The 144179-nt window shown below is 43.3% G+C and overlaps 1 long non-coding RNA gene across 2 annotated transcripts; it reads left to right on the top strand.

Moving 5' to 3' along the window:
• The first annotated feature begins 33860 nt into the window (after window positions 1-33860).
• Window positions 33861-131677, top strand: LOC115086243. Of its 2 annotated transcripts, XR_003855180.1 has the most exons (5): window positions 33861-34340; window positions 40871-40914; window positions 118445-118586; window positions 125935-126007; window positions 131053-131677. It is a non-coding gene; the product is annotated as an uncharacterized LOC115086243 (long non-coding RNA). The 2 variants fall into 2 exon arrangements; XR_003855181.1 differs by lacking the exon at window positions 125935-126007.
• Window positions 131678-144179: the final 12502 nt, after the last annotated feature.

The raw sequence follows: 144179 nt of genomic DNA, 5'->3' as shown, positions 1-144179 counted from the left end.
AACAAAGAGCAATTGTATTTTTACCCTGCCATGACAATGCTTTGTTTTTATCTTTTTCACAAGGTTCTTCATGGAAAGTGTCCCATTATATACCACGTAGAGGCAAGTAGCACATCTTTTTATCCTTTTCCTTGCATTTTCAGTGCTCCATTGTTCAGGTTTAAGTTCATCTAAGCTGTCAAACCATACTAGTATTTAAAAAATGGCGTGGTGCTTCCTTGAATTCATGGACAGATGTGTTTAACCATCTGAGAGTAGGATGCTATTCATTTATAACTAGAACAGCTCTTCAACCTAATGGTAGAGATAGAGTTTGCACAATGATTGCTTGCAAAAACTGTAGAACATGATGACTGGTACATTCCAAGCCACTAATGTTAATGTTTGTCTTAACATAAAAGGTTACTTTCCTGTGTCTGTTGTTTCTCCATTCAGTCCTATGAAGTTGGGAGAAAGAACTGTTTCAGAAAGTATGTGAATGAGGCTGTGTGATGATACAAGTGTGGGTAGATATTTTCAGCTTCGTGCACTTTAATTGCACTGACATCACAGCCTGTATGTGCTTTGTGCACTTCCCCACCCAGATGTTGCTGACAAGTGATTTTGCATATCAAAAAAAGTAATAATGAGGTTCATGCATAGAGAAATGAGATAATTAATACATTCCATGGCTTGGAGCAGGACAGGCATGAAAATCTTCATTTCAATCCAATTTGCCTCAAATCGGTCTACGGAACAGCCACTACTTTGAATAGCCAGCTTTGAACAACAATTATTTTTATTCACTGGCTTTCTCAAGTAGCTCTTCTCCTTGGATTCTTTTCTGGACTTGCATTGGTGAATCAACCCTATTATCAACTCACAGAGTCTTTCCCAAGTTCCAAAAACACTACTAGTGTATCTTTTGTTACTTCATTAATGAATGCATTTAGTAGACTTGCATCATTAAAAAAAAAACTCTATTTGCAAATTGGTTTGTCCTCCGCTGGAGGGGATGGAATGCAGATAGCATCCATGAGCTTACATTGTGCATTGCTTTTCACATTTTCTTATGGCCTTAAAGGTGCAGAATACTTTGAAAGATTAAGGAACCTGATATGCTAACTTGAGGCATTCTTTGTGCAAGTGCAGTTTCATGCAGCAAAACACGCAGACACGCTCGAAAATGCAGGAAAACACTGACATTTTGGGGGTTTCGTGCATTTTTCCACATGAAGCTCTGTTTAAGAGAAAATTCACAAGTTGGCCACCTTGCAGATAGTAAACTTTCCCTCATAGCCTGATATACCTAAAAGTTTATTTAAATTCTGTTTTAATGAGTTGCTTTGAGGCAAAATCATACAAAAGCAGCTCGTTAATAATGAATTTTGCAAAACCAGCACACAAAAGCATTTTTACATGCTGGTTTTTACTTAACAGAAAAAGATAACTGCATCCCATTAACGTGCAGTTATCTTTTTCAGCTGTCCCAGGAACTAAATTTCATATGAAAGTTTGCTGTCGAGCTAATTTGCATGAGTAGCACAATTTTGCACAAAAGAGGCTACTAACCTGAGGGAAATCCCGCAGGCTAGTACATCACCCTCTAAATGCGGCAAGGATTTGTGTTCAAGGAAAAATCAAAGCTTGCAGTTTCTCACTGCCAATAATAATAATACCTTTTTTTTTCCAATTTGCTGTATATAATGTTAAGAATGAAAAACAAGGAGTGCTATTCTGCAAGTCCCAGCAATTTCATTATACCAGGAAATTGACAGCCTAGCACTGTTGATGTAGGAACTTTTCAGAATCAACAATCACCCAATAATCAATGGGCGGGCGGGTGGGTGGCATTTCTGCAAGCTGGTTTTGAATTCTGCTTAAGTGCATTAATCAGGTGAATTTACTTTCTTTAAGGGAATCAGACTTGCAAATGTTGCTATCATAAACCCAATTAAGGCCTTCTCCTTCCAAAGTAAATCCAATTAAGTCCTTTTATTCACAGAATTTAGAGCCCTTATTTTTGTTCCTATGTCAGGGGGGAAACTTGTAACAATGACTGCTCCTGGATAAGGTCAGCAAGACACTCATTCAAGTTTCAGTGAAGTGTTTCCCTATTCCCTTTACCAGAATGGTGTGAAACGTAGCAGCTTTGAGCTCCTCCTTTCCATCCCCCCCTTTCTTTACCTGCCACCCCCTCCCGCCATGAGCTCCTGCGCTGTTACAGCAGGTGCCAAAATCCCAAAGAATAGCTGAGAAACAGAATCTCCTGACTGAGATGCACTGTCAGATCAGCCCTAAGATAAGACACTGCAATCTCATGAGCCCTCAATGGGTCTAGCCCAGTGCCACATGCAGAGTTAAGCTGTAAGTTAAGGCTCAGTCTCCCTATGTGGTCCTGTCTGTGGCTGCTGGGAGCTAGACTCTGGAGTAGGATGTATGTTTGCTTGCCAACATGGCTGAAAGAACAATGAAGAATGAAATGCCTTTGTATAACAATGTAGAAGACTGTGCACAAACAAGCAGAGCAAAATTGGTTCATTTTACACTGTGTTCTTTAACCAGGATTTTCTTCTGTGACTTTATTGGAACAAGCTAGTACAGAGAGCTAACGGTCACGTTGGGCCTGGAGAAAATGGGTCTTGGTAGGTTGCGATAACATTTACTGCACCTGCGACATCTTTTTTTTCTTTTTTTTTTTCCTTAGTCCAATCAACTTATAGCGGGGCAACTTTGAAAATGTATGCAATGCTTCAAGCAAATTTTCAACGAGAAATTCCCGCGGCGTTTCCCTTGGGAAAGCCGGGGACTGGCACCGCCATGGGTACTTAAGTGCACGCAGACTGTGCACCTGTTTTACGGCCGGGTGCAAAGCACAGGCTGCAAATCGCATGTGGAGATTTGAAATTGAAATCCCTGTGCGTTCCTTCCTGTCCCCACTCTTCTCCTGCAGCGCAGGTATTCTTACCCATAACCAAGAGGGCAATTTTCAGCCCCTGATTTAATCAAATAACTGCTTAGTTACCTGCTGCTTCTATAGAAGGACTCTACTTTATGCCCTTGACTAGTCTTTTTTGTTCTTTAAATATTTGTTCAGGTTATTTGCACCTGCTAATTTTATAGAGGCTGATATTCCGCAGTTCTTTGCAGGATAATTATGAATTTATCCACCTAAGTGGCAGCGGCTGAATATCCAGTCCCATTCAGTGACCACCACTTAGCTAGATAAGTACTTATGTGACTTACATAGCCAGATAAATAGCAATATTGAAACTTATCCAGCTATCAGGCTGATACAGTAAAAATCGCGGGAGAGCTTTCCAGGCATGCACAGGCCACTCTCCTGTGCACGCGATTCAGTAAATAAAATTATTCAAATTAGGGCCCGCGGTAAAAAGAGGCGTTAGGGACACTAGCGCGTCCCTAGTGCCTCCTTTTTGACAGGAGTGGCGGCTGTCAGTGAGTTTGACAGCCGATGCTCAATTTTGCCGGCATCGGTTCTCAAACCCGCTGACAGCCACGGATTCAGAAACCAGACGCCGGCAAAATTGAGTGTCCGGTTTTCAACCCGCGAGCCGCAGGCCGATTTTACTTTTTTTTTATTATTATTATTTTTTATTATTTTTAACTTTTGGGACCTCCAAATTAATATCGCCATAAAATTAAGTCGGCGGGTGTACAGAAAAGCAATTTTTACTGCTTTTCTGTACACTTTCCTGGTGCCGAGAGAAATTAACGCCTACCTTTGGGTAGGCGCTAATTTCTGAAAGTAAAATGTGCGGCTTGGCTGCACATTTTACTTACTGAATTGTGCGGGAATAACTAATAGGGCCATCAACATGCATTTGCATGTTGCGGGTGCTATTAGTTTCAGGGGGGGTTGGACGCGCGTTTTCGACGCGCTATTATCCTTTACTGAATAAGGGGTAAAGCTAGTGCGTCGAAAACATGCGTCCAAACAAGGGTTAACAGTGAGCTCCGCCAGAGCGCACTGTACTGTATCGGCCTGTATGTTAGCCAGATAGATCAGACTGGCTCAATAGCAGGTCTAAAGTTAGCTGAATAAGATTTATCCAGCTAACTAGCAACTTATTCATGCATATCTAGCTTCATAACTGTGCCGCTGAATATCCCATGTGAGTTAGCTGGATAAGTCTCATACAGCTAACTCACTTAACTAGATTTTTTTTTAATATCTACCCCATATAGTTGTATTGGTTTGTTTTACTTTATCTTTTAAGATGTGTTGTTTTAGCTTCCCAGATATTAAAATTAAGGTTAATATTGATGTAATTTTAGGAGGTGGTAGACGGAGTCATTTCCTGCTAAGAAAATGTAACCTCTGGTAGGAATAACTGTCCTTTAGGGATCCTTCATTGTACTGATTATTGATTTCTGGCCTTTTAGAGTGATGTTCCCTGATGCTAATAAATTTTAGATTAGGTGTTCCCTATTTTGGTTCATGACCCCCAAATGGGGTTGCAAAATCAGTGAATGGAGTCACAAGGAAAAGGGCCACTCCTCCCGCCATCCCAGAATGGACCGCTGATCTTCGTCCCTACAAATTTCTACTCCAACCGGCACAGCAGCACTCAGTGCATGGCTTCTAAACAGGCCCGGATTTAGGCACAGGTGAACATGGGCTGTTGCCTCCAGCACCAGAAGGCTCTCTTGCTGGCACTGCTTTGTTGAACAGACATACAACAAAATGACCCCAGGTTCAAGGCCAGCCAACACCATTTTGAAATACGGACCAGGTGAGGCAGAAGGATTGGGAGTCACTCCTGCCCCATTTGAACTTTAGATAACAACTGAGAGAAAAGAGGCATCCAGTAGGAGGGGAGGGAGGGTATAGGCAGGCCTAGGAGGCCTATAATTTCTTTTATGTTTTAGGGTTTTCTTTGCGGAGGCAGTAGGGTCCCATTTTGCTTCATTTTTTGTTTTGCTTTGTTTTGATTCATACTGTTTAATTCATTTCAACAAAATAAAATAAATCACAAAAACAAACAAAAAAATTTAAAAAATATAAGTGAACATCCCTAATGGTGTACTGTGATTGAAGTTCTAGAAGTGCCTTCATAGTTGAGTAGTTTCCTCATAAAATCCCTTCTGGACCACCAGGGACTTTTGGCAAGTCTTGGGGGACCCTCCTGACCCCCACAAGACTTGCCAAAAGTCCAGCGGGGGTCCGGGAACGACCTCCTGCACTCGGACCGTCGGCTGCCAGTGATCAAAATGGCGCTGATAGCCTTTGCCCTTACTATGTCACAGGGGCTACCTGTGCCATTGGTCATCCCCTGTCACATGGTAGGAGCACAAGATGGTGCCGATGGCCATGTGACAGGGACTGACCAATGGCACCGATAGCCCCTGTGACATAGTATGGGCAAAGGCTATCGGCGCCATTTTGATCGAGGCAGGCCCGAAGGTCAGGCGGCAGGGAGGGAGAAATCCCTCGTAGGACCCTGCTGGATCATCAGGGATGTTAGTAAGTCTTGGGGAGGGATCAGGATGATGGGGGGTGGGGTTGTATTTAATGTATTAAAGTGAATTTTAATGCTTGGGGTGGGTTTCTTTTTAGCTTCGTTTTCCCGCATCGTTTTTTGGGCCAGTTTCGTTTTTCCCAGTTTCGTTTTTGTTCGTTTTTCCAAAAAACTAACTGAGGAAAAACGAACTTTACCCCGAAGCATCCGACTCAAAAAATGACCCAGTAGAAAAAAATGAAGCTCATCTCTACTACACACTACTACATCTCCTGCTGCACCTGACCTCGCCTCCTGACAGTGAGGACCTGTGGAGGTCCTCCCCACAGGTGGTATCAACCCTCACCTTGGGCCAAGGGTCCACGAAACCCAGACTCTCTGTGTGCGCCTTGCATTTGCACATGTAAGCACAGCTAGGCTGTCCTTATTCTTCTTAAATCCAGCTTTACCAACCACCCCTGCACCAGCCAGGGTAGAAGTTGGCAAATAATGCCTAAAAAGGCCAGTTTCATCAGCATTATAGATCTGCTTTGGGATTACGCCATGCTCCTGAACAAACTCTTTGAAAAATGCACAATTTTTTTCAGCAGCTTCATGATCAGCAGATTTCTTTTTTACTCCGGACACATCAAGCCTTCTGATACCAAGGTGAATTTTAAAGCAAGACAACCAGTCACCTGGAAAAATGGGAGGCCTTGATCATTTTCATTTGTTAGAGGAGATCTTTTACCTTTTCAGTCAGCATTGGGCCACAAATTGGAACTCCCTCCAAAGGTTTTAAGGCAAACCATTCATACATTAACTTATCTAACTGTTTCAGTTTTGGTTTGTGCAGTGTACAGGGTTGATCAATTGCTTTTTCTTGTCTCAAAATTTCTCACAAATTGTAGTAACTCTCTTTTCTGTTCCTTGTTGTAGATCATAGATGAGCTGACACTGAACTCCCTCATCAGCTTGCTTCTGTTTTCTCCTTTCTCCAGATGATTATTTCCAATTTCTGCATGATCATCAACACAACAGATGTTTCCTTCTGTTCTCCACTTGCTGATGGAGTAGCCATAGTTACAGAATAGGTGAGATTTCTAGGAAACAAAAAGTGCCAGTACTGAGATGTGATGTGGGAGTCCTCTTCACCAACCCTCTGAACATCAACACTCCTTAGTACTCTCCCTTCCTCCAATGCCTTCCCTTCCCCATTGCTCTTTGGCCATACAACAAAATGGCGCTGGCCTCAGAGCCGACCATAGCCATTGCTAAAGGAATGCCAGTGGAGCAGGGAGTGATTGGGGCTTGCTCTGTCTCTTTCTTTGCTACAGACCAGACCTCCATGGAAGGGGTAAGTGAGGGCCAGGAAATGAGGGGGTTACAGGAGCCCAACTAGGCTGGACTCAGCACAGCTGTGTAGTACCTGGACCCAGCTTATTGGCGTGGAGGGGGTGGAGAGGTGGAACCTGAGAAGGCCCAGACCTATCAGTGTGGGGGTGGGGGAGCCTGAGGCAGAGGTGGGAAGGTCCCTTTTTATTTTTATCTAGTTTTAAAGAGGTAACGACTGAAACATTTTTAAACATTATTGCGTAAATCTTTTTCAGTTCATTTTATTAGGAACAAACCAAAAATAGATTGTTTTTGTTCTGATAAGCTATTTGCTTCTAAACCAATGCTCATCCCTGGCAGTCGAGTTCTTTCAGCATCCTGGAGTGTACCTCATCGGTTCACAAGGCCTTATCCACGCTCACACTCTATCAAGCCAATATACTAAAGTCGCCCACTTTCCTAACACGCGTCCAGCCACCTTTCCTGGGCATGCAATACAATATTTAAATGAGGGGTTGTGCTAAAAGGAGGTGCTAGGGACAATTGCGCACCCCTAGCGCCTCCTTGGCAGTGGGCGCCCAGGAGAGGTCGGCTGTCAGCGGGTTAGGAAAATGGACGCTCAATAATTGAGTATCCCTTTTCCTAACCTGACTGCTGGCACTTTTAAAAAAAAAATTTTAACCTTTTGGATCCTCCGACCTAATATCGCCATGGTATTAAATCAGAGGATATACAGAAAAGCAATATGTTCTGCTTTTCTGTACACTTTTTTGGGCTGCTCAGAAATTAACACCTGCTCTGAGTTGGTGTTAATTTCTGAGCATACAAATGTGCGGATCGGGCACACATTTTTATTTATTTTATTTGTATTTGGGGTGAATAGCTAATAGCCTCATCAACATGCATTTGCATGTGATGAGCGCTGTTAGTTTTGGAGCGGGGGCTTGGACGCGCCAAACCCCTTATGGTATGAAGGGTTGTGAACGTGCATCAAACCGCATGTTAAACAGTGCGTTCAGCTGAGCGCGCTTTACTCTGTCGGCCTGTCTGTGATAACAGATTTTCCAGAATGCTCTGATTGCTGGGATTTGTGGTATAATCTACAGAACATTTAAACCACAATACACTGAGATTGATTTTGCATTCTTTATACTGATAAAGTAGTGTGGTTGCCATGCAAGTCCAGCTGAATTTCCAGAAATAAAGGATAATAAGCAAAAAAAATATAAGGTGATACCTATTTATTGAACTAAGAATACATTTCTTGTCTTACTTTTGGATGCTATATTCTTGTCACCAGGTCAAAACAAAATAAGCATGTTAGAGCAAAAGATGACATTACTAGAAATTACAAGTGAATCACAAAATGTATTCCAGTGATAGGGGGAAAGGGAAAAGGGGAAAGGGAGGGGCGTTGATGTGCTACAATGACCAGAATATGACAAGCTGATAAAGCAGAAGTGCCTTCAACAATATCTCCATATGTAGGGGGCAATAATCAACTATTTTTCTATGGTTAAGTTTCAGTATGGGTAAAAGCACACTCTTCACATTGTTTCCATACTTTGCACCTAAACTGTGTGCAGAAGCGGGAATTTCAGTAGGGAACTCCGGAAGGAGTTTCCCTTTGAAAATGAGCTTGTAGTCCTATGGGTACTGCAAGCTCCATAGTCAGATTCCAAATTGCCTAGAAGCTTGAAGTGTCACTGTGTGTGCCACACTAGAAAAAGCATATTTTGTGCTGCATTTTGAGGGAATTTAATGATTGTTTCTGTTTCTTGTGGGCTTACTCTTGGTAGCCTAAAAAGAATGGTGTGTCAATAATGTTCATTAAAGAGTAAAAAAAAAAAAAAACCCAGCAAAATTAGTTTGGATATGCTACCAAGATTACATTGCACTTAATCAAAATAATGCATGCTAAACAGAAACATACATGCCACAAAATATAATGCACTTTAATCTGAAGCCAAATGTGAACAGTGGAAATGATGCACACTGATTCTAAATAACACGCATTAAAAATAAATAACACATGTTCAGCAGAACTGTGGTGTCTTCCTGTGATTCCATGTGCTTGCAATGGAAACATCAAATGCTAAAAATGAAATCATGTGTACTAAACTAAAACAATGCCACTGCCCCAAGTCTCTTGTCCTGTATGTTTGTCTTAATAGATTGTAAGCTCTATTGAGCAGGGACTGTCTTATTGTATGTTTGTATAGCACTGCATAAGTTGTGTAGCGCTATAGAAATGTTAAGAAGAAGTAGTAATAGTAAAGCAGAATAAAGGCATAATATGTAGAAATAAAGCACACTAATCCAAAACAAGCGTACAGTAAAAATAACATTTTTATTATTTAAAAAGCACATAGTTTTTGATTATATTGGTCCATGCAATTATAATCAACAAGACCCAGGAACAGACAATTGACCGTGTCAGAAGCAGTCCACGCATAAAGTCCATATGCGCTGTGACAGAGAAACAGGGTAAAAGTACTTGCATGATTATCGAAAAACAGCAAAAGTATGAGTACTGTGACAGACATGGGGGCGATAGCTTACATACTGTGATGTGGAAACAGGGCTAAAAGTACATGCACTATGTTCCCAGAAGTTCATGGAAGGAAGTATAAGTATGGACACCATCTGTGTCTGCTATTGGGAGTGAAACTACCCACAAGGAAGCCATTCTCCTGCATCAGTTTTGGCCAATACAGTCACTAGTCTAAAATAAAATTCATAAGGGTTCATTTATTGAGTGAGCAATATTCAAATTGCCCACGTTGATGGAAAGGTCATGCAAACTCTTTCCTGCCAATTTTTACACTACTTTTCAAAGAGGAAGTACTCAAGGACTTTCACTTTCAAACTTGCCTCGGGTACAAAGTACACATAGTTATTTGTCGCCCCTTTCTCTGCGGGTAGAATTCTGCTGGAAAAGAATGTGCATGGATTTTAAAATGCAAGTCACGTGCGGACTAGTCGCCACCCCCACCCCGATCTAAATATGCCCATCAGGAACCCCTGAAAATGTACACGCTGTAAACCAATGTGCTGACTCAGCCACGTCGAGGGAGATCAATCTTCAAATAGACAATTAACACAAGTGAAATGCTTTTAACCCAAGTAAATAGCTTTAAGAATTACCTTCAAATGGTCTATACTAGTTTTGCACCTGCGTTTTCCTTGAGGAAAACGCAGGTGCAATTATTGCACCAGCACATCCCCCTATGGTCCACAGCCCACATTTGGCCCACAAAGGCCATTTTTCTGGCCCACCTACCTTCAACAGCAAAAAAAAATACATCCAGCATCACGACACATAAAATCTTCTATCAGTGAAACCCAGGTGGTAGGTCTTTGCAGTCAATGTCATTGGAGGGAGACTATCAGGACCCACATGTACGTCTTCAGAGAGGGACCACAGTATGCGGAACAAGGCCGGGCTTTACTGCGGTGGCTCATACGGAATGAGGCCTGGGCATTGCTGCAGCGGCACATGAGAGAGAGATCTGAGTGTTACCCACAGTGGCACATGTGGAGAGAGACTGGGGCATTGCCAGCAGCAGGAGGAAAGTGACCTGGGCTGGAGTCATCTCACTCCACAGCAAACGCCAAGAGGGGATCCCCTCCCACAGCCTTCTCCATGCTTTGAAATATTCTATGTGGCCCCTTGCCGTGAAAAGTTTGGGGACCACTGCCTGGGGAAATAAAAAAATGTTGCTATTATTACAGAAAGGGGATAAAGTCCCCTTTATATAGAGTCCATACTTTTATTAATGACAAAGAGCTATGCATTGGGAGGTTGATATTCTGCACTACTTATTGGGATAAGTTAGGACTTAAACAAGCTAAGTAGTAACAACTGAAAACCTGCCACCAAACAGCCACCACGAAGTGATGACATTCCAAGGAGGAGCTGAATTAGGAGGATAAGTTATCCAGCTAACTTGGATATTCAGAATTAATTAGATAACGTGTCCAGCTATGTCTGGTAGGCCCATAGGTCTATTCTAAAAACCAGATAAACTTATCCAGCTAACTTTAAGATGGCTGGATATATTCAGTGGGGAGGCCACACCACAGAATATATGGGATAATTTAGCCAGAGAATTTTATCCAGCTAACCAGCCAAGCCACACAGCGGTTCAATCTCTACCCCTTAGGGAATATCATATTTGATGTTTGTGTTCAATTTCATCTTAATTAAATTTGCGGATAGTGTTTTAAGCACAGGAAGGGTTGAAAATTTAAGAACTGAAAAACCAGAAATAATGTTGTGTGCCTACGTAAACTTATCTAAAATTATTTGTAAGCAGGGAGACATATGTACTAAACTGTGCTGATTTTAATGTGCTCGTTGAATAGACTGTTGTGCACTAAGGGGCCGATTTTAATTCCTATGTGTGCGGGGTTCATTTGTGCGCGCTACCTGGCGCGCACAAATGTTCATCCGATTTTATAACATCCGTGCGCTGCCATGCGCATGTTATAAAATCCAGGGTCGGCGCGTGCAAGGGGTGCACAGTTGTGCACCTTGCGTGTGCTGAGCCCGAGGGGAGCCCCAATGGCTTTCCCCGTTCCCTCCAAAGCCGCTCTGAAATCGGAGCGGCCTTGGAGGAACTTTTTTTTAGCTCCCCCCACCTTTCCCTCCCTTCCCCTATCTAACCCACTCCCAGTCCTACCTAAATCCCCCCCACCTTACTTCTTCGAGTTACGCCTGCCTCTGGCAGGCATAACTTGCACGCGCCGGCCGGCTGCCGGCGCACCAACCCCCGACACAGGCCGCTGTGCCGGAGGACTCGGGACCACCCTCGGACCGCCCCCATACTGCCGCCACGTGCTCCGGCCATGCCCCTGGACCACCCCCAAACCGCCCGCCCCGCCACTGGCCCCGCCCCCGCCCCCCGGACCATCCATTTTTGAAAGCCCTGGGACATACGCGCGTCCCGGGGCTTGCGCGCACCACTGAGCCTATGCAAAATAGGCTCAGTGCATGCAGGAGTAGGTTTTCAGGGGTTATGCACGTATCTTACGTGCATAACCCTTTGAAAATCTACCCCTAATTCTTTAATGCCTATTTGAAAATGTGCTAACATAGCCACACTAAAATGTTTGTAGGTGTGTTCAAATTTTGCATGGCCATGGATTCTAAATATGTAGGTGGGCAGTAATGAACGCCATTATCCTGCACTAAATTTACCATAGCTGTGTTGTCATGGTAAAATTAGTGTGACCCACTTAACTCAGCTTCTGCTAGATGCAGAACACCCCTAAAACTACTGCATCTACCAATGTCCATTAACTAGAAAGATTTGCCAACCATCAGTCCAGATGGCATCTTCTGCTTGCCAAACTACCATCTGGCATTGACGCACAATGTTCTTGTCAGAGCAGACCACTGTTGATCCATAACAGGAAGTGTTGCCAACTTTCCTGATTTTTTTTACAGACTGTTCAGATTTTTGGGGGTACTGTGCATAAAATAGGCAGGGTAAAATGTTTAAAAATGTTCAGATTTTATTTCTCCAGGTACAGCTTAGTATCTGATCCTCCCCTGCAATTTTAATAAGCTGTTATAAACCTGCCGCGGGATTTTGTGCACTTATTTGTGCATGGTTTTCCGTGCTAATCTTAATAACACATTTACAGGTAGATTTTAAAAGCTTTGCTCGCGCAAAAACGGCTAACATATGCGCGTTTGTGGGCTGCACGCGAGCAACATGGATTTTAAGAAGCCACAAAGTAAATGCGTACATACCCGCGTGAGCATCAATAGGAAGGGATGGGGGATGGGTGTTCCAGGATAGGGCCTCGACGTACGCAAATAAGTCCGTATTTTAAAAAAGCTGACCATGGCGCCCATCGGCTGATTATTTGGGTAACTTTACTCATGAGGAGCACGTCTGGAGATCTCGAGTTTTAGGATTTTTGGCACAGCGTAGGTGTTCAGGGTCAAGTGGGGGGACTAACAGGATGAAGAACCAGAGGGGTCTTGAAGACCTCAATATCAATTGGGCAAACTGGTTGACTAATTGGGAAAACTGATTTTTCTCTCACATGACGCATGTTTTAAAATCCGCCTGCGTACGCGCATAAAAGCTGTTGAAGTCCTAGCCCAAATACGTGCGGGACATTTAAGGGTCACCTCTTAAGATTATGCGCACACGTACCCACAGGAGGGGTATTTTAAATGATACTCACAAATGTGCGTGCACGATATAAAATTGCAGTGTTATCTCCATTCGAGCGCCAATATGCTCAGTTATGCGCATGTGTGCATTTCTTTTCAAATTATCCTAGTAGCATGGGAAAAACACACACACAAACCCGCTCAAAAGCCTGTGCCAGGTTTAGCACGAGTACATTGAAATGGGAAGTAAAGGAGGTAATTATCTATTAATGGGCAATGCAGGGAGCCACGCTAGCAGGGAAAATGGTTAGTGTGGGGTTTTTTTAGTGGGTTTTTAGCACCTGAGTCAGGGCAGGAGTTACGTTAGAGCACCTGACTGAAGGCGAAGAATAACAGGCAACGGCAGATGCCTTACAGCGTGGCAGAAGAGAGAGGTCGGAGAGGGAACAGGCTGAGAGAAGCCAGTTTCTTGCTGAGGAAGAGAGGAGGGCCTGAGAGGATCAGGTTGTCCTACCTCAAGCTGCTTGCAGAAGGAACGCAGACAGCAGATATCCAACCTGAGGACAATGCTGCTGGGGATGGTGGAGACTGATGGTGTGTACCTATAGACTGAGCTCCAGGGCTGCATGAAGAAATCCATGGATGTGAACATGCCATTCCAGGCCTGGTCAAGCTTCTTGGTGCCTTAACTCGTCCATTTAGCACAAACAGCCAAGAACTTCTGCTGCATTGTCCACGCAGCCCCCATGAGATCTCTCACACGGTCAAAGTCAGATCATGAAGGAGTTAGACGTCGCTTTACCCACATTCAGTCCCAATAACTTCTTCACTGTCTTATAAAAGGTCTCTCTACACACCGATAATGAATGCAGGTTTGTGTGCAGGACTCTACATCGCGCCTAAAGACGGTAAACAACCGCGCGGGCGCACCTGTATGCACGTATGCCAGCTCGCACCAAAGGATACAGCCATTTATAACATAAGCATGTATATGCGTGCATGGTATAAAATAGGCCGAACGCGCGTACATGTGCATAAAATTTTATTTGGATGCGCACATATGCGCGCAAACGCCACCTCTACCACGTTACTGGGGAGGAATTTTATATAAGACATGCGCCGACACAATTACCAGTTTCCACAGTTCATTCCCAGTTCACACAGGTAATGGGGTAGAACTTCCTAACCCTCCTAGTTAAATAGCCTCCCTTTTACTCTGCTAGCATCAACTCTTAAAACCATGCTGACTACTCTATTTTTTTTTATTACTTACACATCATCCATAGCAGTAAGTAAAGTTACACATCAGGGGACCCCTGCGTGCACTTGTGCGCGTAAAAGCTTACGTGCACATTTCATGTTAAAGTCCCGGAATGCCCATGTTCCACCCATGCCCCGCCCAGACAACTCCCATTCCCCGCCCCTTTTTTCAACTTCTTATTTGTGCATGTACCAGGAGTTTCATGTGTGCATGGGTGCATTTTAAAAACGATGCACCATCCTGACTTCTGCGCAATACTCCTGGCTTTGGTGCATGAGGGGCTTTTAAAATTCACCTCCAAGCACTTGCATTTGCGCATGTATCGGCACATGCATTTGATTTGTGCAGATTTTTCTATGCGCATCTATTTTGCAGGCCATTCCTTTATACATCCATAGGGTCGCTGGCTTTTGCCCCGTGCGCTCAAAAAGATAGGCACAGAAAAATAGAGCCGATTTCAGCGCGGGTCTTATTACATCAGCCCCAGTGTGTGCTTTGATAACTACTCTATATTCAATAATGTCTTTGATACAGAGGCTTACTAAGGGGGGGTGAGGGAGGTGAGGGAGGTGAGGGAGGTGGTCCGCCCCAGGTAGCAACAGGGGGAGGGGTGCCATTGCTGCCGGCAGGAAGGTCCTGCTGCACCACGGAACAGTGACATGGTGGTGAAATCCTCGTCAGAAAAAACAAAGACCTGCAGTGGCAGAGGCCAGTGGCGCTGCCAGCATTTCTTGGAGCTGATGTGGTGGCAAAGAAAAGGCCCAGCATTGCTGCTGGTGCTCCGGGAACCAATGGCAGAAGACTATACCCAGCATTACCACTGGTGCTCCTGGTGCCAGACGCAGAAGAAGAGGCCCTGCGATGCTGCTGGGCAGCCAAAGAAGGGAGAAACTGGCCCTGTGAGAGTAAGTGCCAGTGTATGAGGGGGAGTGTGTGGGTGTGACTATGAGGGTGTGTGTATGAAGGTGGGGGTTTGTGTGTATGAGGGTGTGTGGGTGTGTGTATGACAGTGTGTGTGTGTATGAGAGTGTGGGTGTGTAATTATTGAATATTATTCTATTCATCAGCTGTTTTGAAATGTATATTTGTTAGTATGGTTTTACTACTCTGATTAATTTATATTTCTTGATTGTATTGTTTTGAGGAATAGTGATATTCTGCTTTTCCATTGTTGCACTGCATACAGAATCTGGTGTGTGGTTTCCAGTTCAGTTTTTGTCTGTATGTGTGCATGTGTGAGAGAGACACAGAGGAAGCGTGTGTGTGTGAGAGAAAGATGGAAGAAGCATATCTGTGTGTGAGAAAGACACAGAGGAAGTGTGTGTGTAAGAGAGGTACAGAGAAAGTGTGTATGTGTGTGTGTCTCACACGCTCCCTCTCTCACCAAGCATGTATGTGTATGAATGAGAGAGAAGGAGCATATTGTATGTGTGTGCGTGTGTGTGAGTGCATGCATGCTCCCAGTGTACAACAATCTTAGGATGACAGATATGAAGAGCGGGAGATTTTTAAAATCCTTATTAGTTTTAATAATTGGGTGCTATTTGATGTGTCTGCTGTTTTGAAATATTTTATCGATGTTTAGGAAATTTTAAAATTATATATTGGGAAGGTGCCAAAGAAGTATCCGCCCCAGGTGCCAAATACTCTAGGTATGCCTCTGTTTGGATACGTTTATTTTGTATCATTTGCATAGACTTCAGTCCACAATTTAATCAAAGGCCTGAAAAATCTCACAAAACAGTAGTTTGGCCCCTGGGCTGGTAAAAGCAAACTTTTTTTTTGACATAAAGTTCTAGAATTAGTGGTCATGTTCTAAGGCTCCGATGATATTTCTTCATAGACATAGTGGATACGTGGAATAACTTCCCAGTGGAGGTGATAGAGGCTAAAACAATAACAGTTCAAGAAAGCACCAGAGAAGTACAGAGGATCATTAATTGCAAAGAAGCGAGAGGAAGTCTGAAAAAAAACTGGGGTCCATGGCACTGTAGCAGGAAGTAAACTGGACAGACTAGATGGGTCCTTATCTGTTATTATTATTCTATACTACTGTGTTTTTCTAATAGTGAAAAGCAGCAATAAAAGTTGCATGCACAAAAACCACATCCATGAAAATATTAAACAGCATTTCCAAGTGTTCCGAAATTTGACGGTGGAAAGTTGGCAAGCCTGATACAGGGTTTACTTTTGAGGTTCCTCCTCTAGTGCCATCGTGTTCTGCAGTACCAGATTACAGATTGTTAATGCAACTCCATCAGTGCTTTCTGCTTTAAGGGCAGGGGAAAAGGGGAAGGGGATTCAGATAGCGACCAACAAGGGCCCCGACACTTATGGCCTGGGAAAAGAAATAAACATGGGGGTAACTTGCTGGTGCGGCAATGACTACCCTTAACCAATAAGCCAACATACTGTTAACACAACTCCGTTATCACTCTCTGTTTCAACAACAAGGAGTTACAGGGAATTGGACTCAGACAGTAAGCAACGAGGGCCCTGACTTTTACAGTTTTAGAAACTGATCAGCAATGGAGTGACCTGCCCAGCGTGGTAGATACTGCCATAGGCTTGCTGGGCAGTCTGGATGGACCATTTGGTCCTTTTCTGCCGTCATTTCTATGCTTCTGAGTCTTGAAGGATGGTTACGGAAGCTGTGAAACTTCACAAGCTGCTAGGCATAGGAACACCAGAGCTGAGGAAATACAATATTTTGTGCATCGCCCTTTAGGCCTTCTACTTTCTCAAAGTTTGGAAAATAAGGGTACTTCTTTATGAATGAAGCAAATCAGTAATGTGCAAAAACTTATTTTCACTATGCCTTAGTGAATTCCTTGTTAATTTATCTGAAGCAGTTCTGCAATGCTAGAATTGTAATGTGAAAATGTGGATGTTGCACATTGTTAGGTTTTTTGCTAAGCAATAAACCCTGTGAAATGTTTCCTGTTTTTTCCCTGACAGTACAATAGAACCTAACAGAAAAAAAAAAAAACAATAGTTTTGTGAGATAAAATGCAAGTTTCCTCAGATGGATTTGAGATATGAACTGCTTTAAAAGACAGATATACCATACATTTACTGACATCACAAGGAATATAGCCATCTGAAGACCTGGCACTGTGGAGGAGCAAGGCTGGCTCTATACAAATCAGCTTCCAGTGTAATTTGATTTGCATCCTTGGAGTAACCAGCAAGACTTCGTCAAAGATCTGCATGTCAAAGCAGGGCTGGATTATATGGAAATGAATTGCTAACACTGCTAACCAGCTACCTTGTTTAAATGTATGCCCCCTCAGATTTGAAAAATAATTCAACAATGGAATGAAGGGCCCGGTTCAGATAGCCAGGGGAACGAGAGACACTGCACAATAGGTGTGAAGTCATGAATATCTAATGGCGTACAATAAATTAGAGGGATGGGGGAGGATGGTTCTGAGGCCCTTTCAAGCTTCTCGTGCCCAAAAGTAAATTTAGAGGTGTGTATCTTCAAATGAATTCATTAAACCACAAGCTTCCTTTCTTGACAGGTCTAGACCTCAAAACGACATAGCTCTGAACGTCCATCACTGACTCCACTGGCTCCCCGTAGAATAAATCCCACTCATTCCTGGGTCTGGATGGATCACAAGATGGAGACCTGTTTTGGAACAAGGGAAAGGCGCCAAGAGTGCAAACTGTAAATTCATTTTAGCACGAAGCATGACATTCACAGCATTAAAGCTACAATAAAACACCGCACTCTGGTTTGGATTGTAGTAGCAGTCCTAGTCCTGGAGAGAACTGGAGTCTTTGTGAGTTGTGATAACCTTTTAAAGGACTAATAAAAAATCAGATGTTACAGTACACAAAATTTTGAGACCTCAGTCACAGGACCCCTTTGATATGGATTGTAAAGTTTTTACTCTGTGGAAGGTCTTCTGATTTTGATATAGCTGGGAAAAGAGTCCAGAAGTCTCTGTGAAATTCTGCTCATTTTGCTTTCACCCAATGAAGAAAGAGTAGTACTTGAAAGTTAGTCAAAAAATGCATAAAGTTAGTCCAGTGAAATAATATCAGCAGCTTTTTTGTTATCCTTTATTTTTGTGTAAACAAGTGAACAAACACAACAACCACTCTACTTTGTGTACCTACAATTGTGCTGTCTTTAGCTTACATAGCAAGTGTGCAAAGGTATACAAAGTAGTGCGGTTGTTGTATAAATCAGAGCTCAAGAGTTCAGCCCTTACACAGCTATAGGACCAGACCATCTGCAGGTCCTCTCCCTTTTCATAGATATGAGCAAAATGTAAATCTACCACAGCATGAATTTGCACTGAAATACCTAACTTTAAGTTTTGGGTACATGACAAAGTATATAAAGCCTACAGAGTGATCTGTTGGCACATTTGAATTAGCACAGCTTTTTCCTGTAACTTCTGGAAGGAAAAAAACAAAGCCATTATAAAAAAATCATGCATGTAAAATTTTCTGCATCAGATGTGCTAATTCAGAGTTCTGCCAGCAGAAGCTGACCTGCTGCCTTTGTGCACTTTATTTGCTCTATTTTTGCCTGAAGCTTTCACCTCATTTTGAGAGCTGAAGTTCAGAATTTGTGTTCATTCCGCTCTGAGCCTCTTGCCTTATTCTTTCTATCCAGCTCTCATCAAGGGACCATCCTATCTGGTCTTTCTCCTGTCACTGTTTCTCCTCTGGCTGGCACACACATTCTCCAGGCCCTTCCCGTTTGTCTTCGCACACCTCCTCGCACGCAGTGGCAGCGAGATACAGACTGCAGCTCACCTCACAGCTGTACCCAGCTCACCACCTCAAATGTCACTATATAGCAGGAGGTTTTTCAGCCCTCCCCCTGCGCCCCAGGGTTGGAGAGCAGGATGAATGGAACTGATCACGCTTTGCTGGTATTCTCCTTTAAAAACAGTATTTACAGTCCCAACATCACTTCTGATGATAGTGAAAATCCTCAATTTAGCCTCACCTACTGTATAAAGACTTACTTCAAACCTTCTCAGTCTTGCCCTTGCTGTTGTTAACGCAATGCCTTGTAATTATTGCAGAGTGAGATTGATGTCAGTTCTAGGGAAAATGATACAAGCTATTCCGAAGAACAAAATTACTGGCCATCTGGTTACACCTAGATTAAGAAGGCAGAGCCAACATGGGTTTAGCAAAGGGAATTCTTATCTTTTAAAGCTCTTAGATTTTTTTGAAGGGGTTAATAAGCATTTAGACAAGGGTGAGTCAATTGATATAGTATATCTTGAATTTCAAAAACTGGGGGAGAGGCAAGTAAAAGTGAATTAGTTGAGAACTCAAGACTAAGGCCTGGATTTATCAAAATGCGGTAAGTATCGCATACGATAGCAAAAGGGTGTGTGTTTTATACTAATATACAGTTTATTGCAATTTGTGCTAATTACCTATGTGTAGAGCTAGGTTAGCACAAATTGCAATAGCATTTTCAGACTTTGTGATAAGTGCCAGACCTGTTGTATTTCCTGCATACAACCACTGGGGGGGGGGGGGGGAGAGAGAGAGAGAGAGAGAGAACCACTGGGGGGGGGGGGGAGGGAGAGGGAGAGGGGGAGAGGGAGGGAGGGAGGGGGAGGGGGAGGGAGAGAGAGAGAGAGAGAGAGAGAGAGAGAGAGAGAGAGAGAGAGAGAGAGAGAGACTAGCTGTAGTGTCCTCTCCATAGATAGGTATTTTTATCCCTATGGTAGGCCTACCAAGTAACTCGAGGTGAGGTTTAGGTATTAGTGTAGGGGGTTAGGGGCCACTTCGACATTCAACGTGAGACATACAAACAGAGCAGTGGTCTCTTGTGAAGATTTGATGGCCTTTGGAGTGAGGAAACTCACCCAAAGATGAGATTTGTGCAATGTTCTCTCCACCTAGCTTGATGTTACCCAGGTGGAGAGTCCATCAAGCTAGGTGGAGAGAACATTGCACAAATCTCATCTTTGGGTGAGTTTCCTCACTCCGAAGGCCATCAAATCTTCACAAGAGACCACTGTTCTGTTCATACGTCATCTTTACTTTCACAACTGTTTTTCCAGTATACTGTATGGCTCCATTGTCAAGACAGATCCAGAGTAGGCACACCTGTTTTCTGTTATACAGTGCCCAGACAGAGAAGCAGTGAGAGAATGAAAGATGATAGTGAGGTAAGCAGCAGCCAACAGTTTACCGGTCTCCCTTCCCTGGAATTATAATCTAGGTGAGGTCTATCAGTCAAAGTAGAATTGTATAAGGTTTTGATGAAGCTGGCTTCCACTCACTGTGGTGTCCTCAGCTTGTGCGGGGGGACACATGTGGGATCCGGGAGGAGATCCGGAATTCCATAGTGTAGAGTGAGATTATGGAAGACACAGCAGAGCAGCACTATATCTAGATTTGCATATGTTATTATTATTTTAAGGCTAGATCTCTTTTATTGCTCTATGTTATTTATTATTTTAATGTGGGTCTTTTAATTAATTATGATTGTATTGTTGTAATCCATCCCAAACATTAGAGGGCACGGGTAATAAAACCTTTTAAATAAATAAATCTCCAGCTTTGGGTGGGCATACATTAAAGCTCTACCCGTGTTGTCCAAACAGCGAAATTGACTTTTGAGAAATCTGAAGGTGCATTCGATGACACAGTGGGTAGCACATAAGGCCTCATTGTAACTAGTCTCTGCCAGGGTGTTGGGAATGGCAATGGGGGTGAGAAGTCAGGTCCTGCAACCATACCCAGAATCTCCTGAGGCAAAGACAGATTTAAGTCATCTATCGTAGCATAGTCACTTGCAGATCTAGTTTGCAAACCACAGCATCCTATAAGACTGTATAAGGTAGCCTGTACCTTTCCCTGAGCCTTAAAGGCTGATTTGCCTAGCCTAAGTGCATGTTACATTGCTCTGGGCCAGTATATGTGCAGGATAGCAGTAGCCAAAAGTAGCTCTGCTCTTCCAGACTATTAAATCACATCTGGGTATTTCAACAATTGTGTGCCAGACCCTCACAACTGAGCTAAGGCTACTGGTTGTAGCAGGCTTCCAACCTTGAAGCAATGCATAAGAGCTGCCATACCTGTGTTAGCTGAAAAACAGTACCTCATGATGTGATTGTCCCTGTCAGCTCTGCAGTATGTCCTCCAGATAAACCAATTTGTGATGCCCGATACAGGAAATATGGCAAGCCACCATCATGGACAGGACACTGCTTCTGGTTGAGATGTGTGAAGATCAAGACAAACTGTTATTGATAGTTATCATTTGCTTTCCAGACAAAAAAAAATCACTCAAAATTACAGCATATTACATAAATACAAATAACATAACAAACAATAGTAGCATTTAAAACTCTGCCCTTGACTTTTCCTGGCACAGGTCCAGCAAATCTAATTTATGCAGGCACAACATTAGCCACATTGTTAGACCCTGTCTAAAATGTTACAAATTATTTTCATCTCTAAGCTGAGGTGATAAACTACTCTGCAGTTATCATTTGCAGTAGAAAAGGCTCGGTTCTCTAATCATATATGACAGAAGGCCATTACTGCTGGAGGTTTTAATTGACATTTCTGTGCAACCTGGGAACTCTACCACCACAATTCCTTTACAACTTACCATTTAAGTGAGGAGGATTAAGACCTTTCCTTAATTTAAATGCCAGTACAAGACACTGGTATTGGCACTGTAGTGTGTCATCTACCAAAAAAGTAAACTTTTCCTTTAAGCCCCTCTGCAAATGTCCCTAACAAACAGCCCGATGCTATACCATGTGCTGGCTGCAGTGCATGGCTCAGCCTGTGACTGGGCACGCATCCATAACCCCCCATGCAAAACGGGGGTTAGCGCATCGAAAACGCGCGTTCAATCACACGCGTAGGAAATAGTGCTCATCGGATGCAAATGCATGTTTTTGAGGCTATTATCTATTCTCCCCATGCAAAAAAAAAAAAAATGTGCACCAGAGGCAGGCATTAATTTTGGAAGAGCCCAAAAAGTGTACTTTTTCTGTACTTCCTCTGACTTCATATCATGGCGATATATTATATATGAATGTAAACACAACGTCAACAATCGGTTATTCGAATATTTCAAAATTTTCAATTTTCTAAACAAGAACCCATTATTTGTGCATCGGGTGCAATAGTTTATAGACCTTCATACCATCCCGCGGTCTTTTGAGCATCTCTGCTCTTTGCTTAAGCCGCGTGTAGGATCATCTTTAATCATAGGTCTTTTTCATCCGTAAAAGTTTTCTTTTGTTTTTTCATTTTTTTTCAATTTTTGTTTATATAAAATGTGCTTATATGCTATTTCAAAGCAAGCTATTAAGATCCTCTTATCGTTTCGCTCTTAGAGATGTAAGTTCAAGATACTTTCCTTTAGGTGGTAACAGAGTACAGTTCGATGTGATCACGTTTCACGTCCAAAGCAGCCTCAGGAACTTCTCTGATAGCGGGTTAACTCTCCATTGTTAATGGGATGTTCTTGGTTATGTTTTAAGTCATTAAGCCGCAAACGTATACATTGCGTCATTACAATGTATATGTCGTCCTAGGAGGCATCTCCCGTACTGCGATGACGTAATGTATACGTTTGTGGCTTAATGACTTAAAACATAACCAAGAACATCCCATTAACAATGGAGAGTTAACCCACTATCAGAGAAGTTCCTGAGGCAGCTTTGGACGTGAAACGTGATCACGTCGAACTGTACTCTGTTACCACCTAAAGGAAAGTATCTTGAACTTACCTCTCTAAGAGTGAAACGATAAGAGGATCTCAATAGCTTGCTTTGAAATAGCATATAGCACATTTTATATAAACAAAAATTGAAAAAAAAACTTTGATACGGGTGAAGAAGACCTATGATTAATGATGATCCCACAAGCGGCTTAAGCAAAGAGCAGAGATGCTCAAAAGACCGCAGGATGGTATGAAGGTCTATAAACTATCGCACCCGATGCACAAATAATGGGTTCTTGTTTTGAAAATGAGAATTTTGAAATATTTGAATAACCAATTGTTGACATTGTGTTTATATTCATTTTGAAATAATCATCGACTTGAGAAAAAGGAGTATTCACGATATATTATATATATAATTATGATGTCCCAAAAAATTTTTTGAAAAAAGGGTGCCAGCGGTAAGGTTAGGAACAGGGGCACTCAATTAAGGAAGCTGTGCAAAGGTTAGGGAAAACGACGCTCTAAAATTGAGCATCTGTTTTCCTTAAGTGGCTGACAACCACCTCTCCCAGGCGCCCGCTGCCGAGGAGGCGCTAGGGGCACACAATTTCCCCTAGTGCCTCCGTTTTACCACGGCAGCCCATTTGCATTTTCCATTGGACAGCCTGGAGAGGTGGATTGGCGTGCGTTAAGAGGGCGGGCGCACTCAATCATGAGCACCCCTTTAACGCGCACCAATATTGCATCGGCCTGAAAGACGTTGAACAGAACCAGCCCTGAGAGCGATCCCTGAGGCAACTCCACTAATCACTTTGCTCTACTCCACTAATCACTTTGTCTATCACTCATCCAGTTTCTAATCTAGCCCACCACCTTGGAATCCACCTCCAGGCTGCTCAGTTTATGTATGAGCCTCTTATGGGGGCAGTATCAAAATGGAGCCACACTGTTCTGTGAAGCACATTTTCAAACGGCCCATCCAGGTGCACAGTCTGCAGGTTCTTTGCACCCCCAGACCATGCACGTGGTTCTCAAAGATTGTCCATAGATAGCAAAGAACCCGCAAACTTTGCATCTGCTTTTTCTGCGGGCAGCATGCACAGATTTGATAATCCCATCTGCACATATTGTTTCACAACCCTGCCCTAAACATGGCCCAGGGATGCCGCCCCTCAATTTGATTTAAAGAACTGACATTTTGGAACCCTCATGCATGCTTTTCTCCAGATTGAGTGAGGGCAGTTTTGAGACAGACCAGTTTACCCAAGTAAATGGCTTTGAAGATAGTCATCCCTGTGTTTTGTTTGCAGTTTTTGGCGACGAGTACCCAGAAAGGGCCAGAGTCCAGAGAAGATGGGAACTGAAGGTGCTGTGGGGGGGTCACAGTTGCCTAGGCTGTTACCTGAGTTTATGATTTAGACCCTTTCACACTTTCCTTCTCACCCCTTCCTTCAGGAATATCCTGGTGTATGTGGATACAACTAAAACAGCAGAGAAAGTTGAGTTGTTCCATTAATCCTGCCAAAACAATGCGCTCACAAATTAATATTGTTAATAATTAAGAACATCTTTATTCCAAGTCAGTGTGACAACGACCTACTCCCTTTGAGTGGGGTTTTACATATATATGACTTTACATTTAGTTTTGATTTTCAGTTTTAAATGACACGTTGGACTGAAAGATGTAGAACTGTATCTTTGAAGGAACGTAAAAACCATAAAAAAAAAAACCAAGAAAGAGTGCAACGTCTAAGGCTGTTATTACTAAAGTTCAGCCTCAGGAATCGCTAAAATCCCCTGAGCAACAATTTTTTTTTCATCTGCTTATTTGGGAAATCCTTTAAAGTGACTGTTAAAATCATTAAGCTAGCATCTTCGATTTAATCTTTAAGATTAACCAGCCAACTCTGAGTCACCACAGTCTTCTAGGTCAGGAAGGAAAAGAATTGACGTAGTTGCAAAACAGCCTTGCGTATGTGCCTCTGAAAAAAATGGCAGCCAAGTACACACAGTTGGATAATCAGAAGCTGTGAATAACAACTTGATGAACAGGTGACCTAAGAAATTTGGCTTCAGATTCAGGCTACTATCTCTAATAACATCCTCATGTAATGCATAAAAAAAGATCTATGACATGCGTTCTCTGATATGACATATCTTGCAGCACTATCAAGATGTTTCCTCCTTGTAGAAATCCAGGCGATCTACCAGGCAGGATAACTTGGCATGCAGTATGCTCAGGAGACCAATAATGTAAGGGATGTTTCATACAAAGGGGCTTCCACCACCAGCCAGCAATGTCCATCTGCTGCTAGAAACAGGAGAGGTGTAAAAAGAAAGCTTAACTGTTCACCCTGAGCAGAAAAAAAAACAGTTTTCTTGTAAAGCTTTTCATTAAAATGTAGCACCAAACACTGCATTCCTCACTCCAATTATTTTAACTTATTTTGGACCTTATTTATTTTCACTGTGGGAAGGAAGTTCTTTTTGAATGAGAATGAAAGAGAAAGACTACTCTGTAACTTTGCTATTTCTACCACTGGAAGAGGGGGCACTTTTAACTCGGGGTGGGGTTTTGGGGGGTGAGGTAGGTTTGGGGGTGCAGTTTTACATACACAGTCAGAGGTACGAACAGCAAAGTTGTACATTTGTACAATGTACTCTCTACCTAGCTTGAAGAGTACATTGTACAAATCAACTTCTCTTTTACCTTTCTTCACTCCAAAGAGTGAAGAAAGGTAAAAGACTGTGAATGTGTATGAAAAACTGCCCCTCCAACCCTTCTTCACCCCGTCAAAAGTACCCCCTCTTACAGTGATATAAATAGCAGTTACATTGTGGTTTTTCTCTCCCCCTCCCCCCTGAAATGGGTTACTCTGTTGCATTTGATGTTAGGAGCTGCTCATTTCCATAAACTCCTCCCATTTGCATAATGAGACATTTGCATATTAGCAAGCATTGTGCTATTTAACACTGCATTGTTAAGGTATAACACAAAATGGTAAATGACTCTGATTAATACGAAGGAGAAATCGGATCAACTATGGCTAAGAATAACAGCCAAAATAATGGGTGTAGAAAAAAATATGTTAAAGTTGCATTCTGTGATGTTATCTTGAAGTTAAAAGGTTCAAATCTGACTGACTGAGTTAATTGGCTAATAGATTTTTTTTTTAATTATTTTTATTAATAAGTTTAATAGGTATTCCAGGGCAGCGGTCAGAGATGAACGATAAAATAAAAATATATCTACAGAGGGTCCTTGGAAATGAATTCTGGGACGAGACAAAACGCTCTTCTGAGAAGTCTGCTGTTCTCCAAGGAACGCCCTCCATGGTGGGAAGGCATGCGAGATAGTAACAAGATGCAAGATGTTCATATCGCAGGCATTTACGAAGTGAAGTCCCAGAATTTGGTTAAAACAGAGAAAAAAAGACAATTCTTTGCTCATATTCGATTACTAAAACACCTACATGCATTTTCATTCTTTGTCTATGATGCACATAATTCAAACTTTTTAGTGAAGATGTAGAAGAGAGTTGTGTAGATAAAGAGTAATGTTATATAAATAAATGTGGGAAATAGTGAATTTGCATAAGGGTTTCATGTGAAAAAATAGCATATACACTTGTATATGGTTTTTTTCTAAAGCTCAAGAATACACGTGCACTGGCGTATGGCACCTACATTTTACTAGGGAAAAAGGGGTGGTGATCTAAGGGGTTTCGGGGCAGGGTTCAGAAGTGCACATGCCATCTGCTGTTTTGTAAGGGGTAAGCGCACATACTGTACATTACTGAACGTGTCCAAACATTTTTGCACCTGCTAATGGACTCATGCACGTGAAATCAGACTTGTCTTTTGTCTGCAGTTTTGGGTGGGAGGTCTAAGTGACTGGTGGGATTTCAGGGTGAAGTGCTGGAGGATCAAGGTGAACTGGTGGAGGTTTCTGCCAACTGAGTCCCAGTACGTGCACAGGTATGTATTTTCAGAATGGTACACATACAATATTTAAAATATACCCATCTGTGCATTTAGATCAGGATTAATAGGCAGACGTGATATATTTTTTATATGCCTAAAGTATACATGTACATGTTTGGAAAACAGGTAGAGAAAGTAAGCATTTTCTGGCATTGGTGGCATACGCATTTACTACAACATATGTGTGTACTTTCAGGGCAGAAATACGCAGCATTTTAACTGTGCAGCACCCGCCACGCAGTTAATAAAATACTTGCAGAAATCTCCATGTGTCCACTTAACACCCACAAATTGTGCACCACAGCTGGTTTTGAGGTTGGGCTCAATATTTTTAAGTATTATATCTCATTCTTAAATAGTCTCGGGATGTGCTGTCATTTCAAACAATATGGAAATGCCAATGAAAATTACTTTTTCATTTTGTGCTGTTTCCAATCTAAAACAATACAAAATGAAACAACATTTTGATTCCTTATGTCATTTTAGTGCATGCTGCTCTTTTAAGATAAAGCTTATTTTGCAAATAGCACATACTAAATGATTGTAATGTACAGTACTTGCAAAATAACATGCACTGTAAAATGCAGCATGTGCTAAAAGCAAAACAAACAAAACAAATAAAATAGATTGGAAAATGAAATTAAAAAAAAACCACAAAACAAAAAAGAAAAAAAGTTTTTCAATGCACACCCCTAAAATAATGATACCAAGGTCTAATTATTGTATACAAGTCAGCTATCTTCTCCTATCCAGTAGTTTCTGGGGCCCTAGTGGGTCCTGTGTCTCCTCCCAGCACTGACATCAATCACGCGGCAGCAGCAACAGCTGCCAACACAGTTGCCTTCATTTATAACAAATGCTGATTTATTTATTTTTTTCAAAACTATATTATTTTCTTTTTCAAAAGAAAGCTCATCCACCTCGGCAGAGCAAAGGGAAGTATCTAAAGATCAGGACCCCCACAAAAGAGGAGAATCCCTTATTAGAATATAAATTCACATGCAAAGACGTGCCATCATGTTCTATGTTGAGAAGGAGAAAGAAAAGAAAGTGAAATATATTTAAAAAAAAATAAAAGAAAGAAATGAAAACTCAACAAGGTCTTCTGCATGATCCGTCAACTGATATGTTACCCAGTAATTGTTATGTTCCTGATCCATTAATGACCGTCTGCAGGGGCGGGACTAACTGTAAGAATGCAAGCAGAAAAAGTGAATGTGCAATTGATTTGGATGCACAGTATTATGTGCCAGTATAGGGAGAGCTTTCTATCTACACAGAGGGCCGGACGTGACTGGATGGGGGTGTTCCTTTTTTTGTTTGTTTGGTTTTGGAAGGGGGGGGGTTGTTGTAAGGATTGAATAACATTGTTAGGAGACAAAGAGCGGTGGGGGGAAGGGATCCTGTTTTAAATCTTAAGGAAGTATGAAAACATAATATATCAAAGGAATGTGGGCAAGAAAAGGATTTAGGGACTGCAACACATTTTTTTCGGTGACAAGGCTTGCTATTTAGCATTGATTTTTTGTTTTAATTAAGTGGCAGGAACTCCTTCCCCTAGCTGTTAGCAACATGCACGGATCCAGCTCTAGCCCTTCCAGAAGCATCTCTATAGCAGAAGGGAAAGGGTCTGAATGTGCCTTCTCGCTGTCCAGAATCCAAGATGTACCCCTGCTCTGCGGGACCTCTTAAAATTAATGCAGTGAATTTTTAAAGCGCCAGAACTCAATTTTATAATTTGATTGCTAGATCAGTGGAGACTAGAAGTCCTTCCCTCCCAATGTCCAAAATTCTCACATTGTAACTGGGAACTCTAAAAGATGGAAAACAACAGAGAAGAAGATGTTAGCTTAACAATTCAGCAGGTTGATGATGGCTGTGTATCCTCCAGCAAGGTGATAAGGAGAAAATGAGGGGCAGATAAGGAAGCATGACCTGGGGACTTTGCAGGACATGGGGTAGCCAGGTTGGAACTAGCAGGCTACAAATCCTCAGTAAACATCTGGGTCAGTGCTGGCAGTTTGTTAGTAGCTGGGTACTGTCTAGCAAGGGACTTAGGCATCAAAGAAGCTCGGGCAACTGCCTCACTAGTTTTGGTAACTGTTTGGATTATTTTCAAAGTTTGATGGTGAGATGGGGAGCCAGGGATCTCGCTATTGGATTAACTACTGGAGTTTATATGCTCGTCTACCCAAGATTACAGAGAATCAATGAGGAAAACAACAAAGACTGACTTGGATGAAGAGAGATATCCCACAACTGGTCCCAAACTTCAACAAATGGCAGCCAGGATCTATCCTCGGCAGTGCAGACTTTCATAACTGAACAGAGTGGATGGGCTAGTTGCTATTTATATGCTATCATCTAACACAGGAAAGCCAAGCGTGCACTCCTCTACAGAAAGAATTGAACTTTCAAGTTATAAGTTTTGAAAAGACCACTTTTATAGTTACTAGAGATGGTTCCTATTCTCAATGTATTGCACTTCATTTATTCCTCAACTGGAGTTGGTATCTCTTGTATACAGCTTTATCATGTCTGCCACCTTGTTGGGTATTTAATTTACTTACTAATGACATTCATCATCTGCAATCGCAAAACACCAGACAGCTTGCTGCCACATAGGATGATATCCAGCCTTAATTACATATATTTGACCACTTAAAATTTCCTCTAAAGAAAAGTGTTAAAAAAGTAGGGATGTGCATTCTTTTGATCCAAATGAGAAAATGGAAATATAAATATGAGTTGATTTTCAGTTCAGTTCATTGTAACTGAGCCAAAATAACAAGGCAGTCAAAAAAGCCCAAATCTGTTAATTCGGCTTGGTGGTATTACAGTCTATGGGAAAAGCCAAGCAATGTATTTTTTTATAACTTCAAGCCAAACAGAGCAGAGCCAGTTGGGGGAAGGGATAAGGAAAGAGCAGCAGGACAAATCTTGCTGAAGCACTTTTTCAAACAGTCTATCCTAGCTGCATGTCATGACTTCTTCATTTCTTTCAGATGAAAATGAAATTATAAAAACATAAGGAAAGCCATGGGTCAGATTAAGGTCCATTAAGCCCAGCATTCAGTCTCCAGGACCAGCATTAGCCAATCCAGGTCACAAGAACCTAGCAAATCCCATAAAGATCTATTTCCAGTTACTCACTCACAAGGATAACAAAAGCTTTCTTTAGTGTACCTTGCTAATAATGTGCTATAGACTTTTCCTCTATGAACTTGTTCAAACCTCTTTTAAACCCCAATATTTTAATTGCTTTGACCATGTCCTCTGGCAACAGATTCCACAGAATATTTGTGACTTCATGAAAAAGTACTTTCTACAATTTGTTTTAAATCTGCTAGCTGTTAGTTTCATGGTAGCTATAGTATTTTTGGAAAGGGTAAATAACCATCCTTTATTTACCCATTCTACCCCACTCATGATTGTATAAACTTCTATTATGTCCCCTCTCAGCTGTCTTTTTTCCAGGCTAAAGAGCCCTAGCCTGTGTAACCTCTCATCAGATGCTCCACCCCCCCTTATCATTTTTGTGACCCTCTAGTTCTGCTACGCCTTTTTTGAGATGGGGTGATGGGAACTGCACACAATACTCAAGGTATGATTATACCATGGATGATATGATATTTTCCATTCCTCATTCCTTTTTGGATCATCCCTAACATTCTATTTGCTTTTTTGACTGCTGCTGCACAATAAGCAGAAAATGTCAGTGTTTTGTCAACAAGGACTCCAAGGTCCTTTTCTTGGATGGTGACTCCCAATATACTGTAGAACTCAGCATTGTGAATCTGTAGTTGAGATTATTTTTCCCCTATGTGCATAACTTTGCAGTTTTGCACATTAAATTTAATCTGCCATTCAGCTACCCAGTCTCACATGGTTTTTCTGACTCTCAATCCGCTATTGTTTTAACAACTTTGGATAATTTTGTGTCATCTGCAGATTTGATCACCTCATTTGTCATTCCCTTTTTCAGATCATTTATGAATATTAGAGATGTGAATCGGAACCGGAATCGGTTCTGATTCTGGTTCCGATTCACATCGTTGGGGGTTTTTTCGTCCGGCCCGATCGCAGTTTTGTTTATTGGCTGCGCCCGAGCTGATAAACAAAAAACCCACCTGACCCTTTAAAACTAATCCCTTAGCTTCCCCCACCCTCCCGACCCCCCCAAAAAACTTTTTACAGGTACCTGGTGGTCCAGTGGGGGTCCCGAGAGCAATCTCCCGCTCTCGGGCCGTCGGCTGCCACTAATAAAAATGGCACCAATGGCCTTTGCCCTTACCATGTGACAGGGTATCCATGCCATTGGCCGGCCCCTGTCACATGGTAAGAGCACTGGATGGCCCACGCCATTTTTAAAGATGGCGCTGGCCATCCAGTGCTCCCTCCAAGTGACAGGGGCCGGCCAATGGCACGGATACCCTGTGACATGGTAAGGGCAAAGGGCCATTGGCGCCATTTTGATTAGTGGCAGCCGACAGCCCGGGAGCGGGAGATGGCTCCTGGGACCCCCACTGGACCACCAGGTACCTGTAAATAGTTTTTGGGGAGGTCAGGAGGGTGGGGGAAGCTAAGGGATTAGTTTTAAAGGGTCGGGTTGGGTTTAGGGGTTATTTTTATGTGCCGTTTTTCTCGCCCTCCCCCCAAAACAATAAGAGAACCCCCATGAACAATTTCATGGGGTTTTCCTATCGTTTTGGGGGAGCCCCTGATTTCTGATGATTTTGAAAATATCGTATGATATTTTCAATCGTCCAAAGCCCGATTCACATCCCTAATGAATATGTTAAACTGCACAGGTTCCAGTATTGATCCATTTGCTACTCCACTAATGACCTTTCTCCATTGGGAAAACTGACCATTCAACTCTACTCTCTGTTCCATATCTTTAAACCAGTTACCAACCTACAATTGGACATTGCCTTGTTTCACATGAATTTTTAATTTTCTGAGGGGTCTCTCATGGGAAAATGTGTCTCTATTTTTCAGTCATTCCTCTGTTGGATCTCAAAGATAGAAGGCAGAGGTTTTGAAGCTCCTTGCTTCAAAGTTCAGGGTTAAAGAAAGGCTTATATAAATTATGCAGATTTAGAGAGAAAGCAAGTTGTGCTGTTATAATCACTGTCACTGTGTCCTAGCAGTGGTTTGGAGTGAAAGTAGGAGGAGAAAGTGTAATCTCTCTGTCAGAGTAAGACTAGAACCACAAAAGAGAATGGGTGTCAGTGTCTGCAGGAAAGATTCAGAGAGATGGACTCTTTGTTATAGCATGTGCAAAGTGTCCAGTGACTGTTACAGGGGTAACTTGTTTTCTTTGTATAAAAGAGTGACAGTGTTCTAAATCTTGTGTTCATGACCTTTGCACTAAGTTTGACTTAGTGTACATAGCAAGCATCAGGAGTTCACTGTGCTCTGTTTGTAACAGTGGCAACAGCAGTGGAGAAAGACTAGGAAGGCATTAGCTAAAGCCAGCAAAGCACTTACTGTTTTGTTCTGATCTACAGCAGGTCTCTGAAGAACATACTAATTCAGATGAATCATGTAAGGAATTTGAAGTCTAAGGCCCTATTGGGATCAATAGTAAGTGCAGCCTTTGTCCCGAGAGTTAAGCCTGATATGCAGGGGTCACACGGGGTCTCTCTCTCTCTCTAATACAGTCCCAGGTGTCGGGTTCTTTCCAACAGGGTTTGGGAGGAATACTCCTGTACCCAAGGTGGTGGGGTGACTCTCAAATTCTCTAGCCAGGGGAGGGTACAAGTCCACTTTCAATGTCGGTATATAAATAATAATAACAATAATAATAATAATAAAATAGCAAGTGATGTGAGTTCCAACAAAATATACTGGGCACTGGAGTTAGACTTCCAAAATAAAACTTTACTCAGAAATGCTTCAAAGGCAAAATAGTGGTAGTTTACACTCCAGATTTTGGCACAAACAGCTTGTAATCACAGTTCTCCAATTTTTCTATTTGTGCAAGTGTCTCTCATTAGTTGGACCAAGGAAAACTCTCACCCTCAATGTTTGCGTCTGAACAGGGTGAAAAAAGGATCATAAATGTATGAATATGGATATCTGAGCTGAGCAGTGAATGACAATAAACTGTGTGGAATTAGCCCCACTTTAACTCTGGCAATCAGAATGATCTGATTTGCATGAAGTTCAGAATAAATCAGCGTCAATTCAGCCATCAATAGCTTTAGTATTTGTGCACAATGCACCTGGAGGACATTCACAAAATATATTGACCTATTTTGAGTGTCTTAATAATGAATTACTTTTCACCATTTCTCCCCTTACCCATTTCACCCACTTTTCCTCCCAGCATTCCAGTGCAACCTGAAAAAAGCTCAAAGGCTCCATTTCGGGAGATGACCTTCAGAATCTGAATTCCCACAGACCCCCATGAACTCATGTTTCAGACAACCTGAATTTCAAATGGTGCTTAGGAATAACAAAATACATGCCTCTGCAAAGCTCAGAGTGACCCTTTCAGGGGCTGCCAGCATCAGGCAATAGCAAGGCATTGTCTGATAATATCACCTCCAGAAAGAACCATTCTAGATCCCATTTGTACTGCATAGTAACTGAACATGTTACAAAGGATTTTAGCAGCAGGTGCTTAGAGCAGAGATGGCCTGTGAGTCCCAGAGCAGCCTCTTGTAGATTTACAGCTTAATGGCTCCCATTTTCACAAAGTGACTTTTATGCAGAGGCCTGGTTCAAAATAGAAATAGAAGTCTGAATTAAATAAGGCTGTTGAGTGAAGTATTATATCACATGCTCATTGTGTGCCACTAAGGTAAATTTAGGTAGAGCTTTGTGTGTGTGTTTTCAGAGCAAGTGTGCAAAGCTGAGCTTCTGAATAGGTATTATGTCCTATCAAGGATGCATTGTTTAGCAGATCTCATACCTAACAATGCCTCATTGTTCAGGCAACAAAGATCAGGACATAAATTACCAGTTTTCCAAACTCCTCATCATTTTCAGTGTTCTTCAGTGCTGTACAGACTGGGATATTCCTGCGGCAGCCCCCTGAGCTGCATGCTCACCTGTCACATACACACAGCAACTATAGAGGGTTTGCTAAATGGATGGCTCCAGTACCAAGAGGAAGCAAGGAATGAGCTTTGCTCTGCAGCACAAGGATTTCACTCTGTCACCTAGCTCTGAAAAGGTGGATTGACATGGATGCAACAACCATAGGATGCTAAAGATCTGAAACTGCTGGGAAACATCCTGGACGTTACAAACAACAGCTTACAGGGAAGGATGGAGCAAGACCTCTAGGAGGAATATCATCCTTCTGGTTGCTTCAGTTAGTTGCCTCTTGCTTCTGACACTGGGATTTCTGCTTTACAGCTTTGAAGCTGTGGAAAGCTTCACCAGAGAAGAAGATCTTGTTTTACTCTCTGTGTTTTGTGGGCGTGTTTGCTTGTTCTCAGGTTTAAAGGATGCACTAAGACAGAATGTGAGGGAAGGCGCTAGAATTCCCATGTAAGTTGGTGAGAAGTTATTGAATATCTGTGGGATGTTATAGAATATGCAGAAGCTGAGCTGATATTCTGGCTTGGGACAAATGGATGTTTCTTGTTGTGAATCTCTTCCACTGCTGGGTGATTTAAAAGCCCTCAGGATATAATAAAACAACAAGTGAGTTTCTAATTTCCAGATTTCTACCTACCACTAGAGAAGTGAAAATTCTGTATCTGAACTGCTTTTAACCCATGTTTAAAAGAAATCCAGTCTCAGAACAAGTATTTCATAGCATTTATTTTACTATCCTTAATTTCCAGCATCCCCATGAGGTCCCCATCCGGCAACAAAAGAGAAACTTCCTGCTGACTAAATAAACCGAGAAAAAGTTTTGGTTTTTTTCTCTTTTGTTTTATCCTTTTGAAGGCATTAGGAAAGAATACTGTTCCCAAAGCTTGCATCCCTATCTACCAAACAGCACACAAATAAGTAGGCACTCATGTATGCGCACACAATGGAGGTGATACAGCCAGGGCCCGCAAACAATGTTTGAAAAAAAAAATCTTTAAACATTTTCTACTTAATCAATTGATCAGTGTAATTGAATTTTGTAATCTGGGGTTGGGGGAGACATTGTTTTTAGTTAATGTGTGCCTCTCTGGGTCCTTCTTGGGCTATCTGGCAGCAGCTGGTTTAAGAAGGCTCACCTAACCCTGATGGAGTATTGTGCTGGCACTGCAGGTAGTGGCTCCGCAGACTGCTCCTCAGGCACCTGGCACTTAGAGTCCATGGCTACTGTTTGATTTGGCTTGTGTACTAATCAGTTGACTACCACTCCCCTCCACCCCCTCCTCCCCCAATCCTGCCAAAAAAAAAAAGGGTAAAGGGACTGAGGAAGGAACTAATGCAGTGTATGCCTACCTCCTCCATCTCTGGGCTTTTACAGACCACCTTCACTGCCTCCCATGGTAGATGTCCCACCAGCAGGACCGCTGGTCTGGCCTGGCAGGAGAATGTAAACAGGCCTTTGATGTCTTTGCCCTTGCTAATGAGTGTAGATGATTTAAAAACACAATGAGGTCTTTGCTACTCAACAGGCCTAAGCTTCCTCCACTGCCAAAGAGTTTCCTCTGTCACAGGCTTCATTCATCCCCCTCCCCAACTGGGGCTGTGTTAACAAACAACTGCTGTAACCCCTAAAGGTAGCAGACCCAGCAGGATTCAGCACTTCAGCTGGTTTGCTGTTTATGGTTCATGCTGTGCAGTTGTGATACTGGCACCCCCAGTTAGTGTTTAATGTCCAAGATATAAAGCTTGTTAAAAGTGATGCCATTTTCTTGCATCCCAAGACTCTCTTTTTTTTCATTTGATCTATGGAAATAAATTGTTTGCTCGCTATGACTGAGTTCAGAGTGATTTAATTACCGAGGCCTATAATCCAGGGAAATAATTGAAAAGAGATTGTTTTTGAGAGTAGCCTGTAGAACGGGGAAAGAAAGGTCTAGCAGAATCCTGAAGGAGGTTTTTGACACTTCAGTCTTAATTTGCTCTATTTAATCTCACAAATTATCCCTCCATTTGACCTTAGTAAACACACAAATATAAATCTTATGTTGTGTATTCCATGGTCTAAGAGCTGGTTTCTTTAGGTTTACTAGGTTGCATAAAGTATCTCTTATTGTCCCCAAATTCTTTCCGGATTTATAACCTGTGGAGATCTGTTTACTACCTGGTGTTACCGTGCACATAAGCCCCCCCAGAGTTTTCTTACGTGTAGAATTCTAATAGCCTGGAAAAACAAAATCATTCCTTGTTGCTTCCGTTATCTCATCTTTGGTCAATGATGAGGTAGAATGTGAGCACTGGAGTCCACGCCGGTCCCTTTTTCAACCGCATGCATCAGCATTATTTTGTTCCCTTCAATAAAATATTCCCATCTTAATGTATGAAAGGGGATGCTTTGCCTGGCTCTTGCAAGATGCCTTAGGTGCCCCGTGTAAGCCTTAGGCTGAGAGATTCAAGTGCCTAAGAAAATAAGCCAAGAGAGAGTGAAAGCAAGTTGATGCGCTTCCAATATGAAACCCGTAGTGATGCTGTTAATTGTGTGTTAAGGCTTGCAGTGGTCCAGCAATGCTGGGGCCCGGCCCTTGTCACAGGGCACACAGAGTATCCTCCTCAGCAGTCAGTCACTCTTCAGCTTAGTTAAGACAGAAAAAGAAATCACATTTTTAAACATAATAAAAAAAATTAAGACCAATTTTAACTTAAAATAATGGCTACATGCTTTGGAAGACATTCAAAATGGGTTGAAAAGAATATGTTAAGTTAACAATAGTGGCAGAATAAAAGGGTTTTCTAGTTTGACTCTCTGTCATCTAGAGGACAGGTTTCAATGCATTTACAGGGATTGACTTATGCCGTCTCAAAGTTGTGCCTCCTTCAATTATGGATAAAAATAGTCATATTGGCTGCATTAGGAGAGGCATTCCTGGGGGAACATTTGGGGTGGGATTGGTGTAGAGACGCAGATTGCCTTTTCAAGCCAGCATGCATTTTTTCTGGTAGAAAAGCTGCTTGCACAGAAAGCAGCTGCAGAAGTCCGCAATTTTCAATGATAAAGTCCGTGGGTACTTTCTCTTTGAAAATTGCTGCAGAGTGTGTGGGTAAAAAGAACCTATGGATTTTGCACCAAAATGGAAAGTCCGAAAATTGCTCCCCTAAGGCACAATAGCCTTTCCTTTGGCACGGATAGAGAGACTCTCTGCTCTTAAGATGAACTTGTGTGCAGTAACAGTAAAAAAATGATGGGACATTATAGGAAAAGCTTTGCAACAATCTGCATACATTTTACATTGCAGCAATTTTCAAAGCCAGCTCCCACAGACCTGTTTGCTCTGAAAATGACTTCTGGCCAAACTCCTCGCAAGCGGTTACTCCCTCTGTCCAGTGCACGTAGCTCTGCCATGACAATGTCTGCACCCACTTTTTCAAATCCAAAAAAGCATGCAAATAACTGAAAACCCCACCCCTGGGCTGCCTCTTCGGAGCCAGATCTTTTGCGGGTTCTGTTACCTATATATCAGGTGGGCAGCTTTATAAAAGGCCATTTCCACCAGTCAGGCGCGCTTTACCTGCAGAAAGGCCTTTTAAAATTGCACACCAGATGAGCAATAATTATGTACTGTGCTCCTAGGTATAGGAGCTCTGTACGAACTTGACAACAAATATTCTGCTTGGCGAGGGCTAGTTGCCATTGGCTCAGAGCTCATAAAGATAATTTTCGGATACGAGCTTGCACAGATCTGTCCAGGGTCTGGCAGCAAATCTTTCACTCCAGTGCGTGCCAGCTGTGTGTGTGTATGTGTGTGAGCGTGTGTGTGTGCGTGCGTGTGCATGCGTGTGTGTGTGTGTGCGTGTACGTGCGTGTGTGTGTGCGTGTGTAGAGACTTCAGCTGCAAGAAAACCATAGCTCGATCACACTGGTCAAACAAACCGGGGACTTCCAGCAAACAAAGGTCTAAACATAACCAACCTGTGCCCCTGTAAAAAGTTTCAATCAGACTTCCCAAAAGCTTTGGCAATTCTTTCTGCAGAGAACTTAGGCTGGAATCAAAACCCTTCAGTGGTTCCATTCCAGAGGTGGGCAGACTTTCACTGCGGGAGTCAAACATTTTGTGCATTCCAGTGTGGGCTGACTCCTATGCTTTCGGACGTTAAAAGTAATAGCAAGGCCCTGGTTTTTTTAATGAAAAAAAAATGCATGTTTAAATGTTCAAACTCGTTTGTATGCATCCTTTTATTTTTTAAAGGCTTAGGGAAGCCTAAAAACATCTGACTTGACCTTGCCAGTCACCTTGGGTGAGTATTGCAGGTTTCCTGTCTCCCATATTTTCACCTGAACTGGTAACCACTCTAAACAGAATTAGAGATTGAATTCAGAAGTATCCATCCACGAACTTTCCGGAATAACTAAACATGAATAAAGGAGGCATTTTCTTCTTCCCTGCAGCAGATTATTGATACACGCATGAAGACTCTCATCTCTCAAGAAAAAGGTGACAGTGAGAGAGGGGAAATAATTTTTCCTGTTCTTAAATAAATCAGCATCTCTCTAATCTTAAAGGTAACTTTGTCAGGAACTCTTGGTTAAAGTGTTTGAGCCCCATTTGTATTAAGTTCTACACGTTCCCACAACAAACAGTACTGAATTGCTTTTGTCATGGTCATCAACCTTTTTACTCATGGTTTTCTTTCAACATTATAAAAATATTTTGTGCACCCCCCCCCCCTCCCCCAAGTTGTTTAGTTGTTTCCCTCTTGCACTTTTTGGCAGCACTTTCTACAACTCTTCTTATCCAGGAGTTGATAAAGGAAAAACTGTGAGAGTACGCACCGCACCCCATCCTCCTCATCTCCGTTCATCTTTTCCTCTTTCCTTTCCCTTCCCTCCATCACATTTTCAGTTCCCTCCATCCTCACACCTCCCCTCTTCCGCATCTCATCCTTCCTCTTTCTCACTTTTCACTTAGCGCTCTCCTCCCTCCTTTTTCCTCCCATGTCCAATCTTTTTTTTTTCAGGTGCCTTCCCACTTTCAGCTTCCTCGCCTTTATTCCCCATCCTCCATTTCAGATTTTGCTCCTTCCATATCTCTCCAGTTTTCCTCCTTCTTACACCTCCCTTTTGGGTTTCTGAACTGCCCCCATCTCCTGTTAAGAGTCCTCACCTCCCACATCACCCCCAGGTTCCTCTTCTCTCTCCCCTTTTGCTTCCCATCCCTTCTAACGTTTGGATTTGTCTTGCCCTCGCAGGCCACGGCACCCAGAGCAGTAGCAGACTAAGAGCAGACAGTCACCATGCCAATGTCTTTTCTGTCCCTAGTCCCTGTGCTTCCTCCCTTCCAAAGCACACTTTTCCCTTTCTAAAACAGGATGGGGGAGAGGAGCAGCAGTCACAGGGACAAGGAGTGAAGTCTTACTGAGGCCTTGCTGCTACTCTGACCTCCATTAGGGAGAGGTAGAGTGCAGGAGTGAAGTTGTCCCCAGTAATAGTTGGTAGTTTGGAGCTGATCCTCCATCCTGCATCCCACCCTATGAAGCTTTCACGTGCCCTCTGAGAACATTTGACTATACAGTAACGGAGAAGGCCAATCTAGTCTTGTTTGCACAGTCCACCAGATAAGAAAACAACAGGGCTCATTTTTCTGCAACAATTCAATCATTTGCAGCTATCTATGCTGCAGCAGTCAACAAAAGCAAACAGAATGTTGGAAATTATTAGGAAGGGAATGGTGAATAAAACAGAAAATGTCTTAATGCCTCTGTATTGCTCCATGATGAGACTGCACCTTGAATACTGTGTACAATTCTGGTTGCCACATCTCAAAAAAGATATAGTTGCGATGGAGAAGGTACAGAGAAGGGCAACCAAAATGATAAAGAGGATGAAACAGCTCCCCTATGAGGAAAAACTAAAGAGGTTAGGGCTGTTCAGCTTGGAGAAGAGACAGCCGAGGGGGGATATGATAGAGGTCCAGAACGGGTAAATGTGAATTGGTTATTTACTCTTTCGGATAATAGAAGGACTAGGGGGCACTCCATGAAGTTAGCAAGTACCACATTTAAAACTAATCGGAGAAATTCTTTATCACTCAATGCACAATTAAGCCAGAGGATATGGTTAGTGTAGCTGGGTTTAAAAAATGTTTGGATAAGTTCTTGGAGGAGAAGTCCATTACCTGCTATTAATTAAGTTGACTTAGAAAATAGCCACTGCTATTACTAGCAACAGTAATATGGAATAGACTTAGTGTTTGGGTACTTGCCAGGTACTTATAGCCTGGATTGGCCACTGTTGGAAACAGGATGCTGGGCTTGATGGACCTTTGGTCTGACCCAGTATGGCATGTTCTTATGTTCTTAATGATATTCAATTATATTTTACAAATATGGTTTCAGGATTAGTACATCAGACCAAAACTAGCAGTAAAAGTGAATATGAGGCTTTTTTCCTTCATGGAAACTTTATACAATATGTCCACTTTCACAAACCTTTTTGTCAGAGACTTTAATAGAGTTTTTATTTTAAATAAAACAAGTCTAACTAAAACAATTATTCCTCTTTTTAAAAAAAAATGTTGAATTAAAACAAAGGTGAAAGACTGCAGAGCTGTTAATGTCTCCATTTTGCACCTTGTATACCATTTTTTTTTTTTTACCATTCTCTTAAGGTGAATAAATTCATGAATTTGAAAGGTTTGCAAAACATTAATGAGAAGATTAACAAAATGTAGTTATACTTCTCCGGTTTTCTTAATCCCTGTTCTCCAGGTGCCAGGGCTCTGTTTATCAAACAGCATATGCTTTGTGTTTAAGAATAGAGATGGGTCAACAATTCAAGGCTGAACTTGAACCAGGCAGATTTCAGATCCAGTGGGGAAATTCATTGGTCTTTTATGGGCAGATCTGAGAAAAATCGGAAATAAGTTTGACAAATCACTTTGGGCTTTTTTAAAATAGGAAACAGCTCAGTAATTTTTTTAATTCCATTTCAGATTTCTTCAGTGGACCATCAAAAAGACCATCAACATTTTCCCAGGTTTGTCAGATTATTTGATGTTTGCATATTTCTTTTTAAGAGATACAGGTTAAAAATCAAATATGCACATCTGCATCTTCAAAACTGCTTGCACATTCACAGATATTGAACAGTGTCAGGCTAAGTACATGCATCCAAAAGAGGGAGTGCAGCAGGGGTAAAAGAAAGCAGTACAAAAAAGGATCATAATATTCGACTCTGGTGCATGGCTCAAAATAAGATTACAATTAGCACTACAGAAAGATTGCACCATATGTCTGGAACAGATTTCCAGAGTCGGTGCATCATATTCCCTCTCTGTCCAGATTCAAATCCGGTTTAAACATTCATCTGGTTGAGGATGCTTTTAAATCCTAACCACTTTTCTACAATAAATGCACTTCCCATTGACTTGTTTGTCATGAATGTTTATCTTGATTAGACTGTAAGCTCCATGTAGTAAGGACTGTCTCTTATGTCTGTCTGAACAGTGCTGGGCCTAGTACTTTAGAAATGATAAATATTAGTAGTGGTAGTATTTTTAAAAATTAGAATAAAAAATATCTCCTATCTCCCTGAACAAAAACTTAGAACATAAGAAAGATATGAAATGCCAAAATGGGTCAGAGCAAGGCTGAGGGCCTGTAGAGAATCTGCCATAGTGGGGTTCCACCCCTGGAAGATAGAGTGGCTGCTAGGGAGGGTTCCCATCCCAGAGGTTAAGGAATAGAGGCAGGGACAACCCTTATATTGGTGCCTAGTGCTTTAGGCACTGCCCCTTTAAGGGGCCTGGATGTTTTGGCAACCTCTATGGCAAGAATTAGCCAGCCCATGTTTTTTTGTGGCTTTATTTACCTGTTGCATTGGGGGTGGTACCCTTTAAGAGCCAAAAGCCTGAGAGAGCAAGGCCCTAGCCCCTGACATTTTTTTCTAGCCAGTGGCTAGAGGGGGCCAGCAAGAGAAGCAGGGAGATCATAGGACCAACAGCAGGCCACAAACCCAGAAGTGTCAACCTGGTTGTGGTACTGCAACAAACAGCCTTATGGAAGGGAAAAGGAAGGGGAGAGGCAGCTGCATTTTGCTAGCCAGGGAACCCAGAAGTAGCAATGGGAGCCATGATCAGCTCTACCCTGCTTTGCTAAGTCCCTGGAAGTGATGCTAGGGGCAGGGTTACTGCAGCAATATGGGGACCTAATAAAGTGTAAGTCCCAGAGGTCTGCTTTGCCCTCCCACCAAAGATGATCCTAAGTCAGACCCATTGTCCATTGAGCCAAGCATTCTTTCTCCAACATTGCCAGTTCAGGTCGCTTGGGAAGAAGTACTCAACAAATTCTAATGGAGAAATCCATTCCTCGTTGTTCACTTCTAGCTCCCAATAGTAAGGGGTTGCACTCCCTAAGCCTTCCTGGTTAATAATTGTTAATATTCGAATACTGACTTAAATAAAGCCAGAAACCCTGGCAAGTCACCGAGGATCGGGTCATTGCGTTCCCAAAGAGGTGAAGCCCAGGCCAGGGCTTTCCCGTCAAGCAAAGACAGGATGTAAGTGATCTTGGCTAGTAACATAGGGAAGTAAATTGGTTGAAGTTCAAAGTGCATACACCACTGGTTAAGAAAGCCCCTACATGACAGGGAGTCTCCTGAGAAGCGGGTGGGTCCTGGTAAAGGTACCACAACTCGTGAAGAACTTACTTGTGGTGAAGTATCTTTGTCAGGCATAGCGGTGTTCAGTCAAGAGTTCAACTGATTGAAAGCAGTTGCCAATGTCTCTAAAGTCAGTTGCTGTTCAGCAATGCATTGGGCCAGGCCTGGGATGGCCTGGAGGGCTGAGACCTGAGCCGGGTCCATGGAGTTAGCAATCTGCTATTGTTCGTTGTGGTTGTGGACCCCTGGGTCATAGTGAGGATGTCTCCACCCACAGGGAGGAGCCCTGTGGGGACTCACTATCACAGGCTCTAGTCAGAATAGGCAGACAACAGTTAAGTATTTTATTACACAGCAACTTAGATATCCCACAAGGTGGTTGTAGGTTCTGTCTTGAGCGACGTGGTGCGAAGCTTGTCCTCCTGGTAGTGGTCCGCAATACGGGATATGCCAAGGCAGTCCCTCTGGAGTGGAGATGCTTTGTAGATGTGATTCGGTAGTGACCCGCAGCGCGGGATACGCCGTGAATCCGGAGAGATGACAGAAGCACTCGTAGCAGAGGGACAGAGTAGATCAGAGCACTCACGATGGTAGGTAGTAGATGATGGTACTCACAGACAGTAAGGAAGGTTCCTGTAGCGAGATGGCCCTCCGAGGAGTGGATAGCCCAAGTACAATAGACCCCCGAGGAGCGGGTACCTTAAGTCCAAGTTCAGAACGAGCACTGGGTAGCGAAGAGACGATCTCCGAAGGAGTGGAATCAGGCAGGATGGAAGTCCTTGCTAACTCGTTGGAAGCTTGTAGTAGCAGGTTTAAATACTAGTGATGTGCAATCGTTTTTGCCGACTTGAACTATTTCAAATAAATAGTCCAATTCGGCATGGGTCGGAGGACCCGAATCCCGAGACGGATTTTCCCCGAACTTCAGGGAAAATTCATTGTTCGGGTTAGTGCGGGAGGGAGGGGCACCTTTATTTAAAAAAAAACAAAACCCACCCAACCCTTAAAATTTAGTTATTTACAACCCCCCACCCTCCGGACCCCCCCAAAACTTTTCAAAAATCTGTGGATGTCCAGCGGGGGTCCCGGGAGCGATCTCCCACTCTCAGGCTGTCGGCAGCCAGTAAACAAAATGGCGCCGGTGGCCCTTTGTCCTTACTATGTGACAGTTAGCGCCGGCCGTCCATTGCTCCTACCATGTGATAGGCGCCGACCAATGGCACGATAGCCCCTGTCACATGGTAAGGGCAAAGGGCCAATGGCACCATTTTGTTTACTGGCTGCCAATGGCCCGAGAGTGGGAGATAGCTCCCGGGACCCCCGCTGGACCACCACGGATTTTAGGTAAGTTTGGGGGGGGGGGGTCTGGAGGGTGGGGTGGTTGTAAATAACTAAATTTTAAGGTTGGGTGGTTTTTGGGTTTTTTCGGCGAAAATTGCAGAGAAAAAAAAATGATCCAATGGAAAATGAAGTTCTCCACAGGTTGGCCGACCCTTAGCCCGACCCAGGATAAAAAAACGAAGCACATCTCTATTAAATACCTCTTGGTGGGTGACGTCATAGAAAGGCATGCCTCTGAGGTTCCCACCATGATGGAAATAAGAAGGGGTGGGTGCATGCGCGCGCGCACGCACTAGGTAACTCCAATTCCAAGATGGCGTCCTGGATCGCCCACAGCGTCTTGGGGATGCCAGGGAGAGCAGCGTTTGCAGGCTAAAGCTGAGAGACTCTTGGATATTACCCGAGCAGGCAAAAGAGAGGTGAGCAACAGAGGTTGCAGCCATCTGCGACCGACGGGCACAACACTATGGGGCGGATTTTCAAAGGCCCACGCGCGCCGGCGCACCTATTTTGCATAGGCCACCAGCGCGCGTAAAGCCCCGGGACGCGCGTAAGTCCCGGGGCTTCCTGTCGGGGGCGTGCCGGGGGCGTGTCGGGGGACGTGTCGAGATGACACACCGTTTAGGGGGCGGGGCGCGGTGTTTCGGGGGCGGCGACGTGGGCGTGGTTTCGGCCCGGAGGCGTTCCGGGGGCATGGCCGCGGCCTCCGGAACAGCCCCCGGGACCGGACCACGGAGCGGGGCACCCGGCCGACAGGCGTAACTTTGCCGACAAAGGTAAGGGGGGGGTTTAGATAGGGCCGGAGGGGGGTGGGTTAGGGAGGGGAAGGGAGGGGAAGGTGCGGGGAGGGCGAAGGAAAGTTCCCTCCGAGGCCGCTCCGAAATCGGAGCGGCCTCGGAGGGAACGGAGGCAGGCTGCGCGGCTCGGCGCACGCAGGCTGCCGATTTTACGCAGCCTTGCGCGCGCCGACCCCAGATTTTATAAGATACGCGCGGCTACGCGCGTATCTTATAAAATCAGGCATACTTTTTAAAATCTGCCCCTTAGTGTTTGAGATCCTGTGTGTGTGTGTGTGAGAGAGAGAGAGAGACAGCATATATGTAAGTGAGTGATTGAGAGCCTGTATGTATGTGTATGATTGAAAACCTGTTTGTGTGAAAGAGTATGTGTGTGTGATTGAGAGCCTATGTGTGATTGAGACCTTTAATGTGTGAGAGAGATAGCATGAATGTACGTGTATGATAGAGAACCCGTATGTGTAAGTGAGAGAACATGTGTATGTGTGATTAAGAGCCTGTGTGTATAAGTAAGAGAGAGAGCATGTGAGTATGTGATTGAGAGCCTGTGTGTAAGTAAGAAAAAGAGAGAGCATGTGTGTAAGTGTGTGAATGTGAGTCTATGTGTGTGAAAGAGACAGCATGTATGTGAGTGTGTGTGTGATTGAAAGCCTGTGTGTGTAAGTGAGAAAAGACAGACAGCATATGTGTAAATGTGTTTACACATATGCTGTTTATGTGTATGACTGACAGCCAGTGTAAGAGAGAGCGCTTGTGTGTGATAAAGAGAGGAGAAAGTTGCAAGCAAACCATCCCTCCTCCTGAGAATTCAGAACAATCTCAGGGTACCTGGATATCAAACATTCCCAGGTATGCAAAGCAAAACATTTTTTTATCCTTAATTTCATTATTGGGTCTTTGTGTCTGCTATTTTGAAATATTGTATTGGTATCTAGAAATGTTTGATATGAATTTTTAATTATTGGATATTCCATTCATCAGCTACTTTAAAATCTGTTCTTTTTGTTAGTACAGTTTTACTGCTGATGATTTTATATTTCTTGATTTGTTTTATAAGGATTGGTGATGTTTCTCTTTTACCTTTGTTACACTGCATACAGAGACTCTGGCTTGTTGCAGTTTCCAATTCAGTTTTTTCTGCATGCTTCTAGTTATGCATTTTGGTCTCTTTATTCTTTGTTAGGTGAGGGTCAGCACATCTGATTCAGGTGAGGTTTTCTGCTGGCGTGTAGTTTCTGTGTAGGGCTCTATAGCAGCCTGACCTGGTCTGTTTTCCTAATAGGAGGTGTATTGGTGTCTTAAGGCCTGATGTAATATTTTCAGTGTTGCCTTTTCTTAAGTAAGATGGTGACTGTTTTAGTGCTGGAAATTGGTGTTTTGGTGTGGGATGTTTACTATTTATGCAATTTCTGTTCAGACAGAGTAATTGTCTTTCCCTTGTGTCATTCTTAACAATAAAAATAATACTGGACCTTTATTTTTTATTTCTGCTGTGAATTGTAATGAGCAGTGTGTCACACATGTGAGCGTGGTCTGTTAGGTGTGTCATGATGGGAAAAAGGTTGAGAACCACTGGTCTATAAGGTGCCACCCAACTCTTGCCAAGCCCCTCCCCCCTCCCTGCTGGGCACTTTGCTAGTGTTGCTGCATGTGACCTGCTGCAGTGTATATGGAAGATGGTATCACTTAGTGTTTTGAAACACTTTTTTGTTTCCATTCTACCTCATGACTTTTCTTCTGTGTTTCTTTATCTCTCTTTCTGTCTTCAACAATATTTTGATTAATCTAATTCTCCCCCTCCTCCTCTGTTCCTTTAGTCTGCTAGGACTGTCTTCTGTTTTTTTGGAGAATAGTGACTATACGAAAGACATTCTTTTGTTAAGTCCTGACAATAACACCTTCCTTCCTTTGCAGTTCTGCCTCTTAAGAATAATTACAAATGTAACTCCTGGATTAGTGTTCCATCACAGGACCCCAAACAGCACACCTCAGTTTATGGGTTTAAATGTGTGGCTTTCCTCTCCTGATGTTAAGCTTCTCTGAAAGCACAAGATTCCCTGTCAGGGGGGAGGGGAGATGATCTTCTAGGCCCTGAGTGTTATTTCGTAGTTAATTCAACATTTTCAGTTTCTGGTAAACAGCAGTAACAAACACGCTGAAACCAATTAAATGGTTTCCAACTTAACTTTGAGTGATTAAAGACAGAAAGTTGATAACAATGTTCAGTGACAAGATCTTATTTTCTGCAGTCCATTTTCAGCTTTAGTTTGTTTAATAAATCTGTGACTTTATACTTCCAATTAATATATTTCTCTTACTCTCAATCCTGTCCAATTAATGGGGTAGTTTTGAAGCTTCCTCCCAGAATTGGGTGATTATTCCTAATTTACATATCATAAACTAAACTCCCATATTTCATACCTTTAGTCCAGCTGTTCAGCACAAAGTTCTTATCGCTTCTCTTTTCTCCTTATTTCCCTGTGGGTACCTACTACCTGGAGGGTGCATCCACACTCGTCAACATCCTGACGATATAAATGAGCGGAACACCAAATGGGTGCCTCAGATCTTCAGCACCATCTCCTTCTCCCCAGGAATAAGCCCAGGTTCATTCCTCTACCAGGACTTCCAATAGCCCGCTAGTTCTCTCCGGATGAGAGACACCACTCCCTTTAGATGGAACACACTGAGCCTCTGGGCCCTAGGGTACTCAGATATGTTGTAAAACTGAACCTGGAAAAGGGAACTAAAATGGAGAGAGGAAAGCTGGGACTTGCTTCCCTAAACCAAAAAGTTTCCAAAATGGCATCTTAAAGATGGGCAAAGGCACCCTTTCTACTTTTCCGTACTCAGACTTCATTCCTAGGGGCCAATGGTCCTTCCCTCCCCCCCCCAAAAAAAACCCAAAACAAATGCAAGCAAGAGTCAGCATAAGGCATGTTACCCCTACCAGGGATGGAGTCCACATGCCAAAATGATCACACTGGGTTTTATAGTCTCCACCAGTTCTGGTTTCCCACAGAGGGAGCTAAAACCCACAATAATATTACTCCTATTTTCTTTATGACAATGGAGCATTCTGGAAGGTCGACCGGACCCTGTGTCCGGTCGGCCAAAGTAATGTGGTACCAGGCCCTCTCGGGGAGCAGGGGGGGGGGTCACAGGGAGGTCAGACAGCGGGTCAGTTAGAGGCCAGGGATAGTAGTGATAGGAGGGCCGGAGGGGGGAAGGAGCTGGAGCTGGCAAGTCACGGGCGGTAAAGCCCGGGATTTGTCAGCTCCAGGAATTCAAGTTGTGCTGGCCGTCCCTGATTGGCCAGCTCCTGTGATGTCAATGTTAGGAGGAGGGGTTCTCCTGGCTGTGCGACGCCAGTTCCAGTCACTGTTCGGCGTCGCAGCAGCCGTTCAGGTCGTTTCCCTCCCACCCGCCCTTCTCTGTTGCTGTTGTAAATGAATGGGGGATGTTTTGTAACAGCGGGGGGTGGTTGTTGAAGCGGATGGCCCGAGCCGCCACAGTTCATATTTTTCTATGTGTTAAGCTTCATTCCTGTTACATATTTTATTGACAGACAACTGGGTGCATTTGTCTAGTAGGGGCTCCTTGCTGGGAGGTGGCAGGGGTCGGAAATCTGTTCAAGGCTTGGAACTACTAGCTGGGCGGCTGGTGCTGATCGTCTTGCTGGGTGGTGGCGGATGGTTATTGGACGTTGCGTAATGTTAATTACTGGGCTAGGGCATACCATGTGTTTGTATTAAAGCTGCGGCCCTGTTAAATCCAACTTGTTGTCTGCGTCTTGTTTAAATTGAAAAAGGGCGGATGTGAGCGAGTGAAGTCCTGGCTGCCGTGCCTATATTACTCTTAGTTGGAACCCATAAGGTTCTCTAATAAAACTAAGGGATTTACAAATTATTTGTGTAGAGTCTACATAAACAATTTGTAAATCCCTTAGTTTTATCTAACCATAATTACTAATGACGTGCTGTTATACGTAATGTATGGGGAGAAAAATCTTCAAAGCCATCTACCTGGATAAATAGTGATTTACCAGGATAAATTGCCCATTCAAAAGCAGCTAAAAATTATGTTTGGGGTTCACAATGTGTGCATATTATGCCATATTGAAAAGAGGGTATCCTTTGCACGTGTTTAGATTGGAGGGAGTATAAAACAGCAAACACACTTGGCTTTTATTCCCCCTCTCAGTTGTCAATACAAATAGCCAGCACATTGTCAATGGATGCTTTTGGCCCATGTACTTTACACTAGCTAATTTTGAAAGAGAAGTCACCCATGTAGTTCCAACACGCCCTCCCCAGCGCTGTCGTCCAGTCCTCCATCTCTCTTTTCACTTCCATTGCCTCTGCCCCCATCTAAGTTCCATGCAAGGTTGCCAATTGTCAGTAAACTTACTGACACCAAACAAATAAATAAATAAATAGATGCATGTCTGAAAAAATAACTTCATGTCAGTAAAAACATCATGAATGATGAGCCTGTGTCTCCGGGACCAGGGAGGGACTCTGACTCTGCGGGGCTGCATAACTGGGGAGTCAAGGACTATCTCTTGGTGCACAAAAAGGTCAATCTCGGCACAGTAAGTGCAGCCCTGCACTAAGTGGTGACGGTAAAATATGTGCAATAAGAAGAGGCTATGATCGACCAAATCCAAATCCAAATCGCCATCTTAATTATAAAGTCCCAGCACCTTAAAAATAAGTGTTCCAGATCAATCTGTAAACATAATTCACCACAAGCAAAAGACACTGATGCAATCTTCTTCCATTATTAGACTTAAAAAATATTCTGGCTCTTTATTTGGCTTGATCTCTAAATTTTGTGATAGTAAAACACAATTTTATGACAGTAAAAAAAATGATAGGGTGCCAGTAAAAATTTGGAAGACTTATCAGTAGAAAATATTTCCATCAGTTGGCAACCCTTGTTCCAATGCCCCCTTTCCCAGTCACCCCCTCCCCAAGTACAAAGGCCCCTCATCCTGCTCTTATGTATGATTCCTTCAGCCCCTCTCCAACAGCTCATACTCACAGGGATCTTCTGCCCTTCCTGTGGGAGTTCTGCAGCTCCCTCCCCTCTGCCTCTGGGTTTCTGCCCCTCCCACTGCACGGCCAGTCCTCCCCATCTGGCTGCTGCCATCCTCCTGCTGCACCTCCCACCTCTGCATTCCTTCTCCTGCTCCTCCTACCACCACCAGATCCCTCTGCGTCCCATGATTCTTCTCCCCCTGCTTTTCACTATCTCTGGGCTGTGCCCCCTGCTTCTGCTGCTGCCGGACCATGTCCTGCTGCTTCTACTACTGCCAAGCCAAGTCCTCTCCCGCTTCCACTACCACAGTCTCCTTCTCCTCTTGCCACAACTAGAGTTCTTTTCCTCCTGCTGGTGGCTTTGATGTCTGCTAGGCTCTGTCTACTGATGCTGGACATCCTTCTCCATTTGTCGGCATATGAGGAACTGACAGATTTGGTGGCAGTCCTGCCTCTTCATACTGCCTCAAATAGAATGATCACGAGCAGGGTGTTTGCAGCATTTGGGGCTGAATTGGACACAATTTAATGCTGGTAGTGGACCTGTCATGGACAACTATGCAAATTTGGGGACAATCCTCCAAACTAAGGTACATCTTTTAATAAGAGGCCAATATTCATCACCATTTCAGACTTAGCCAGACAAATGCAGGATTTGAAAATCCCACCCCGAGATAGCCAGATCATGTGGCATCTGGCTAAAAAGTTATCCAGCTGGCTTGGGAGCAGGGTGGGGGCCTTCTTGGGCAGAACCGCTTATCCAATGGGGTTAGCCAGATAAACACTGGTTTTCTGTGTTATCCAACTAACATATAGGGTCATTTATCAAAATGCTATAAGGTGTTTTCACCATAACGTATAGTGCAATGCTGAGAGAGAGAGAGAGAGAGAGAGAGAGAGAGAGAGAGAGAGACTAGCCTTAATACTAGACAAGTCTTTATATCTCTATGGGAGGCCCACCTAGTAACGCGAGGTGAGGTTTAGGTATTAGTGTAGGGGTTAGGGGCCACTTTGACATTCAGATGTACGAACAGAACAGTGCTCTCTTGTGAAGATTTGAAGACCTTCAGAGTGAGGAAACTCACTCAATTTGTGCAATGTTCTCTCAACCTATCTTGATGGACTCTCTACCTGGGTAACATCAAACTAGGTTGAGAGAACATTGCACAAATCTCATCTTTGAGTGAATTTCCTCACTCTGTGGGTCATCAAATCTTCACAAGAGAGCACTGTTCTGTTCGTATGTCTCACTTTGAATGTCAAAATGGCCCCTAACCCCTACACTAATACCTAAACCTCACCTCGAGCTACTAGGTGGGCTTCCCATAGAGATATAAAGACCTATCTAGTGTTACGCCATTATGGCTAGGCTTTTTCTCTCCCCTCCCCCTGTGGTTATATGTAGGAAATACCACAATTCTGGCACTTATCTCAAAGTGTGAAAAAGTTATCGCAATTTGTGGTAACTTAGCACTTCACATAGGTATTAGTGCAAATTGCAATAAACTGGCTATTACCATAAAACACACCCCTTTTTCTATCACATGAAATATTTAGTGCATTTTGATAAATCCAGGCCTCAGCCAGATAACTTTAGATCAGCCTAAGAGCATTCCTAAAGTTAGCTGGACAAACCTGGCTAATGTTTCTAGCCAGCCAGTGGCTGAATATGGACATCTAAATGTCTGGCTACCTTATTCCAAAGCCCATTTTCTGGGTCATAACTCCTAATGTGGAACCAGCATTATGTAGATATATGTTGGGATACTTTTCCCCTATGTGCTTCACATTCCACTTGTCCACATGAAATGTCATCTGCCTGATCTTCAAGGCCCCAAGCAGAAATGGACCCAGTCATCTGAAAGGCAGGCTGTCCTACTTACCTGCAGGATCTATAGGGTCCTCCCTTGGAGCCTTCATAATCACAGCATTGACAAAAGAAATCAACAGATCAGTTATCCATCAGGGAAAATGTCTCAGGAGCATCACCTGTCCTTTGAAACTCTCTCCCAGAAGAGAGCCTCCAAACTTGTCACTACTTCTACTTTAGGAAGCAGGTGAGAGCCTGGCTTTTCTGTCAGGCCTTTGATGGTTGATACCACTGACTAACTCCCTGGTACTATTTGAGTACCTTACGTTTGCTGCTGCTAAATTATAGGGCATATAGGTATGCCCTATAATTTAGCCACATAAATTTATCTGGCTAACTTATGCGAGATGTTCAGCAGTGCGAGCACGCAGTTGAATATACCTGCCTATCAGCTAACTATAGGACTGCCTTCATGCAGCCCTAAAGTAGTCCTGCTAATTGAGCCGGATAACTCAGCTCTGCTCCAGGAACTCCTCTGGGTTCAGCGAGCAAGAAAGTTTAAATCTCGGATTTTGTGTGGCTAAGTGACAAACTTAACCAGACAAATGCGCTAAATATGTTATTTATGACCACCTTCGTTTGGAAAAGAAGATGAAAGCCTTGCTCTTCTGCCGTACCTTTAATAATCGATTCCACTAAATCCCTGGCATGGTGTTGCAGTCTGGGAACTGCAGGCTAGATGTGAACCCTTGAGCCGAACTACCCTGAAGGCAGAGTAGCTCGGGAGGCGGAGCCACAGGCCAAGGTCTTCACCCGGGAACCAGGAACCCCCCAGGAGGAGCCCGTAGGGTCCTAGAACCTTGAGACTTAGGAGCACAGATACAGTCTCTATAGAAGAAGGCCTGGGCAAGGAGTAACCACAGAGTCAGTAACCAGGAAGCAGGAAGACCCAGCAGAGCGGGGTGGTCAGATAAAGTCTCTGGCTTGTGAAATAGCAGTAGTCTGCGAACAGGCCCGGGGTCTGTAGTATGCCGTGGAGCGAAGCAGATAGATAACAGGAACAGAGTCTGTAGCGTATGGTGAACTGAGGCCAGCAGGAGGCAGGACTGGAGTCAGTAACGTGCAATGGAACTGGAACGGGTGGAGAGTAGGAACGGAGACGAACCCAAGTCAGGCTGGCAGCCAGTAGAAGCAGTCTCAGGAACAGGCAAAGGTCGGAGGCTGGCGGCAAGCAGAAGCGGAGTCGGGCACAAGCTGAGGTCAATGGCAGGCGGCAGGCAGGAGCGGAGACAGAAGCACGCTGAGGTCAAATGGCGGGCGGCAGGCAGAAGCGGAGTCAGGAACAAGCTGAGGTCAAACGGAAAGCAGAACTGGAGAAGCGCAACTAAGAACTACTAACAGTAGTGACCCTCGTTGCAAGGCAATGAGAAGGCAGGCGAACGCTGGTTAAATCAGGCTGGGGCGTGGCTTCGTTAACCCAGGCGGGGCCAGACTTCCGGCGGCCGTGCGTCCATAATGCGCGTCCTTGCGCGCACGCGTGGCAGCAGCGAGATGACCTGGCAATGGCGGGCGCCCTGGGGCCTAGCGGAGCCGCGGGAGTGGCGTTTCCCCCGTTGGAGGTGAGTACCGAACACAGCAGACAGAGGGGAAGCGGTGGAGACCGCAACACATGGAGTATCTTAAGTTTGCTGCTATACTCTCCGTTACTGGGTTATTAACTATTTATTCAAAGTTAGTCCATATTGTCCACCTATTCCTGAATTAGACCTTTGTCATGCTGCCTACCGTTTTTAGATTTAGATCCTCATTATGCTGCTACAGCTACTGTTTATATAAACTGTTGTGTTGTGTTTATTCCATGATGGGTGAATTTCTTATTCAAAAAGACAGGTAATAAATCCAAATAATGATAATAACAACGATAAATACTCCTGTGACAGAATTTAAACATGCTTGGAACAGACAGAGTGGGCAGGGAGAAGGAAAGGGTTGAGAGAATGGGAATGAGACCTGGGGGCAGGAGGTAGATATGGTGATTCAACTATGGAAACTTAGAATGGTAAATGACCAAATTAGAAGATAATAAGTAGAGATGTGAATCGTGTCCTCGATCGTCTTAACGATCGATTTCGGCTGGGAGGGGGAGGGAATCGTATTGTTGCCGTTTGGGGGGGTAAAATATCGTGAAAAATCGTGAAAAATCGTGAAAAATCGAAAAAACGTAAAATCGCAAAACCGGCACATTAAAACCCCCTAAAACCCACCCCCGACCCTTTAAATTAAATCCCCCACCCTCCCGAACCCCCCCCCCCCCAAATGACTTAAATAACCTGCGGGTCCAGTGGCGGTCCGGAACGGCAGCGGTCCGGAACGGGCTCCTGCTACTGAATCTTGTTGTCTTCAGCCGGCGCCATTTTCCAAAATGGCGCCGAAAAATGGCGGCGGCCATAGATGAACACGATTGGACGGCAGGAGGTCCTTCCGGACCCCCGCTGGACTTTTGGCAAGTCTTGTGGGGGTCAGGAGGCCCCCCCCAAGCTGGCCAAAAGTTCCTGGAGGTCCAGCGGGGGTCAGGGAGCGATTTCCCGCCGCGAATCGTTTTCGTACGGAAAATGGCGCCGGCAGGAGATCGACTGCAGGAGGTCGTTCAGCGAGGGTTCCGGCGCCTCGCTGAACGACCTCCTGCAGTCGATCTCCTGCCGGCGCCATTTTCCATACGGAAAATGGCGCTGACCATACGCGTATGGCCGGCGCCATTTTCCGTACGAAAACGATTCGCGGCGGGAAATCGCTCCCTGACCCCCGCTGGACCTCCAGGAACTTTTGGCCAGCTTGGGGGGGGCCTCCTGACCCCCACAAGACTTGCCAAAAGTCCAGCGGGGGTCCGGAAGGACCTCCTGCCGTCCAATCGTGTTCGTCTATGGCCGCCGCCATTTTTCGGCGCCATTTTGGAAAATGGCGCCGGCTGAAGACAACAAGATTCAGTAGCAGGAGCCCGTTCCGGACCGCTGCCGTTCCGGACCGCCGCTGGACCCGCAGGTTATTTAAGTCATTTGGGGGGGGGTTCGGGAGGGTGGGGGATTTAATTTAAAGGGTCGGGGGTGGGTTTTAGGGGGTTTTAGTGTGCCGGCTCACGATTCTAACGATTTATAACGATAAATCGTTAGAATCTCTATTGTATTGTGTTCCATAACGGTTTAAGACGATATTAAAATTATCGGACGATAATTTTAATCGTCCTAAAACGATTCACATCCCTAATAATAAGAGCTGATCTGGATATGGATCAATATCCTGCAGGTAGTGAAGCTTGCATGACCGACAACTGGGAGATATCTTTAGCTAGAGAAGTATAAACAGGGACAAATGGGTAGGCTGAGTGACAAACTAGTTCATTTATGCTTTCATCTACTATGCTACTGTATTACTGTATTAATGTGTGTCGCAAATTCACCGGAAAATGTTTGAATACTGAGCTCTCTGTGCGTTGGTCTGGTAAACAGACAGCACACCTATTTAGAAGATATTCTTTACCTGGTCGGATTTCTCTTTCACTGTTGGCTGTCCAGGAAATACACTCTTAGCTGATTCCACGTACGTGCCTGGCACCATTTGTCTGGGTCCCCCGCACGCAAGACCCGTGCATTCTACTGTAGTCTGTGAAATATGAAAGCAACACTCGGGCACAGAGGTCAAACCAGCAAGTAACGGGTTAATAACAGGTTCATTCCAGTACCAAGTAATGCTTTAAAAGAAGCCCATTGTATTTCTCTGTATGTTTTGGCACATGAATAGTTTTTTTTCACGAGTCTAGCTCTTTAATGGATATTCTTTTTACAACGGGCTCTGCTCTCTCCCTCTTTTGCTGCCAACTGAACAGGAGAGTGGAGCTGTAAGCTGTTGTGTCTCCAGTGGTCACCGATTCAATGAAGCAAAAAATGTCATGCAGCTCCTAGGCTTTGGAATGAGTTTACTGGGATTCTAAGTATTTCTCACCCTGTATTTGTGGATGTTTGCTTAAATCTTCCTTCTGTTGCACCACATGGCAATTTAAAATGTATTCCATCAGCAAAGACTTCACTTTTCAGAAGCAGGCTCTGTGTTATTCCATTTTGAACGTGCCTTGTTTTGCTTCTAGTAAAGATAACAGATGTATTGATAGGGTTCAGAAACTTGACAAGGGACAAAGGAAGCTGCTGATGAAATTCTGTCTCCAAAAGACTGAAATTCTGGAGCTGCAACTGTGATGGCTCATCCTAGGTCCACAGTTAGCACCATTCCATTTTCTAGCACATCTTAATTATTTTAAAGTACTGATGAATACTGAAAAGGAACAACTCTGTGGTAATCTGCTGCCACTGTTTAGGCACAGAGGGATCCAAGAAGAAGGCTTGGGTCACAGCAGGATGTGAAGATGGACATGTGCTGCAAATGTGACACCTGCTGGCTGCATAGTAACACAGTAAATGATGGCAGAAAAAGACCAAAATGGGCCATCCAGTTTGCCCAGGAAGGTGACCAGTGTTGCAACTGCCAATTCCATGCAAGTTACACCTGTGCCTTTTGTTTAGGATTGTAACTACCCCAGTGCCTTGTTTTTAAGGTTGTAAACGCTCTGTGCAGGTTAGCCCTGTGCCTTCTGTTTAGGGTTATAATTTCCCCAGTGCCTTCTATTTAGCGTTTTAACTGTGGTTCTGTGCCTTTTCCTGAAAGCACAATTCAATCATTTTAATGTGGGTTTTGGGTTGAACCACTGTTCCATGCATATTACCCTTGGATTTTGCTTCCTTCTTCTTGGCAATAAGAAAGATCTAAAAACATGGCTCTTTAAGAAGGCATTTCAAGAAATAGAATAAAGATTATAAACAAGTAGCACTTAAATTTGGCTGCTTTAAAAAGGCATCTCAGGAAACAGATTATTATTGATGATATGGTTGACCCTGAGGCACTTATTTTATTTTCTTTATTTTCTTTTTCTTGAATTTTATTTTAATTTAATATGCTAATTTCTTTTAGCTTTTTTAACATCTTTATTATTGCTTTATTATTTTTTTCTGTTATTTATGCTATTATTGTATGTAATTAATTGTTCTATTTTATGATTTTGTAAACCGTTATAATAGAATACTGAATGATGGTATATAAAACCAGCAAATAAATAAATAAATAAATAAATAATAAATAAAATATATCCCATTCTTTCTTGGCTTCATTACCTCCTCTGGGAGGACATTCCATGCAGCCATCCCCTTTCAGTGAAAAATTGTTTTCTGATGTTGTTCCTGAATCTGCCTCTTTGTAGCTTTAAACTGTGACTGTTAGTTTGGCAGTTTCCTGTCAACTGGAAGAGGTTTAATTGTGCATTAATATATTTCAGGTATTTAAATATATGTATTATATCCCCATCTTTCATGTTTTGAAATGTCATCTCATATATCTTTTGATGGAGCACCCACACCACTTTCACTGCTTTTCTCTGGTTTGCCTCTAGCCTATTCTCTATTCTTTTTGAGAAATGGCGTCTAGAACTGAATACAGTGCTCTAAGTAAGGTTTCACCAACATCCTGTATAGGGGCATTACCACCTCCTTTTTTCTACCGATTGTGTCTCTCTTTATGCAGCCTAGAAACCCTCTGGTTCTAGCCACCACCTTGTCACACTGTTTTGTCTCCTTGAGATCATCAGACACTATCACCTTGAGGTCTCTCTCTCCTTCATCAGTGCACATCAGCAACTCCTCCCACCACTCATACAGCTCCTTTAGATTTTTGCATCCTAAATGCATGACGCCATTTAATTTTAACTGCCAAGACTTTGTAAATTCCTCGAGAATTTTTAGGTCACTTCGCATTCTGTCTATTGCACAGAGGCTCTGTTGCATATCATTGCGTCATCCACAAAAAGACAAATTTTTCTTCCAACCCTTCTGCAATATCACTCACAAAGATATTGAAGAGAACCAGCCCCAGGACTGATCCCCAAAGCTAACCACCTCTCTCTCCCTTGAGTAAATTCCATTTAGCACCACCCTATCACTCAGCCAATTTCTAATCTATTCCACCACCTTAGAACCCACCCCAAGCTGCTCAGTTTATTTATGAGCCTTCTATGTGGGACAGTATAAAAAGATTTTCTGAAATCCAAGTAAACCACATCCAGTGCTTGTCCTTGCTTTAATTCTTTAGTCACCCAATTAAAAAAAGTCTATCAGATTAATTTGACACATTCTGCCTCTGGAAAAAAAAAAACATGCTGCCTGGGATCTTGAGTGATAGGGCTTTGCTTCCCATACTAGTATTTTTCCTTTACTGTCTGGGGATTTGGCAGTTTTGGGATCGTCCACATCCTTTTGTATCATACCCTTTTTGGGATGGGCTCAACGAGCCAATATATTCTTTCCCCAGCATGCTCTTGGTAGGGATTCTTCTAGATTGGAGAAGAGACAGGAGGTTGTTGGCGAGTCTCACTGCTCATCTGTGAAGTGCTATATGGATGGTTTTGGGAGATTGGAATTTTTCTACAATTCTGACCATTTCCTGACCCAAGGGCCAATTTTTCCCCTTTTTGGAAGGGCTGGAGGTTGGTGGTGGGAGCATTCCCATGACCAGTCAACAGTGGGTTGAAACTGCTGAAAACTGCTGTTTTGGAAAAAGTTTTGTACCAGCTGGTGATAGAGGGATTTTTAATTTTTTTTTTGTTTTTTTTCCCTCTAGCACAGAGCTTTCCAAACTTTTCATGTTGGTGACACACTTTTTAGACAAACATAATTTCGGGACACAGTAATTAGTCTACAAGCAAACTGGAGGTTAAAGGTTAAATGAACGAAATGTATTTCGACAATTTATGTATGTTTCCTTAAATATATACATAATAAAATGTTTCACGACACAACATATCTTGTGAAAACCTTTCGTTTATATTAAAAATATATAATATTCCAAGATTAATGTTATTGTTATAATTTATGAGTAACAATAATAAAACAAAGTTATTGTGCTATTCAATTTACCTCTTTAATGAGATATAAGAGCTTGATGGGATGAACACAGCTTTTGAATATTTGGTGTTAATAAAAAAGTCCAAAGGGTCTTCTGCATAATTTTAAAAAGCTGGCCAGTTTCACACTATATAATTATTTGATAGCCTCATTCAACTAATTCTATATGGCTGTGAGAGTGAAGTCTGGAATTTATAGGAAGGGACAGAATGTCAATATAAATCCTGCACCTCCAGTTCTGTAACTCTGTGCATCCACTGAAATTCCCCCAAACAATGGAGCTTGGATGTTTCCCTTACAGCTCATCATACTAAAAGATATTTTCAAATGCTGGTGTCACCTCACAGTAACAGCAGCACAAACACCTTCCACTGCCAGGCACATTGTGAACTAAAATAAAACCTCGCAAAAAAGACACTCAAAATCTATACTGCAATCCCATTGTAACATAACAGTAATAACACCAAGGACTCAAACAACAATAACCCTACCTGTGAAAAAGCATGGGTAAATATTACACTGGGTCCTAGAATACCAATACACCACCTATTGAGGAAACAAAACAAACCCGATTGCTATAGATCCCTATGCTAGCAGAATCTCTCATCATGGTCACACACACAGAGCAGAGACAGACCCTCACCAAATACAAAATACAAAATAAAGGAGCACAAATTAGACAAAAACTGAAATGGAAACTCCAAGAAGCCAGACTCTGTGTATTAACAATGGAAAAACAGAACCACCATTCCTCATAAAACAAACAAAATCAAGAAACATAAAGCATCAGTTATAATAGTAAAACCATACTAATAAAAGAATATTTTAAAACTACTGATAAATAGAATTTCTATTAATTAAAATCATATACATTTTTTACAATTTCCCAGAGGTTATCCTCTCTCACACAGACTCACATGTCCATTCTCTCTCACACATACACTGTCACATACATACACATTCATGCTCTTATACCCACCATAACCTCTCGCTCTCACAGACCCTGACACACTCTCAGGCTCTAAGACACTCTCTCCCCCTCCACACACACACAAACTCTTACTCCCCTGGATTTTCTCATACACACTCTCTCTGGCTCCCTCACATACACACAAACACACACACCCAGGCAAGTTCCCAATCATTCTCACACAAACCACACACCCAGGTAAGCTCCCAGTCATTCTCACACACTAAAACTGACCCCCAGGCAGGCTCCCATTCATTTTCACACCACTCCCTCACCATCCCCCAGGCAGGCACCCATCCATTCACACACATACACCCCCAGGCAGGCACCCATTCATACACATGCACACACTAAAGGCAGACCCCCTCTCTTTCTTTTGCCAGCAACCTCGGAGCCTCTCTCATTCCTCTGCTGCCACTGATGCCGCATGGCTATTGGGGAGGCGCTGATTGCTGCTATTGGCACTGAAGCCCATTCTGCTGCCTCCTCTGTGCAGGCCCTGTGGGTTTCCAGTTCCTCCATGTTGATCTCGTACATTGTGAGATCCGCATAGAGAAAGTGCTACTCTTGACATTAACAAAGATTACATGTGCCAATCAGTAAAAAGTAATTTATTTCTTTTTTTTTTTTTACCTTTGCTGTCTGATCTTAGTTTTCTAATTGGTTGGTCCCAGGCTTTTTTGTTCCACCTCCCCTTTCTTATTTTTTTGCCAATTCATTTCATATTGTCTTTTTTTCTATTTCTTTTCTCTCCATCTATCTTCTTCCCTCAAACATACAGTCAGGTTCTCATTCTCACATGCTTTCTCTCTCTCACACACACACACACACAGGCTCTCACTCTCACATGCTCTCTCTCTCATACAATCATTCATACACAGTCTCTCTCTTGCACATGCTGTCTGACTCTCACACACCCAGGCTCTCTCTCACTCCCACATGCTGTCTTGCTCATGCACAGGCTCTCACTGTCACATGCTGTCTCTCTCTCACACACACACAGGCTCTCACATGCTGTCTCTGCAAACATTGAGATCCTCACTCCCACACCCAATCTCTCAACTCACACAGGCACCCAATCTCTCAACTCATCTCATACACGCACACAATCTCTCAATTCAGCTCATACAGGCACCCAATCTCTCAACTCAGCTCAGCTCATACAGGCACCCAATCTCTCAACTCATCGCATACACGCACTCTACGGGCCCTCAGCCTCTCTCTTACCTCTGGGCCTCCTCTTCACGGGTCGCTGCAGGATCGGCTCTGCAGCGGCCCTGATGTTCTCGGGCCGATCCGATCCGCGGTGGGGGCCCTGCTACCGGGCCTCTTCTCGCCCGCTGCAACAACGCGGCTCCTCTTCTGCACGCAGCTGCTTCATCTCCTTCCTGCCCGTGCAGCTCCGGCAACATTTTTCTTCCGGGGCCGCGTGGGCAGGAAGGAGGCGGAGCACCTGCACGTTCAGACGTGCCCTTTTTCTTCGGGCCGTGGTGACGTGAACTCACCACGGCCTTACCGATCTTCCGGCTGTGTGTGTGCGGCACACAGCACAACGATTCTTCGCTGCTCAGCCGCCAGTGGGATGAGCTCCACCGGCGGCCGCATTGGCTCCCACTTGCCGGTGTGTCACGTGCACCGGGCTTGCGCGACACACCAGCACACCTCAGGCGACACACCAAAGTGTCGCAACACACACTTTGGAAAGCTCTGCTGTAGAGTATGTGTATATTTGTGTGTGTGTGTGTCTATGAGAGTGAGTTCAGAAATTGAGTGTGTGTGAGAGAGAGTGAGTTGAGAGGCTGTGTTTGGGAGTGAGAGGCAGCATGGGAGAGCCTCTGTGTGTGTGTGTGTGTGTGTGTGTGTGTGTGAGAGAGAGAGAGAGAAAGTATGTGAGAGTAAGAGCCTGTGTGTTTGTGTGAGACAGTATGTGTGTGTGAAATTGTAAAGAAGGTGGACCCTTGAGCCAAGACAAGGTTGTTGCCACCACCAAGGGGAGGCCCCTGGTGGTCCTCGTTGTCAGGAGGTGGTTCCAGGAGAGAGAAAACCCAACGGGACCTTCACCTATACCAGCCCACGTTCCCCACGGGTTGAGCCCTTGGGTGCTGGGGCCAGCAGGACTTAGGAGCGGGTTTCTCAGACGGCAGACAGAAGGCAGGTCGGATGTACCAAAGGTCAAGGCAAGCAGCAGGCTATACGAAGTGGAGACCAGGCCGAGGTCTGAGCAAGCAGAGACATAGGTCCAGGCTGAAGTTCAGGGCAGGCAATGGACAAGCAAAACCAGGAGACAAGCAGGGTCGGAGCCAGAAGAACCATCCAAGGAAGCAGGAACGAAGTGGAGCTGGACGGAGGCAGGAGCGAGAACAGGACTAGGGCTGGAGCAGGAGAAGGAGCAGGAGAAGGAGCAGGAGACAGAAGAATCACAGGAATATGGGATCAGGATGCTGACAACACGCACTCACCAGGAGCTGGACCTGTTGCCGAGGCAAGGAGGGAGTGGCAAGGCAGGGTATTTATAGCTGCCTTGCCTGACATCATCATCCTGGGCCGTGGGGAACTTTCCTGCCATTAGCCCTTTAAATCTAACCCAGGCTCATGCCTGGGGGCCCAGGGATCACTGCGGCGTCGGAAGCACCGCAAGCAGGTTGCAATGGTGGCAAACCGCGCTGGAACGTGGCAGCGGCGTTGAATGCTGGAGCAGGTTTCTTGCCCACACAGGTGAGGAGACCCGGCCCGACTCCCTGAGAGCTGGGGTGCCTAACAGAGAGTGAGACAATGTTTGAAAGAGAGAGCATTTAGAGTGAGAGCTGTGTGTGTGTGTGTGTGTGTGTGTGTGTGTGTGTGTGTCTGTGTGTGTGACTGCATGTGAGTATGAGAACCTGTATGTTTGTGTGAGACAGCATATGAGAATGATAGAGCCTGTGTGTTTGTGTGAGACAGATGTGAGTGAGATCTGTGTGTGTGTATGTGTGTGAGACTGCATCTGCGTGTGAGATCCTGTGTGTGTGAGTGTGTGTATGTGAGAGACAGAGACATTGTGCGAGAATGAGAACCTAAGTATGTATTTGAGGGAAGGAGGGAAGAAGGAAAGAAGAAAGGTGGAAAGAGAAGAAACAAAAAAAAAAGAGACCTAGTAAAAGGAATTGGCAACAGACCAAGAAAGGGAAGGTGGAAAAAAAAAGCCTATGACTAACCGATTAGAAAACTAAGATCAGATAGCAAAGGTAAAAAAAATCATTTTTGAATTTTTAGTGATTGGCATATGTTACCTTTGGAATGTGCAAAAGTAGCCCTTTCTCTATGCTGACCTTGCAATGTACGAGATCAGCATGGAGGAACTGGAATCCCCGTATATTCTTAATATTGTGGGGCCTGCACAGAGGAGGCAGCAGAATGCAGCGATAGGCACCTCCCCATTTGCCACGTGGCAGCAGTGACAGTGGCGGCAGAGGAACGAGAGAGGCTCCGAGGTTGCTGGCAAAAGAAAGAGAGGGGGGTTTGCCTTCAGTGTGTGCATGTGTATAACTGGGAGTCTGCCTGGGGGTGTATGTGTGTGAATGCATGGGTGCCTGCCTAAGGGGTCGATGCAATACAGTGCGCTGGGCTCAGTTGGATGCGGGTTGTAGAGGCGCTAACTAATCCCCTTATGCAATAAGGGGATTAGCGCCTCTACCACGCACGTCCAACGCGGAGTGAAACTTATAGCACTCATCACATGCAAATGCATGTGAATGAGGCTATTAGCTATTCACTCCCTATGCAAAAATAAAATGTGCATCTAGGACGAACATTTTAGCGATCAGAAATTAACGCCTGCCCGGAGCAGGCGATAATTGCTGAGCACTACTAAAACTAGTACAGAACAGCAGAAAAAACTGCTTTTCTGTACTGCCTCCTACTTAATATCCTTGGGATATTAAGTGGGAGGAACAACTCTTTAAAAAAATAATGAAAAAACGTTTTTAAAAAGCGGTGGCAGGAGTTTGGAAAATGGACACTGGTTAATTCAGCGTCCCTTCTCTGAACCTGACTACCGGCACCAGAAGGAGAACATAAATCAATATTAAAGTGTCGAGCACTTAATATTAATTTATTCACTCCTTCACTTATTGCCCATTGGTCCTTTTCACTGACCAATCCCCTTTCAAGGACCAATCCCTTTTCAGGACAGCCTTCTGAAAGATTGGTCCTTTCACTGACATGTGATAGTAAAGGGACTAATCGCAATGTTAAGGAGTTAATAAATTAATATTAAGTGCCCGACACTTTAATATTGATTTTATACACTCCTTCTGGTGCCGATAGTCAGCGTCCATTTCCCTAACCCCTGCATGTGCGCTGGTTAGGAAAACGGGACGCTGATAAATTCAGCGTCTGTTTTCTTAATCAGCGGATAGCCATCGACAGCGGACCTCTTTCCGGCTCGCGAGCTCTAATTTAAATATTGCATCGCACCCCCAGGAGAGGTGCCTGGGGGCACATTATGAAAGCTGGTGCTGAATTTCAGCGCAATTTTTTTGCATCGGCCTCTAAGAGTCCAACCAAAAAAAAGTTGGAGACACTTGTGGTTTGTCTGAGAAGGAGCATATGTGTGTATGAGCTTGTGTGTGTGTGCGTATATATAAGAAAGAGAGGAGAAAGTTTGTGCATCCCTCTCCCACTAATTCATGACAATCTCAGGGTGACTAGAAATCAAAGTTCCCAGTTATGGAGAGCGTGAATTTTTAAAATCCTTTTTAGTTTTATTTTTCAGATGTTATTTGATGTGTCTGCTGCTTTGAAATATTTTATTGGTGTTTGGGACATTTAAAAAAACATGTATATGAGTTTTTAATTATTTGATCTTTTTATTCATCAGCTTCTTTTGAAATATTATTAGTATGTTTTTAGTATTATGATTATGTATTTATTTTATTTCTTGATTTTGTTGTTTAATGTTCGAGGAATAGTGATGGTTCTGGTTTTTCATTGTTGCACTGCATAGAATGCCTGGCTTCTTGCAGTTTCCAGTTCAGTTTTTGTCAGTGCATTTGTATTTCTACTTTATGGTAGCTCTAATCTGTATTTGGTGAGGATCTGCTTATGTTCAGCATGTATGACTCAGGTGAGACATTTTCCTAATAGGAAGTGTATTCACATGTTTGGAGGGTCAAGCCCATACCCAACACACGTCACAATAGGCCTAATACCATATGGATTCCAAGAGTCTTTTTTGCAGGGATTTCAGGTTGGCATCATAGCAGTGCATGTAAATATAATGTAAGTGATATTTTTACCTCAGCATATTGTACTTTGATATTTTTCATGTAAAATATAAATACATAACTCTTAATTGTAAGTGTGTAATGGGGGGGGGGGGCATTGTGCAAGGCTATAAGGTTCGCCTAGGGCACCTAATACCCTTGCACAAGTCATGTGTTCGGAGGGGGGGAGATGGTGTCAGTTTTTAAAGTTTGTATCACTGAAGGGAGCTGGGTATGTTTTGGTGGGCCCAGGACAGAGAATGAATGAATGGAGGGGGGGGGGGGAGGGGCACAGTAATTGTTCACACAGGGCAGCAAAACAGTTAGCCCCTGCCCTGATAGTGATTATAAATCAACAAGGACAATTTGAGGCATTTCAGGGTAATTTATATTGCAGCTGAAATTCTGTTTAAATCCATTTTATAAAGGGAATATTTATCCTCATGTTTACTAAAAGAGACTGAGTAGTTTGGTAAGATTTTCTCAGTCTGACCTGCTTTCAGAGCTGTCACCCTACATCCACTGCTGCAGTACTGTACTCTCCATTGTTATGTTATTGAATGGGAAAACTTCATTAGAAATATTCTAGGCCTCACTCCTTGTACTGTGATATCATGGTTCTGATTTGGTAGAACAGCTGCAGTACTTTGTGAATGACAAGATATCTAGAATTTAATTGCAGATATCATCAAAGTACATTTTTTGTTTTTTGGTTTTGGTTTTTTTTCCACTGAGATGCCTGTCCTCTCCCTGCACACTCTCTGTATGCCTGTGACTACTCCATCTGCCTCATGCTTGCACCCAGAATGGAATATAGTAGCAAGAACAGTATCACCCAACATGCAGGGGAAGGCTTTGTAAGGTGAGCAAAGGTGGGTGGCGATATACAGCGACGCTCTGATGATGATCTCAATAAGGTAGAAGCAATATGTAAATTACTTATCTCCTCCAGGGACATGGCACAGCCTGCTACTTGTTCCATTCCCCTGCACTGATTGGCTGAATATTCCACACTGCTTCAGTACATATGTACAACTTTTGCTCTTCTTAACACAAAGTATTTCAGATGCAGTACAAATGTTCACACTTCAGCCAGTAAGAAAAAAGATTTGTATAGACTAAAACAATTTTCTGAGGCTATAACACTACAAGAAGGTAATGCCAAAGCAGGCCACTCCTTAGATTTAATCTTTGTAAACTCATGCATACATTCCCTTGGTCAGACCACTCACTCATAAAAACCAACCTATCCATAAGAAAAATAACTAAACCCCATCACACACACAGCAACACCATTCATTTCAGAAAATCCTGCAACAAAGATGACCTAATTAACTCCCTCACCAGTGCCCTAGATAAACTCGACCTATCAAGCACAGAATCGTCTCTCTCCTCCTGGAACAAGCTTACTAACAATATTGCTGACAAACTCTGTCCACTAATTACCAAAGAGATTAACCATTCGCACAACTCCAAAAAGCCCTGGTTCTCCTCTGAATTAAAACAACTCAAGCATGACCTCAGAACCAAGGAAAAGAAATGGCGCAAAGACCCCTTGCCCACACAGCTGGCCTCATACAAATCCTTCCTTCACATCTACAGATCCACCATACTCAAAACTAAACGAGACTTTTACGCCCTTAAAATTCATAACTATCAATACAATGCCAAATGTTGCTGATCTCACTAAATCGTCACACCCCCCCCCCCCCCCCCCCCCAATATCTGATGAGGACGCCAAAACCAAATGCGATGACCTTGCCCACCACTTCAACGACAAAATCACCAAACTCATGTTGTGCTTTCCCCCATCCACCCCTCACTCAAACACCCTCCTGAAAAATCCAAACGCCATCATGAACTCTCTCAAGAACACGTCCGCTTCAGAAACAGACTCAATCCTAAAGAAAATAAATCCATCATCACACCCATCTGATACTATCCCCACAAAATCCCTCTTAACAATCCCGAACACAATAGCCAAACCCATAGCCAAGATCATCAACTGCTCCCTCTCACTTGGCAATATACCCGTCTCCTTAAAAAGGCCATAGTCAAACCTATTCTAAAGAAACCCAACCTTGACCCAGGAGATCCAGCCAACTACCGGCCAATCTCGAACCTACCCTTTTTAGCAAAGCTTATGGAAAAAGTAGTCAACCTCCAACTCTCAGACCACATAGAAAAATACAATATCATATCCCCTTCCCAATTTTGTTTCCATAAATTCTTCAGTACTAAAACATTTCTAATCTCTCTCTCAGACACCCTCCTCAAAAGATTAGACAATGACCACTCATATATTCTAGCCTTGCTTGATATATCTTCTGCCTTTGACACCATCAGCCACAACATCTTAATTAATCGTCTCACCGAAATCGGCATAACAGGAACCGCCCTTCAATGGTTTGAATCTTACCTAGAGAATAGATACTACAAAGTCAGAATAGGTAATTGTGAATCCAAGTCCATCAACTTAACTCGAGGCGTACCTCAAGGCTCCTCCCTATCCTCCACTCTCTTCAACATCTACTTGCTCCTCCTATGCCAACTCCTCTCCAATCTAGGTCTCACTCACTTTATATATGCGGACAATGTCCAAATCCTTATCTCCATTACCGAATCCCTCTCCAAATCTCTCAAGTCTTAGGAAAACTGTCTCACAGCAATCAACCATCTCCTCACAAACCTTCATCTCGCACATAACACATCCAAAACTGAACTCCTCATCATCTCTACTCACAATAACACTGTGATCCTCCCTGACATCAACTCCCCTCCCCCTGCAATGGCTTTCTCGCAACATGTACGAGATCTTGGCGTCATCATAGACAACCAATTAAACTTAAAAACATTTATCAACTCCACCATGAAAGATTGCTATTACAAACTCCATGTCCTAAAAAAACTAAGACCCCTCTTCCACTTTAATGACTTCGGACTGTCCTTCAGGCCACATTATTGTCCAAAATCGACTACTGTAACTCGCTACTCCTAGGCCTCCCCTCATCGTCCATCAAACCGCTCCAAATGTTGCAAAATGCCGCCGCAAGAATCCTCACTAACACCCATAGAAAAGACCATATCACCCCAATCCTAAGAGACCTCCACTGGCTCCCAATACATTTCAGAATTCTCTACAAGAGTCTTTCCATCATACACAAGATGCTACACAACCAAAATATACATTGGTTAATGACTCCCTACACCTCCATTCCTCCAACAGACCCACAAGATCGGCCTACAAAGGAACCTTAATCATACCCTCCCCTAAACTCACACATCTTAACTCAACAAAAGAGCAAGCTTTATCCATTGCAGGACCCTCAATCTGGAACTCCATGCCCCCTGACCTCCGTCTGGAGCACTGCACCCAGAAATTCTTAAAAAAGCTAAAGACCTGGCTCTTCAAACAGGCATTTGCATAACTCCTCTCTATTGTCTGAATTTCCCTATCAATACTCCGGCAAACTCCCATCACCCCTCTCACTCCTTATCTATGATTGACTAATCCCAGATCCCTCCCATGCATAAGACTTTCCTGTCATTAAACCATGCAATAAAAGACTAAGAAAACGAGTTACTAGTCCCTCCATGTTACCCCATCTTACTCTTGATATCCCACTTCCAGTTCCATGAAAACTGATCAGCGTTATCTTTATCCCTGTCATTATAATGTCTTACCAACCAGTCCCTTGAAATCCTTTTAGCTTATTATCCCTTGTTGCTGTAATCTGTTATACTTCCACATAACCTGTTATTTATTACATATAACCTGATATGTTTAATGTTATTTTCATCATGTTTCTTTGTATTACTTCTATTTGTTCCATGTAAACCGATATGATGTGCAAACGAATATCGGTATATAAAAGCCTTTAAATAAATAAATAAATATGAAAGTGAAATAATGGGGGAGGGGGTGTCACATTTAAAGTTCTCCCTTCCTTGTTACAAAACCTTGGGCCAGTATTGTGAGCAGTTTCTCTAAATACAATAGAGGCTCTGCCACTTTGAAGATAAGCTCTCAGTCAGCTTAAAACAATAATTCTGTACTTTCTTTCCTGTTACTAGATTTATTTTAAGTATTAGTATGAAATGTCAGAGAGGCTGATCACAGCCAGATCAGTTTGTATAAAAATCGACTGCCTGTTTGTAGTATATTACAGGCTATATTTGACACAGGAAAACACTTAATCATGAATGCTATCAGCACACCACACCCACCTTTGTGAGGGCCCCAACCTAGATTTATCACCCTGAACTCCGGGCTGTACAGTGACAAGCAGACCAAAGAAATGTGGAGAGCTTCTGAGAAGTTAGGGTTAACAGCCACATCTGCTGTAATAAAGGCTTTACAGCTGTATTAATAGCAATTAGCAGCAATACACAAACAATACTGGTCTGGAGAGGCTTCCTTATCAAGAGACAGGAGTAGTATACAGTATAGAGACCTGCATGAAAAAAAAACTACCTTACAGTGCTTATCTTTACCAATACATACATTGCTATTCCTTGTTAATGACTACCCAGAAGTGAGCTCTATCACCTGCATTCCATAAATTGGAAAAAAAACCCAAATAAAATGAAAAACAAAGGTTTATTCTCATTGTACAAATTTACCAAGCAAATGTACTAGGATAGTGAGCCCTATATGGATTTTCATAGCCATCCACTTGCAATGTTAATAAATATTGAAAACACCAAGATGCATTAGAATTTAGAGCATATAATAATGACTGGAAGGCTGCAGAAGAACACAGGACCTTCACTGAATGAATACTTTATCTACTATGTAAGTATTTATATTACAGGAACACTTAGCCTTCATAGAAACCACTGCAGTTTAATGGCAAGCATGTTGACTAAAAGAACAATCAGACTGAACCTGAGAAAAGTATCATATGCAGTCGAATCCTGTGAAAACGTGCTAGGCATCAAACGATTACTTAATGGACACATCACTTCAAGTCTTTTTCTTCTGCTTGGCCATCTAATAAGTAAGCACAAAAAAAAACAAAAAAAAAAAAACTCACAATTCCGACACAGCAGGCTGTGCTGACTCTTACTGGGTCAACATAATACAAAAGAGACAAACCCACACCAGGATCCCAGTGTGAGAAAGTCAACCACACATGGCACAAAAGAAACAGAGAAAATGCAGAGAGTTCAAAGAAAAAAGTACTTGCATTTTTGGCAGTTGTGAACAGAAAAGCTTGTTCAAAATGGAAGAAGACCTTAAGATGGTCCATGGTCTATGACAAGAGATGGGATGAAACAAACACCTCCTTCTAGTGGCTTTCCATACCAGAAAGCATGTCCTCAAAGTCTCCAAGGGATGAGATATGCATGTGACATATAACCTGAGAGCCCTGTATAGCTGTATAAAGCACTTTATCCACATTTTAGTCAGGGAAAAAAACCCACTCAGAAAATAAAATACATAAGAAAAAAAACATGATCCTACTAAATACCCCTACAAATGTTTCCCAAACTAAAGTGTAAATGTAAATCTTGTGCCAGCAGAGAATCCAGTCCCTGCTAGGCATGTGCATTTGTTGCTCCATTCATTCATTTCGGCAGTAGGTGTGTATCTGACAAATGGATAGTAAGCATGCCAAAATGAATGATGTGCGCACATAGGAGCAGATTTTAAAACCTGCGCGCGGGCGCAGATTTGTTTGCACAACCCGGCGCGAACAAATCGACGCCCGATTTTATAACGTGCGCGTGAAGCCGCGCGCATGTTATAAAATCCAGGGTCGGCGTGCGCAAGGGGTGCACAATTGTGCAACTTGTGCGCGCCGAGCCGCCTGCCTCTGTTCCCTCTGAGACCGCTTCGAAATTGGAGCGGCCTCGGAGGGTACTTTCCTTCCGCCCCCCTCCCCCGCACCTTCCTCTCCCTTCCCCTACCTAACCCACCCCTCAGCCCTACCTAGAACCCCCCCTGTGCAAATGGCCGCTGTGCCTGGAGGCTCAGGCCATGCCTATTTTTTTCTGCAAGTGGGTTTTCCACGGAAAATAAAGTGCACAGAATTAAAAATGCAATCTGCATGCATTACTTTCCTCCTCCAACCAAAACATATCCCCCCAGGATTCCCCTTTTCTTCATGCAGCAGGAAGTCTACAAATCATGGAACAGCGAATGCGCTTACAGTTGCATTGGAGGGAAGGCAGTTTTCAGACAGCCAAATAACTCGAGTAAAACTCTGTGTGAATCACTCTGTAAACTGTCCTCCCTATATCCTACTACTCCATCCTCCATATTCCACAGGAATAGAAAAAGGCACACAATAATAGCTTTAACACAAAGCACTATGAACCTTCAAGTATGCACTCTCAAGCTAAAGCCTCATCATACCTTGTGCAGCAGGTTTTTCCACTGATATGATTTTTTTTTCTTTTGGATGGATGTACTGCCTCAATTGGTTGATAGTGCATCTCCCGCACATTCATTGCGAATATCCTGAAAACCTGACTGTCTGGGGGTCCCCAAAACAGGTTTGGGGACTGCTGGTGTAGGGGTTATATCGGGTGGGAACAGGCATGAATCCCTCAGGCAGTTTGCTGGTCTGTCTTCTCAGATAGTCCACTTTAAACTGAAGGAGAAGTTTGACAATGTCAAAGGGCTCTTGCTATCTTCATGAGCAGGTCAGTATGCCAAATGGTTTTCTACCTTGCTGTGAGATAGAGAAAAACACTGCCTGTCTTGAGGTTCTTTTGAAAGTAATATTCAATGAATGTTGTCTGCACAAGTACAAATTTTGGGTGCCAGATCTTCTGGGCGCCCAATAGAAGAGACTCCAGTGACACCCAGGCCAGGCAGAGAGAGTTGCATTAGCTGCCACTGACAAGGCACTGAATGGGCAGGGAAAGGAGGGGGGTGAGAGAGTTGTGCTGATTGTTGCTGGCAGGGAATGGAGCAAAGAGGAGCTGCAGTAGTTGACATTGGCGGGCTGGGGAAGGAACGTAGCAGTTGCTGCTGCTGATGTGGCTACAGAGAATCATAACAGCTGCCATCAGAGGAGCCCAGGAAAGTCACAGTGGCTGCAAGCAGCACGAGAAAGACTGGAAAGAAGGGAAGAAATTGAGGGGGAGGTGGCATTGCAGAGAGAGTGCCCGGAAGGAGGGAGAAAGGGAAGGGAAAGGGACAGAACAAAAAGAAAAAAATTGACAAAAATAAAGACCAAACAAGCTAAAAATTAAAAAAAAAAAAACCAACAAGGACTGGATAAAAAAAAAAATTCCATGGCATTTAAAATTTTTTGGCTGTGCCAAAGTTTTCTAAATAATTTTCCACTCCAGTATTTCAACCTGGTCAGAAACCTACTTGATCAAAGTCAGGGTCATCTTTTACCTCTATAAGCGTACTTTGTAGAATCAGGCGAACCAATATTTCAAAACAGATGGCAGCAATATCAGATGATAGCTCAAAGCTAGTTTGGGTCCTTTCCCACTTTTTTAGGAGGTTGATGACTTTCAACATGCATCAGTTATTCAGCAATATTCCTTTGCATTAGAGCCTTGTACAGAGTTGGAAGAACCAAGAACAAGCACATGGGCCAATGTGCTTCAGGAACTCATGGCAGATGTGGTTGTAGCCAAGGGCAGAGCCAGACATAATGCTATTCTAAACATTATTCAGTTCTAAAACTGTGAAAGGTTCTGGACAGATCTCCTCTCTTTTTGAAAGTGACTTTCCACTCCCTTTTCCAAACGTGTTCTTATTACATGAAGTAGATGTCTGGCTACTTGGTTGGGCATTAAGAAGGGTGGCTTGGTTATGATGTCTGATAGACAACTCCAAAAAAACAAGAAAAACTCCAACACGTCTAGTCAGAATAGTTGAAGTCCAACTTCTCAGTCATTTCTTCCTATCAAGTTCAATGAGCTGCTTCAGTGATTTCATCAGGTGGTCAATCACATCTGTATCTCTGGATGACTCCTACTGCTTTCTTAGTTCATTATATCCTGATTAAAGGGAGGGAGTGGAGACTGGTTGGCAGCTGCAAGGGATGACCCTGTAAGCAGCTTTATAAATTGTACCACAGAGATGTCTCTAGGCCTCCTCCATCAAAATGTTCTGGGCCAGGGTTATCACAATTCTTCATTTCAATGTCATGCTGTACTTCTCCAACCTTCTCCAAGAGTTTTTGACATTTGGGAGCTGGTCTCTGATATGGACTAGTGACAACCTATGCTGACTATGCAGAAAGTCATCCAAACCCTAGCAAGAAATTGACTGTGGATGACCATGTACTACTGAGCAGACCCAGCACAAGTTAGGAGGATAGTTATGGTTCCATTTGGAAGAATGGAATGTGCCACGCTGCTTATCATCATGAATAAAAGTAAAATCATTTTGTGAGATCCAGCTGATGAGTTGTTTGCCATTTCTATCAATGTCTGTGTAGCTTCAGTCCATGTGCTGGCTATTTATATCTCCAACATAAAAGGATGGGTGAGACAGAGCTGGTAAAACTTGGTTCCAGTAAACACTGCAGGACGTGTGAACATTTAAAACTAAAAACTGCCAACCTGGATGGCATTACAGATGTTGATGGACATCAACTGGACTCCATCCAGTGGCACATTTAAAACTAATCGGAGAAAGTTCTTTTTCACTCAACGCACAATTAAACTCTGGAATTTGTTGCCAGAGGATGTGGTTAGTGCAGTTAGTATAGCTGTGTTTAAAAAAGGATTGGATAAGTTCTTGGAGGAGAAGTCCATTACCTGCTATTAATTGAGTTGACTTAGAAAATAGACACTGCTATTACTAGCAATGGTAACATGGAATAGACTTAGTTTTTGGGTACTTGCCAGGATCTTATGGCCTGGATTGGCCACTGTTGGAAACAGGATGCTGGGCTTGATGGACTCTTGGTCTGACCCTGTATGGCATGTTCTTATGTTCTTATGTTAGTACTGGACATGTGACTTAGTCATACTTTAGATATGTTATGTTTTTGTAAGAATGTGAACCCTGGGCTGAGATGAGAGGTGTCTCCACCCATAGGAAGGAACCCTGTGAGCCTCACCGTCAGCAGGTGTAGTATCAGTGGCGTGGGACACAGCTAGAAGTAGAGACTTTATTATGAAGGAAGGAAAAAATAATGTCCACAGAGCTGGAGATGTAATAGCGCAGTCCTGAGCAATGGAGAATACCCAAAGTGAGGCCACAGGGGAGAAGATCCGGTAATGACCCGCGGAGCGTGGTATGCCGGGATCCCCTCTGACGAGTGTAGGCACCTCAGGAATACAGATCCGGTAGTGGCCCGCGGAGCGGGGTATACCGAGGATGACTGTACAGTAGATGTTGACGAACTGGTAGAGATGCCGGAACCCAGAAGTGGCTCCCGTATTTGATGTGTCAAAACTCTACAGTGCAGGAAATGCTGAATAACTTCTACTGAAGGAAAGGCGGCAGTGGCCCGAGGCTCAGGGTACACCGTGGGAATCCTCAATACAATTCGTATAGTAGAAGTCAGTAGAGGTACTCACAAGCGATGGTTCCAGGATAGAGAGAGACCTGAGAAGGAGGTCTGGTAGCAGTCAGGCAGATAGGCCCTCCGAGGAGCGGATAGCCAGGAATGCAGGGGAGCCCCCGAGGAGCGGGTAATCAGAGCATTGGATGCCAAGACCAAAGTCAGGAACAGGAAGTCCTTGAATGAGGTGGATTCAGCAAGACGGAACTCCTTGCTAACTCGTAAAAGGCAAAGGCCAGTCAGGTTAAATACAATAACAGATTGACATCATCGGGAGGGGACGCCCCCGAGGTTCCCGCCATGACATGTACAAAGGAGCCCCTTTCGCACACGCCTAAGTAATTCCAGATCCAAGATGGCGGTCGGCAGTGCCCACGCTGTCCGGGGGATGCCGGAGAGGTTAGCGGGGATTAGCAGAGACTGCCATCCTTCCCAGACTTGATGGTGTAGGGAGAAAAGAGGTGAGCATGAGAGGTAGCAGCTGTCTGCGACAAAGGGCGTAACATAGAGCATAAGATAGGTCAAATCTTCCAATTTTGTATGAACCAGTTTCAGCAGATGGAATGTGCATCTCCTATAGAAATACAGTGTTGACAGCATGTTAGTAAGAATACTGATTAATGTTTTTTTGGTAGCCAATAGATCTTTGACATTAAGTTGAAAGATCTGAGTGAAATTAAAACAGTAGAATTTTTGATATGTGTGTAATTGGTGGGGGGTTTTTATGGTTATCCATAAAATACTTCTGCATACAAGTTTTCTACTGGGTTGCATTCGAAGCCCAGTAGAAAACTATGCATATAAAATTGCATGAATTTCATTGGCCTTTTGGTAATTTATATGTGCAGAAGAAGGAGGCAAACAGAAAATATCAGAGAGACGGTGAGTTTTGTGTACTGTTTTCTTAGCTAAGGATCTACATGCAGATTTTTTATTTGCACTGTTGTAATCACAGTTAGTACCTGAGAGACTTAGGAAGAGTTATTGTGAATGCGGATAATAGGGGTTTCCAAGAAATAGGAAAAATGTGGGAAAAAGACTGAGAGGCCTCTATTGAACACATGCAATGGGCTATTTCTCTAGGAAGTTATTGTAGGTTTTGATGTCCACATCCCTCACTCAGTTATATTTTATTGTTTAAATGGAAGTTTGGACACCGGTAAAAAATCTCAAACTTACTGCTCAGGAAGATAGGAAATGTTGGTATATATTGCCACACAGAAAAAAGGGATATTTAATTTATTTTTAACTTTAACACTCTTAACTTGCCTTTCCAAAATGAGGCAAAAATCAGCTTAGAGTAACATCCAACATAAAATGGACCCGGTGCGTGTAACGCCCAGCCATGCGAGTAAAACCTGGGATTTACGCGCACTGGAGTTTTAAAATCTACCCATTAATGTGCCTCCTTTTAGATGTGGAAAAAGATGTGTATGTATACTTTAAGCTCTCCGAAAGAAGAGGTGCAATTTCACACATGATATTTGTATGAGTACCAGTTCGATTACTTGCAGATCTTCAAAGCAAGTTTACCAACACAAGTTTGCTTTGACAATCCTCTGCAAAGTCTCTGTGCACAGGGTACATAAAGACTTTACTGCTGTGACAGCAATTACAAAATTACACTCCCTTTGGGCTAATTTAATACATTTCTTGACTAGCTCATTTTATTTTTGATCTGATGAAGGGAATGTATCTGGCATAAGCCAGTCACCAAATGTTTTAAATTAGCCCAATAGAAAGGTATCACCTTATTTGTTTATTTTTTTTGTTGTTGCCATCCAAGTGGACTAACATGGCAATCACCAATCACACTACCTAATGAATAAAAAAAATGTGGAGGCACTGCTGATATAATTCAAATAGGAAAGAGAGAGAAAGAGAGTTAGGGGCACATGATTTTGCAATATTAACTAGCAATCACCATGGTCTTGATTAATCAAAATGAGATGGGACCAGATAAATGTATTCTATTCAGTATTTGGGAGTCAGGGTCAATAAAAATATTCTCATTCAGAATCCATGAAATGTTAAATGTAGTATAATCTACTAAGGCGAGTTAATACTAAACTGAGTCATAACTCTAATAAATTAATTAAAGATGTATGATACCATTCTTGAGAACCGTAGCATCGTGACCTGCAAGTTTAATCCCAGTAGAACTGGATGCATTCCTTAAAACACTAATGTGGTTTGGCTTTGGGTCCATGGCTGCAGCTGACAAATATGAAAAATATTTTTAAAAAGGATCTTTTGCTTTAAACGTTTTTTTCATGCTTCACCTACCTGTGTGCATCCCTTTCGATGTGATGTTTCTCAGTGGGTAGACTACTAGTAGCTGTATTGATTTCTTTACAGTTTATAGTACCTTATATTGGGCTAGCATATGAATTATTTAAAAATGTGGTTGTACTTGAGTTTTCAGGACCACCATGGGTCCCTCCTTTATAGTCTTGAAAGCTCACACATATGAAACCTCATTGTTAGGAAAGCGTTGTGCTGGTCCATTAGAAGGTATCACAACCCGAAACAAATCTTGATAGGGTAGAAGTAGTTTGGATTTCATGACACAATGGCAACAAGGGAGCAGGGCCGGTGCTTCAATTAGGCAAATGAGGCAGTCGCCTAGAGCTCAACATTTGGGGGAGGGCAGCACAATCATGCCAGAGCAAGGCATTGAGGGGTGCCCTGTCAGATCTAATACTGCTAAAGAAGGGAGCACTGTGCTGGAGCCACTGCCACCGGTAGGAGGGAACGCTGTGCTGGAGCTGCCCCCCATGGGTAAGTTGGAGAGGGGCTGCATGACCAAAGGTTCGCCTAGGGTGCCATATACTCTTGCACCAGTCCTGATAGGGAGAAACGCAGAAGGAAAGATGGCCGGACTAAGATAAATAAATTCAAGTTTTGTACTGTTTGTCTTCACTAGCTTTCCAAAAAAAAAAAAAAGGGGGGGTCTTCATGTGGCCAGATCCCTTTTGTAGATGGAGCGTCCATAGCCAAGGCAGCATAGAAGTTCTGCAGAGTTGGAATGAAGATGGCAGAGTCAATACAGCAAGAAAAAAAAATAGATCTAGAAAAATACTACAGCTCATACCTAAACATGAATAAGGTTGCTAAAAATAGACTAGGAATGTTAGGAATGCCAGAATTGAACCTCTGGTTTGGTATTATTAGCTGTTGCATTTTCTGCATTAATCGATCAAGGAGATGATCTAAAAATTCAGCATGACATCTTACAAAAGTATGTGCACTCGGATGTTCTGAAATGCGATAGGGTAAAATGTATCTTGTGCAATTTGCCTGGTAAGAATCAATCGAAGAGTTGTAAGGAGCCTTATGCATTGTTCATTCAGTTGGATTTGTCACAGAACTTTACTTTGGATTGCTTTTTTCGTGCTTTTCATCATTTTCTCTCCAAGGCCAGATTACGGTAATATCTAAAGATTGAATACAATTATTTGGCTGTAAATCATCATCATCACTTTTTATTTATTACATTCCATATATATCCCAATGTGATTTGAAAAATAAAATACATACAATTAAAAAATCAGCTATACTAACAGAATCAGCTATCAATTAAAACTCGAGCACAATAAACAATAAAACAGCATCACTACCCATCACTCTCCCCTTTACACTAACATCTAATCAGGAGGCCAAAGATCCCAGCATATGAGTTTCTCAAATTGATTGTCCTTCCTGGTGATTTTCTGTGAATCTGCTTACACTATCAACAGTAGACTTCATTAGATTAAGGTGTTTTTTGTCACTTTTAAAGCCAATGTTAATGTCTCTTCTGCCTATTGAGACCCAAGAATCTTTTAAATAAGATCATTTTACAATTCAAATACATTTTGTCAGCTTCAAGGAAAGCACAATTGTAAATGGGCTAAATAAAATAAACTGCCTAATTGTTGCTGGGGCCACGGGAGCCTGGGGAGCTTCTGGCAGCTAGAGAGAACTCTGAAGTGCTAGTACGATGAGTGTTTTTAAATAGATAAATGCCACTCAATGCGGCTGGTGCCACACGCAGCAGCAGTGCTAGGAATGCTGCTGCTGCCAGTTTTAAGCCAGTAGACAGTGTCAGGGCTGTAAGCAAATCCCCAACATGATTACAGTGCAGGCCAAGGGGTCCTCACAGACTTGGGTCAGTGATGTCAGCGAGAGGCTACCTACACAGTGCCTATAGGAAAATTAAAGTTTAAAAGGTGATTAAAACCTGTCAGAAACTGTGGTTTGGTGGTGGTGGTCACCAGGTGAGATCATATAAATATGGATTTAACCCTTGGTTTTGGGAAAAAATGTTTATTATATAAGTTAAAAATATATGGCACAATTTTTAATGGCCTACGCGCATAAAAAACAGGGGTTACGCGCGCGGCCGGGCCCCTTTTAAAATTCATGCGGCATGTGCAAGGCCTGGCCGCGCGTGTAACCCCTGTTACGAGCACAAGAGCTGGGCCTCGGCAAAGGGGCGGTCCGGGCATGGGGAGGGGCAGTCCAGGGGGCAGGGCGGGTCGGGGCCAGAGGCATTGGTACAGCAGCCATTTGACGCTGTGCCGGGGATTGCACACTGGCAGGGTACCAGTGCGCGCAACCTGCTACTGCTCCTTTGAAGGAGCAAAAGGTAAGTTAAGAAAATTGGGGATACCTAGGATAGGGGGCGGATAGGAGAGGGGAAGGGGAAGGAAGGGTAGGGTAGCGGTAGGGAAGCTCCCTCCCAGACTTTTCCTTAATTGGAGCGGACTGGGAGGGAACTGGGGAAGCCCGACGATGCATCACCGCACAATTTTGGCTTAACTCTGCCCCCCCTTGCATGTGCCACTTGCAATTTTATAACATGCACACATCGGCGCGCACATGTTATAAAATCTTGTGTCCATGTGTGCGCGCTGGGTAGCATGCGCCCATGGATGTGCACGTTTTTTTTTTTTATCTATCTCATAATTAGCTGTAAAAATGTAAAAATAGCTAATATGGTCATGAAAAGACACAGGATTATTGTTATATTTAATTAGAAGCTAACCTGAAAGTTTGGTGTGATTTTGAACTGTGCAAGTACAGTTTTCTTATTGGTTTCATTTTCCCATTCATTTTAATGGGCAATCTAAAAACAAGTTCCATGCAGCTTTCAGAGTCAGAAAAAAAGAAATTCTTTGCCATCCCATAGACAATGCCATGGTAACTTCATGGTAATGCTAGCCCATCCCAGGGTCTATACAAGGCAGCTTGGGTGATTAGGTCTGTGTAACAACACCAAATTGAAACAAAGCATTGAAAGATTTGAGAAGTAATTTGCCTTAAAAGAATGTTTTGAACATACTAAAAATTCTTTTGGAAGCTGTGTTCCTTAGTCAAGGTGTTTTTAAATAGTTGCTTGGTGGATAAGAAGGTTTTCTAAAGTAGATGAGTACTATTTCTTGAAGAGACTTCAGAGGTATAAGGATCTCTTCTAAGGATTTATTCAGAATACCCGTGGAGCCTGAGGCAGGGAAAGCCATGCAGACTGAGATAGATCTGATTGTCTGTAGGCTGCAGAAACAGCTGCTATGCTGGAAATCTGAAGCAGGGTTGTGTTGGAGACTGCAGTGAAAGCTGTGTGCTAGAGGCTGCAGAGAAAGCATATAGAAACTACATAGAAAGTTGGGTGTTAGAAGCTGCAGGCAGGCAGAGCTGTTTGTGACAGTGTATGAAAATGGTGCTTATAGTAATTCTAATACTTTTCTAAGGTAAGAAATTAGTTAAAATTAGATATAACTTTCTATAGCTGGTTCATGATATTTTTGCCAGCTTTGATAGATAAGTGGATGTGAGAAAAGTGGTTTGATGGTCTGATTATGAGCTGATTTAATTGAAGTACATACTGCCTCGGAAAGAAAAAATTTCATTAAGTCCTACAGACTTCAGATTGAGTACACTCCACCTGTAGATAAAGGTGCTGCAGTGTTTAATCACAGGACCTGTAAATAAAGGGATCTCTGTGTTGTTTCCTTAGAGGAAAAAAAATCTTTGACATAACTTGGAATTTAGAAGTCCTACAACTTTTTCCTGTCTTTACTGGCAAATAGTGTGGAATGTGAGAGAGAGAGAGTTTGATTAAATATTTTCTTTACTTTTGAGTTCTCTCAAAGCAAGCATCCTTAGGGTTGAAATAATTATTTTTTTATTTCTATTAGCACACACATGCTAGCAACATTGTAGACTACGGAAGATTGGCAGTGTGAGGAGGTCAGTCTTTATTACTGATTTGGTTTCAAATAGCGTAGTAGGTGAACCACTGTATCCTGAGACTTTGTGGTCAAGATTGGATCCAGTCTGCGCCATCAAGCAGCATGAGCTATTCCTCGATCACAAGCCACCAAAGCTTCACATCATTCCTAGGTCTCTACCAAGCATTCACAAGCAGCGCTCTCAAAAATTATTACCCAGCAGTCAAAGACAAGTGTGCACCAACCAACTGGGACTCAATTTTGGTAAATTGCACTAGTACAACACACATGGTCAAAGTCATTGAGTTAAATCAGATTAAAGATAAAGGGGGTTATTTTCCAAGCTATGTTATGGGCTTTTTGCATGTGAAAAGCACCATAACGCATGGTGCGATGCTAATTTAGAAAAGGGGTGGAATTTCTGGCTTCGCAAGTTGTGAACCCATATCACACAGTTTTAACGCAGCTAATAACTAGCCCTCTTTCATTTGCGTTAAGCTGTGTGATATGGCTTTATCAGCAAAAAACTAAGGGGTAGATTAAAACAGTGCAGGGGGGGGGACTTTAGCAATTTCTCCATGGTGACACATTCCGGCCTTCCCCAGTTCCCTCCCAGTCCACTCCTTAATTGGAGCGGACTGGGAGGGACCTTCCGAAGGACATCAAATCATCACAAGAGTGTACTGTTCTGTTCACACTTCTCACTCTGAATGTCAAAGTGGCACCTAACCCCTATACTAATACCTAAACCTCACTTCAAGTAACTAGGTGGGCCTCATATAGAGGTATAAATACCTAACTACTAGAAGGGCCTTATAGCTAGTCACTCTCTCTCCCCCAGTGGTTATAGGTAGGAATTACAGCAATTGTGGCACTTACCGCAGAGTGTGAAATGTTATCACACTCTGCAGTAATACCTATGCGAAGTGCTAAGATAGTGCACTTTGCGATAAATAAGCTATTACCATAAGCTATTACCATAAAACATGCAATAGTTTGATGAATCTAGGAGAGTCTGTAATAACAAGTTAACACAAAGAATCAGATTTCTTGAATTAAAGTTGAAATTCAACATTTGCTCTCATTAAGAAGTAACTAACTGATGGGCCGATACAGTAAGGAGCGGTAGGAAAAGCTGCATTAGTGCCGGGCGCACCCGCGTTTGCCGCACGCACAGTCCGGCTCATCTACCGCTCAATACTGTATTTAAATAGCTTGCAAATGCAAGCCGCGTCCAAGAAGCGTCCGAGAAGGGTTAGGCCCGTGCAATCCATTTTACTGTATAGAGCGCTATACAGTGCCTATACAGTAACCTGGGTGCACTGGTACCTGTCATTTGAAATGACAGGTACCAGGAAGTGGACGGTTCTCCTACACTCGGGATTGCCAGTCCTCTCTACCCTCCTCCCGAAGCAATGAAAAGCGAAAAAGGAGAAAAGCGAAACGACATGTGAAGTGTAGCTTACTTTTCTTGCAGCCCTCCTCCGGAGACGCACCGCGGCTCCCCTGCCTCCCGGGGGCTGCCCCCTGCCTCCCGGGGGCAACCAGCGGCGAAAGCGGCCCCGCCGGCGAAGATGGATGCCTGCACGGGCCCTCTGACATGATCGCTCCAGCTGCGGCCACTTCTCCTGCGTGCATTCAGCCTGTGCGTGCAATTTGGCCGCTCAAGACGTGATGTCACTATGTTTGGCGTCACGGCATGTGACGTCGGCATTCACTGATGCACTGCCTTGAGCGCCGGCGAAGGGCTGCCCCTTTTTCGCTCACCGGCCAGGGCAGGTGAGCGAAGGCTGGGGGAAAGTTTGCCGCCTACCCTTACCCCTGCCTCTAACGCAGGGGTAAGGGTAGGCGGTAAGTTAGCAGGTTAAACGCGTGGCAAAACTGCAGGTTTAAAAAGCGATAATCGGGGCATGCGTTACTGTATGGGAGGGAATAGTTAATCCGATCGTTTACATCTCATATACATGCCGCGGGCGGAAGGGGTTACCCGTTGATTTAAAGAAGCGGTAAGGCTGGGTTAAAAGGGTTAGTGAATCTCGGGTTGGACTAACGCGGCCAAATTGTGAGTAGAAAGTGGGTTAGAAGCAGGGTAACCGCGGCCACACTTTACTGTATTGACCTGAGTGTTAAGAATGAGTGAGTCACATAAGAAAAATGTCATTTCATTTATTAAAATGTATTAATCGCCTAACACTATTTCAAATTGTTTTTGTACACCAGAAGTAAATTATTTCTCATTGAATTATTGATATTTTTGAAAGGTTTGTTTGTTCAATAACTACACTTGTTTCTAGAGGTGAAGAACCTAGAAAATGATCCATCTGCCAGCAAAATAAAATCCTTTAATTATAAAAGTGCCTCTGAAATCATTTTTCTATTTTGATTTATTTTCTAGCGAAGACACTCTGGGTGTGCAAACTATCTCCATACCATCTGTAAAAGGGGAAACCCCAACAGCCTTACCATCTGGCTACCCACGTGACAGTGCCTGAGATAGCTTGGTACCCAAGGGTGTTTATACAATGAAAGCTACAAACACTTTACTCATACAACAAGAATAAGAAGCTCCTGGAAAATAAAAAACTGAAAGAGGTGATAAATGTATTTATTGCACAGGATCATTAAAGAAAAATCACACTTTCTCTGAACTTTGCGAGGGGAGGGCAATAGTCGAAGGTATTTCTGCAGTTAAAAGAGTGTTATTCCCGCAAAAATGGGCTTCTGATTATTGCCCACCCTCCAAGCAAGGAAAAATATTCATATATTTCAGCAACATGCATCCTTTTACCCATATGCTGCAGGCATAGTCCTGTTGGTGGGGAAAGGGTGAAAAATGGAAGTACACAATTACGCCTGGATTTTAAAAGCCCTGCTCGTGTAAAATCCTGGCTTTACGTGCATGGCTGGGCCTTGCACGTGCCAAGCAAATTTTCGAAGGGGCCCAGCCATGCACGTAAAGCCCAGTACATGCACAAGTGCTGGGCCTCCTCAAAGGAGAGGGGCGGGGGCGGGGGCGGGCCAGGAGAGCGCCATAGAATGCTGTCCTGAAGACTCACGCGCCAGCAGCCAGCCGGCAAGTGCAACTTCCTGCAGGTCAGGCCCTGAAGTAAGTTGTAAAACAAAGGAAAAAACCCAAAAAAGATAGGGTTTAGGGGGTGGGAAGGAGAGGGGAAGTGGGGGGGGGGAGTATAGGTAGGGGGGTAGGGAAGGTCCCTCCCAGTCTGCTCCAATTAAGGAGCGAACTGGGACGGAACTGGGGAAGGCCGGAATGTGTCGCTACGCAGAAATTGCTAAAGTCCATCCCCCCCACCCCCCGCACTGTTTTAATCTACCCCTTAGTTTTTTGCTGAAAAGTTATGTGCAGGCAAAGCAATTGCAAATCTCTGTGAGTATTTTTTCCCTAGGCAATAGTTTTGCTTTGATTATTGGTACAAACCCCACAGGTAAAATTACCCATGGAGTTTGCATCAACACACCGAGTCTTCTTTATTTACCCGTATGTCACAAGTACACATGGTGGAGCTGACCTGGTGACTGTTCACTGCCATATGAAGAGTTTGTTTCTTAGCCAAGGCTTCTGCAACCCTGGCCAGCTGGAGTTGGGAATGCTGTGGATGTAGCATCCTCAGCGTCTGGGGAAGAGGGAGTCTCAGCCATCACTCAACATCAGTGCCTAGTAGCTATACATATAGGGTCCACTTGAGCCAGGTTCTGAAGGGAGCAACAGTTGGTGGACTCTGGCTGAGGATTGTTACTTTGATTACTGGTCTGAATTTCGAAGATGATATAAAAATCGGGGGAAGGAACAAAGGGAGTTATGAATTAAGACTCGTTAAACCGTAGCCCAGTAGAAGCCAGTTCTGATTGAGCTGGAAGCCCAAAAGAGGAGGCGGAAACTGTGAAGCAAAAAAATGGCAGCAAGTCTTGCATGTGATTGGAAATTTTGATTAGACTTGCACTGGTTATCAGCGTGCCACTGGTTTATTTGATGTAGCAATACTCGACCTACAACAACTAACTATATTACAATTAAGCCATTAGTTTGGCATGGCTGCTCTCTTGCAATTCCTGTTGATCACAAGAGCAGCCACAAGCTTGTCAGTTCTCCTGCAATTGGTGAGAGACTCATGCTTTCATGGGCTATCTCCTACATGCCTGCCAAAGCAGCTCAAACTCTCACTGAATTCCCAGCAGCATAGCACAGAAACATACGGTCTCCTTGATTGTATTTCCCACTTCCTCTGTAGTCAGCAGGAGGAATGGTGAGAATCTCTCCTGCTGCTCTTGAGCATGCTTCTGTGTCTGTGCTGGCATCACAAGAAGTTCAAAACTCACAGGCCAGCACTTCCTGCTGCAGTGAGAACAGAAGCAGGAAGTGCCGGCCCGCAAGTTTTGAACTTGTTCACAGTGCTGGCAAAGATGCAGGAGCGTGCTCAACCACTGCAGGAGGAATTCTTGCTGCTTATTCAAGTTTAACTTAAGGAGAACCAGGGATAATTGATGCTGGGGGGGAGGGAGAAAGGAAAAGGCAGAGGGGATGAATACTATGGAGAAAGGAAGAGGGGAGGAAAAAGGGGGTGGGGCAGATGCTAGGAAATGGAATGAGAAGCAATGATTAGATGGGACTTGAAGACTGGTGGAGAGCAGGGACTTGGCGATTGGGTGGTGGGTCTGAGTGGGAGTGTGTTAGATAGGCAGAGAATGGGTGCAGAACAGTGGGGAGGGGTAGAGAGATGGGGCTGGGAAGGGGTTAAGAAGGGGCAAAAATTGGGAATGGGGAGAGAAAGGACCAGGATGGGTGGGGCAGGGAGGACTGAGGGAGAGGGGGGCCAGGTATGGGAGGAAAGATAGGGTGAGAGGACTGAGTAGTAGTTGAGGAAGAAAGAGAAGAAGAAAGGATTTGTGATGGCAAAGGGAGGGAGAAGGACAGGACCAGAAATGGTGGGAAATAAAGAGGACTTATGATGGTGCTGAGAGAGTGAGGACCCTGGATTGGGGGGGGAGGGAGGGAGGAATCAAGGGAGACAATGGAGGAGAGAACATAAGAGAAAAGAGAGGAAGAATGGGACAAGGAAGGAATGAAGAGGAGTCAAGAAAAGAAGAAAGGAGAGGACAGACAGAGAAAGAAGAGAAATATTCAAATACCCCCTCTGAAGGAAAGGAACAGGAGGAACAGAGATAACTAAAACAGGAAAGGAAAATGCAAAATGATACCAGAAAGAATGAGGAGGCAAAGATGTAACTAAGAGAAGGCCAAGAACTAACAGAGAGAGAGGAAATAAATCAAATAAAAAACATACAGGCTGGAAAATTGTTTATTGTATTCTTGGCGAGGATTTCCTATGCTAGGTAGCTGCTGGTCTAAGGCAAGGGGCACCCAGAGAGGCAGGGGAAATCGCTACCTGTCCCTCTCATCCATCCCTGGTGTCACCAGTGTAAATAATAGATTATTTTATTGTACACTGCCCTGGGCCTTGGTGGAAAGGCATTTGAAAATCTAAATAACAATAAATAATAAAGACGTTTCCTGGAAGGACCCAGGGAGGTTGGGGGGAGAGACGAGGGTTTGCATGACAGCTGACAATCTCTTAAAAATTCCACCCCCATGATAACTCTTTCATCATAAATTACATCACAGGGGACGATGTCTGAAGCATGCAGCGTGACTGATGTCACTTATGACACCGTAGCCAATCTGCACCAATGAGATCCAATACATGATGCACCTTGTAGCTATTGTTTGTATACCATTTACTGGAGCAACATGAGGCTCAACCAAAGAGTTTTCGATAATAAATGTTATTCTTATTTCACACTCCACTGCCATAAAATGTCCGAAGCCTGGTAGAAACAGGCATGTCTCATCTTCAAATGTCAGCTCTGCTCAGCCATCTTGGAGTGTCTTATTTTTGAGCATCTCATATTAAGTTAAGATGTATGTGATATCACATTTAATTCAAACCACGTTCACTTTGCACAGATGACTTAGTTCAATGAACTGCACACTTCCTACGCTCATGCTGAATTCTACAGTATGGTGCAGCACAGAACATTTTACTCTGATTAACTGATAAAATGTATTTTTTTTGTGCTAGACAGCACGGCCTTTTAAAAAAAAAAACAAACAAAACAGTGTGGCATATGACAAGTGGTAAAGAGTTAATTGGACTTTGGTCCTATTTCAGGAAATGCCAGGCATATCACGCATTCCTTCCTTGGCTCCAGATATCATACTTCCTTCCTGTGAGAACCCTAAAGCAGTCTGGCACACAGGTGACCCTGGCATCGATGAAATACTTTTCACCTTTGTCCTACCTGAGGTTCAAACATTTTATTTAATGGCTGTTTGTGTTATAGTCGTCGTTTTCCTGTAATAGATAATAAAGTAGACTTGGAACAGTTAGGGAAATGCAAGTGAAGAGGTCTCTTTGCTTAGACTCCAGGACTTGTCGTTATCCTTGGAATTGCTGGAAATGGAATGTACTGGAAGGACCACAAAGCAGCTGACACCCGAAGGCACAGTCTTGATCCACCTTCCAGCCCTTTCCTGTGTGTGACCATGATCAAACATTCACTATTGGCCCCCAGCAGTTTTCAACCTCTTGGGTGAAGAACTGAAAATATTAGCAACTTTCATATAAAGAGCTTACTCTGGAGAAATATTTATCATGACTTGAGGTAAAGACAGCAATGTGAACAGGACAGACCCGTCATAAATGTTCCATTCCTACCCTCTGCTCCACTCCTGAACTGGGCCCCCCCCCCGAGGGGTTTGATTGGTTAATTTATAGCCTGCATTTTCCTGAAAACAATTCTGCTCAAAGCAGATCATAATGCAGCAAAATAATAATGCAAAATACTGTACATTAATTTCATAAATATATAAATTAGTATTTCATCTACACTAAAGCACAAAAAATGAAAACAAATCCCATACAGATGTAGCCGACAGCTAGTCTGGTATCATTAAGGCCTGGGTGAACCCTTAGCTCAGTTAGTAATAGTGCAGGTTAGTGAATGGGGCAGATCCATTCAGCCCCTCCATTTGAGAGGTCTGGAATGGTCATGCCCCTGAGAGGCTAAATAGCAGCTCTCCACAGAGAGCCTGGGAGGCTAGGCGGTGGAGATTTTTGCTTGAGTTGTTTTTCAGGCCTAGTCAGAGGAATCAGGCAAACCTTGCCTGGGGATACTGACCAGGGTCGGGAGGGTTTTCCTTACCCAGACCACGCTCTGGCTGGTTATGATTTTCTCTCTGGGTATATTTTCCGGGTTTAAGACTTTAATTCATAGGAGCCTTGTGATAGCCTCTATACCTCCTGGGTCTAGGGCACAGGAAACCCTATGTCTGGGGGCTGAGCAGGTTAGGGAGGACCTGCCCTCTTTAATCTCAGTGAGGATGGAGATGTCAGTGACCTGCTGCAAGGAGGAACTCCAGTGTTAGTTTCCTTTGAAGGGAAAGGGATTTTGAGTTCAGGTTCCAGGAGGAAGTTTTGGCTGCCCCTTCCCTCCCTTCGGGGATCCAGAAAGAAAAGATAAAGAGACTGTGCAGAAATCAAAGAGATCCAGAAGATCTGCTAACTGTGATCGAGGGAAGCAGTCAATCACTGAGGACACCCATCTGGTGTTTTTACCCCCTGGGGAGGGAGCAGGAGAAGATGTAGTCTCTGTGCTATAGGCTATTTACTATTTTTGCCAGATTGGAAGGAGTTTTCGAATAATTGTGGTGGGATAAAAGAGCTGGAAGAAATTGGACAGTGTGTTATGGAATCTTTTGACTACTGGACTTCTGAAGTGGCTACAGACTGTGATCTTAACATGATGTTTTACCTGCTGATTTATTTTTTTTTTTTTAAATAAACTATCTATATTTTGGAAGACAATTATGGTGTGGAGAGTGGGTTTGGTTTTATTTGTGACACCGTTCTCAGCTCAGTCTGGGCCTTACATGAGGTTCTGCCCCCTAGTCCATGGTACTTGGAGGCACTTTATGATCCCCCTCCCTGGCAGAGCTGGATCGATGCTTCCCAAGATGGGGAAAGTGAACCCTCGGAAGGTGGGGTTTACATAAAATCTCCCAGAATGTTTCTGTTTCAGTTTTGGTTGGTGGTGTTTTAACTGCACTTATATTCTTTCCCAGTTCCCTGTAGAACTGCTTTGGATTCTGTCATTTTATTTTAATGTCTCTCACCTCTAGTTTTCATCATTTATTTTATGTATTGAAAAATGTTTATAGCCCTTCCTTACAACATCTGTTGAGCTAAGTATCTCTGCAGTTTTTGTGCTTTTGCTGTTATTTTCCATTTGATCTTGGAGCATGGGAATTTAAGGTCGTCTGTTAGAGCAGCATATTGCAGCTTGATGGTTTGGATTTTTCTCGTTTTGACATCCTTGACCCTTTGAGTTATTTGTCTACCGGTGACACTTCTGCACGAGGTGTTTTTATCTTTTCCTCTCTATGTCTTTTCAAAGGAATAGTTGTTACCTTTCTCCTTTTCTTCTGGCCTTGTGTCCTTGTTGGTATGTCTCTCAATTAATTCTTTTGCTACACAATATTGTATCCAATGTTTTTCTGTGATATCAGGAGATGGCCCTTTTATGCAGTTCATGGCCTTGTTGATCTTATTTATGCTTTTTACTTTAGGTGTCAGGTTTAACCTAAGTAGTCTTTCCCTCTCCTGGACCCCAACAAACATCTCCACCTCAACATAGACCAAGAGCTCACCCATCGTGAGCTCCTCTGTTTCCTGGTCTCTCTCCTGCTTTTTCTATTTACTTTCCTTCATGGTAGTTTAATATTGCTTCCTAACCACTATTTCTGAAATAGCTAAGTCAGCACTTGATTTATCTCTTAGGAAATTAATTAAGTGACCAGGTTCTCAAAAAATAAAGTTGTTACCCTGGAAGTTTGCATTGCACTTACAAGGTGTTGAGAGACCTCCACAGCCATAAGATCCAGATTTCCAGCGGTAATCAACATGCCTGGGCCCATAAGATCTTGATTAGGTTGGCACTTTAGTCCAGATAAATAGTACTCTCTTGAATCTGGAGGTAAACTCAATGGGAAAACGTTGACAGCCCTATCAAATAATTCTTTACCATTATACAAGCTGAATGACTCTAAATTGAGAAAAATTGAAAAAAAATCATGTAACCCCATCCCTGGGTGTAGACTGCAACATGACAGGGCCATAAAGGTATTTGTTTCACTCTTCGGGGCTGGAACCATCCCAGGCTAACTTGAACACTGACTCTTATTTCCAGGGCCTTTGTCGAGTGGGGGAGAGGTTGCTCCCCAAGGCCCCAAGTACTAAGGGTGACACCTCATGCTCCTGTTCATGTCCCTGGGAGAGGAGCAATCATATGTCCCAGTGTGAGCTGGATGTGCCCAATAAAATAAATGGAGCCACTGTATTGGTGTCCAAAGTAAAGTTTTTACTATTGAAAATATATAAGAATGACACACAAGTTAATCTACAGCATCACAGTGTATGTTCTTGTACAATCTCCTCCTAAGAACATAAGAACATGCCATGCTGGGTCAGACCAAGGGTTCATCAAGCCCAGCATCCTGTTTCCAACAGAGGCCAAAACCAGGCCACAAGAACCTGGCAATTACCCAAACACTAAGAAGATCCCATGCTACTGATGCAATTAATAGCAGTGGCTATTCCCTAAGTAAAATTGATTAATAGCCATTAATGGACTTCTCCTCCAAGAACTTATTCAAACCTTTTTTGAACCCAGCTACACTAACTGCACTAACCACATCCTCTGGCAACAAATTCCAGAGCTTTATTGTGCGTTGAGTGAAAAATAATTTTCTCCGATTTGTCTTAAATGTGCTACTTGCTATCTTCATGGAATGCCCCCTAGTCCTTCTATTATTCAAAAGTGAAAATAATCGAGTCACATCTACTCGTTCAAGACCTCTCATGATCTTAAAGACCACTATCATATCCCCCCTCAGCTGTCTCTTCTCCAAGCTGAACAGCCCTAACCTCTTCAGCCTTTTCTCATAGGGAAGCTGTTCCATCCCCTTTATCATTTTGGTTGCCCTTCTCTGTACGTTCTCCATCGCAACTATATCTTTTTTGAGATGCGGCGACCAGAATTGTACACAGTATTCAAGGTGTTGTCTCACCATGGAACGATATAGAGGCATTTTGACATTTTCCGTTCTATTAACCATTCCCTTCCTAATAATTCCTAACATTCTATTTGCTTTTTTGACTGCTGCAGCACACTGAGCTGACTATTTTAAAGTATTATCCACTATGATGCCTAGATCTTTTTCCTGGGTGGTAGCTCCTAATATGGAACCTAACATCATGTAACTACAGCAACGGTTATTTTTCCCTGTATGCAACACCTTGCACTTGTCCACATTAAATTTCATCTGCCATTTGGAAGCCCAATCTTCAAGTCTTGCAAGGTCCTCCTGCAATGTATCACAGTCTGCTTGTGATTTAACTACTCTGAATAATTTTGTATCATCTGCAAATTTGATAACCTCACTCGTCGTATTCCTTTCCAGATCATTTATATATATATTGAAAAGCACCGGTCCAAGTACAGATCCCTGAGGCACTCCACTGTTTACCCTTTTCCACTGAGAAAATTGACCATTTAATCCTACTCTGTTTCCTGTCTTTTAGCCAGTTTGCAATCCACGAAAGGACATCACCACCTATCCCATGACTTTTTACTTTTCCTAGAAGCCTCTCATGAGGAACTTTGTCAAACGCCTTCTGAAAATCGAAGTATACTATATCTACCGGTTCACCTTTATCCACATGTTTATTAACTCCTTCAAAAAAGTAAAGCAGATTTGTGAGGCAAGACTTGCCCTGGGTAAAGCCATGCTGACTTTGTTCCATTAAACCATGTCTTTCTATATGTTCTGTGATTTTGATGTTTAAAACACCCTCCACTATTTTTCCTGGCACTGAAGTCAGGCTAACCGGTCTATAGTTTCCCGGATCGCCCCTGGAGCCCTTTTTAAATATTGGGGTTACATTTGCTATCCTCCAGTCTTCAGGTACAATGGATAATTTTAATGATAGGTTACAAATTTTTGCCAATAGGTCTGAAATTTCATTTTTTAGTTCCTTCAGAACTCTGGGGTGTATACCATCCGGTCCAGGTGATTTACTACTCTTCAGTTTGTCAATCAGGCCTACCACATCTTCTAGGTTCACCGTGATTTGATTCAGTCCATCTGAATCATTACCCATGAAAACCTTCTCCATTATGGGTACCTCCCCAACATCCTCTTCAGTAAACACCGAAGCAAAGAAATCATTTAATCTTTCTGCAATGGCCTTATCTTCTCTAAGTGCCCCTTTAACCCCTCGATCATCTAACGGTCCAACTGACTCCCTCACAGGCTTTCTGCTTCGGATATATTTTTAAAGTTTCTACTGTGAGTTTTTGCCTCTACAGCCAACTTCTTTTCAAATTCTCACTTAGCCTGTTTTATCAATGTCTTACATTTAACTTGCCAACGTTTATGCTTTATCCTATTTTCTTCTGTTGATCCTTCTTCCAATTTTTGAATGAAGATCTTTGGGCTAAAATAGCTTCTTTCACCTCCCCTTTTAACCATGCCGGTAATCATTTTGCCTTCTTTCCACCTTTCTTAATGTGTGGAATACATCTGGACTGTGCTTCTAGAATGGTATTTTTTAACAATGACCACACCTCTTGGACATTTTTTACTTTTGTAGCTGCTCCTTTCATTTTTTTTCTAACAATTTTTCTCATTTTATCAAAGTTTCACTTTTGAAAGTTTAGCATGAGAGCCTTGGATTTGCACACTGTTCCTCTTCCAGTCATTAAATCAAATTTGATCATATTATGATCACTATTGCCCAGCAGCCCCACCACCTGTTATAGTGACAAAGGGGCCAGACATTTGTGCAACCTTTAGACATTTTTATGAACAGCTTTACTCCTCCGCAGATATGCCCTCAAATCCGCATATAGTAGAAGAACGATTCTTTCATAATATGACGCTGCCCCAATTATCTGACCAACAGGTAGAAGTTTTAAACAAGCCCATCCAAGTCTTTGAAATTTATCAAGTAATTAAGGGTAGTAAGACCCTAGGTCCAGATGGTTTTTTATATGACTACTATAAGCTGTTAGGGACACAAGTCTCCGTTCCCATGGAGAGCTTCTTTCAGAGGGCCCTTCAAAATGATTCTTTTCTATCACATTTCAATACTGCCCATATATCAGACCTAGCTAAGCTGGGGAAAGATCCACACTCTCCAGCATCTTACAGACCTATCTCATACCTCAGCTGTGATTTTAAAATCGTTCCTAAAGTGCTAGCTGATAGGCTGAGTCAGATTATCCTTTCACTCATTTCCAGCAACCAAGTAGGTTTCGTAAAAGGTAGGGCAGCATGTTCCCATACTGTAAGTTTAATAACAGCCATGTATTGTGTGACATTAAGGGCATCCCTGTTTTAGCCATTGGATTTGATTCCGAAAAGGCTTTTGATAGGGTTTCTTGGCTCTATTTATTCTCGGTGTTGACCCGTTTCAGTTTCAAAGGCTCTTTTTGCAATAACTCAATATTTTATATCAACATCCATCTTCCAATATTATTGATAATGGTTTTAAGTCGGCTGCTACTACATTTTAACTATCGATCCATTATTGCAAAAAATTACTGTTGAGTACTCTATCACCGATGATGTTTTAACCTTTCTCACAAAACCAAAGCCATCTTTAGAGAAAGTCCTGCAGATTCAAACTCAATTTGGGGCATTTGTGGGGTTAAAAATTAATAGAGACAAGTCAAAAGTATTGGATATTTCCGGTACTCTGTGGAACTCCTGGGAAGGGTCCTCCCTGTAAAGTGGGTAACAGATGACATGCAGTATTTGGGAATCAGAATCCCAGGAGATATCAGTTGAGTCTATGAGGCAAATGTTCAACCTTTATTGCGAAATTTGAAAGATTCCCTTCAATGTTGGCACGACCTTCCACTTTCTGTAATGAATACAGCTTGTAAAAATGATGGACGTGCCTAAATGGTTATACGTTTTACAAATGTTACCAATCTGGTTGCATAAGTGTGATATCCAAGAAATACATTGGGCTTCTAAGTTTTTTGTTTGGAAAGGGAAACATTTGTTTGGAAAGATCACGGATTTCCAAGAACGCTCTTGCCGGGTTGGTGGAACATGGAGAGATGAAGTGTCCCAATATGCAATATTATAACTTAGCTTGCATGTTACGTCACACTTTTATGGGATTTTTAGCACTTCTTTTTTTTCGTCACATGCCATCCCATGCCATTGGTTGGGACCCTTCTTGTTGAATTCTGTTTCAAATTTCTGGGTTAGATATTCCAGGAGAATTGAAGGGACTTTTGTTTAAACGCTCTTGTCATTCGGCCTGGACACACTTGTGTAAGACTTTGTTGTATAAACCTACCTGTTCCCCATTTCTTACTGTGAGAGACAACTCGTTCTTCTTATCTGGGTTAGCTAACCCAATTTTTCAGTGTTAGTCAGAGAAAGGTCTTAGATTTTTATATCAATTTTTCATGTTGGGTTCCAGCACTCTTTTGAGCTTTCAGGATCTTCAATCTATATTTCAATTGCCCTGTAAAGAATTCTATGCCTACCTGCAAGTGCACCATCTGTTAGATATTCTGAGAACTCACCCGAATTTCGAACTCTTGGGCCATCTTGAGGAGAATTTAGTGAGCGGTAAAGGGTGGTACAAGGGAACCTGTGCTAAATTTATGCACAGACTAATGCTTCTCCCACAAGAGAATGTTTTACTTGTTATCTTTCATAAGTGGCAAGAATGGTCTGAATTTCACTTAACTTTACATGATTTTCAATTTTGTTTTTCTAACAAGGAAAATTACAGAAAATGTTGTTTTACAAGAAACTCAATATAGATTTTTACATCAATTCTACAGGGCGATGGATAGGACTTTTCAGGCAAAACTTAGTGCTTCAAGACTTTGCAGGAAATGTGGGGTTGCCCCTGGTACCTATATACATAGTTTCTGGGATTGTCCCAAAATTACTCATTTCTGGACATGAATATATATCCTGCGTAAGTGCATTATTCCAAGTTCATTTGCCACTCATTTTCAATGTTTGGTTGTTTGGATGTTACACTGAACTTCCACACCCGATTTCCAAAGCCCATAAGATGTTTATAGATAAAACCGCTTTATTGGCAAAGAAATCTATTCTCTCAATATGGCTAGGAGAGTGTTCCCCAATCTTTAATCATTGGGAAAACAGGGTGTTTAAACTGCTCACTTCTGAAACTATGACAGCCAAATCCAACTCAGACTGCAAAACAGAACAGCACTTCCAGGTTTGGCAGTAACATATTGCCTCGCTATCTCCTTCTCTCAGGAATATGATTATTAATCTATGATCATACTACTCTGCCTACTTCCATTGTTACCACTGTAAATTGTTTCTTTATAAACCCTTTACCTTTGTTTGTTGCAATGACTAAGAATGCCTTGGATTGGGGGGAGGTGTTTATAACATCAAAGAGACACATTTCATTTGTGTTCTGTTTATAGTAATAATTCACAGCAGTTTTTAATTTTGCTTTTGCTTTTCAATTGGCTATGTGTCCTTTTACGAGACTGTTCATGTTGACCTTTTTTCTATATTATGCAGGTTGATTGTAATGTTTTACAACATGCAAGCTAAGTTATAATATTGCATATTAGGACACTTCAACCCTCCATGTTCCACCAACCCGGCAAGAACGTTCATGGAAATCGGTGATCTCTTCCCTTTCCAAACAAAAAACTTAGAAGCCCAATGTATTTCTAGGGGGCATTCCATGAAGTTAGCAAGTAGCACATTTAAGACTAATCAGAGAAATTTCTTTTTCACTCAATACACAATAAAGCTCTGTAATTTGTTGCCAGAGGATATGATTAGTGCAGTTAGTGTAGCTGGGCTCAAAAAGGTTTGGATAAGTTCTTGAAGAAGTCTATTAACTGCTATTAATCAAGTTTACTTAGGGAATATCCACTGCTATTAATTGCATCAGTAGCAAGGGATCTTTTTGGTGTTTGGGTACTTGCCAGGTTCTTGTGGCCTGGTTTGGCCTCTGTTGGAAACAGGATGCTGGGCTTGATGGACCCTTGATCTGACCCAGTATGGCAATTTTTTATGTTCTTATGTGCTTATAGTATCTCTGATGGGAAATTAATAAACATGTTTAATACAAAAGCCTTTAGGCTACAGAGCTTGAAAAAGCCATTGTTTATGGCCATTTTAATGTGATGATGGAAAGAAAATCTATTGTCTAGCCATACCCAAGACTCTTGGCATGTTAAAGAATGGAAAATGTGGGATTGTCCAAAATTACTGAACAAGGGATGGAATCATTATTTGAACACTGGATTGTCATAAATTCGTTGTTTGAAATGTTCAGTGCCAATATGTGTTACGAGAAGTGGACACATGAACCGAGATGGAATTGGCACAACCCACAGGGAGGAGCCCTGTAATCCCCACAATTGGCAGGCAGAACTGTATGGAGCAGAGGCCCATTACCAACCCCTGTTCTCCTTAGGTGAAACCTTCGGGTGCCAGGACTTGCTGGACTTAGGCGCGGGCCTCTGTGGAAATGTATATCCGTCACAGAGAGTGTTACAGGCCAGCAGGGAGAGAAGTGGAGTCAGTACGAGCAGTGATCGGGGCAGACAGCAAGTAGCAGAGACTGGGGCAGGCTGTGGTCAAAAGCAGGCAGAGTTCGTTCAATGTCGTGGTTCGGGCAGAGGTCAGGGCAGGCAGAGAAAGCAGACTGAAGGAAAATGTCATAATGCCTCTGTATCGCTCCATGGTGAGACCCCACCTTGAAAACTGTGTACAGTTCTGGTCACCACATCTCAAAAAAGATATAATTGCGATGGAGAAGATACCAAGAAGGGGGACCAAAATGATAAGAGGAATGGAACAGCTCCCCTATGAGGAAAGACTAAAGAGGTTAGGATTTTTCAGCTTGGAGAAGAGACGGCTGAGGGGGGATATGATAGAGGTGTTTAAAATCACGAGAGGTCTAGAATGGGTAGATGTGAATCGGTTATTTAGTCTTTCAGATAATAGAAAGACTAGGGGGCACTCCATGAAGTTAACATGTGGCACATTTAAAACTACTCAGAGAAAGTTCTTCACTCAACGCACAATTAAACTCTGGAATTTGTTGCCAGAGGGTGTGGTTAGTGCAGTTAGTATAGCTGTGTTTAAAAAAGGATTGGATAAGCTCTTGGAGGAGAAGTCCATTACCTGCTATTAATTAAGTTGACTTAGAAAATAGCCACTGCTATATTACTAGCAACGGTAACATGGAATAGACTTAGTTTTTGGGTACTTGCCAGATTCTTATGGCCTGGATTGGCCACTGTTGGAAACAGGATGCTGGGTTTGATGGACCCTTGGTCTGACCCAGTATGGCATGTTCTTATGTTCTTATAAGGCACAGTGATACCTTGAATGGAGTTATCCCTATTGTTCTCCCTTTGATGTTGTGCATACCGTGAGTATTTATTCAGATGTCACTAGCCAAGCTATATTATTTGTATTTATTGCTACTATGTATATTTTACCTTGTTTGCCACTTTCTTATGTTCTTCTTGGTGTTATTCAATGTTAAACTAAATAGAGAGTTTGAAAAAACAGTGAGTTTTTAAACTGGATTTGAATATGGCCAGAGAGGAAGCATGACACACCAACTCAGAAAGCCTATTCCAGCAGAGTGGAAAGCATGGTGGCGGGAGGTCCTGCTTTCCACCTTGCTGTGTCGTATGCCTGAAGTAGACTTCCTGAGTTGGTGCATCACGTTCCTTCTCTGGTTAGTAAGGGATTAATGATGGAGAAGGGCATAGGTAATAGTGACTTTCCTGATGAAAAATCTTCATGAGCGTTATGTCCAGTGCATTTACTGGTGGCCCGGAGAGACAGGGAGTGCAGAGAGACAGCCACCATGCCCCCAGTAGCAATGGCAAAAGTAGGAGATCAACTCCAGCTGCCCAGGCAGGACAGCATCTCTCTCTTTCCCTCTTACCCTACCCCTCCGGATTAAGTAACAGAATAGGAAGAGAAGGCAGCCCCTGCCAGTTCAAACCAAGCTGCAGGAGGAAGAAGCAGCCCCCAACGGGTGGCCTGAATCTAAGGGAGTGAGAGCAAGAAGCAGCAGAAGCCAAGCAGCTCCAGCCAGGCCTTCTTGATAGTGGGTGAAGGAGCGCAGTTGCCACCTGTCAGGCCTCACAGGTAGCAATGGCAACAGTACGTAGTGGAGGTCATCTGCCTCAAACCCACGTCCAGAGGTAAATTCTGCAGCACTTGCCATGTCTGCATAATCATAGTCACTAGATAGATATGTAAAATCTGAAAAGAGAAGCAAATAAAGTGAAATCTGTGGGATTTGTACTATTCGCCAGTCATAATTAGCATTGCTGTGAGTTTCAAAGATACGGCTTGGCACGATTCTTAGATATAATCTTGCAACACTCTTAGAATATAAAGCACATCCTCCCCCATTATGTACTGTATATAATGCTCTGCCACGCCGCTGACTTAACCTTAGTCCCTGGTGCAGCTCTTTTCAATATTGTTTGAGTAAGAATTCCCATTTGCATTTCCCAAGGCACAGGTGCTTGGTTCCCTACTGCAGCCTAAACCCTGGGGCTTTGAGCACGGTGCTGTGTGTTTGTGCGAGCAGCTGTGCTCCAGGCCCTGCGCCCCTGAACGCTGCCAGGAATTTCCTGTCATAGAATAGCGGAGAGGTGCTGGGGACTGGTAGGAGGTGACTTCAGAGGGCAAAAGTTCCCTTTCTAAACATTCTCAGTGTTGTTGTATGTATGCTGTGTGTAGGAGAATTTCCTACACAGTCTTCAGACAGCAAAGAGCTACTTATCATCTTGACACAGAATGGCCCAGGGGAAAAAATTCAATTCACATCTTTTTTTTCTTTTTTTTTGCAGGGGAGGGGAAGCCCTCTCTAAGCTATTTATTTGTGAAGGCTTCTCTAAGCTATTTACTTCTGTAGGTAACCACGTGAAACCCGGCAGCAATGAGCCTGACGGTCACCCTGTCATGGAAACCCCTAGGAAGGCAGGCAGAACTGAACGGTGCTTTTCTTAATCTTGTGTCAGCAAATTATATTTCTTTACTCAAATGTACCTTGGTTTTGCACCACACGCAGTACAATGTCTATAATATGTACATCTGCAACTCTCTAAGCTTAGAAGGTAGAAAAATAGAAATGACCGTGTTTCTTTTAAAAAAAAAAATGAAAATATTAGTTAGGAGGCTTCTGCTGCCTGAGGTACAGACGGACCCGGAAACCGTGATATCTCTGAATGCAGCTGCAGGGTCCGGTCTAAAGGAGGGCTGGAGCAGCTGCCTCCCTGTCCCCTCACTCCCCTACCGGAGTCCCCATGCCACTGGCCACCTCTGCTTGATCAGCCAAGACCCTTCTCAAATTGACCCTCTCCGTGGCACTTGGGAAAAGGAAAGGAATGATGTGAGGGAGGGGATTGGTTTTTATTCTTCTCTGACCACACAGGACAGGTAGGGCAATTCAAGTGCTCTGCCCAAAGTGAAAGAAAGATGGAGTGGGGGAGGGGGCTATGTACCAAAACTCACGCTAGAATTTTTTTGTGTGCTAAAAATGTAATGCTCAGGATGATACATAAGTCTGCAATCCATTTTGATGAGCTTACCTTTTATATTCTTAACTATACTAATCTTAACTTTAGTTTTATGCTACGAATAGTTTTTTAACCTTTTTATTATTTTATTGATGATGTTTTTATTGTATTTATTCTTTTTCCTACTGTTGTTTATTAGTATGTATCTTGTAAACCGTAAAGATAGAACCTTGTGCTTTGAATAACGTATATAAGAATTGCATAAATAAATAAATAATAAATAACGTGCACACAAAAATGCTACTTAACAGGCAACGCACCAAAAAATATTGTCGTCGTCCCCCCCCCCAATGCACACATGCCAGCTAACCCTAAAGTTTGGCGTGCATGTACTGAACTGGAAAATCCCTATAACTAACCAAATGAAAGTGAAAAGTCTTGATAGCACGAGGGATTTCATTCATTCCCTCCCTACCTCTCTGAAAGCAGCTGCCCAGATCCCCACGACATAAGTGCGAAGGGGCTTGCATGGCCCAGTCATGGGCCAAGCTGAGAATGCCAACCAGCCCTCCTGACTCCTCCCCTCCTCCCCAATTCTTACACCTTCCAACGAGGGCCAAATAAATATTGGGGCAGGAGAGAGAGATGATGCCCTCCTGCTCCACTCCTGGCAACTTTAAAAAGATCCCGGGCAGACCTCTTGTCCTAGATTTCCCTCCTGCAAGTGCACAAGGCAAAGTGTCACGAGAAGTTCAGCTGGTGCCATTTTCAAAGTCACCAGGAGAGAGGTGGCTGGGGCTGTGCTCTCTGCGTCCCTGATGTTCATTTGGACCTCACGGGAAGGGGAAAGAGGTGCGGAGGGAGGAGGCAGAAACCCCTTGAGCTTGTCTGCAGGCGGAATGGGGGTGATCGGATTGAAGAGCCCCTTATCTTGTGTCAAGATCAGGCCACCAAAGACCTGAATTGACATCTGGTGTGGGGAGGGGATGTTCAGGCCATGCCCAGAACTTGCATTTTTTATTTTGAAGGAGGGGAATATGGGGAGATCTGGCCATGCCAGCCACTTGTTTTTGTGGTGGGAGTAGGGGAGAAGATTGGGCCATGTCAGCCATTTGATCTGGCGCTCTAGGCTTGATGGGGAGTGGGTAGAGGATGAAATTCCCCATGATAACCATCCTAAAGTCAAAGGACCAATTAGCATGATGGATGTGAGATGCAGTGTGTTAACTTTTAGGCTTTAGTGAGCCTTCAGGAGATAGCAGGTAGAAGAGAGCTTACTACTCTATTTCCTGTTCACCCACTAAAGCCTAATTTCCATGAGACGTTCCTTTGTTTACATGTGGATAAGTGCTAATTTTAGTGCATACCACAAACATCCTCTGACCCTGTCTTATCATGCATGCTAGGACCTTAGTCCATAACCTGGTATTGTGGGTATATGCTAAACAGCCTTGACATGTATGCTGGCCTTTAATACTTAGGTTCCATAGTTCATTCATACTTGGAGATTTTTGGAGATTTCTGCAATAGTATGGGCTAAGGCCTAACTTTTTCTTTTTGCCTCTGAATATAGAAAAAGATGGGTTCCTTCTTTGCCATCTATTCCAAGTTCACTACTGTGCTACTTAAGCTGCTTAGCAATGCCCAGTTACAGGGATTCCAACAAAGCGGCCCACAGGTTAGAAATAGTGCCTTTCATTACACCTAAATACGATACACCAAGTGCAAAAACACATTACAGAAGCCTCTGTAAGTAAATAACTGATGACAATCAGAAGCCGTTCAGAGAATATGGCCCCAGTGCACCAAAAGCTAAAACAACCAAACCTCACTAGGGTTTTTCCCATTTCATGTCTATAGGGAAAAAGCAGAGCATGTCAGGTCCATAGGAATGGAAACGCCAAGCAGATCTCTCTAATGTAAGTGTCTTTTTATCTCAAGCTGAATCATTTATTTAACAGCAATGAAAATCCTCTCAGTCCAATGCCTTTCCAGGCTTCTTCTAAGTAAGACCTTTTTTTTTTCTTTTTAGTTATATGGTAGTATAATTTATAATCAATGTTTTTGTTCCACTTCTCTGCTCTTGGTTTGTTTGCACTTTGCTTCCATGGTCACTTGGACATGTCCAGTGGTTTAGCTGGGGGCATGGGGTTGCTGTGCGCCCATTCAGGCAGACAAAGGAGCACTTGACACTGAGGTGAAAGGCTTGGCTTCAGTCACAAATAAGGACCTCTGGGGTTCACAGTTCACAAGGGTGGGAAGTTTCTACTTAAACTTGAAAACTAAATTGCTCGCTTTTTAGAAAAATGATGCAAAGTGCAGGCAACTGAGCTGCGTCCGGCACCTTTATGAATCACAGGGAAAAAATATTTAGGATGCTCAGTTTAGAACATTACATCTTTCGCCCAGACTCACCCAAAACCGAACATAAAGGCAGAAATCAGAGAAACAAAACCCCTGTAACCAGGGTTAGGAAAATCTTTAGAAAACTTGGATGCCAATTAAGATTTTAAGGAACCCAAGCCAAAAAAATATTTTTCCATACACTGTAAATGTTTGTTACTCAGGATTTTTGGGTTTTTTTCCTGTGATTTCTGGATTTCTGTGTTTCATTTTTGCTCATTGTTCTTATTGGCTCTCATGAAGCTTGGGCCTGCCACAACAGCAGCAGCTTCTCTTTAGACCTGGGCCCACGGTAACAGCAACATCTCTCTTCAGGCATGGGCCTTCCCACAGCTGTAAATGGTGCTTTTTTGGGCCCGCTGCAGTGGCTTATTTGTGTTTCCGGCCTGCCGCCATGGCAGCCACTCTTCCTAGACCCAAGCTGGGCCAGCGTGGCAGCAGCTCTCTTCACGGCCAGGCCCAACCCGCTGCAGCAACTCCGAGCTAGCTGCAGGAACCAATTTTTAGGTACCAGAGAATTTCCCACCCCTACCTGCAACTTCTTAATGTTCTTTCTGAAATAGTTGCAATATCATAGGTTCTTCAACTCACTGTTTATTTAGTTCAATTTCTAGTCTAAGTCACTACTAGCACTCTTAGTGGATTACAGCAATAAAAACTCTATAGGTGGTGTGCAATTTTCACAATCAAATGATAGTAGCAATTCATAAAAGAAATGTGCCTGTCATAAAACGTTCAGCTACAGTTGGCTCTGTTTGGGTTCTGAAGTGCTTTCAGCAAAGGTGGAGCCATAAGAGGTAAATTAGAGGATATTTCACAAACTCTGTCCTTTTGACCATGTCTGGTTTTCAGTATCCCCAAATTGTGCAAATTAAACTGGTTGCTTGAGCACCCCTCCCCCTCCCCACCCCCCAAATATCAGCTCTGCCTCCCCTGTCACCTCTCAACTGCTAAGGGTCTGGAAAATTTACTAGCAGACACAGGAAAGAGATCCGATATTTGGGGGGATGGGGTGGGAAATGCTGGGGAAAGGTGCTCAGCTACCCAAAGAGCCCACGGTGCAAGCGCCTCTGGAGAATACAGCTCATGTGGACATCCTGACAGGCAGACCTGGTCAGGGGTCTTCAGGATGGGTGTCTGAGATATAATGAGCTGGACAGAAAAAGCGAAGCAGTTCAAAGAAAGTAGGAACACTGCCTGCATTCCCAAGAATGCTTGGTAATGTTATAAAACAGATCACCTGGAAATGTGTGCAATTGACTGACACTGCATACACCATTACTGTTGTGCTATTGAGAAAGAAAACCATATTGAAGCTGCAGTAACACTTTTTTTTTTTTCAGAAATCTACCAGCATGTAAAACCTCTCTTTTCACTATAAGTAAACAAATTTGCTTCTTGTCTCTGGATAGAATCGGGTTGGGGTTTTTTTGTCACAGAACCTTTCACTGAACGAGAATTTCAAACATTGTGAGAACTGTTCTCATTCCGATCTGAGTTATAAAGCCGAAGACATCGCCCATAAAAGTTACTAGGGTGTCTTTCTTCAAAGCACGGAAGTGTTCATTATTTCTTGCCCCTGAAAAGACATTTTGTATTTCATGCTTCCACCACTACCCCCAGGAATTTCTTGTCATACTAAATGTTAATGAAAAAAAAAAGAAAATTGTACATTTCACATCACAGGCTGAGTTAGGTATAAAATCAGTAAACCACTTTATTTCATTCTTTTCTTTTCACTTAAATGTTGGTTTTAGCTTCTTACAAGATTTTTCCAGGCTAAAAGTGCAAGCTCATTAAGAAACATTTTTACTATTTGTTTTACATATTTTTAAACCTTTGAGCCCAAGGCAGGCTTGGAAAAGAAAGGGTTATGCATTATTTTGGGGGAAGGAAAAGTGTTAACTTTAAGCTGTGAAATTTCTTGTACATGCGGTCTAGGAAGAAACCTTGGGAAAAGAGCGTAGACAAATTGTTGTTTTAATGTTGGTGTTGAAAGCTTAGAGAAACAACTCCCCCTAGTGGCTGAACTGCTTTCAGTGTCGAAAAACCGAATTTCTGGACAGAGGTTCTACGTTTGCATGAGGAGTGCGCAACCATGGGACTGAGGACCGCGACCCGTTCTGATTTCAAGCTATGCAAATTAGCCTGGTTCTCAGGCCTAATGGATGCAAGCCTGCCTGATAAACATTCATTATGGATATCAAGGCGGGCCCTGCAGGTGGAGAGAGGGGTTTGGGAGCAAACACAAACCTGGCATTGGGGGTGGGGCCTTAGCATGTCTGAGTGAGCAGGGCGAGCTGCTGCCTGAGGGAAGCCGCCCTCATGCACCTCCCCATCCACCCTGTAAACGTGTTAAGTCACATTCACTCAGATCATGGTGCCCTGGTCCCTTTTTTTTTTCCCCAGTTGAAGCAGGAAGTGTGGGGCCTCTGAGTGCTGAGCCGGGACCGTTGCCTCACTCATCCTGAATAACAGGCCTGTTTACGATCTTTGGAGGACAGGTTGCTGCACTTGTTTTAAACCTTTTGCACACTGTCTTTTGATGTGTTATAAGGATAGGGACTGAAACTGTGCTGCCCTTGCCTGTTTTGCAAGCCTGATAGCAAGGAATGTGCTATACAGGCAGCAAGATCCATTGTTTTCTCATTAAAAGACATAAATAAAGAACCAAGAAACATGCTTAAGTGCTTTGCCTACTAGTTTAAGTTATACATGGATTTGCTGTCAAAACCCACTTTTAGACAAAGATTCGGATAGTCTCAGGAATGGGTTTGTAAATTTGTATTGGGTCAGACTACCATAAGAAATGCCATGTTAGGTCAGACCAAAGGTCCACCAGGCCCAGCATCCTGTCTCTTGATAGTAACAAGTAGTGGGAGCATTACAGCAAGCGTATGAGGAATAGGGCATGTGGTATGCAGAGTGATTTATCTCTGTCACATTTTCATAGTGTCCAACAGTCAAATTTATTGAGACATTGAATCCAAGATAACATCCCTAATTGCTGCGTTTACTACCCATGATGGACTCTGACATAAATCTGTCTAATCCCTACTACTACAATAAAACCTCTATTATCTGGCATCCCTGGGGAAAAGGGGTGCCAGTAAATCAAATATCCCTCTCGTTCCAGGCAGCAGCATGCCAGGAACAAGAGGGAGGAGGTGGAGCTGGGTAGGCAGCACACAGAGTAGAGCACAGAAGAGTTACTCTGCTCCTCCCCTCCTACCATTCCCTCTTCCCCCTCTACCAAAGATGCTGCTTGGGAAAAATGCCAATTAACATAATTCCAGTAACGTGCTGGATAATGGAGTTTTTACTGTTCTGATCATTTATAGAGTGGTACGAGATGGATGCTATGCCAAAGCTGGGAGTTCTTTCAGTTCAGAGACCTGTCTACAGCTCTCCTACATCTAAAATAGATTAGAATACAATCCAGGATCTCCAGGCGCTGTGGCACTGGCACTGCCATTTGTGGAGAGGAGCAAGGTGCCATTCCTTCTGCCTCTCCAGCATAGTTGCCTCCTTCTGGTGCCAGTCATGTATTTTTGAAGTGTCAGCACCAGGTGGGCACAGGGACTGCTGCAGTAGGAACCCAGAGGAAGCGTCTTGCAGCCTGCCACCTGGCATTGCTCATTCATGTGGGTGAGCAGAGTGAAATGATCGGCAGCAGAGGGCGAGGAAGAAGCAGCCATGCTCAGGCAACACATTCACCCACCTCCGCTGCTGTCAGCAGCATGGCATCAGCCCAGAGGATGAAGGGGGAGGGGGAAGAATGAGGGGGGAGAGCCAGAACATGGGGGGAGAGAGAAGGACGAACAAGAGTGGGGAGAAAAAGAGAGAGAAGAGTGTGCAAGAGTTGGGGGACAGAGGGGAAAAGAGAGAGGAGAAAGCAAGAGTGGGGAGAGGAGAAGATGGGCCCTGGGGAGCCTGCTTGCAGGTGAATGTTCAGAACAGGCAGAGCTTCTGGGGGTGGCTCAGAGATAAATTCTGGAGCAATTCCAGATAAAATATATTTTAAATGTTAATTTGATGTGCAACCACTGGCCTGGTGTCCCCTTGCAAGACCCCAAAGACCACACCTCAAGCACAGTTCAAGTTGTCACAATTCTCTTCTAATGTTAAATTACATCTGATTGTCCACAATTCTCTGATAGGGGGGAAGATTACTTATCCAAGCCCATCACACATTAAAGTCAATTGTAAACAGCACTAACGATCACACTGGAAGCTGATGGGGTTTCCAACATAAACTTTACTGATTAATGATGGAAAACTTGATATTAAGGCCTTTTCAGGTTTTAGTATTTACAGAGTCCTTGATTATATTCTTAGGTCTTCAATAAACTTATGACCATAAGCTTCCAATCAATTTAGCTGGTGGTCAAAGCTAATTTCAATTAATGAATTTAGCTTTTGTTCCTTCAAAAGGTTGGAGCAGTTTTTAAGCCCACTTTAGATGTGTTGGTTTCAAGTCCCATTTGGCATACCTTTCCTGATCCATGTTCTCCTTTCTCCTCCTAGTTCATACCTGAGAGATATCTTTATGCTCCTCTCCTCCTCTTGATAATCTCCTTGAGACGGCAGTGGATACACCTGAGTGGTGCCACTGGTCTACCTCTTACTTCCCTCTTACTCCTTCTCCCTGGGAATGAATGTGAATTAATTCCCCTCTGAGGACACAGATGGTCCTACTGGTCCCTCTCTCTCTCTCTCCCTGTGTGTGTGAAAGACACCACTTCCTCCACATGGTATAAAATTGACTGCTTAGGCCCTAGGGTACTCCGGTAAAACAAAAAATGTTAATTCTCTGAGCAAAAAGGGGAAAAAACAAGCAGGAAGAGAGTGGAAAATCTTCCTCCTAGCAAAAGAAAGGTGTCTAGCAAGCAACCACGGCAAAAATAGGTGAAGGCTTTCAGTCTTCTTTCTTTACCCAAGTCTCAAACCCAGAGACCCCCCAGACTCCTTCCCTAAAAAAAATAAACCAAACCAGGAACAGCAAAGGAAGCTGCTGTCCCTAGAAGGGTCAGCTAAAAAAAAGTCCACCCCTCAAGCTGGTAGCAAGGTTTTATAGCGGCAAGGAGCTCACCATCTAAAGCTCCCTCACAGGGGAGCTAAAACCCACACTAGCACTTCTACCTCTGTTCCCCCTGTAGAGTTGGATCATTCCACTTAGTAGGAATCCACAGGATTCATAAAAATAGGCAGATGTAACAATTTTATATAATAAAAATAAAATCATTTTCCAGCCTATATATATTTTGGTATTTTAATTTTTTCTTTCTGGATTTTCTTTCATTCCTATCACCATTTCAGCTTTATCGCCTTTGCAATGTTCACTCCTTCTCATTATCTCTTTCCTCCCCCTCTCCTCCCACCCTCCTTCACTATAGTTTGTCTTCTTCCCTTCTAAATGTTCCTTTTCTCTTGCCTGCATCTGGCCCCCTGCTGTGAAGGTGATCAGCCCCCTGTTGTAGAGGTAAGAGTTTCAGGTTAGGGAGAGAAACAACCCCCTGACCCTTACTGCTGAACTACAGTCAAATATCACTTCACAAACAAATATGGCAAAGTCCTAAATTGCAGCACTTTGACTAAAAAAGGAATTAGTGTTAGTAATGTACTGAAAAACAGTTTTATCAAATAGACAGATCCTTACCCTGAATGACACGGGGGGGGGGGGTGTCAATACCCTTAAGCATCTAGTTTTCAGGCAGAGAAATAAAAAGGCCAGCCAGGACGGGAGAGCTTGCATTATAGCTTAGTAAAACTATAAAACTTCAGCAGTGGAAACCCCTCCCAGCGAGGAACAAAGCCTAAGCAGTGGAACTTGGGTCCAAGGAGTAGACCCAGTGACTGATTGAGAAATGGAGTTGGGTCCCCCAGAAGGGTGTGCACCCAGCAATGAATCAGGAGGTAGAATTAAGTCCCCCAGTAGGGTGCAAACCCAAAAGCAGAGCAGAGATAGAGCCAAGGAGACATCAACAGCAGCCTGAACACAACCGGTCTCCCCTTGCCTTGTAACTGCCAGAACCTATTCTGTCTCCACCATGCGTTTCCTATGCACAGCTTTAACAGATAGCTTAACTCGCAGAGGAAGCCACTTCTTCAGCTCCAAACTTTTATTAACAAGTAATGCAAATAACAGTCTTATGCATAAACTGAAGATTATAGTGAACAGAGTACTGAGCCATGGAAATGACAGGTAAAATGAAGATAATTATACAGGTTTGGCCAGGTCAGCTGCTGATTCACATAGGCCTGACCGGTACTGACCAGAATTGAGAGAGAACCACCAGGCAAGAAAAACTCCCAGGCACCCTGCTTTTATTCAGAGTTAACCCCTTACGGTCGGTTGCACTGAATACAGCAGAAGCCGGCTGACCACAAGTTGACCGTATAACAGAAAATAAAGAAACTATATACATTTAAAGCATGCACAACAGCATTAGTAACAGAAATAGAAATGCTGCAATGGATCAGCACCTTGTGAAAGAAGAACAGCACCAGTTCAGAAACCACCACCGCCCCACATAATTCAACTCTTGGGATGCTAAGGTTAGTCTGTGAAGCAAATTTAGCCTTACCAAGGATAAATCCTCACGGGGCTTATCTTCATTATCTATCGTTATCAAATAAGCCAGTGCAGCTATGGCTGTCTTTGAGGCATCTGTAAAGACACAGATGTCCTTGTACTGCGCTGTAGCGAGAGAAACAGAAGTTTACGTTCATGGAATCTGGAACTGATCGACAGCTGGTAGGGAGATTCACTGTGCCTCCCACTCCCCTTTCTTGCTTAAGGGCAGCATATCTCTGCTGAAAGCACTTTCGGCAAAGACGTCCCTTGTATAGTGACTGGGATTACAAATCCAAGTGGATTTTATAGGCTGTTTACTATCACTAGAATCCCATGTCTGGTATCTGGTTTTTCCTAGATTGATACTTGAAAGGTGAATGTATCTTTCTTGGGATCCCAGCTGAGACCAAGGCTGTGCTGAACTGATGGTGTGTTGGTGCTTGGGCCTGGGTCCTTTAGCTCATTTGCATGGTCCTCCAAAGAGAACACATCTATTACTTTTGCACTGTTGGAAATTATTTTGTACAGTCTCAGGGACGACTGACATCTGCCATATTCTTTTCAGCAGGCCAATGGCCTCTTCCTCTGTAGGTGTAGACTTCAGTCCATTATCCACATAAAAATCCCTTTCCACAAACTCTCTTGCATCTGTCCCACACTCCATTTCTCCTTCTTGTGCTGTTCTTCTGAATCCATAAGTAGTCGCAGATGGTGATGGACTTTTGCCAAAGACATGCACTTTCAAACGGTGCTCAATGATATCATTGCTGATGTTATTGTCATGGTACTAGAGAAATCTTAAGTAATTCCTGTTGTCTTCTCAGACCACAAAACAGTAGAACATCTGAAGGATGTCAGCGGCCACAGCAACAGGCTCTTTTCTGAAGTGGATTAAGACTCCTAAAAGGATGTCTGTTAAGTCTGGCCTGGTAAGAAGTACATCATTCAGAGAAACTCTTTGAAACAGAGATCTTGAATCAAATATAACTCTGATTTGACTAGGTTTCTGAGGATGTTATACACCAAAGATCTTCCCCTTCTTTCAATGGTGGAGCTGACCATTATCAAATATATTTTTCATGAAGGCCACAAAATTGTCCTTTCCAGAGCCTGATACAAGGAAGCAAGCCTGGATAGTGTTGTGAAACTATTCAACTAGGGTTCTTCGTTGTAGCCAGGCATTTCTTTAATGAAGAAATGATTAGGTCATGCTTTGCAAAACAATGTATGTCTATTTTCTAGCACACTGGTAGTAAAAGCATGAAGACTATCTGGCTTGCACATTCCATCAATGCAAACATCATCTACTATTATCCAATTAAGGTCCAGTCTCTGGGCATAAGGAGTGTTGTGGGACTGTTGCATTACTGATAAACTTTATGAAGTCTCAGCATATCCCTACCAGTTAGAAGCAGGATCTTTGCATTGTAATCTAAAGGCGGGTTACAACCAGCTATAGCTTGCAAATGGGGCTGCTAACATGCAGCATCTGGTGTAAGGATTATACTTCTGTTATGTATCTGGTTGCATTCTATAAGAGTAAGAAGAGGTAACTCAATGCTGCCTTCTACAACTTTTATCACATAACCATCTGCCTTCTTCCCAGAGGTCTCTATTGTCCCTTCACACATTCTTAATTTGTAGGATGAATCATCTTTCTGTATGTTAAACAAGTCAAAGAACTCTGAAATGGCCAGTGATCTATTAATTGATCATCCATGATTGTCAGGCCCGGTGCAAGGGGATTGGGCGCCCTAAGCACCTTCAGCCTTGTGCCGCCCCCAGCCGCAGCCCCGACTCCTCTGCCCCCCAAAAGAAAACTTACAAAAAACCTGGTGGTCCATGTGGGGGCCTGGGAGTGATCTGCCGCTCCCGGGGCCTCTGCTTCCACTAAGCAAAATGGCACCGGTGGCCTTTAGCCCCTACCATGTGACAGGGGATACTAGTGCCATTGGTTGGCCCCTGTCAGATGGTAGGGGCTAAAGGCCACCGGCGCCATTTTGCTTAGTGGAAGCAGAGGCCCCGGGAGTGACAGATCGCTCCCAGGCCCTCCGCTGGACCACAAGGTGGTGCGTTAGGAGGGTGGCACGGTGAGGCGGGGGCTGGCAGAATTTTGAAAGGACACTTTTTGCCCTTTCAAAATTTTGCCACCTGCCGCGGTGCCCCCTAAATCGCGGCGCCCTAGGCACAGGCCTAGCGCGCCTAGTGGTTCCTCCGGCCCTGATGATTGTATACATTCTTACTGATTTCTCAGGTTAACCCTTAGGATGTACCTTAAACCAGGCATATTTTTGAGCACAATATGCCAGCATGTCCTTCTCCTCAAACCTAAGTACATTTGGGAATGACTTCTGGCAATGCTGTCTGTTCTTCAAATCCCTCGCTGTTGTCTTATGAGACAGGGACAGAAGCCTTTGGGGGAGTTGGGTTTTGCAGTAGTTGGGGGCAGGGCAGTAACATGTTTGTCACTTCACTCTCACACTCTGTGCTCTTAATGGCTGTTTACAATCTTTAGATAGGTGAGTTATAGAAGAACACATCTGAAGCAGATTGTTAATTCTTTGAGCAAGTTTTTACTTTCACCCAGCGAATTTTCTCTAAAGTCACAGCACTTTAAAAAAAAAAAGAAAAAAAAAGAGGGTGAGGGTTTTTTGTGCAAAGGACGTTGACTGGATCCTCCCCCTTCTTGTTTGTGGCAGTAGGAAGGGTGGGAGGTGTAGATGCCATAGGTGAAACATTTAGTTTGTGCACAGCTAGGTTTTTTTTTAATGTTTCCATACATTTTAATTGGCTGTTCATCCTGTGTGTCATTCTGTGCTTCAAAACTCCTGCTTCTTGGGGCAATTCAACCTAACAAATAAAAGGGAAGCATCAGGTGACAGAGTATTACACAGAATTCATATACATGTGGGTAGATGATAGTTGGCCGTTCATCCCAGGGATGGCTTGGGCCTGTCAATTCAAGCATAAAACTTCAATCTTTTCTCATTGCGACTAAGTCCCGGCTAAACTTGGAGAAAACTGTGAAAAGTGGAAAAGCAATATTATAGTGCCTTTTATATGGGAAACCCAATTTTCCTGTAGGCTGTAGGACAGTTTCTTCAAGATTGGCCTTACTCAATGAGCAGTATCTAAATCAGTGCTTCTCAAACTTTTAGCCTATGTAACCCCACTTTAGCATGTCAAAATTCATATGACACCAGTGGATGACCAAAATAAATTAACAGGAATGCGATCCCTCTCCAACAATCACTCCACTCTCACCCTCCCTACATCAATCTCCACCCTCTCCAGTCTATCCTTTTTCTCAACCTCCAACCCATCTCCTCTCAACTTTTTCCTCTCCAGCAGACCCCATTTCTCTCTGCCCTTCTGGTCGATATCCTCTTACATTGTTGGATTCGTGGACCCTTGGGCCGATCGGAGCCAGAAGAGGAGCTGCTGTAGGCGTTTCCAGCAGCGACCCCGACCGGGAGGCGGAAAGGACAGACTAGTGGCTGGCCGAAGGTGGAACTCTGGGAGCTCTATGCGACCAAGGGCTCTGGCGTGGACGGAGGTGAAGAAGGCGCTGGCACTGTGTTGAGGGAACCTTCGCCCTGGAAGCCGATCCTCCCCCGAGAGGAGCTCGTAGGAGTTCGGCCGCTGGGACTTAGGAGATTCACTCTGGAAGCCGGAGTCCCCCCAGGAGGAGCCCGTAGGGACCCGGCCGCTGGGACTTAGGAGGGCCCACGGGGGCCTGGTCAGCTGTGGTCCAAGGTTGAGTGCCGAAGGGTCGTTGCTCGCCAGTCCAGAGTCAGGAGCCAATGGATCGCCGTCAGCCAGTCCGAGTTCAGGAGCCAGAGAATCAACGTAAGCCGGTCCGGGGTCAGAAGCCAGGGGGTCAACGCAAGCCGGTCCGAGGTCAGAAGCCAGAAGATACCAAATACCAGTCCGGGGTCAGGAGCCGAGAATATCCATAAGCCAATCCGAGTCAGGAATCAAAATAGAAGACAAGACAGCAGGAACGCAGCAACTGAAGACAGGAGCAAGCCTGGGAACCTCGTTGCAAGGCGCTGGAGAGAAGCAACTGCAGGGCTTAAGTAGCCCTGCAGCGTCTGACGTCACCGGAGGCTCTAGTTTGAATTTCCCGTGCTGGCCCCTTTAAATGTAGGCAGAGACGCGCGCGCATCTAGGGGGCGGGGCCAGACGCCGAAGGACGCCGGCTGCTCCGGCGAGGCGGACACGCGGCAGCAGAGGGCCCTGCAGGACCGGGAGAGGCTGCCCGACGTCGGGGCTGCGGCAGGGAAGGTCCTCGGAGGCCCGGGGATCGCGGGCGAACGCCGGAACCGCGGTCGGGTAGGTGGCGATCCCGGGACCGACCCGGGATCGCAACATACATTGCCCATCTCTGCTCTCTTATCCTCTCCAGCTCTCTTTTTACATCTCCCCAGCTGATCCTCTCTCATCTCCAAACCCTTCTTATAACCCCAACTGATCCTCTGTCATCCACTCCTTCTCACCCATCTCCTATTCCCTCCTCACTTTCCTCCCCATCCCCTCTCTCTGAAATTTGTCTCACTGCCTCCCCTCCAACCCCTTCTCTCATATACTCCCCAGCTGATCCCCTTTCACCCCCAGTTCTTATAAATCACCCAATCTTCTGTCATATCTCCCCCTCCACATCAACCCCTTCACCTGATCCAACCTGCAAACCCTCCTATATCTGATTTCTCCCTTCAAACAACTCCTCCTCCAAACATCTCCCTGGCCAAGGTTAGTGGCAACATTTTCCTCTGGGCTCTAGGCTAAAGGTGGATGACAGCGGGTGGGAAGAGAGAGCAGGCTGATGACAGGGACAGCATTTTTTTTCTTGGATAGGTTCAGTAATAGGTGAGGGGGAGAGGAGCAGTGGAAATCGTCACAGGCCCAAGCATACTCCTTTCCCCTAACCTCATGGCTAGGCCCAAGCCCGACAGTGATCTGCAAGTGGCAGCTGTGTTAATAATGAAAATAAGCATAGGGCCTGTGAGTACTAGTTCACAGGTGCTGAAGTGGCCCTAATCCCTCCTCATGCAGGGCTTCCTGAAACCACAGAAACTCATGCAAGGGCAGCATCGTAGCAGGGCTTAGTTTAGTTCATTGTATTGAATATACTGCCTTTCTGTATCATAAATCAAAGGAGTTTACAGGCCTCATGTTGACTTCCACTACTAATGTTGCTGCTGCTAGTGCCTGCAGAATGCTGCCAGTTGAGGTACTTGTGACCCCCAGCTGAAAGCTCAGTTTGGGAAGCCCTTCTCTAGATAGCTGAGACCTGGATGATTATGGGTCAGCTTTAGCCGCCTCAAATTCCAGTAGTAGCTTTCCAAGCTCTTGAAGCTTGTGATTATCTTTGTATGAGATTTTTGGAAAGTTCTCCTCCTCTTGAACAGAGCACTCAATTACTTCTGGGCTACCATCACATTATTCAAGTCTTTGGCACATTGCAGTCAAGCTTACTGAGGGATTATGTATATGCATTGACCTTAGCCTTTTTATGCATTCTGAAGATTTGTTCCCCAACCGTTTCACCAGCAGGTTAATCTCCTCCCTTGGGGAGATGAAGATATGAAGCATTTGAATACAGAGTTCCATGCTCTGTAGTTTTCTGGGCTGTCATCAAACTTCATGAGCCTTGTAGGGACAAGCTCATGACAAATCATGTATTGAGCAAGATCTGACATGGCCATGGCCTCAATCTATCTATGATTAAATATTTGTAGGATAGTCTTGGAAGTTATATGTCTGTGTTCATCACTTGACCCATCAGTTTTCAATACAAAAGTAGGATGGGTTGGTTAAGTGCACTCCAGCTGTGTAAAGAGCAGGGATCCTTGGTGGATGCAAGGTTGCAAATATGAATAAATGGTACTTCAATTTAATAAACTTCAAAAAAAATCAACAAGATCTTATCACCACTTCTATTGCAAAATTTACTTAACACAAAGATGACCTTCAGCCAAAGAGAATTTATACTATCTTATTAGCTGCTCAAAACTATTATGTTCAAGACATTTCTCCTAGCATATACAAACTCAGCAATGGCGGCTTCACTCCAAAATCTATACTTTATATATCCGAGGGAAAAACCACCTGCCATCAAATGTAGCAATGCTATTTGTTTACATAACTTCAATCATATCACATACAAATTAGATGTCTATTATCTGCCATGTCAGGTCAAATCTTATAAATAACTTAATCGTCATACTAAAGAAAAATACTCAACATCTACATTTAAACCCATAGGTTCTATTGTATGCCATTCATAAATAAACCTTCGTTGTTTGCGTGTTAATAATTTAGAAACATCACCTCCTCTATCAAGAGAGACTTGTGCAATAACAAAGAATCTCAGATCTTCAAGAAGATGTCCCAACCCTTTCCAATGATTGACCAACTGGGCACCTTCCTTCTCAATATGGATACAGATTAAATGTTCCAAAATACGTGTTTTAATTTTTCTTTTTGTTTGACCAGTGTATAATCAATCGCATGGACATCGCATAATTAACCTGAGATGTATGACAATCATATCTGGCAGGAAGTTTGTATATCCGCTGTTGGCTCTTAACAAAAAATTGGGAAACAGCAGCAACAAATGGACACACTGAACAATTGCCACATTTTGCCTGTCCCGTGACTTCTAATACATTTTCACTGAAGATAGGCAGATCTAAAGAGACCAGATGGTCTCAGAGGGAGCAATTTTTTTGTAATGCAAAGACCGATAATTCTTTAAATATGGGTTCATGTTCCAAAATAGCCCAATGCTTGCGAATAATCACTTTAATTTTATTAGAATGGCTAGAGAACGGGATTGCACAGACAAATCTAGACACTTGTGATTTAGCAGATGATATTAACAAATTATCCCAATTTGGAAAAAGCGCACACTTGAATGCTTTAATAGATGCACGGGCATAATCCCAATCTTGAAATCTTTTCATCAAACCTCCTGCTTGATTTTTAAACTCATCTATGGAAGTGCACACACGACAATCTTAAAAACTGGCTCACTGGAAAATTACTTTTCAAAGATGCCGGGTGGAAACTATTATAATGGAGTACCAAATTCTTATCAGTCAGTTTTCTATAAACTGATGTTTGTAACATGCCTTGTTTCTTACCAATCAAAAGATCTAAAAAAGGAATATATTTTTTATGACATTGGAATGAAAATTGAAGATTAGTATCTTAAGTATTGATCCACTGCATAAATGAATGAAAGTGATCAAAAGTATCTGCCCAAATGCACAATATATCATCTATGTACTTTCTCCACAAGACTACATTTCCAATAATCTGATTTTATATATATATATATATATATATATATATATATATATATATATATATACACACATACATACATACACACACACACACACATACACACTAACACTCAAAATGAGCAACATATAAGAATGCTACTGATGGAGCAATCTACAAACCCATAGGAACACCCTTAATCTAATGGTATAATGAGTCTCCAAATTAAACAAAACAAAACTTTTTTTCAGTGCAATAACTGTCAACTGGTGTAACAATTCTCTTTTATTAGTAGATATTTGTGTTTGTTGTAGAGATTCCTGTACTTTATCACAAGCAGTATTTTGGGGGATTATTTGTATATAAGGAAGAGATAACCAGTGTACCTAACCACCATTCTGAACTCATATGACGAATTTGTGAAAGCTGGCGAATGTAATTAGATGTATCTTTAATATATGATTTAATTTTTTAAATGTCCGGTTGCAGCCAGCTGTCAACATATTTCAAAATTGGTTCAAACAATGAGCCCATACTTGACATGATTAGTCAACCCATTGGATATTGCTCAGATTTATGAATTTTCAGTACTAAATAAAAAACCGGAATCACTGGAATTGGCTTATATAGATAATCTGCAAACTTGTCATTGATCATCTTCAAAGTGCATTTTGTACTGTATCCCATATTTCCTTCTTTAAACTTTCTGTTGGAGCCACCAATCGCTTATGATAAAAACTATCATCAAGTTGACAATCTTCTGCCAAATAATTATTTTTATTCTGGATCACTATCCTTCCACCCTTATCAGCTGCTTTAATCACTATAGAATGTTTTTTTCTTAATTTAGTCTGAGAATCTCCTTGGAATCGTGTTAAATTGTTATAACAATTTAATTTAGACTGCTCCAATATTTCTAGATCTTTCAATATTAGGTTTCCAAAGACCATAATAAAAGGGTCCTGTGGGTCCAGTGACTATGATTTAGAACTTCTAACAAATTTAGTTCTTTGACAAACAGTGGTTTGATTAACATTGGTTTGATAAAACTTTTTTGCAAGGTTGCAGCCATATCATGACCTCAGTTCATCTGGAGTAGTTGAGTGTGGGCATGAAGTAGTCTGTATCTCAGAGCAGACATACCTACATCTGGAGCTAGTGCATCCCTGATAGAGCGTGCATTGAGCTGGTTTCCATCAGGCATGATATTTATTGCATGAGAAGACTCTTTTTCCCTCAAAATCTGACCCCTCTTCATCGGCTTGGGAGAGTGAGCTAGAATACCTGGTAGCATAGTCTTTGGAATGCCAGGCTAGGTCCTGTGAGGCAATTTTACTAACCTGGTCTCCCAGCCATCTTATCCTGCAGCTATTTCATCAAGGATCCCATCCTGAGCCTTAACCACAGCGGCTTCCTTTTCTTGTTGTAATACTTCTAGATTAGTTTCTAATTCAGCTTTTTTTGCACGCATCAGCGTTCTGTCCCTGCTCTTCCACATCTACTTTCTTGTAGGCAGCAGCATTCCCCATTTCTGTTTCTCTGCCCTAGCTCTTACTAATTTTTATGGTTGCCTCTTTCCTGCTATAAGATGCACCTACCTGAGCAGCTTCTGCTTTAGCACATGCTCTGGCAGTAGCTACTCTTGTTGAAGACAGATTTGAGCACACTGATTTTGAGGATTTTATGGGTGGTCTGGATGACTTGGAGCACTGAGATACATTTCTTTTGAACATTCCATTTGAAATTCTACATATGCTGTAATCTCTATGTCATATTTTTGATCAATGGTTTGCTGAAGATCTCACTGCTGCAAGCTCTGGTACAAATTGATCTATTTTAGGAAAGTGAAGGAACTGGTAACTCCTTTAAGTGGACTTGAGCTGGCTGACAGCTTTCTTACTTGCTGTGCATGTAATATTACACATATCACGCCGAGTATTTTACCAGGCTTTGTCCAATGTCTCATGATACTGGTCTCTGACAATGTCACGGTTTCCCCTGGTCTTCTGTGTAAGAGTCACAGTCCGCTTCGACCTTACACTTTTCTAAATTTGTAGAGGCAGGATTTAAGCCTCTGCAGTTAGTGGAGAAAGAGTAATGCCGTCTGTAAGTTTAGATTCTGCCATGATGCACTGCTTGGGATCTGTAGCACTAGTAACAACTCATAGGTAATTGCCGTGCAGCAGGGATGAAACATAACAGAGTTCAGATGGCCCTGCTTAGAGCCCGGTTATGGATCAGCTGGATACTGCGAGAAGTCAGAGTGATCAGTGAAACAGCACATCTGGAGCCAGCATTCTTCTTAGGGATTTGATTGTATGTTGGAAGCTAAATCGGTAAGGAAATGCTTGACTGTAGAGACCTAGCCAAAGGAGTGAATCTACTGTGGAAGCCACTGCAGTGCTGCTTCTTTTCTAACCCCACAGTTTAACTTTTCATTTTACTATTCAATCTCTGCTCTTTGTTTCTTATGCACAGCTTTAACAGATAGCTTAAACTCTGTCCTTAAGCACATGTAAAGCAAATAACAGAGCCTTATTGTGCATAAACTGAAGAATGCAGTGACCAGCATAGTCTGGGCCACAGAAACAAGGCCAGGTAAAATGGAAATAAGGATGCAGGGTTCACAGAGGCCTAATCAGTATTGACCAAAGTTAAGAGTGAACCAAGAGGCAAGAAAAGTTCCCAGGCCCCCTTTAGAGACAGTTACACTGAATACAACAAAAGCCATGAACATGCAGGCTGGCCACCAGTTGACAATATAACAGCAAACACCGAAACCATAAAGAGTAAAGCATGCGCAACAGCATTAGTAACAGAAAACAGACTCTGTGAAAGGAGGACAGGACAATACCCACAAGTCCAGTTGCATTTCTTCACATGGATGGTATTGGATCAAAGGGAACACAAGAGGTTCTCTCTTTCTTGTATGGCATTTCCTTGTGGAGACTTATACCCCCCAAGTAGATAAATGCGCTGTTTGATATCTTGTAGAAATGTATATACTCGTATAGTCTAATAAAACCTGTACATACTTGTAAATACTACTAGCCCTGTTTACAATCCCATTTGTTTTTAGGTGTTCCTGGGGAGAAAGGAGAGAAATCCCCACCCACTAACACCTTCTTCTCCACGTGGAGGCATCAGCACCCAAGGACCAATGGAGCTTGCCTAAGGGGGCACTGCCAGATTGGACAGAGATGCAGGAATGCCCTTGCAAGGTGACTAGGCATGGGGGTGGTAGAAGAAAATAATGTTTCTTCCCAGACTCTCTCTCCCAATCTGTCCAGCAGTTTTCCTCTCTCTAGTCATTCATAACTGCCTCCCATTTTCACTTCCTGCCCTTCCTCTCCGCTTCACCACCTATTCCTCATCCCTCCTGCTCTCCACTGCTTCTCACCCTCATCCCAGCAAGCTCTCATTTCTCCTGCTCTCTTCCCTACTTCCCTCATCCCATCAATCTCCCATCTCTCCTCCCCTCTCCTTTCCTCCCAGCTATTCCCTCTCCATTCCCCCTTCTCTGCCCTATCCTTTTATCTCTCCTTCCCTTTTCTGTCCTCCATTCCAGCCTTATTTCCCCCTCCCTTATCTATCCCCTATCTCTGGTCTTCTCTTCCATTCATTTTCCTTCCCCCAATCCACTGTCCTTCCATTCTCTTTTCTTCCCCTAGTTATCTCAACCCCTCTTCATTTCACCCTACTTCATTCCCTTCTCCTCATTCCCTCTCTATTTCCTCCACATTCTCTCTCTCTCTCCCCAGTTCTCTTCCTTCCCCCTCCACTGGCCCATCCTACCCTATTCTCCATCTCACCAACACAAGGAGGAGAATAACATTTCGTGCGGTGGCTATCTCCTCCTGCCACCTGGTCCAGACTCACAATTTGAACCTTGGAGTACACTGTACACATAGCTACGGGGCCGCACATGGCCAAACCACAAATCTGGATAAGTCAGTAAGAGATAGATGGTGCCCAAAACGTTGCTCCCGTCCTTCTACTGGTAGAAGGGATAGAGAAGGTAGGACTGGCTGTCAGGGAGGTGGCAAGGGAGATAGGGAGGTGAGATGGAGGGAGGATCAGTGGGTTGGGGGGGGCAGTGAGGTTTCACGTGCATGCAGGTGAGCCCCCAGCCTGACTCGCTGGTTTGATGGTTTCCTGTAGTTCCACAGCAAGGACCAGATTTTGTGGCCTTTGCTATTCCAGCCATGGAATAAAGAGGAAACCAGGGACTGTGGGAACAGACAAGAATGGAGGATTCCAGTCTGAGTCAGGCTGTCACGCCACCATCTGACTCTGGAAATGTGCCCCTAACATGATATAATGCAAGCAGAGCTGAAAACCAAGGTGTTTACTTTAGTGAGGAGAAAGAAGCCTGTACTGGCCAGTACCAGGGAACAAACAAAAGGAAGAACATGTACAGGATGCCATTTTCTACAGGTAAATGTTTAACCCAGGCAGCATGCCAGTGTTTCGCTTCAATGATGCCTTGTGATAACATTCTGGCAGACCTCACAGTAGAACATAGGCATGCTGGGCCCGAGCCTTATTAAATTAATCAGTAGATAATAAAGTATGTAAAGGAAAAAAGTGAGATGTTGCTATGCAATTGGGAGATTATAAAATCAGAGTTACAATAGAACCTAATTGTGAGGTGATGTAAACTATTATATGAGACATTTCTGAAACTGAAAACCACTGTTCAGTTGCCATGACATTTGCAGACATTGCCCACTTGCACCGGTTGATGGCCCTTCTACCATTGCCACAAATTTTACAGGAAGCAAAATAAAGCATTAATCAATTATGTAAGGAATTAAGGACAGCCAAGACCCTCTATTTTCCTGTGGCAGCTCAGAGGTAGATACTGCATCAAGGGTTAGATAACTGAGCAGCAGAATTTTCAAGACTCTATTCAGACTTCCAGTACATACCACCCACCTACCTCCCCAAAAAGGGAATTCTAAGCTGTTTACATCATGAGAACAATAATATACTTTAATATAATAAAAATAATAATAGCAATTACACATCCCCCACTCTCAACAGGGAAATGAAAGGCTTTGTGGCATGAATGCATACACAGAAATGTATTTGCAAATCCCAGATTTTCACTGAAATTCTATTTTACAGGGAACATTGTAAAATACATTTATCTAACCTGTTGTGTACAACTGAATAATTTTTATTTTCTTTTTCCAACTCACTTCTCACGTTTATTTATGCACTTTGCCTTTTTCTATTCACAGCTTCCTTTCATCTCCTCTTAACTCTCAACCTGTTTCTCTCTTTCATAAAGGCATCTCTTCTCCTCTCACCTATTCTGTGTCTATTTTTCATCTGTCCCTATCCCAGTCTCTCCTTTTTCCCCTCAGTTCCAGTCTTTCATCGCTTGTTCCTTTCTCTCCTACATCCTTCCCATCCTCATAATATCATGCCATCCTCTATTACATTTCTAGCCATCATCCCATCCACTCTCTCCTCCCCATTCATCATCCCATTTTGTACCCTTCCATACCTCCCTAACATCATCCCATTCCTCAATATGCCTCATTCACCCCTTCATTCCTTCCTTTTCCCACTTTCACCCTTCCTTTCCTTCCCCAATCTCATAGTGGTGTCAGTTTCTTCTCATCCCAACCCCCTCTGACACTGAACTGCAACCACTGTAGTGTTCTGTTTATCCCCTCTACTCTCCATCCCTGGTACTCGATCCCTGCTCCTACCTCCTCTAACTTTCAGCTCGGATATTCCTCTCCTCCCAGGTCCTCTCCCCCGTGTCTATCCCATTCCTTCAACCAACAGAAGCAGCAGCACTGGCCTCTCTCCTCCCCCACAGAGACCAGCCTTTCTTAGCCCCTTCCCCTGACTCTCTCTCCACCCCTTACCCTGCCAAAACCAGCCTTTCATTTCCCCACCCCTCTGCTTCTGCCAACACTTTCAACTTCCTGCCTGCCCTTTCTACCATGCCTAGTTGCCACTAAACTACTAGCAGGCATCATATCTGATAATAAACTAAACATGCTGTTAAAAAAATACTTCAGTTTCTTTATCTTTACTTCATGTATTAACATTAAACATTTATGAAATACCATGGACAGAGTTAAATATTAACAGGCCAATGCAATGTTGACACACTAAAACATGCGTCCGAACTGGGCTCACTTTTTATTAACAAGTGCACAATCACCTCTCCTGGGCACTCTATGCAATAGGCAAATGAGGCGCCAAGCTAAAACGTACACCCAGGAAAAGTGTCTGTGCATGGGTTAGCAGAACAGATGCTCAATTTTATGAGCATCCATTTTCATAACTTGGGCACAACCACGGGTTAGGAAAACGGATGCTTGTTAATTGAGCGTCTGTTTTCCTAACATGACCACCGGCAAGACTTTCTTTACATTTTTTTTTTACGTTACTCCTTTTTTTGGTTCCTCCAACTTAATATTGCCCCGATATTATGGTAAGTCGGAGGAACCACAGAAAAGCAGTATTTTCTGCTTTTCTGATAACTTTTGGGGCTCTTCAAGACTTAATGTCAATTCCAGGGCTGGCAATTTTTGAGGGTAAAAATGTGTGCATTGGGTGTACATTTGTAACATAAGGGGATAATAGCTAATAGCCTTATCAACATAGCTAATAGCATTTACATGTGATGAGTGCTATGTGTTGATTTGGACGCACCCCTTATTGCATAAGCGGTTATGGATGCACATCCAAAATGCGTGTCCAACCGTGGGTTAACCTGTGCGCTAGCCTCAGCGCATGATATTGCATCGCCTTGTAAATGTTTTGGGGTCCTCATACCAAGACTCAACCAATTTTTTCTCTATAGTTTATCCCGCATTTGTCATAATGGGACCCAAAGATGTGTCTCTTTTTTTGAATTGTTCCTTTTTGCACGTATAAATCACTCAAAATGGAGTCATGATAGTACAACATGGTCATATTTTAAATTAGGTCTTCACCAATGAAGCGTCTCTTTGTACACAATGCTTACTTCATAGTAAATTCCATGTGTCCATGGTGTAAGTTCTTACTTATTCCATTATTTCTAAAAAATGAGAGAACGAGAAAAGGGGTTATAATGTAGGCTCCTAGAAGATGTAAAATCAGGCCAGATGTAGCGTCATCTCTTTTCATTATCTCATATTTCAATCCTGCATGTCACTTCAAACCCACCCTCCCTTAGAGCAAGTCAGACAAACAAGCAAGCACCCCGCTATTTTCTACACACTGTATTTGAGTCCTGTGTGTCATTCTGCGCTTCAAAACTCCTCCCTCTTGTGGCAATTCAACCAATCATATAAAAGGGAGGAGTCTGGTGGCAGAGTATTACACAGGACTCAAACACAGTGGGGCCAATACAAAACAAATGTGCCTCTCCTGGGGGCACCATGCAATATTTAAATTCGGAGTCACACTTCCAAGGAGGTGCTAGGGTCGATTGCACACCCCTAGCGCCTCCTTGGCAGCAGGCACCCAGGAGAGGTCAGCTGTCCACGGGTTAAGAAAATGGACACTGAATTTAATCGGCATCCATTTTCCTAACCAGTGCGCAGCCATGGGTTAGAGAAACTGACGCTGGTTAACTAAGCATCAGTTTCCCTAACCTGACCGCCAGCACACTTTTTTTTTTTTTTTAATCTTTTAAACTTTTCGTTTCTCCGACTTAATATTGCCATGATATTAAGTTGGAGAATGTACAGAAAAGCAGTATCTTCTGCTTTTTTGTACAACATTTTGGGGTGCTCAGAAATTAACACCTGCTCTGGGCAGGCATTAATTTCTGAGCATAAAAATGAGCAGATTGGACGCACTTTTTTTTTTTTTTGCATGTGGGGTGAATAATTAATAGCCTAATCGACATTCATTTACATGTGATGAGCGCTATTAGTTTTGCGGCGCATTGGACACGCGTTGTGGAGGCGCTAATCCCCTTATAGCATAAGGGGCTATGGACGCACCTACACAACGCATGTCCAACTGCGGGTTAAACACTGCACTTGGCTGAGCGCACTGTTTTGTATTGGCCCCAGTGTGTGTAGAGGATAGAGAGGTGTTTGACTGAATTGCCTTTACAGGGAGGAGTTTGAAGTAAAGAGTGACACACAGAATTAAAATATGTGATAGCCAATGAAACATGATGAAGATACCAAAGCTGTTATTGGCCAAATTTGTCATCCTGCCATTTTTAGAAATGCCAGAGTAAGAGTGGAAACATTCACCATAGAGACATAAAAAGTTACTATAAAACTAAACATTCGCCTACAAAGAGAGACTATTCTAATGCAGTGGCATAGCCAGAATTGATTTTTTGGGTGGGCAGAAGGTTAACATGGGTGGGCTATAGGTATGCAGGTCTGAGACCTACTAGTTGTATTCTTATTGATAAATAATGCCATATACTGTACCCTACAATGGCTAAGAAGTTTGCAACAGCTATTACGCATCATGCATGAAACTTTAAAATATTGTACCTCATTTATTTCAAGCACTTATCAGCATTAAAATTCTTATTAATCTGTATTTATTTTATATTTATTACAGTTTATAAATGCACAAGTATATCATGTAAAAAGCAAAGAGATCAATCATGTAATAAAACAGAGGAGTAGCCTAGTAGATAGAGCAGCAGGCTATGACCCAGGGAAACCAGGGTTCAAATCCCACTGTTACTCCTTGTGACCTTGGGCAAGTCACTTTACCCTTAGGTACAAAATTAGATTGTGAGCCCTGTGGAAATACCTCTAGTACCTGAATGTAATCCACTTCGAAGTGCTGTAAAGCGGAATATAAAAATATAAATATATATATAAAAAATAATGTATTCTTTCATGAATCCTCTTTGCAGAAAGCCAAAAATCATCATAACTACAATAAAATGTCATCAGAGCAGAGCTAGGACAATTCACATTACAACTAACATGAAAAAAAAAATATTGAAATTTTGGTGTCACCTCAGCAAAAAATATCCCTCCACTGCTATTTTGTGAAGTAACACAAACTCCTGCAAAGAAAGACATCTAGAACCTTGCAATACCATATAGCACTGCCTCTCAGGATTCAAATAACAGCAACCTTATGAAGAATACTACAAATACTACACCAGGTCCTAGAACATTAATACATCACCTACTGGAATAACAGAACAAGCTGGACTACTATAGAGAAATACATGCGAGCAGAAATACTGCACTTCAGTCCCACACCCTCAAAGGCAAAACAGAGACCGACCTTTACCTAATATAGAAATAAAAGACTACAAATTGGAAACAAACATGCAGACAAAATCAAAATAGAAAGCCTGAGAAACTAGACTCTGAACAGTGGAATACTGAAGAAAGAGCAAAATACAAAAATATAAGAAATGCACATTCCCAAAGATGATATATTCAAATTGCTAAAATCTCAAAATTTATTATTTTTTTTTTACCTTTATTGTCTGATCTTTGTATTTTTCTAGTCAGTTGGCCCTGGTCTCTTTTTCCAAATTTTTCCCTTGCCGTTCATTTCCTAATTCCTTTTCAGTGTCTCTCTTCTTCCCTTCTTCCCTCACTCTCACACACACACACACACTCACTCTCTCTCTCCACCCCCCAGGCTCCCATTCTTATGCACACAGACCCACACCCAGGCTCCCATTCTTATACACAGAGAGAGGGACACCCAGGCACCCATTCTCACCCACATACATACATTCAAGCTCCCATTCTCTCTCACCCACACACACAAGGCCATTTCATTAGGCACAGCCAAAGTCCTACTTCTGCTGCCTGGGGGATGGGATCCCAAGGCGGCCTGTCTGGCCCCTTCCTGTCCACTTTGATTCTTTAAAATGTCCCATTCCCTCAATGAATAGATTGTTATAAACTTTAAAAAAAAAAAAAACCTGGTTCAGGTTCCTACTGAGCGTATGTTCTTAAACTAAGATACTCGAGGGTCTCCTGCTCTCTTCATACCCAGAAGGGGCTATGAGCATGTGCCAGCACTCTCTCCTTCTTCAGCCGCCAGCTGGTTAGACTCTGCCAGCAGCCCGCAGCCTCTCCTGCCTGGCCTTGTGGGTCTGGCTCTCTTCTTCGCTGTCATGTTGATGGGATCCCACACGGCTCCTACCTGTCCATAAATTTTGAGAGAGCGGTTGTGTTGCTTATATTTAAATTGCTAACATCTCACAGGGATGGGATCCTGCGATGGCATTGCTCTAACAGGCCTCTTCTGGTTGGGTGGGTGGGCCTGGGTCCATTTCAAGTGGCATTTTGATTGTTTTACATGCAAGCAGGAAAAATAAAATTAAAAAAGAAAAAAAAAAAAAGAGACATAACTTTTGAGTACCATGACGACAAACATGTGATAGACCTTAGAGACAAACTAGTTTGAGCTCTGGTATGAGGACCCTAAAACATTTAAAAGTTAACTTTTGTCCACAATGTTTCACAACTGCTTAATGTTAACATGCTTTTTATCTTAACATGAAGTAAAGATAAAAAGAAGCAGATGGTATTTCTCTAGCAGTTTTGATTCAAGACACCCTGCATGAGTGGATCTGATTTTGTTTAATAACCTAAACAGGACATCACAAAATGCAGGAGCTGCGGGTAAGACTTTTGCAGAAGCGTCCCCAGAAGCCCGGGCCTGGATTGAGGTAGGAGGCTTCCTCCATCCTGAACATCAACTTTAAATAATGTTTAAGGGGAAGTTGGAGCAGAGGGAGGGGAAAGGGGGTTCTCCCCCTGCCAATATTTTTTATTTTACTTTAAGTGGACTGTTTTGGGGGTGGGAAAGGTCGGCCCAGGAGAGCCTTTGCAACTCAGGTGGAAGGGAGGCGGGGGACAGGCTTCAATGATTTTTTTTTTTTGACTGGCTCGTAACTTATCCAGATATATTCTTTTTTTTAATATATACGGTTAAGTCTAAAGATATCTGGCCAAACGAGGCTGGATAACTTTAGATCTGCTTCTGAGCAGGTCTATAGTTATGCTGCTAACTTAGCCGGATATACCCGTTATTCTGCTACGTTAGCTGGATAACGGAACCCCTCCCCAGAATCACCCCAAAACGCCCCTTTCATATCCGGCTATAATTTAGTTGGATAAGAGGCTCAATATGCCATTTAAGCCATCTAGATGGATAACTTGTAAGTTATCTAATTGCCTTTTGAATATCTACCCCATAGTGAATGGAGAGAGATCCTAAGAGAAAACAGAAGGGAATAACAATACATTCTGTATCTGTGAGCACGTCATCAATACCTCAGGCCCTAGCACAAAGACACCTAATTTTCTATTCACGGCTACTCAGGTAGTTCTCCATATGAATAGAAACAGGACGGCAGAGTAAGAGCACATGGCCTATCCAGTCTCCCCACCTGCCCACCAATGTAACTTTACCATTCCCATCACTCCCTCAGAGATCCCCTGTATTTATCCCATGCTTTCTTGGATTCAGAAATTGTTTTTGCCTCCTCACCTCCACTGGGAGGCTGTTCTACGCATCCATCTGTAAAGAAATATTTCCTAATACAATAAAGGAAAAGTAGGGCATCAAGGAGTCTCTCTCATTCTGTGTATATGGGGTAAATCCTCTTGGCAAATCAGGTCCTAAATTTAGAGTGTCAAATAAATTAAGAAGCAGTACCAGTCTGCTTCATTCTGTACATAGTGTCAGAGGGCTGCTGGGGCCTTACTGAATCATTGTCTTCACTGCTAACTGAAGAAAATGTCAGCTCTATGATACATTATAAAGTTCAGCTGGAGGCATTTTTTCTTAGGATGAAAACAAGATATACGGGGGATATTTCACCCTGGTACACTGAGATTTACTCCTGTGAATAATATTTTTTTTCACATATCCAACCTGTACAGAACAGAGCCTTAGAGGAAAATGGAACGAGCCTGACAGTCTTGGGCTTTTGGGAATGAATATCTGTGATGCATCAGCAACTGCAGTCTAACATCATCACAGCTGTGCAGATGACTTGAACAGGCTCCCAGTGAGCTGAGGCCAGAAAACAGAAAGACGACAATCTGGCTAGAAAAGCAAAATTTGGAGAACAAGGGTGTGAAGTATTTTTCTGTAAGCAAGTTTCATTAGGTACATGAAGAAATGGCAGCCACCGCTAACACTCACCTATGCTAATCTACCATTTAAAACATACTTTTGTAGAATATGCTGCTCACTAAGGCAGCTCCAGCCATTTTAATAAATGTCGCATGATTTCTAGGAGATTAATGGAGTGACAGATCATTCAGAGTTGGTAAAATGTTAACCAACAGGTGCTAACAGGGGAATTTCTTCTGATCACATTTTTACCATCAAGGATGTTTTAATAAAGAGAGATTATGATGCTAGATCAAGACCAAAAGGTCCATCTCTAGTCTGTCCAACATGCATACTTTTGCAGTGCCACAGACACCAACTGATCTGTCTATCCCTCCATTTTATGACTACTAAGATTCCTGTCAGTTTATCCCATGCACCTTGAATTTTGTCACTGTTTTGGCCTCCAGTGCTTCCACTGGGAGGCTGTTCCATTCATCCACTTCTCTGTCTCTTAAGAACTATTTTCTAATGCCTCTCCTGAGTCTGCACAATATGAGTCCCATATCCTATCTTTTGGAGAATACAACTGTGGCTCTGCAGTTTGTTGCCAATCATTACAAACACAGTAACATGGAAAATAATGGCAGAAGAAAACCAAACAGATGCATCCAGACTGCCCAGTCGCTCCTGACCATGATAAAATCTGGTCCCTAGCCACAGAACATGACCCTCTGTAAGATATCAGTCTTTAACTAAGGCAGGTTGTGTCATCTTCCTCCTCTGTATGCCACTCGAGTACATGCAAGATCCCCTATTCAGTTCCGATCCAGCACTCTTCCCTTTCCATAACTACAAAGGTTTTGTAACCCCTTATTAGTGACTAAACTGGTATGTTCCAGTCACTCTGTGTAGAAGGTAATAATGGGTTAGCCAGGTGTGTACTAAGCATGCTGCAGTAGAGGGAACCTGTCTTTCAGTGTTCTCTGCTGAGAGTTGAAGAAGTTGGATGCATGGTAGCAACTTTCTTCTAATGATGAATCCCCTTCCCTGCTGACCAAGTTTAAACCTCAGGGCGAATGGAAGATAATCTGGATTGGATTCTGCATCCTGGCGGTCTCAAATACAATGTCCTGAATTGCAAGTACTGAGCATTTTTCAGTGCACCAGTGGGTGGTGGATGACTCAGTAGTGAGAGCAGTGGAGTTAAGTTGCATGGGGGGGTTAAGTATTATTGCCCAATGTTAGCTACTAGTACAGAAGTTAACATCTATTAGAGATTATATTTGGAACTTCTTCTGCTGTAGTGCTGGACTGTAGTGTTTGTGTGTCAACCTCAAGTCGATAAAATAGGTCAAGACAGATGTACATCAAGAATGCACAAGACTGTTTTTTGGGCTGCACTGGCTAGACAAGAAACAAAACAGAGGAGAGAATTCTGAAGCAGTGGGAAAAGCATCCAAGGTCCACTTCTACCTCTGCAAGGCCAACTTATTATCGAGGACCCCAGCCTAATTAGTGTGTTTATCTGGGAAGCGAAGACTAGGTTGTATGCTACATTTTGCAATAATCTAAAATGGACCAAGACAGGTGGTTTGAAGAAAGCATAACCAGTTCACACATGTCATCTTTCAATCAAACTAAGCAGCTATATACCCCTACAGAATTGTCTAGCCATTTCATTGCACAATTATATTATTTTCTATAATTAAGATTCAGGCATCAATCAGCAGTATTCTCTTCACCCTGTTATTTATATCATAGGGCATAACAGGTGGGTAAGGATATCATGATCTGATGCTTTTCAACTAAAAGAAATGTATTCTATATTAATGGTGTGTACTGCTTCCTAGGAGCAGGGTATTGCTAGGTGGAGGCACATGGAGCCAGTACCTCAAGTCCCTTGGAGCCACCTTTAAACTTTTTAATGTGGCTACCGCTGTCTTTTTATCCCCTTCATCTACTTCTTCCTTGCCGCTTTCAGAAACTTGTAACCAGCTACTCCTCCCACAGTGTTGGCACCTTGCTGCTTCTTTTGCACCTGTGTGGGTCAATGACAAGAAGTTTGAACCAGGCAGGACTCCATAGATGCAAAGCCCCGCAGCTCAAACATCTTGTCATTGAATCCCACCTGCACGAAGAAAGCAGCAAGCTGCCAGAAGAGCAGGAGAAGCTGGTTACAAGCTTCTGAAAGGGGAAGGGGGATAAAGAGAGGGGGACAGCCAAGTTAAAAAGCAGATCCAGGGGACTTAGGAGAACATGGCCTTGGAATACCCTTACATTTTGGTTGTGAGGGAGGGAGAGTGGGAACACTCAGATTGGGGGAGAGAAGTACGGAGACTCTGGGATGAGAGATGTGGTGGATCCCCAGATTTGGGACATGGGAAGAGAGCATGGTGACACCCAGATTTGGGGGTGAACATAAGAAATTGCCATAATGGGTCAGACCAAGCCCAGCATCCTGTTTCCAACAGAGGCCAAACCAGGCCACAAGAACCTGGCAATTACCCAAACACTAAGAAGATCCCATGCTACTGATGCAATTAATAGCAGTGTGGTTATTCCCTAAGTAAACTTGATTAATAGCCGTTAATGGACCTCCAAGGACAATTGGAGACTTTGGGACAGGAGATGAAGAGCACATGCATATTTATTGGGTGGAGAAGAAGGGAGAGTGGATTAAAGACTCAGGAATGTGGGGGGGGGGGGAGAGAAAACAGCAGGGGCTGCCAGATTGGGGGGCAGAGGAGGGAACAGAGACTGGTGGGAGAGAGTGGAGATTCAAATGTTTGGGGTGAAGAGGCACTCAGCGATTGAATGGGGGAAAGCAGAGACTAGGGGAGAATAGTAACTTGGCAGTTGGGTGGGGGGCATGAGTGAGGATGTATTAGATAGGTTATGAGATGTGGGGCTGTGAAGGAAAAGAATGATAGGAGGGGAAAGGATTCAATATGTTGTGAATAACTTTGAGGGCTGGTGAGGGGGCAAGAGGCAGTGGAAAGGAGTGTGTGTGAAGGGGTGAAGGAGGGTGAAAATAGGAGAGGAGGTGGCTGAATAGGAGATTAGAAACAGAAGCGGGGGGGGATGAATGACAGAAGGAATTGAGCTAGTGAGGAGATGAAACTGAGGCACAGGAAAGTATTCCCTCATGGCTCCACTTTGTCGCCTGTCCTCATTAATCTTTACCTACCTCCCAAGTCCCCTCTTCTGACCAAGATAGATGTCTCCTTCAAATGCTATGCGGATGACATCTGTTTCCCCCCCCCCAATTTTGCCCTTTATGGACGCTACTATGGAGAAACTATTAAGCTGCTTGTTACAAATCAATACCTGGCTTTATAAGAATAAACTGATGTTTGACATCATCAAAACTGAAGTTATATTTCCATCTCGATCAGGAGTAAGTAACCCTCTAAGTGTTTCCCTTGAAAGACGCTCTGTATCTATACCCATCAAGAATCAAGTCCGAAACTTAGGGATCCACATGGATTCATCATTGCCCTCTGACTACACTTTAGAGCTCTAGTACTGTCTTCCTACGATAAATTGTGCTTTTGTATGCACTAAAACAGTTTCATTCCAACCTCTGTTTGGTGACCCAATTGATTCTGTCTGCCCTTGATTATTGCAATGTTCTTTTTTTTTTTTTAGGTCTTCCATTCTCATATCTAAAATCTCTGCAAGGAATTCAAAATGCTGCTGGCCATTTGGTTTATGGTTTAATTCCGCAGAAATGCCCTGGCCGCTCTACGCTGGCTACGGGTAGCATGGTGAATAAAATCCAAAGCTCTAACTCATTTTTAAAGCCCAAAACACTCTGTCCCCTCCCCTCCCGTATAACAACAACATCAGCTGTTCATCCTTACCAAGCGTGATGCTCACTGCATTCATCAGCCCAACACCTTCCGGAAATTTCTGCACTGAGGGAAGTTCGGCTTATGACAATCAAGAAACCAGATTTTCAAAACTGCGAACCCCACCCTGTGAAATAATTTACCTGAAGATATCAGGATGGAAGAAGATCTGTCACGGTTTAGAAAAATGTTGAAAACATTTAGTTTCACAAGTGCTTCCCATCTACAACTCCAAGTCCACTATCTCAGCCTCTGTAACAGAGCCCAGTACAGACGATTTTATTGTTATGGTCTTTTATTTTAATTGTGACCAACTAGGATGTTGGTAGGTCTTTGTAATGTTTTGTTACTGTTATTTGTTTGCTTGAGATTCTGTATGTACTACTGTGATCCACCAAGATTTGTAGGTTGGTGGAATGCAAATGGAATAAATAAATAATTTCAGGGTTGGGGGAGGGGGTGAGTACAGAGGGTGAAAATGGGGGAAACAGGAAAAACTGGGCTGGGAAAGGAGTGAGAGATGGGGGTGGGGAAAAAAGGAGGACTAGGGAGGGGGAGAGTATAGAGATGGGCTGGGAAGGGGATGAGGTAAAGCGAAGATGAGAGGTGAAAAGAGGGAATGTGAGGGCTTATAAATGATGGAGGAGAGAGGACGAGTGAAATCTAGTTAGAAGTGGATAAAGAGGCAAAAACAGAAATTGAGAAAAGAGGTGAAAGATCAGTGTCAGTGGCTGCTATAAGGGAGGTATTCAAGAAAGGAAAGAGAGGAAACACAAATGGACACTGGAAAATAAGTTAGAAGCTGACAGATGGCAGAAAGAGAAAACAAGATTGGGGCCAACGTGATTAGAAAATTAAAATGTACAGACAACAAAAGTAGGACCTAGGGAGGCCCTATTTCATTTTATTTATTTATTTTAAAATGTTTGTTGCATTTCTGAAAAGAAACAGAAATGCAATAAACAAACATTCAATGAAAAGGAACTCAGGAAAAAAAAAACCGAAACAAAAATTTGAGCCTGCACACCCCTAGGGTGTATATGTGGGTTTTGTCTCATTACTATATATCCCACAATTCAGTTCCATATAGAAGAATTGATTGAATGATGCTGTGGAATCATTTTAATGGTAGTTTACTGGGTGGTTGAAACTGGCCTGGGTTTCTTTGTTGGAGAGAAGACCCTTACGGCTAGAGCAGGGCTTTCCAAACTGTGGGTTGGAACACCAAATGGGGTCACAAGAACCTCAAACGGCAGCGCTGTTGAGACCCAAAAGCAGCAGCCTTAGTGGTGTCAGTCAGCATGGGGCCTGCAAGCCAGCACGCACTCACAGGCCCTGCCCTCGCATGCATTTCTGTGGTTACAGGAAGCCCTGCGTGAGGGGGGTCTGGAGCTGCTGCAGGGCCTGTGAGCATGCCTGAGGGTAGGGGAGGAGAGGGAAGGGCTGAGAATGCACAGGCCGGAGCAGATTGCCATAGTTCCTCTCTCCTCACCCACCACTGAACCTACCGAAGAGAAAAACGTTACCCCCGTCTTCAGCTTGCCCTCTCTTCTTACCAGTTGTCATCCATCTTTGGCCCAGGGATGAATTACAGGCAAATAGCCCGGGTCAGTTTTTCAAAACTGGCCATAGGGTATCTGAGACTCACCTGTGCACTTTCTATGCAGCACGTGTTTCTGCAGCTCCCAAAAGCACACCAAGCTAATCGTTGAAAGATACAGCTGGAGGCTGGCAGAATTGAGACAAAAAAAAAAAATATCCAAATAAAATTTCACAATTTTCCTAACAAACTAAGGAGAGAGCGCACATCCTAGACCAGGGGCGAGCAAACTGAGCTGCAGACCCACTTCCATCCATGCAATCTATTGGGCCTCCCACAAGTTTGGTTGCATCTCTTACATATCCTGGATTCCTGGTCTGGTGTTAAAGTCTTTTGCCAGCCAATCAGCTCTTGAACCAGTTACCAAGTAATGAGACAACCACACTGCCAGCCAGTGACTCAGACACACACATTTGCTGTGTGCTCAGTGGCTGCTCCCCTGTCCCAGCGCTGCTGCATCATTATCTGAAAGTTGATGCTTGTTGCCAGCCCTTCTTCACCACTTCCTGGCACCCTCACTCTCCAGAAGACACTGTTTCCATAGCCAGATGCCCCTCAAAACTCATCCCAGCCACCTCAGATAGAAGTCTCACTAACGTTGCTCATCCTCTCCCTTTCTGACAGTAGCTTGGCTCCGCTTCTCAGGGCCTTCCCCACTCCAGCCAATTCTCATTGACTGTGTGCTACACAGCCTGCTGCGTTTATCGTTCCCTATGCTCTGCTTACTTACTCTTGGGGGAAGTGCTTCCTCCAGGGCTTAAGAAAAAGAAAATTAAGCCGTGGCCAACACTATAAGAGTCACTGCTGCAGCCAAGAATGAGTATAGCCTGGAACATGACAAAATAGCTCCAAATCAAATTCTGCTTTCCCACAACATGCAGCCAGGGCAGCAGGACTGGTGCCAAAGTATTAGGCATCCTAGGCAAAGCTTACAGCCTTGAAACCCCCAGCACCATTGTTCACACACACACACACAAACAATTAAAAATTATGCATTTGTAATAAGATTTTACATTAAAAAAAAAAAGTAAGGCCAAAGTACAATCTTCTGAAGTAAAAACTTCACAACATGTATACTATACTTGCATGCATTGCTGTGGTGCCAACCAGAAAACCCTGCAAAAAAGTAAAAAAAATAAAACACACAACGCACTTGGAACTCATGTGTTATTAGGCCTACTGTAACTCGCAGTGAGTGTGGGCTTGGCCCTCAGAAAGCCATGAGTAAACTAAATTACAATTATAATATACTAAAACTTCCATAGAAAAACAGCATTAACTGCCAGCACTCAAACAGTAACAACCCTACTTATGAAATGGCAACACTGCAAGCCTTAAAACATCAATACATTTCCCATTAAGAAAACAAAACAAGCCAAGCTGCTATAGATCCCTACACAGAAACACCATAACAGAATACTTCACCTTGCTCTGAGACAGGCAGAATACAGACAGACCCTCAAAAATACAGAATAAAAAAAAAAAAAAAAGAGAGATCTTAAACAAAAATGTGCGGACAAAAACGGAACTGGAAACAGCAACAAGATAGACACCTTATACAAAAAACAGAAACATTACTATTCCTCATAAAACATCAAACAATAAAACCAAGAAATATAAAACATAATAGTAAAACCATACTTTAAAAAGAATATTTAAAAACAGCTGATGAATAGAATATCCAATAAACATTAAAAAAAAAAAAAATGCTTTGAAAAAAATTTTTTGTACTTGGGAGACACATCAAATAATACCCAATAATTAAAATTAGTTAGGATAAAAAAAAATATCCCATGCTTTCCATACCTGGGAATGTTTGATTTCCAGTCATCCTAAGACCCACACACTAGCAGGTTACTTCTCTTTTTTCACACACAGGTTCCTTCTCACTCTCACAAGCAGGTTCATTCTCACTCTCACACACACACACATACACAAGCAGGGGTGGATTGCAGAAAAATATCAGCCCACGGGATATCTGTGACTTCCTCGTGTGCTTTCTGTGCAGCATGGGCTTCAACAGCTCCCAAAAGCACACCAAGCCATCATTGAGAGGTACCGTTATATGACCTGAAGCCTGGCAGAATTGTGACAAAAAAATCTCTAACATAAACTTAATGTTTTTCCTAAACAATTTTTTAGAGCACATCTTAGACCAAAGATAAGCAAACTGAACTGCAGTCCCACTACCATCCATGCCCCCACAAGTTTCGTTACAACTCTCGTATATCCTGGATTCCTGATCTGGTGTTAGTCTTTTGCCAATCAACTCTAGAACCAGGTGCCAAGTAATGAGACAATCATACTACCAGAGAGTGGCTCAGACACTCACAGACACAAAGGACACACACACACACATTTGCTGTTGTGTTGCTGTTCATGTGCTCATTCAGCAACTATCCCCCTACTCCCAGCTCTTCTGTATCATTATGTAAAAGTTGGTGCTTGCTGCCAGCCCTCTCTCATATTGCCGCAGTCCCTTTCCCATTCTCACCCCTTCTTGGCGCACTCACGCTCCAGGAGATTCACCAGTTCCACCGCCAGCTGCTCCTCTCAGCTCAGCCCAGTCATCACAGTCGGAAGCTTCACACTAACACTGCACAGTCACTTCCTTCTGGCTCACCTTTTTCCTTTCTATTACAGTAGCTTGCCTCCAACTTCTCAGGGCCACCTCCACCCCATTCACATTGACTATGTGCAATGCAATCTGCTGCTTTTATGATTCCCTATGCCTGTGTTTCCTTTTTCACAGCCAAGCACATCTACATTAAAGAAAATGTATGGTACATCAACCTCCACAAAGCAGGCAGTGCAGACCGAGAGGACTCATATGGCCAAAAGAGCTAGGGAAGCACTGAAAGCCCCACTGAAAGCTAGGGAAGCACTGAAAGCCCCTTCCAAAACAGAAAAGAGAGGGCAAAGACACACATGCATCAGTTCCCAAGGTAAAAGGAAGAAATCAGTGTAGTGTGAGCAGCTGGCTCAGTTAGTTACTGTGGCTGCCACATGTGGCTGACTGAGCTCTTTTGCTGCTGCTCCTAGCATTCAAACTGAGTCCTATCCAAGTGCATCATCTCCCCATCTCACTTAGCCTGGGGATAAGACAGAGGCTTCAAGGACTCGGACAGGGAAAATGAGGAGAGGCTATGTGCACTGTGTCTGCTGCACAAAGCAGGTCCCAGCTATCTCTGCCCTGCATGCTGCCCATTTACCAGCACACTCTCCAGGGCTCATGCTATAGCTAGGATGAGGTAAGCATGAGTGCGCATGTTCTCAGAAAGGAGCTCCTACCAGTTTACGAGCCACCACTGGTGTTTCTTGTTGCTTCAAGGTGCTAAGAGCAGAGCTCTGGTGGTAGCCTGGATCAGAGCATCAGGTAGTGGAGACTTCCGTGGCACACCTGATCAAGTCTGAAGGTGCACTTGTTGACAAAACACTGCCCCCACCCCGGGGGAGGAAGAGTACCAGAAATGATCCATACTGCTGGCTTCCTCCAGGGCTTGAGAAAAATTAAGCCATGACTAAAGCTATATGCATTATTGCTGGAGCAGAGACTGGGGAAAGCCCGGCCCATGGCAGCAGAGCTCTAGTTGAAGTCTCTCTTTCAAGTGGAGCCAGGTCATCAGATACCCTAGGAAAACCTTACAGCCTTGCATCTTCTTAGCTGCAGCCTCACCCTCCACACACACACATTTAAAAATTATGCATTTGTAATAACATTTTATATGAAAAATGCACATTTACTGTACAGTCTTCTGAAGTAAAAATATTACAGTATGTTTACTATATTTACATGCAATGCTGTGGTGCCAACCAGAAAAACCTGCAAAAAAGTAAAAGGATATTTGGAACTCATATGGAATGTGTATTGGGGATGGGCTTGGCACTCAAAAAGCTATGAGTAAATCAAACTAAGGCTTGGATTTATCAAAATGCACTAAATATCGCATGCGATAGGAAAAGGGGTGTGCTTTACAGTAATAGGAAGCAGTTTAATGCAATTTGCGCTAATACCTATGCGAAGCGCAAAGATGAGAGAGAGATTAGTCATTATGCCCTCATACTAGATAGGTATTTATATCTCTTAAGGAGGCCCACCTAATAACTCAAGGTGAGGTTTAGGTATTAGTGTAGGGGTTAGGAGCCACTTTGACATTCAAAGTGAGACATACGAACAGAACAGTGCTCTCTTGTGAAGATTTCATGACCTTCGGAGTGAGGAAACTCACCCAAAGATGAGATTTATGCAATGTTCTCTCAACCTAGCTTAATGTTACCCAGGTAAAGAGTCCATCAAGTTAGGTTGAGAGAACATTGCACAAATTCGGTGAGCTTCCTCACTCCGAAGGTCATCAAATCTTCACAAGAGTGCAGTGTTCTGTTCATATGTCTCACTTTGAATGTCAAAGTGGAACTACTCCCCGATGACAGCTGCATGGCAATGAATGTAAGACAGAGATCATTTAAAGTTCAGTAAAATATCCAACTATGTGTTTTTTCCCCCCAAGATTACTCATAGGAGGAAGGGGAAGCTGCCAAATGTGAGATTGTTGAGTTGTTTAATTATCAGAATCTTGGGGGGGGGGGGGGGGGGGTGGCAGCTACTTATGGGCCCGTGCCCTGGCTCTTTTATATACTTAGCAATGTTTCTGCCTAGGAGTGACTTTAAGTTGTTTGGATGCCTGAACATTTAATGCAGGAGCTCCTGTCAAATCTCTATTAATATCTAACAGAACGCAACAAAGAAACAAACATTTTAAGATTCAGTCACACCCTTACTCCTATGAGCTCCTTGTGCAGGACATTTATACAAAACCCTTATAGTCTGTTTCTTGGACCTGATCTCAGGGCAGCATAACTTTTCACTAAAGCTTTTCAACAAGGCATGACAAGAACCTGGAGCGAGCCTGACAACGTTACTGAGGTTCAGCTCACAGCGATGAGTGATTAGCCTTAAGTTCTCTAGAACTGCCCAAACACAGAGCATTTACCAATAAAAGGTGACAGTAACATTATTTATACTGATTTGTACCCTGAATTTACTAGGGGTGTGCAGCTGAAAATTTTTCATTTGCTTCGTGTTGCTTCGTTTTAGGGTGCACTGTTTTGGTTTTGTTTTGTTTTTAGTGAATTTTAAAAACCCATTTCATGAGCATTAGCATGATTTAACATCATGAGTACTAAACCAATTTAGTGCATGTTTATTGTCTTAGTGCATGCTAAAAATGTAATGCATACTGACAAAAAAAATGAAAAATAATAGCACTTCCCTATAATTTACATCAAGGCTTCCCAAACTGTGGGTCAGGACCCCAAATGGGGTCATGAAAGCCTTCAGCTGGGCTCACAAGAACCTCAAAGTTCAGGCCCAGAAGCAGCAGCATTAGTAGTGTAAGTCAGCATGGGGGATGCAAGTCAGCATATACTTACAGGCTGTTAACGTGGCAGGGTGTAGTAGTGTGCCCTTGGGCCTCGACCCGACCCCAGACGGATCCAGGACCGAACCGAGGGTTGACGGCATGTTCCAGCACGGCGGGACTATGGTCTTACCCTCTGCCGGGCCTGCAAGCTCCCAGCACCAACAACAAGATGAGATTGGTAGGGGAATGGTCCTCCAACAGTTCCAAGCCCTTTCGGACCTGGCGCATGGATCGGCATGGAGCAGCAGGCTGGCCTGAGGATGAGAGCAGATGGGGGCCTTGACAAGAAGACATGACACCAAGGTTGATGCGATGGCATTACAGATGAGGGTTTAAGCGAAGACATGACACCAGGGCTGATGCGCAGACATCACGGACCAGGGTCGATGCAATGGCATCAGAGACAAGATGAGGAACTTGACGAAGTCCAGACGAGAAGAGAAGCTGGGAAGGTGGACATTGGCACTGTCTCTCAGGGTGCTCTACTCAGCCCACCTTCACGGGTGGACCCAATGGGCTGGTCGCGAACCACCCTGTCCCACTGCGCGTGCCCTACACAGCCCAAGGAGGCTGGTCACGGACCACGCAGAGAGCGGGACAAGCGCAGGGGAAAATCCAGTCGAGGTGGAACTCCAACGATGAAGCCGATTTCATTCAAAGCACCACTAAGGCTGGCAGGACAAGACAGCTCAGGAGCACAGGAACGAATTCCACCTGCAGGCCACTCCAACTCAGGAAAGACATCAGAGGAACCAAGGCCTGACAGGACCAGAAGGCTCAGGAGCGCTGAAGACACAGGAGCAAGACACCAAGAAACCTGGGACATCAGGAAGCGGAAGATCAAAGACGAGACACCAGGACACCTGGACGGGGACCTCAGGCAATGAAGACATGGCATGACGAGATGAGAAGTCAAGACGAGGAGCTCCATGAAGAAGAAGACAGAAGACCTGACTGAGCTCTGGCAGGCAGGAGCCTCCAGAGTGAAGTAACTCCGATGCAAGGCAAGGAACAATGGCAAGACCAGCCCTTTTATAGGGCTGCAGCAGGAAATAGTCACAAGGTGGGACCCAAGGCATCTCCGGCCATGGGCCCTTTAAATTCAGCAGAGGTGCAGCCACACGTCTAGGAGGAAGGAAGCTGGCTGTGCAGAACTGTGGACAGCGGCCTGCAAAGACGTCAAGAAGGCGAAGCAGCAGGGCTGGCCTAGCAAGCAGGCCCTGATGACGGCAGCGGCTCCAGCCACTGCAGGAGGCCCCGGGGGCGGCTCCAGCCACTGCAGGAGGCCCCGGGGGCGGCTCCAGCTGCTAATCTAGGCCAGGGCTTGAGGCCTCTGGCCGCGAACATGTCATGGATGTCAGGGGTGGTTCCAGCCGCGAAGAGGGACATGAAGCGTAGCTTCCAGGCCGCGAAAGGGAATAGAGTCAGTGGCTCCAGCCATGATGAAGAGCAGGCACGAGGGGCAGCCTCCAGGCTGCGAAGGAAATCAAGTCTGCGGCTCCAGCCGCACGGGAAGGCCAGATTTCGGCGGCATCCATGCCGCGTCGGGTAAAGAAGCAGTGAGGTGAGCGGAACCTGCTCGCGGGGATTAGCTCCGCGGCAGGGTTCATAACACAGGCCCTGCAGTGGTAAAAGGAAGCCCTGCATAAGGAGAGACTGAGGGTGCTGCAGGACCTTTGAGTGTGCCTGAGGGGAGGGAAGGGCTGAGTATGCACAGCCTGGTGAGGATTGCCATAGCTCTTCTTGCCTCACCCAACATGGAACTTACCCAAGAGAAAAAATGTTAACCCTGTCATCAGCCTGCTTTCTCTTCTCACCAGTTGTCATCCACCTTTGGCCTGGAGCCCAAACAAAAATACCACTGGCTCTAGAGAGTTAAAAAAAAAAAAAAAAGGTAGTTTGAAGGGAGGGACCAGATATGGGAGGAGTGTGAGGGTTGGATCAGCTGGAAAGGGATTGGCCGTGAAGCATTAGAGAGGGAGAATAAAAGAAATTTGATTGGAGGATGTAAGAGGAGATGGGTGTGACAGGAGATCAGCTGGGAGGATTGAGAGAAGGGTTAATAAGAAGGTGGGGAGGCTGGGAAGTGATAGGGGATGGGAATGAAAGTGAGGAGGTGATGAGATAAGAGGGAGGGAATGACAGAGGATCGGTTGGAGTTAGAACAGCTGGGGAGATGAGCAAAGGGCTGAAGGAGTTGGACTGGCAGATATGAGGGGATCAGCTGGAGGGACAAAGGTTAAGAGAGAAGGTCCTCTGGAGGGGATTGTGGTTGAGAGGGAGGATCAAACAGAGTGGGTAAAGAGCGAAACAGAGGATTGGTTGGTATGATCGCTGGTGGGGGACCGCACCCCTGCTAGTTTTTTTTTGGTTCTCCTCTGGGGTCATGTGAATTTTCAGGTATTAAAAGGGGGAAAAGTTGGGAAAGCCCCAATATACATATTAAATGTTTCTGAAAAACTGAATAAATACATGCATAAAATCAATCCCTAAAGTACCTGAATGTAACTCACCTTGAGATAGACTAAAATAAAATCAACTGTTTAGGACTGGTTTATTTGGTTTTGACATTTTACTTATATAGGAACATAACACCTGAACTTTAATTACAGACAAACAAGGTTTTTAATATTTATTGAACACATCGTTTCAGAAGCAGGTAGGATCATAATCAAGAATCCCACCTCAAAATCTTCTATAATAATTTAAGTATTGGCTCCTGACTTGACTGAATTTAAAATAACTATTCTTTTCAGGGTTTCAAAAATGGATTTGCCGATTTGCTTTATTTGACTGCTGGTGCACCTCAGCAAATTTCCTTTAGCTTCATGAGGGACAGAGCAACACCTGGAGAAGACCTTCTGCCCAAACAGACAGCAGAAACCAGCCCCCCATTCCCCTAGAAAAGGAGCAGAGTGAGTGCTGCAGAAATGAACACACCCAGCCACCAAAGAGAAGCAGGAGCAGAGCAGAGCACCAGCAAACCCTCTCCCCAGCTGAGAAGCAGAAGACCCTGCACTAGTACCCTCTCCCCTGCCTGCCTCCGTGAGCCGCTGCCCCAGCATCACCACTGAGACTGTGAGGGCAGCTACATGGCCAGTGCGTATCTTTCCAGTGGAGGGAGTCTAGAGAAAGAAGAGAGGGGCATAGGGCATGCAGGCTGCTTATTTATTTTATTTATTTATTTATTTTATTATTTTCTATACCGGCTTTCACGACCAGAGGTTGCATCAAGTCGGTTTACATTTAACAAGTTGTGCATTGAACATAGAACTAGAGGTATTGAACTGGTGCGGAAAATAATAGTTACAATGAACGGGGAAGTTAACAACTGGGATAGGAGGAAAAGAGAGAGGGACAGGAATATTTACATAGTAAAAATGCATTTACAGTTAATATTTACATAGTATGCTATAATGGATCTGTGTCTCGAGGACGTCGAGGGCTAAATGAAATCAAAGAAGTGGTAGACTATTGGTGAGGAGGGGTTTACACTAGGATGAGGGAAGAGGAAGGTGTCATTAGGGTTAGCTTTTGGGCTGTGGAACCTGACTGAGCTCACGGGGGCCTATGAACTACTTCTGCTCAACTTATTTTATAGCGGTGGCGTGTGCGCGCCTTTTCGTGCCAACAAATTTCAAGCATGTGATCACTGACATAGGGCCATTTCACTGTGTCTGAAAGGGAAGGTTTTGGGTGTCAGATGCTGAACTCATGTTTCAGCTCTGATATCTGGGTTAGTACTATTTATGCTATGTGAGATAGCTACAATCTTTCTTGGATCAGGCTAATCTTAAAATCGTTGTTCACTGATTCTCAGAGTGGTTTAGTTAAATGGACTATTACAGGGCTTGTGTCCTTCAAGGAGTTTCAGCTGGTACAAACAACCACAGCCAAAATGTTATGTAGAGCTGGGAAATAGGATCATGTTATGCCTTCTTTAAAACAATTGCACTGGTTTCTGATAATCTGTTGGATAAGGTTTAAAATATTGTCTAGTCTTTACAACTTTGGCCAGAGGGCAACCCATGTCTTTGGGCAGACCTTCTCTTATCTTATGTGCCAGGTAGAGTTTTGAAGATTTTCTTAGACTTCTGGAACCTACTGAGATGAGATGGGAATGTAGTAGACTGCTTGTTTAGTTATCAGGGTTTCTGCTGTGGAACTCTTTGCCATTTCGATTACAGCGGGAAGCTAATTATAGCACATTTAGAAAGAGCATCAAGACTCTGTTATATCAACAGGCTTTCTATAAAGGATGGGACAAGTTGGTTATTTAGTGCAGTTACAGACTGATTTTGTAAATGTTTACAGCAGTTTTTAGATTGGGTGTTAGGGTGTTATGTTTGATTTATGTTTTTGTTTTATATGTATGCTTGTATATATTTTAATTAATTTAATTAATGATTGGATACCTTTTTATTTTGTTTATAAACTGCTTTGATTTTACCATGGAAAAGTAGATATTAAATGCAATAAACTAAACTGACTTCCTCACTTATTTGTCATGTTTTAAGGGTAACAGGTGTGAGAGAGGACAGATTCTCAAATCATTACCTCAGATACATGCTAAACAAGTCTCTTTCTTTCTCTTTTCAGTGATGATAAACAAGTCAAAGATGGCTAATGTTTTCCTCTTATTTATATTCTGTCACCACCCAAAGTAAATTAGTGTCCTATTGGATATGATGCATGATGATGTCATCACCTAAATTACATCACTACATTTACTGGTTTGCTGAGGCAGACATTTTAAACAGATAATTTTTATGTTTTGCAGTTTGTTAGCTTAAGATGTACCATCCTCCCAATGGAGAAGGTGGAGACGAGTATCAGAACTCTAGCAGTCTTTGACTGAGCACAAAGGATCCTTAGTGGTGGGAAAGTGAAGGTAATATTAGAGATCAGCTAAGGTCTATATTGCAGCAAGCAGGGAACAATGGACAAGCTCGATGAGTCTGGAGGTCTTTATCTGCCATCATATTCTATGTTCCTGTAACTTGCTGTTTTGGGAATTTTGATAATTTTCTGACAACTCATTTGACAAAGAAATTAAAACTCAAAGAGCAAAGCAATGGATGATTCTAATCAGAAGGCTTCTGAGAAGGAGCAAGAAGAATGTGTGTCAGCAATCGCTCTTTGATCTCCAAATTTGTCACCTCTACAAGTACTAACATGTATCCTTGGTCAGAGCAGTGAGTCACGGGCCCATTCACTATTGAGAAGCAAATCAACCCAGCAAGGCTCAAGATCTGATTATTCCCAACCTCTCAAACACATCCAGTGTTTCATCTATCACTTCTAAAATCTCATTAGGACGACTCATTTTCAGGCCACAGAACTCCTCTACTGTATCCAACTCTAGTAAACAGACAAGAAAAATTTGAAGTGAAACACATAATAGACAGAAACATTAGCCCTAGCAGACTATTTTACTTAAATTCAGTAGAAAGGACATGCTCCTGAAGAACAATTATAGAAACATATAGAAACATAAAATGACGACAGAAGACCACCAAACGGCCCATCCAGTCTGCCCAGCAAGCTTTCGCACTTTTTTCTTTTTCTCTCTCACATACTTGTTTCTCTTGGCTCTTAGTAACCTTTTTTATTCTATTTCCCTTCCACCCCCGACATTAATGCAGAGAACAGTGTTGGAATTGCATGTAAGTGAAATAGCTTAGTTAGGGGTATTAACCGCCACAATAAGCAAGCTACACCCATGCTTATCTGTTTATCCAGACTATGTAATTCAGTCCTTGTTGATTGTTGCCTGAATATAGATCCACCATTCTTCATTCTCCCCTGCCATTGAAGCAGAGAGCCATGCTGGCTATGCATTGAAAGTGAAGTATCAGTCTTGCTCCCCTGCCGTTGAAGCAGAGAGCTATGCTGGATATACAT

Source organism: Rhinatrema bivittatum, chromosome 2 (assembly GCF_901001135.1).
Source record: "Rhinatrema bivittatum chromosome 2, aRhiBiv1.1, whole genome shotgun sequence".
Classification (NCBI taxonomy): Eukaryota; Metazoa; Chordata; class Amphibia; order Gymnophiona; family Rhinatrematidae; genus Rhinatrema; species Rhinatrema bivittatum.
Note: the sequence above shows the minus strand (reverse complement) of the source record. Positions and strands in the feature narration are given on the sequence as shown.